This window comes from Mesoplodon densirostris, chromosome 2, assembly GCF_025265405.1.
Source record: "Mesoplodon densirostris isolate mMesDen1 chromosome 2, mMesDen1 primary haplotype, whole genome shotgun sequence".
NCBI lineage: Eukaryota > Metazoa > Chordata > Mammalia > Artiodactyla > Ziphiidae > Mesoplodon > Mesoplodon densirostris.
Window position 1 is genome coordinate 163,520,692 of NC_082662.1, and position 144,179 is coordinate 163,664,870.

At 36.4% G+C, this 144,179-nt stretch overlaps 1 protein-coding gene across 1 annotated transcript; it reads right to left on the minus strand.

Annotated features, from left to right (window-relative positions):
• Positions 1 to 6,665: 6,665 nt before the first annotated feature.
• On the minus strand, positions 6,666 to 99,465 carry MROH9 (maestro heat like repeat family member 9). Its single transcript, XM_060078641.1, has 21 exons — positions 99,408 to 99,465; positions 95,521 to 95,582; positions 78,911 to 78,990; positions 72,411 to 72,546; positions 71,750 to 71,836; positions 69,444 to 69,548; positions 61,141 to 61,276; positions 50,131 to 50,252; positions 46,689 to 46,838; positions 32,198 to 32,352; positions 29,474 to 29,639; positions 28,158 to 28,300; positions 26,773 to 26,910; positions 25,080 to 25,200; positions 22,637 to 22,774; positions 20,352 to 20,528; positions 18,519 to 18,671; positions 18,301 to 18,417; positions 17,633 to 17,735; positions 8,615 to 8,677; positions 6,666 to 6,910 (listed from the first exon to the last, which is right to left on the minus strand). Exons 1-21 carry the CDS (start codon positions 99,463 to 99,465, stop codon positions 6,666 to 6,668), a joined length of 2,655 nt encoding a protein of 884 aa, XP_059934624.1.
• Positions 99,466 to 144,179: the final 44,714 nt, after the last annotated feature.

The following is a 144,179-nucleotide window of genomic DNA, read 5'->3' on the forward strand; positions in this document are numbered from 1 at the left end:
TCGGTGTGTCATTTAGCATGCTGATGTGTTACAATGAGTGTATACTGAGGCTCAATGTCTAGTGGAAGTCAAAATGTCCACCATCCTGGACCTGTTGGTTCTAACCAGTTTATGTCATCTCCTTGGGCTATGTCAGTCTGTGACCAGCTCTTAATTAGGAAAAGTAACAAACCTAAAATTTATTTACTGTGTGTTTTTTTTTTTGATGAGGAGTTTTTATAGCAATTGGTCAAGGGCAGGGTTGCTGATAAGATCAGGGTGTGTGCAGGGCCTGCACTCCTTTAATCTTGTCTCAGGTAATCTCTCTTTTTTTTTTTTTTTTGCGGTACGCGGGCCTCTCACTGTTGTGGCCTCTCCTGTTGCGGAGCACAGGCTCCAGACGTGCAGGCTCAGAGGCCATGGCTCACAGGCCCAGCCGCTCTGCTGCATGTGGGATCTTCCCAGACCAGGGCACGAACCCGTGTCCCCTGCATCGGCAGGCGGACTCTCAACCACTGCGCCACCAGGGAAGCCCCTAAAGTTTATTTAAAAAAAAATCTTAAAAATGGATATATCCTATCTACAATGAATAAAGTTGTTGTGAAGATAAGAGACGTAAAATGTTTTTGATAATCAGGATCTTTGTATGAATAAGATACTGTAACCACAAAGTGTGATGACCTCATATGATAAGCCTCATAAGATTAGAAGCAACAGAGCTTATCAGTGAAGAGTTGGGTGGGTTAGAGTCAGGAAATCTGGGTTTGAACCCTTGAACTTCATGTACTAGTCGTGTGTCCTTGGGCAAATTAATCTGTCTTTGTGCTTTCATTCCTTTGTCTATAAAAAAGAGAACAAAAAAAATTACTTACCTTCAGAGGTTGGGGATGAAATCATATAATACATATAAAGTGCTTGGCTCTTAGGAAGAGTTTACTCAAAGAGTTCAATAAAAGTTCGTTATGCTCAGCTTTAGATATAGAAACATAATTTGGGGAAGGGAGTGGGAAACCTATAGAACCTACAAAGACAAGTAGGTGTCTGTTACTTTGTAATCATGGCAAATTAAAAAAAATTGTGAAGAAATTTTAGAAGTCAATGTTAATGCTTTGAGAGAATAGTATTAAAAATATATTTCTTCATTTAGTAAAAACAAGTGTTTGAAATACCTGTAATATCCTCTGAATGTATGGATTCTGCTTATTTTAAACTTTTCTGAAGTAGTTAGGTAATATTTCATTGTTGGGGTTATTTTATGATTTTCAGTAAACACATCTGTAAAGTGTACAACACTTTATGAGCAAGGAATGACTTAATATACTCCCAAACTCCAAGATGTTATGTAACGATTTATGCAATTAATATTGCATGCATATTAGGCCTTATTGATTTATATCCTAAGTATCTTCATGAAGAACGCTGTGAATTACCAAACTCATTTATTGCAGTGGTTGTCATGTTCATTTTAGCCACTGTTGGCCCAGAAGACTCCTATTACTTGTGGGTTTTCCTCCATTCATCCCTTCTCTTCAATTAAAAAGTCATTTTTTGGGGGGGTTACACTTGGCCACAGTTACACTCCTTAAGGGAATACTTTCCTCTGTAGCTGATAGTTTGTGAACATATTTGGGACATATTTCATATATGCTGGTGGTAAAAAGGGAGAATAAAAGGAATGGAGAAAGGCATTAACTGAAATCAAGCTGTCAAGAAATAGGACTCCAAAATAACAGCAATTAAATTCCCTGACATTGTGGGACAGCTTGGTGTTTCTGGCCTCATGAATATATTTCTAAGTGGTGATCCAGTTGCAATCAATATATTATTATAGAATTGCAGTTCCCATGTCCTCTGACAAAGGACCTCCAAGAAGAATATTTCCTACCATTCTCCTTTCTATAGATTCATAGTTCCACTAGATTTTCTGTCTATGTCATGGTGAAGTGGTGGAGGAAGAGGGCAGGAAGAGGTTTCCTTGAAAAGGAGTCAGCAGAGTCTAGTGAAACTAGAGCATTAAGAGCAAAAGCAAAACAACAACAAAAAAAACAGGATCAAAATGCAACTTTACTCTTGTCAGTCCAGTGGAAGAATTTTGCCATTGTATATTGGGCCAGACCATGGGAAGCCACACTTGACTAAGGAGTGGGGGTATCATGTCACTCAGAGGTCACAGAATTGGAGCTAAGAGCAGTAACTGGATGAGACCATTGTCTTCCTCAGGGAAGGGGTATGTTTTGGTTGAATAGAAGAGTTGTGTTATGTTTTACATCCTCCTCCAGAAAGGATCCTTTAGACTCATTTATTTGTAGACACAATTGAATGCTACCTCATTATGCTACTGCTTCTTGAGATACAGTGTTTGCATTTTAACAGAGTTGTTTTTATGGCAAAGGGTAAAGATTTAAAAGTGTAATTTCAGGCTTTAGGGACCTGGGAGTTCGGAGAGGGGCTGTATTAATTAGATTGAAGACCAAATCACTGCAATAGAGAGATCTATAAATGCAAAGACTAAAATAGGTAGTAATTTATTTCCCTTTAATGTAAAAGTCCAACATGGGTAGGACCTGCTCTGAGAAGCCATCCAGATATCCAGGCTGTTAGGGGCTTTTCCATATGCCAAGGGGCATATTATATTATTATTTTCTACAAGTTTGAAGCTGAGTTCCACATCCACATTCAACCATCAGGAAGGAATAAGGCAGATTTCCTCCTTAAGGAAGTGATTAGGCTAAAGTCTTACACTTTGCTTCTGCTCACCTTCTATTGGTGAGAACTTTGGCCACCCAGAGACCAAAGGGGACTGGTCTTTGGTTGATTAGCCATGTGCCTATGCTGGATAATTAGCTGACACAGCTATGGAGGGCTTTCCTTTGCCTTGAATTATTTCCTGAGACCTGCCTTATATATTCCACCACCACTTGACTCCATATTCAGAAGTTATATTTTTTATTCTTTGAAAAAAATGAAGATATCTCAGTTGCTATGATAGTCATAGACATAATAGCTGAAAACTTCCCTAACCTGGGAAAAGAAATAGACATCCAAGTCCAGGAGGTGCAGAGAGCCCCATACAGGATTAACCCAAAGAGGAATACAACACGACACATTGTAATTAAAATGACAAAAATTAGAGAAGGAGAAAGAGCAGAGAGAACCAGGAGATGACGGAGGAGATTACTGTAGTAGGTTGAAAGTGAGGAAGAAATCCTTGGTCACCAACCTAAAGGACTTTGAAAAACATGTAAATATTACAGAATATCTGACCTTTTACAAAACCCTCAACATTTGTATAAGGTCCACTATACTTGTTGCTATGTCTGTTTCTTTGGGAGGGTGGGGGGTGGAGAAGGGTGAGAGGTTATGAATTGGTTTGGTTTGCTTTGTTTTGTAGAAATCTAGGTAGGTATATTAGTTTCCTATTGCTGCTTTAACAAATTACCACAAATTAATGCCTTAAAACAATACCAATTTAATATCTTATAGTTTTGGGTTCAGATGTCCAAAACTGGCTTTCACTGGGCTGAAACCAAGGTGTTGATAGGACTATGCTCATTCTGGGAGCACTAGGGGAGAATCCATTTCCTTGCTTTTTTCAGCTTCTAGGGTTGCATTCCTTGAATTCCTTGGCTCATGTTCCTCATCTCCCTCTTCAAAGCCAGCATCATTGCATCTTCAAAAATCTTTCCTCTCTAACTTCCACCTTCCTCTTATAAAGACCCTTCTGATTACATGGGGCCAGCCCAGATAATACAGTTTTCTCTCCCTGTCTCAAGATTCTTTATTTAATCATATCTGTAAATTTCCTTTTCCATGTAAGGTAACATACTTGTAGATTCTGGGGATTAGCAATTGGATATCTTTGGGGATACCTGAAAGACATTGTGGATATCATTCAGACTACCACAGTAGGCATCCTGGTGTGGTAGGCTGAATAATAGTTCTAGTTTAGAAGGTGGAAAAGAAAATTTGCCCTGATTTTGAAAAGTTAGGTCTGGGACATCTGTGTGATAGGAAATAATATGGGTTAAGGGGTAAATTAAAATCATCCATTTTAAAATTATTTCTAATATTGAATATTAAGTAACACTCATAAATATCTGAAAATTTTTATTGAAGCATGAGGGCAATATGTCCTGTTAGCATTTTATTCATTTGGCAAGTATTCACTGAGCATATATTAGGTGCCAGGACTGTGAGTGCCAGAGTACTTAACCAGGTATAAGATACAAAGTTTGGTTTCAGGACACTTCAATTTTGTGGGACAGAGAGAGAAGGACATTAGTACTGGCTTGGCCAAAAAGTTCATTTGGTTAGCGAACATGTTGCTCAATAAAGATGTTTGTGAAAATCAAAAATGTGCCTTTTATTTGTACTTAAAACCAAATAAGCTTTTTGGCCAATCCAATAATTTTACTACAGTGTGATAAATGCAATGATAGGTAAAACATAGGAACAACATCCAACTACTTGATCAAAGAAGACTGGAGGGGATGGAGCCAAGATGGCAGAGTAGGAGGATGTGGAATTCACATCTTCTCACAACTAGGGCACCTACCAGGCATTGGTGGGGGACCTCGGACACCTAAGGGGATAGGAGGAATCCCTGCACGACCAGGTAGGACATTGGAGGGAAGGGGGGGTGAAGAAAAGTGGTGGTGGGACAAGACCGGTACCCCTGAGGGGGGGCTGGAGGAAGGGGAGAGGTTCCCATGTTCAGAAGGGTCCACTCATGGTGAGGGGGTCAGCAGGGACAGAGAGGGATCTTCAGGGGATTGGAGGATTGGAGGAAAACGTGGCCAGCAACTCCCCTGCCTGCTTGGGCCCCAGCAAGCCTGCTGGGGTCTCGGGCCTGAGCCCCCCCACTGCCAGGGCCTCTTCTGGCTGTGTGGGTCCCCAGCTCTGAACCCCACCTCAGCCAAGGCCTCCTCTGGCTGTGCACATTCTGGCATCCTGAGTGCTGCCCCTGACAGGGCCTCCTGTGGCCACGTGGGTCCAGGTGGGCTGAGCACTGCCCCCCTCCAAGGCCTTCTCCAGCTGTGCCAGCCCAACATGCAAGCATGCCTGTGGAAGCCTGTGCCCCAGCTGGCCTGTGCAGGCACATGTGCTATGGACCAGCTCCAGGAACAGATGCTGGAGAGAGGATACATGCAGAGGTGGGGCTGAAACAGTGGGTCTAGAGACCTACCTGGAGGTCTTGGAGGCCTACTGGGGAGGTGGGGGTAAGCTGTAGCTCATCATGGAGGCAACAACACTGATAGAGGAGGCACCAGGATTTATTTATTTATTTATTCTTTTAATTTGTTTTTTATCTTTTATTTTTATTCTTAATTTTAAAAAATTAAAAAAATTATTTCCTTTATTTTTTATATTTTATTTTTTTTCTGTTGTGGTTCTGTTTTGTTGTTGTTTCATTTTTATTGTTATTTTTTCTAATACGTTTTTTATTTTCCTGAAACATGTGTGAACTGCAAGTTGACACATTCCAAAGCCACAACATCTGAGTCAACAGAAGAAATGGGGCTTTCATCTACCAGCAAGTACTTCCCTGTGGCTGAAGTGGTTTATGCTAGGGTGGGATGCAGGGGTGGGAGGAAGGTAAGGTGAGATGAGTGAAAGATGAGCCTGGAGCCTTAAGTCAAGCAAGATCACTGCAGTTTGGGCCTCCCTGGTGGCGCAGTGGTTAAGAGTCCGCCTGCCGATGCAGGGGATACGGGTTCGTGCCCCGGTCTGGGAGGATCCCATATGCCGCGGAGCGGCTGGGCCCGTGAGCCATGGCCGCTGGGCCTGGGCCTGCGCATCCGGAGCCTGTGCTCCGCAACGGGAGAGGCCACAACAGTGAGAGGCCCGCATACCGCAAAAAGAAAAAAAAAAAAAAAAAAAAAAAAAGATCACTGCAGTTCAACATTTATATATCAACTTTCTTATAAACCAGGACAAAGTGTTAAACTGGATCCTGACGGCCATGGGAACCATTAATTATGTTGACTCTCCAATTTTCATTTCAAAAAGTTTAAAACCATTGGCACAGCACAATCATCCCCTCAGTTCTCAGCTCTCCCTATTCTTTCCTTAACCACCTGTACCCACAACAAACTCTCCAGCTTCCTCCAACACTATTCTTGCCTCAGTGTCTCTACCTGGAATAGTTTGCCTGCTCTAAATCCTCTTCCCCTGCAAGCTCCATTTCTTCCTTTGTAAATACTGCCCTAGGCGGCATTCATCAGAGCAGGGTGTAAATAACCACACTGTGTGTCACTAGACTGTGGCCTTCCTGAGGATGGGAACCTTGTTTACATCATCCAGATATCCTCACTATCTAGCATAGTGTCTGGCACTTAGAAGATGTTTAGTAGGTATGTATTGATTACATCAAAAGCTCCAAGAGCTTCTCATCAAACACTTTGCTTATATGTTTTTTCAACCTTGTTAGTTGCTTTGATAAAGTAAGTCTTCTAATCACTGTCAGACAGAGAAAGGCAACACATTTCTATATTTGAGTAGAGAATCAAGAAGAGATAGTAAAGGCTTCTAGTGTCCTTCTGAAAAGCATCTACAAACAGACTCAAGTTATCAAGAGGGAGAGGAAAATCATTCCTCTTCGGAGGTGTGCTCCAAGGCACTCGTGAACCTTGCATTCTTTACTGATACATCTTCGTTCTTTACCAATACGTCTTCATAATTATTGTCTATAATGGCTTCCTTTTCATTCTAGGTTTCTTAATCTCCATAGGACTGCCTGTCAGGTCCTTGGGAAGGTCATAATTATAAAGAGGCTTCAATTTTTTGATGTAGATTGAGTTAAACAGTCTTCGGAAGCTTCGTTTAATATTGGAGGAGGTCAAGCTATGAGCTATTTCCGTAAAAATTTTGTTTGTTATTTCTGCAAACTCCCTGATCACAGGATCTTCATCCCAAAGCGCTCGGCCAATAGCTGTAACAGCAGAAAGGCCATTAATTCAAGGCATCACTCTCATAGTCTGAGAAGCTCTAACCCTAAGCAGCCTCACCACCTTTCACAAAAGCCCCCCTCCCCCAATTTTTGTTACTTTGACAAATAGCATCCAGGAAGTTTTTTGTCCTCTATCCTCACCAGACCTCATTAAAAGAAAAAAGGAAATATTCACTAAGTGTTTACTGAATGCCTATTATGTGCTGAGCATTCTGGTAGACAGCATAAACATATATTCATGAAGAGGTTCAGTATTGCTCATAATAATGAAAAAAGTGGAATCAGTCTAAATGTTCAATATGAAAGTGCTTAAAAATTAGAGATATCATAGGGCCTCCCTGGTGGCGCAAGTGGTTGAGAGTCCGCCTGCCGATGCAGGGGATACGGGTTCGTGCCCCGGTCTGGGAGGATCCCATATGCCGCGGAGCGGCTGGGCCCGTGAGCCATGGCCGCTGAGCCTGCGCGTCCGGAGCCTGCGCGTCCGGAGCCTGTGCTCCGCAACGGGGGAGGCCACAACAGTGAGAGGCCCGCATACCGCAAAAAAAAAAAAAAAAAAAAAAAAAAATTAGAGATATCATAAAGTGAAGTAGCACATACATAGTGAAAAAGTTATAAAACAGTTATGATAGTTTTAAAAATAAATATGTAATAGTTTATATTCTTTAAAAATATCTGCAATAAGATATATACCAAAATGCTAGTATCATTATATTCATAGGTTGAGCTTGTGGGAAGTTATTATTTTCTTTCTTAATAAAAAGAAATAGAGAAGGAAAAAAGGACAGATTTAGAAAAGAGAGAAAAAGGAGAAGGAACAGAAGGAGGAGGAAGAGAGAAAGAAGAAAAATATTCTGAGTGACATGGAGGGAGTGCTTAGTATTTAGCCGGCAGTCAATAAATATGAATGGATAAAAAAGGAAGGAAGATAATGATGTGTCAATGTAGATTCATCAACTGTGACAAAGGTACCACTCTGCTGGGGGATGTTGGTAATTGGGGGAGGCTCTGCATGTGTGGGGGCAGGAGGTATACAGGAAACCTCTGTATCTTCCACTCAATATTTCTATTAATCTAAAATTGCTCTAAAATATAAAGTCTATTACCAAAAAAGGGAAGGAAGGCAGCCACCTTATTTTCTGCGTCCCCTGTTTGTAATTCTGATCCTGAAGGGGAAATAGGCAGAGGCTAAGAGAGAGATGCTGAAGATCCAAACATTTTGAAAGAATAAACATTACCCTTCTTTAATTTCTTCTGGTGCAAGTGTACATTGCTCTCCACTAAAATGTAAATCCTCTGAGGGAAGGGACTTTGCTTTGTCTGCTACTCTATATCCTGCAGATAGAATAGTGCTGTCACATAGTAGATGCTGGAAAAATGTTTGTTGAATGGATTAATGAGTGAATGAATTCTTAACTCTCTGTAGTTCCTAAGGACTCTAGGATAATAGGTCTCAACTAATGAAAGGGACAGATGGAGAGATTGTGAAACGGAGAGAGAAAGAATAAAAAATAAAGAAGATGTCCCTTAACCCAGTCCTTCCACTGATTTCCCCTTAACTGCCTAGCTACCTCTACCACCCTCTTCCCATCCCTGGCATCACTATAGAGCTCAGATATAAATTGAATCACAAACAGTGAAGTTATTTAGGCCTATACATAAAGATTTCATTATAACTTCAACACTTACCCTCAAGCATGACTTCAATTTCATCTCTGTGCAGTAAATGGCCACCCAATTTTGCCAAGTACCCTATGCACAAAGTAGAATTAAAGTTACCCCAAAATACCTTATGAAAATACATTATCTGATATTATCTGGCTACCTTCATTGCTTTCTTCAAAGCAAAGCATCTCTAGATTATCCTTGAATCATCTTTTAGTACTTTCAAATAATTATTAATAAAATTCTTTATTGAGATATACATGTGTTTATAAATGTGCAGAAATCATAATTGTACAGCTCAGTAAATGACCACAGAGTGAATACATCTAGCTACCACCTAGGTCATTAAATAGAATATTACTATTATCCTAGGAGCCTCCCTCATGCCCTTTGCAGCCTCCTCCTTCACCTTTCAGAATACATTCTTTTGTTCAACGTTATATTGTGTGATTCATCCATGTTTTTAAATATAGCAATAGTTCATTCATTTCCATTGCTACATGACAGAGGTTGGCAAAGTTCTCTTGAAACACAGCCATGCTTATTGGCTCATTTGCTTATGGATTATCTACGGCTGCTTTCACCCTCCAACAGCAGGGTTGCATCATTGCGACAGAGACCATATGGTACTCAAAGCCTGAAATATTTACTATCTGGTTCTTTACAAAAAGAGTTTGCAGAATGCTTTTATATGATATTCCATCTTATTAATGCAGCACTTTTTAGCCATCCTGCTTATGATGGACGATGTGTTGTTTCCAATTTTGGGCTATTATGAATAATGATGTTATTGTGGGCATTCTTGTACATGAATTTTTGCATAGATTTGTGTGCATTGCTGTTTGGTATATATATGGCTAATGGATATGCTTATGTTCACCTTTAATCATTACTGCAGAACAGTTTCCAAGGTGGTTGTACCAGTTTTCATTCTTACATTTACATTGCTGTACATCCTCTCTAACACTTGAAATTGTTAGTCTTTTACCTTTCAGTCAGTCTCATGGGTTTGGTGGTATTATTTTTGTATATTTATTGGCCACTTGGATATTTCTTTAGTGAAATGTCTGTTCAGGTAAGTCACTTGTTTTTATATTGAGGTGTTTTTAAATTATTTATTCTTAGGCATTTTAAATTCTGGATACTAATCTCTTAGAATATTACACCCATTACAAATAACTTCTCCTACCCCAGGGCTAAACTTTTCCATTTGTATTGGGGTGTTTTTTTTTGTTTTTGTTTTTTGATGAACAGAAGTCCCTAATTTTAATGTAATCCAATTTATGGTTAGTGAGTTTTGGGGTCCTGATAGGGAATCTTTGCTGTCTGAAGGTCATAAAGATATTCTTCCATATTTACTTCTGGAAACTTTATTGTTTTACCTTTTCACATTTTTGGATTGCAAGCCCAACTGGAATTATATGGCATAAAATAGGGGTTGAGATTACTTAACTATGCAATTAATCAAGTACCATTAAGAGAAAAAAAAAGTCCTTTCCCTAATGCTTTGCAGGGTCATTTATATCGTGAATTGTGCAGGGGTCAGTGTCTTGACTCCATTCTATCATTGTGCCACTTCCATACTACCTTAATGTAAAATGGGTCTTGATATCCAGTAGTATAAGTTCTTCAACTTTGTGATTCTTCTTCAGATTATCTTGGCTATTCTCAAATCTTTAAATTTTCATGTAAAAATAATCAGCTTCTCAATTTCACACACACACACACACAAAACCTCTGGTGAAATTTTGTTTGGAGTTGTATTGAATATACTGAACAGTCTGGTGAGAGTTGACATTGTTACAATACTTAATTCTTTAATCCATAAACATGATATATCACTCTATTTAAGTCTTCTTAAAAACTTCTCAACATTTTCTAGTTTTTTTGTGTATCAGTCTTGTACATCTTTCCTTAGTTTTATTTTGAGGTATTTGATGAATTTTTGGTACAGTGCACTAGGCATCAAAAAATTGATTTTCTAGTTGTTTATTGATAGTGTGTAGAAACCCAATTGATCTTTGTATATTGATATTATATATAGAAAACTTGCTGAATTTATTTAATTCCAATAGTTTTTCTGAATTCTTTCCAGTGTTCTAAATACTCAATTATTTATCTTCAAATTTTGGAAGTTCTATTTTCTTTTTTCCAGACTTATACATTTTATTTCTTGTTATTACCTTATTTTAGTTTTGGAAAATTTTTGGTCACTATCTCTTCAACTGTTTATTTTGTCTCACTCTTTCCCCACTATCCTTATGGAATGCGTATGTTAGACCTTATAACCATATCTCATATTATTATGCTCTTTTCATATTTTCCATTTTTAACTCTTTGAGCTTTGATCTTGAGGCTGAATATTTTATTCTGACATTTCTAATTCTCTTGATCTCTTTTCAGTTCTTTCTAGTCTGCTGCTAATTTTACCCATTGAGTTCTGCATTCCATCTCATTATTTAATCTTTTGAACATACTAATCATATTTATTTTAAAGTTCCTATCTGATAAATTTCAGTAATTGCATATAATAGATTCTGTTTCTATTATTTTTTTTCCTTGTAATTAAAAAAATCTAAACGTCTGGTTATTTTTTATTAAATCTTAGCTATTGTATATACAATTTTGTGTAGATACTTTTAGGCTCTGGGCAATTTATCTTCTCCCAGAGAGGATTTATTTTTGCTTTTTTGGCAGGCAGTTAGGCTAGAGGTATATCCCCTTAATCCAACCAGGGAGTTAGATATTCAAAGGTTCAGTAATTTTAAGGGCTGGCCTATTTTTAGTTTACTCTTACTCTTAGGGTAGAGACATCAGGGATCCCAGCTGAAAACTTGGGAGTATTTACCAGGGTTCCTCCTCATTGTCAGTCCACTCCAAGTTTTATTCCTCCAGCTCAGTGAGACAGCTAAAATTTCTGCACAGTTTATCAGCCTCCCAAATACCCTTTTTGCATTTAGAATTGATCTATAAATTTATAAAAGAAAATCTATAATGGAAAATAATCCCCAAATATCAGGCCTACTTCTTTTGGTTTTTCTACTTTCTCTTCACTGCCTTTATAAAAGCTCTTACATGTTTTCAGATAGATTTAAGAAATATTTTTATTGCTGTTCTTATTATCCTCATTTTCCATGTGATAAAATAAAAATTCATAGAGATTAAGTAATTTGGTGAAGGTCACACAGCTAGTGGGTGTTCATTCTGAGATTTCAATGGAAACGTATCTACTCTCACCAATATTTCACACTGCCTCTGCTTCAGTCAAAATAGTGACCACAGAAATCACAATAATACATTATTTTCATAATACAATTTACAGATAGTAAAGCTCAAGATATTCTTATTGACAGGTGGAACATGGACTTAAAAATTTAAGAATAATGTTTAAAAACAAAGCCCTGTGTTGTGGAGGTATTCTTAATTGGCATACTTTTGCTTAAGTTTGTAAATCAATGCAATTCCTTTCAGAATTAGATGGTGGGTACAAATAATGAATGAAAATTTCTTATGCTAGAGAGTACTAATTTCCCCTATTGTCAAATTGCTTCTTTATCTTTAGTTCTCTTACTAAAACTACCAATTTTTAGCTGGACACATGGCCATCTAGCAGATGACTAGACTTTTAACACTTCTTTGCAGCTAGGTATGGCCACATCTATGTTCCGGGCTAATGATCATTTAGCAGAAGTTACAGTTGCTCTTTAAAGAGATGCCTGTGACCTCTTGATATTTTCCCCTTTCCAATTGACTAGTATGTAGAAGTGGTTGCAGGAGATGGAGGAAACATCTTGGATCTGATGTAGGAAACTGTGTGATGAGAATACTAGAGCAACAAAAGAGCTGACACTAGTCTACGGAGACTTGGATTGTTAAATGAGAGAGAAATAAGCTACTATTTTGTTTAAGCCATAATTATATTTGGGTCTTTCTTATTATGTAGGAACTTCACAAATACAACATTACCACCAAAGGAGCAAATTAGGTGGTAAAATTAGGCAAAAACAACTGAAAATTAAATGACTCTACTGAAATGGTGTTTTGGAAAGTTACAGATGAACTTTCAAATAGAATTTGATGTTTTGAAAGTTTTGAAACACGGCAGACTAACCGCAATGCCAACAAGGTGCACGTGGAAGAATACAGTTAGTAGTGGTGGGGAGCGTGGGGACAGGAACTACAAGCTCCATCCACAAGCAGTCAGCTCTGCTCAGTTGCTACCAGGCAGAAACGCAGGTTCAGTGTAGCCTTATCTCCTCCCCCTATCAAATAATTGGAAATACAGATACTTATGCAAAAACTCTTCAATTTTAAATTTGGCAGTTGCAACACACTGTTAGCTGTCAATCTAATATCACTGTCCCCTTCTTGCCCAATAAAAAAAGTGCCAAGCATCTCTTGCAAATGATGGTGGCATTGTGCCAGTTCTAGTCATTGGGAGGTATAAGATGAATCACCGGTTGGGATTTTGAAGAAAGCTTTGTAAAATTAGGTTGACCCAGCAACACATTTTGCCCTTTACGTTTTTCTTTCTCCTTGGTATAACACTGCGAAAATGCTGGAGGTAATCAGAAAACACAAATAAGGATACAAGCCACATGCTAAGGATGATGCTATTATAAAGGCAGTGATGCAGTGAATATCTGCATGTACACATCACTTCTCATATGTGACTATATCAGAGGATAAATTCTCTTGAGAAGAGATTATTAAGTCAAAAGAATATGCATTTCACATTTGGATGGAAATTACCAAACTGTTCTGAGATTGTAGTAATTTACACTCTGACCAGCAATGGAAGTGATTGCCTACTTCCTGCAACCTGGACAAAACTATGTAGTATAATCATTTTTGTTCTTTGTCAGTTTGATGGATGGAAGCACTTTATCAATTCAATTTGCATCACTTTTTGGATGAGGCTGTGAAAATTTTATGTATATGAGCCAAATAATTTTCTTCATGTACTTTGTCCATTTTCCTAGTGGGTTGTTTGGCTTTTCTTACAAATTTGTAAGGATTCTTTAGACAGTAAGAATTCATGCACCCTTTATATGTGATAAGTGCCATAAATATTTTATTACAATTTGGCTTTTGACTTTGTTTATAGTGGTTTTGCCTTGCAAAAATATTTGTTTTTACATAGTTTGTCAATCTTTTATGATTTTTACTTTTACTTAGAATGATCTTACCTCCCCATGATTATAAAGCAAATTCTTCTACACTATTTTATCTAATCTTATTTATTATTATGGTGTTATTTTTAGCATTTGAGCCTTTGACCATCTGGAATTTATTTAGTGTAAAGAGTGGGATAGGAATAAAATAATTTTTAAAATTCCAGATGGCTCACCATGTGTCCCCAAACCATTTAAAGAATATTCCATATTTTCATCACTATTAGTTAAAGCCAGTGATTCACTGTAAAATATTGCATGTTTTGGCAGTTATTTCTAGATGGTATTTTGTTCCATTTGTCCATCTATTCATTCCATGTGATTTTAGTTACTGTAGCTATGTTAATATCTGATAAGGCTAGTCCTCTCTCATTCTTTTTTGGTTAGAACTTCCTGGATATTCTTGCATGGTAACTTTTCTATATTAATTTTAAAATTAGGATGTCAGTTTTGAAAAAAAAAGCCCTATTGATATTTCGGTGGGCATCTTATTCCATGTATAGATTAATTGAGGAAAGAATTGGCACATTTACAATTTTGATTCTTTCCTAAAATATGGTTTATACCTTTCAATGTATTTAAAATTTTTTTGTGTCTTTCAGTAATGTTTGCAAGTTTTCTTCATAGAGATACTGCATACATTTTAAAGTTTCTTTTTAGATCTTCCTTCCTTCCTTCCATCTATTCAATACATGACTTCATACACCTAGAATTGATTTTTGTGTAGGGTGTCAGGTAGGAATTTGTGTGTGTGTGTGTGTGTGTGTATTCCCATTGTCCTAGCACCTTTTATTAGACAGCCCATCATTTCTGATCTGATATATACTGCCAGTTCTGATCTTTATATTAGGTGTTTGTATATGTGTGGATCTGTTTCTAGGCTTTCTATTACAGTTTCACAGGTCTTGTCTTTCCTTGAGTGAGTAACGGGTTGTCTAAAATTTGTTAGTTATATCTTCTTATGTTGGTCTTTTGCTCTTCCACATACATTTAGAATCAACTTGTCAAGATCTATGCAATTATCTGTTGATATTTTTTATTATAACTGCATTGAACTTATTGATCAGTATTTCTCAGTAGGGGCTCTGGGGATTCTAGATGGGATAATTTGTGACTAACACTTTTATAATTATTACTGAATATTAAGCATACTCCTGTAACATTAAATGCATTAATGGACATTAAATGCTATACCAACCTGGAAGCAAGCTGGCAAGGGAGCTTGGGAGATGTAGACCATAGAGGTCAGTTTTTGAGGCATAGAGAAATGTAAAACATAGTGAAGAATGGATTGGGAGCTGGAAGTCCTACAGTTAAGTAGATACTGTATGTCTTTATGTGACAGTTTATCCATTCCTTCTTTAGTTGGCTGAATTCCATCCATCAATGATTTCTTCAAGGAGGATTCATGGTAATGAACTTATGCTGAGTTTTTATGTTTTAGAAATGTTTTCTTATTATTTTTATAGTTGGATAGAATTTTGATGAGTATAAAATTCTTCAGTCATAATTTTTTTCTACTTAGGATTTATAGGCTCTATTCTACTACATTTTAGAGTTGAATACTGAAGTGGAGAAATCTAATGCCACATTTATTTATTTTGTAACGTATAGGTGACTGTTTTTTTTGCTCAACTGCACAACGAATTCTTTAACTCTGAAGTTCCATAACTTTGTTAGGAAATGTCTTAATGTTTCATTCTGTATAAAATATTTCTTGAAAAATTTTTACCATCAGTATATTTAATCAAATTTTTTTTAGTTCTTAAATTCTATCTTTGAATACTTTTTTTTTCTGTCTAATTGTTCATTTTTCTTCAGGGGTATTATCTATGCATATTTGCATTTCTTTCATCTATCTTCTGTATCTATCATTGCTCCCTAATTTTTCAAACTGTTTCTTGTTGGTTTATATTTTATTTTGCTAACATTTTTCAACCCTTTACTCCTTGTTCCTTACTGGGTTATCAACAATATATATTTGCTCTTCCATTGGCTGCAATGTAGTTTTTTGCAATGGTTATATATTTTTTCTTACACTTTCCATCATGCTTTGAAAGCTTCTTTTCCTGTGTTTTCTTTTTTAAATTCTGTATTTTGCCATTTATTTTCTTGAACATATTAATCAGTTTTTAAAACATATATCTCACATCCATGTCAAATAACTTTAGTATCTGGATCTCCTGATGTTCTCCTTCCATTGTCTTTTTTTTTTTTTTTTTTTTTTTTTTGCTGTACGCAGGCCTCTCTCTGTTGTGGCCCCTCCCGTTGCGGAGCACAGGCTCTGGACGCGCAGGCCCAGCGGCCATGGCTCATGAGCCCAGCCGCTCCGCGGCATGTGGGATCTTCCTGGACCGGGGCATGAACCCGTGTCCCCTGCATCGGCAGGCGGACTCTCAACCACTGCGCCACCAGGGAAGCCCCATTGTCTATTTTTAAAAAAAAAATTTATTGGAGTATAGTTGATTTACAATGTTGTGTTAGTTTCAGGTATACAGCAAATCTCCTCCTAGAGTAATGAAAATAAAACAAAAATAAACAAATGGGGTCTAATTAAACTTAAAAGCTTTTGCAGAGCAAAGGAAACCATAAACGGAACAAAAAGACAACCCTCAGAATGCAAGAAAATATTTGCAGAGGAAGCAACCAACAAGGGATTAATCTCCAAAATATACAAACAGCTCATGAAGCTCAATATCAAAAAAAAACAAGCAACCCAATCAAAAAATGGGCAGAAGATCTAAATAGACATTTCACCAAAGAAGACATACAGATGGCCAAAAAGCACAAAGCACATGAAAAGATGCTCAACATCACTAATTATTAGAGAAACGCAAAGCTTACTCTTCATGTATTCCTGTTATCCCATTATATATTCCCTTTGTGCTTATATCTTTAGATCTTTATTTTAAAAAAGTTTTGGATTCATGAATATATTTACCATGATTTTCAACTACTCAGTAGAAACATTTTCTAAAATTTGATTTTCTTCTTTGTGGAAAGTTTGTGGAAATTTCCATTGTAGAATTCAGAATAGCATGAATTCTTTATGGTTTGAAATAAAGTTCTTATAATACAGGGTTCTCGGTGTGTGTGTGTTCCTCTCCTCCACTCTGATCAACACAGATCAGGAACTGTAGTGCTGATCATAATACAACTTGTCTTCTACCCTGACTAATGACAGACTTTTCTGTACAAGTATAATGTGACTAAGTATTTCCTCATTCCTTGGGGCCCCAGCTATTCAAGGATGCCAAATGAGGTCAGGGGAAGATCCCACTACCAAGTTGGGAATTCACTTCCTATCATTCCAAATAAAGGATTATTAGTTTTGATCTTCATGGCCAGAATCTAGGGGGAAAAAAACTGATTGGTCAGGTTTGTCCAAGGTCAAAAATTTTAGTTGTTTTCTTTTAGAATCTTCCTGCACTCCCACAACTTTACATTTTCTTCTTCAAACTTTATTGGATTTGGTAGCTCTTCCTCATCTGTTGTAGTCTGTGGTTATAGATGTTCATGTTTTGTTGAAGATGGCATTTAAAAAGTACATTATTCTTATTCTTTGGGGGGTGATTTTTAAGCAGGAAAACTGTAGTGGTTTGCCACCATCTAAAATTTTGAAATTCATCCTGTTGAATGTACTTTGTATGGTAATTTAATCACACAGCTATACCCACTGTGTATTATAAAGTAGAACTCTATACTCATCATATATTTTAACTTCTGTTCATCATAGGTACCACCATGAAAAGTACTGTCTATCATAAAGAAAGAAAATTTATAATTTTTTCAAGGAAAATTTCTAGCTGCTTACCCCATTCTTTACCTTTTAAGACAAATTAGGAAATTAGAATTGAATTTTACTTACCTATTAAAATAACTGATCCCCTTCTCAGATATGTTCTGGAACTCCTCAGGAATCCTAAGGTATCAGATATCAAATCTGTAATATATTTCTGATGAGAAATAAGCTGAGAATAAAAAAGGAAAAAAAATTCTCTCACTTCTTGAAAAAGCACATTTGCTCTCTCCAGAGAGGCATTCAGGGAAAAGAACTTGGTTGCTTATACCAAATCAGGGCCAGTTTAAAACTTGGGGGTTTCTGTGTATGAATGTTATTCTTTTGCTTGCAGGTATTATTCAGCTTATTACATGATATGCAAACTTTGGGTTTCCAACTTTTGCTTAACATCCTTCCATCCTCATTTGTCTATCGTTGCAGTTTATGCTGGTTTTCAGAGAACCAGCTCATTTGGCCATGGAAAAGAAATTCCAGCTTTTCTTTTGGTGATCTGAAATGTTGTTCCTACCTTTACACTGCTCAAAGTAGGTAGGTTGGAGGAAGAAACGATAGATGAAAAATGTTGAGGAAAAGAGAGTGGAAATTTTTAATTTTCTCTGGTCTCAAGTTCTAGCTATAATTGTTCATTTATCTTTTCTTTATATTCCTTGCTCATTATGCTTTTCATCACTTTGGATATCCTTTAAAGTTCCTTCTCTAACCCTTGTGGTAGTAAACCCTGAGGGGTCACTTACAAGATTGTTACAGATGTTGAGCACTACCTGCTCAAAACTGTAATGTTCATCCTTGAGCAGATATGATGTTGAGCATTTGAATTCTGAGGTGCAGATTTCTAATGTATATTTACATGCCTGTGAAGTAGAAAAAGGTCAGTAAAAATCTATTCATCTGATGTTACATAAAGCACTGCGATTCTCAGCAAAACTAAGAAAAACAAAATCACAGGACTTACTTTAACTACTCTTGCCTCTGTATCTTCCAGAAACAGAATCAGAGGCACCAAGCCTCTGAAAACCACATCATTCAGCATCCCTGTGTACTGACTCATGTCCCTGAGTAACTCACCAAAGTGTCGAATGGCCATACTCCGAATGCCTCCATTACTCTGAAATATGCACACAGAAAAGACCTCATTTGAGGATATTTATATATATGCACACACACTATATAGTATATATACTATGTATACTTATATACACTATATAGTATATATATATTTATACATATATATACTATATATGATGTGTCTATATGTATATATATAATTATTATCATTTATTTTTAGAAAAGATTCACTTTGGGTCTAAGAAGTCTAAGGATCTAAGAAGATTCACTTTGGGTCTAAGCTTGTCTTTTGATTTTAAAATAAGACTTGCTTACCAAAATTCAGATTACATTAAAGAAAATCCCCTGTGAAAAGTGAGTTTCTTAAATTTAGGAAGATAGTATTTAATAACATCCTAAAATTATAACATGTAAAAATCTATATAACTTGGAGATGATTTCTATAATAATACTTAGGGTAATGTGACCATGATATCTTCAAATGCTGGAGGGCTTTGCAGAATTGCCATTGGATACCAATGCAAGTTCTTTGCATAATGGCGTAGTACTAGGTTTCCAAGGGCTTACTTATGCCAAATAGGAAGGTGATTGGATTATAAAGATTCTAGAAGAGAAATATTGTAAGTCAGAGGAAGAGGTTAATTTTTTAAAATATAATATCACCTTCAGTTTTTTAAAAAGGTTTATGATTCCATTTTGAAAATAATTCTTTACATGGACACGCCAACTACTTATTAGCCGTGTGAACTTGGCCAAATATTCATTTCAGTTTTCCTCAGTTTCCTTATACGTAAACTGGATAATAGCAATAGAGTTTGTTAGAGGATTATGTGAAATTGCCCATGTAAATCCCTTAAAATAGTGCCCGGTACATAGTAAATGCTCAATACATTTTAGCCACTATTATTATTACTATTATTATCATTATGTCCTTCTGAAAATCTTTTCTGCCACTGTTTCCTTTTTCTATAATTTAATAATATTGGGCCTTTCTTCAATGAAATCTGCAGAACTAAAAAGTTACAAATTTTGGCAAGATAATTTACTGTGAAATAATTCTCTGGTTCACAAACACTCATCAAAGGAATCTTTAAAAACAAATAGATTTCCCATAGCATACCAAAATGTTCTTATTTATTAAAATGCTGTATTACTGTCATCCAACTTTTCTGGAACACATTTACCATAAAAAATGAGAATTTTCAAAATGCAAAACTTTCTGATAAAATACTTTCTAATTAAAGTTTTCTATGAAAATATCATATTCATTTGGGGCATTACACATGTCAACTCTAATACCCATAATATGCCTGCTATTCACTCTATTTTACACATGATGCACTAAGAGACTGAACCACCTGCTCAAGACTTCACAGCTAGTCAGTGGCAGCACAGGGATTTGAATCTAGGAAGTCCAGATTCAGGGTTAACAAACGCAGCCACTAAACTATAATTCTTCTTTCATCTAAGAACAGAGGCTACATTTTGATTCTTTTTTCCTATGGGCAGACTTTTCCAGGTTCTCATAGTGTAGTTTAAAAACAAACAAACATAGAGCTTACTTGATTAATATTATTATCTCTGGAAAAAAAAAAGGTAGCTCTGCACAAAATGACTGCCTTTTGTTGACTTATTCTGGGATGTAATAGTATTGCCTTACCTGGGGCTTCAGCTTAATGATAAAACCTAATGATCTCACATATCTAACTGTGTAACTCACATGATTCATCAGAGGACAGTAGCTGCAAGCAATCCTGGTACACAGGGAGGAGTAGGTCACCTTGTCCAGTTTGTCTAAAAGCGTTCGAAGGGTCATCAAGGCCCGAATTACAACAGTCTTGTCTTGGGAAAGGAAGGCATCCAAGATGGATATTAATAAGCTGCAGACATTTTCTATCTGCATATAAAAGGAAGAAAACGGTGGGATTTAAGAACTAGAAGGAGACTTGAGGTAGCATTTGGTACGCACACCTCTGAGTTTGGGCAGTATGCAGTGATGTGCTGGATCTAGCTTACAAGAGTCAATTGCCAAATTGTCAAAACTTTTGCAAGCTGATCATTAAAAAAAAGTCACTATTAAAAATTAAATTTTATAAATTTAGAAATAAATAAAAACAATGGTAATAAATACTCAAGACTCATCACTTCCTGTTCTTTTGCTGCATTTTGCTCTTTTATGCCTTTGAGGTTATTTACATGTATTGTACCTGTATGGTAGGGATATTAAATAATGATGCGCTACTGTGCATCTCCTCCCAAATCCATGTCTACTGATATCCCTTTGATAGATTGAAATCATCCATAGTGCGAGTATTTACACCAGAGAAATTGGTCTTATTTTCACAGAGCTGCTTGTTTAAACATTTACCAACACACCATTGGCAGTATAACCTCAAAACTAGGTGACAATGACCTGTTTGGACATGAGAACCACTGAGCTGCTGAGCTAGGTCATAGGCATCAATTGCAGATCAGAGACAAGCAGAGTATCAGGCAATTAAAGCATGAAAAGGACACACAAAAGGAGTGAAAGAAAGGCTGGAAAGAAAGGAAGTAAAATAAATAATATTTGCCAAAATAACAGCCAGAGGACACTTGTGTCTGGCTGGAGTCTTTACCAATACATAGTACATGAAACCTCAATACAGATCCCTCTCCACTGTTTCTCTCCCACTTTCCTAGACAACTTTGTCACTTTGTTAATCGCATTGGTAAGAGGACTAGACAAGGCAATAAATAACTTTCTGTTCTCAATACATATTATTGACTTGTATGATTTATCTAAAGCAAATAAACTATGGCTCATTTTGTTCTAAATGCAAAATGAGCACCCACTGACAGGCTTTAAGGTTTCAGAGACTATGCTTAATGGATATACTAGGATTTATTATTAAATTTATTATTAAATCAGTAATAATTTATGGAATATCTACAGTCTCAGCATTGTGCAAGCTACTGTGAAATTTACAAAAGAATTACAACACATAGGCATATGTGTTGACACACTCTTCCTGGAAGGCAAGAAGTATTCACATGACTTAGTGGGAAATGATATAGGACAGTAGTTCTCAAGTTCAACCTGCATTAGAATTACTGGGAGGACTTTTGAAAACATAGATTGGTGGGCACAACCCCCAGGATTTCTGATTCCATAGGCCTGTGATAGGGCCTGACAGTGTGCATTTATTTATTTATTTATTTATTTGTGGTACGCAGGCCTCCCACTGTTGTGGCCTCTCCCGTTGCAGAGCACAGGCTCCAGACGCACAGGCTCAGCGGCCATGGCTCATGGGCCCAGCCGCTCCGCAGCATGTGGGATCTTCCCGGACCGGGGCGCGAACCCGTGTCCCCTGCATCGGCAGGCGGACTCTCAACCACTGCGCCACCAGGGAAGCCCGACAGTGTGCATTTTTAACAAATTTCCAAGAGACTCTGATGCTGTTGGTTCAAGAGTCATAGGTAGAGAGCCATAAATATGAAATATTATATAAGCAAGTGCTTATAGCTGGTGCGGCCCTGAAAGGGATGAGGCTGCTAGAGACCAGAATATCCAGTGAAATTTGACTTGAGCTGATCACTGGAAAATAAGAAAAATGTGAATGGGTGAAGGAGGAAAGTGGTATAAAGGAAGAAAAAGCTTGAGCGAGTGCTCTGAGACAGGAATTAATGTGTATGCATGTGTGTATGTTGGAGTGGAAAATAACGTATGTGTGGTTTAGAGTGTAACAAGAGTGTTCATGTAGAGCAATGCTGATAAATCCTGAGTGTAATGAGTGATTTTCTGGGAAAAATATAAATAAGGCGATAAAGCCAATAAATTGACTTAACACATCCTTTTCATTCAACCCAGTTTCCTTATTGATAAAACACTCAGCTTTGATATTGTGTTAGTGATGTATAAACTAAAAAATAATCAATGTTTTGTCAGTAAGGATACTGAATTATACCAAATCTCAGATTATGACTTCGATGGTGCTGGCAGACACAAATCACACACACACATACCTCATTGATAACTGGTGCCATGCTGGCAATTTTCTGAAGGCTCAGTTTGCTAATTGCAGGATCAGAGTCATTGACCCAGTTTCTGAGGAGAGCCAAAAATTCTTCTGGGAGTGGGTCCTTGAAGAAATTATTGAGAAGCTAAAAGAAAACAGTTAAGTTCATAGGCAGAGTAATGGCCAGGCATTGTTTTTGCTTCAGTCATAAAAATCAAGACATCTTCAGTAAAACAAACACAAATCACACTAAAACTCTAAATACTTACACATATTTTTACATATATTTCTGTGCCCATAGAGGGAAGGAGAAATAGCAGACGGAATAGGAAATACATGCTTTGTTTTATATATATGATGAAAGAAATTTTCACATGTGGAATAACAGAGTTTATGTTAACTTTTTATACTTTTATGTTGCCTCATCTTTCTCTTACCTGGAAAACCTTGGTACCTAATAGCATTAATATGTTTACTTATTCATTTTCTACCATATAATGCATACAGTAGTCTTAAAATTATGATATCAACACATATAACATCAATAAACCTCCTGAGGAAAAATAAATATTTCTCTACAGATGTTTTTTGTCCTTGCAATTTATCTCACTAAGGATGTACAAAGCACAGTGTTCATATGTTACTTGATCTTTCACAAATCTTTGGGGTGTGTATATGTGTGTGTGTGTGTGTGTGTGTGTGTGAGAGAGAGAGAGAGAGAGAGAGAAACATACAATTCACTGAGACACTAAGATCATAATACTTAAATAGGTAAAGGAAAGATCAGGTTGTTCATAATATGGAACTTTAATTTATAAATAATAATATTTTTAAAATGTTTAAACTCTCTAAAATTTTAAACAATAAGTACAAATCAAATCACCCCACAGGACATCACGTCTGCCTCTCACACTGGAAAGCTTGTTTATGGTGGCGAGAGTGCCGTGGGGGTAAGCATACCCATGAGCTGTGTGGGGAGCTCTGATTGGCACTGCTTTCCAGATAGCAGTTTGGCATTAAAAATCCTTAGCCTTGAGAATGTTTATACCCTTTGGTTATTATTTCAGATTCTTGGAATCTATTATAAGGAAATAATCTAAAATACCAAAAGAAAGAAGATTTAGGCACAAAGATGTAAACTTGATTACTATTTATATCAGTAGAACGTGATTGCTATTTATATCAGTAGAAAACTAGAAATAACAAATATATATAAATAAATGGCATAAGCATTGGTAATACTATCTTAGATATCACTGGCTGATAAGACCAAAATAAGGTAAAATGCATAGATTGTGTGTTCAGAACAACAAAAGGCCAAGGGACTTCACAGTTGAACTGGAAAGTTGGCAATTGCCCAGAAATTCTAAACAGAGAAAGTGGTGGGAGAGCGTGGTCATTGCTGAGTTCCTGGAAGGACAGGCATGCCAGTCTCCAGTAGCAGGAAGCATTATATTCATGATGAGAGAGGCAACTAGGTTTCCATCTAGGTATATTAATGATGCTTACATAAATCTTATGTAGTTTGTAAATTTCTTTTATATTTAGTATTTTATGGGAGGGATTTTGTATCTCATGTTTAGACCCATTTGGTGTTTGTACATACTTAAAGGGTAGTACAGTAAAAATAATGAGTCACATAATAAAATAATGAGAAGTTCAAATGGATTAAGCAAGTTAGAAAAATACTGGTGATTTGCTACTGCAATGTTAAGTTAAACTAATTCATGTATCCTTGTGAAAGCTTTAGAAGTATATAGTATAGTGTATGGGTATGCCTTTTATAGTTTATTAACTATTTTGACATGAAGTTTGAAATGTCAAACTTTTGGAAATATTTGGCATCATACCTTAGATCAGTACTTCCTTATTATATATTACTCTTATGGAAAATTAGATTTGACTCAGATAATTTCAATTTATAGAACTTTTTACATGCCTTTTGTAAGCAAAAGTACTGCCTCAATTTGCTTGACTCTGGTATGGCATTCCAATATTTGATGTAATATTCATATACAAAGAAATATAGTTCTATATCTTCAGGTTACCCAGTTATTTAGCCCATTCCTTTTTTCCCCTAGACAGTCTGAAGTATCGTTTAGACACTAGATGTTGCCTACCACCTTTAGTAAACTTAATTCTCCCTATATACTTTAAGAAGCTTGTAGAGAAATATGAACTAGGACTACAAAAATAATTAGTTTTTGCAAATCCACACCCCCTAGGAAACTACAAAGGCCAACTCCTGAAACAGTCTAAAGGGATAACCCTCTCATAACTCAAATCTACCTTCGCCTTACACCCCTCAGCTTCAGATATCTGTTATTGTCTTAACTTTTGGTAGGAATCAATATTCGGAGAGGGAGACAAAATGTTAGAGAGTTGATTTAAGCTTGGATAAGGAAAGGGAATGAGAACTTGGTTGTTCACAGTCTCGTAATAAAACTCACTTCAGTGAGGAATATTATTGTGATGACCTTGTCTTCTGACCTTCTAGGACCTTTCACTGAGAGCTGGTAGAGATAATGCAAGGTGTCTGGAAACTGTGGAAAGTTGTAGTCACTGAGAGTTCTGTAAAGAAGAATAAAGCACTGAATTAGCAAAGAAGATGAAAACACTTTCTGCGGCAGCAAATGCTAATGGTAGAAAAGAGGGAAACATTATCCTCATATTTTGTATCACCAGATAAAAAGAAAGATATTCTTGAATATTCCTTAATCAAAGGTAAACTGCGGGCTCATTATGAATTCTACGCAGACTCTGTGGAATTATACATGCCAAGATCACTGATAACATCTCTTTCCTTAACCTCACTTCTCTTTCTAATCTCTCCTATCCTGTGCCACAGTACAGAGTGCCCTATATTACCGCAAGTTCCCATCCACGCCTGAGCAAACGGAGAAAACATAAATAGTGCAAAGTAAATATCTTGGCAATCCAAGATGGCCACACAGGTCACCTTTGTGATTTTAGACCAAGTCCGTCCTTTGAATGATATAATGAAGAAGAGAATATGAGGCTATCCTGGATTATTAAAGAGAAGAGGTGGTGAGGCCTGATTCACTGAGCCATTCCCTATAACACACTTGGGCAGTGACCAGGCTCACAGCTGTCCTGCCATGCTGGCCTAGATCAGATTGGCAGGACTGGGGAGGGTGATGTAACAGAGATTCAATTTGAAGATTCCAGGCGATGAAGCATTAAACTAGTGCTTCTTAAATTTGAATGTGCATACAAATCAACTAGGGATCTTGCTAAAATGGAGATCCTTTTTTTTTTTTTCTTTTTGCGGTACGCGGGCCTCTCACTGCTGTGGCCTCTCCTGTTGCGGAGCACAGGCTCCGGACGCACAGGCTCAGCGGCCATGGCTCACGGGCCCAGCCGCTCCGCGGCATGTGAAATCTTCCCAGACCGGGGCACGAACCCGTGTCCCCTGCATCAGCAGGCTGACTCTCAACCACTGCGCCACTAGGGAAGCCCTAAGATGTGTTCTTGAAATCTATGTGCAAATAAAATGTTGGTTTAAAAGCACCAAAAGCCCAGAAACCATATAGACTGTACTTTCTGAGTCAGTCACAACTTCAAATGGTCTATTATGTTGTCAAGGCCATGTATTGTGATTCTTGATCAGAAAATCTGATTCCTATAATCAGAAGCTTGCTATTCACTAATGGGCTAACTAGAAAAACAACAACAACAACAACAACAACTACTACTTTGTGGTACAAGGAAAATAAAAGTCCTCTTCTATTATACTTTCCCAAATTTGTCTCATTGGGTACAGGTTTTTATCAGACCTCTTTAAAGTGGGAGCACATGTCTGATGCCTGCAGAGGAGGAATCAGTTAACAACAGAGGAAGGACAAAGCAGATTCCCCTCTAGTTCTACATATCTGAGAGAGAAACCTGTTCTGTGAGGGAGAATAATTTGGTATCTATATCACTAGGTAAGAGAGCAAGGCAAGGAAAAGTAAAAGCCCCCAAAATAAGTGAAAAAGTAGAAGTCAAATGGCAATTCAGATCATTAGGAGAGATTTGGAAGTTGGAGTGGATATTGACTGTGTTCCCACAGTGGCTTAGTTGAAGAAAGATAAAACAGGTGGGAAAGAGACGGAGAACATTTCCCAATGCCCCTCTTCTTACTTGGCAACAAGGTAGACTCCATGATGATGAAACAGTGGTTGGGAAAACTGGTTCCAGCAATTCTCCCTCTCTAGAGCAATATCCACTTGTTGCAGTCCAGAGCAATTCAGCAGAGTTCTCAGTGCATCTCGAGCATAGCTAAGGTCCCAAAGAAGAGGAGAGTTGTCACCTGCGAGTGGCCTTCACATAACTAGATACAAGTGATTATTTGCCTTTTCATTCTCTGTTGGGCAGGATGCCAGTTTTGGGAAAGGGGGGTGTTTCAAAGGAAAAGACCATTAAATGCTCTTCATCTCCCCTGATAACAGGACATGGGATGTGGGGTTAAACTGAAATTGTAGCATGTAAAATCTAGGATTAATCATAGAGCAGCTTATTAGTTTATTAGTTTATTAAAAGCTTATTAGCAAAAGAAGTTAAGTGATGTGAAGACATGCTAAAGGTGCCTGTTGATTGTCTTCTTTGGATGCTTTAAATAAATAGAATACATTCTTATCTACTTGGGATGATTTGGTGTATGTCTGCTTGAAAGACAGAGAGTGGATTAAATATCTTAATGGGACTGATTGTGTCTTAGAGTCCTGCCTGGCTTAGAAGTCCACACCAGATGAGGGCAAATAGCAGAAAGTTGGGTCCTGATTTCCCTGGAGAGCAGGAAAGCTTACCGTAATCTCTTGGGCAAAAGAGAAGAGCCAAACCTTACCTTATGTGGACAGAATGACTGCATGCTATCATAAGCCCACACATCACATCACCAACCACAAAATAAATTTACAGTTCACAAAGCACATTTGTGCACATTAGTTTTACCTTCCATGTAATTTACCCTGAGAGATCACTATCAGAGTAAATGGCAGAGCTAGTACATGTCCGGTTTTGGACCTGTTGTTCCTCCCTACTCTCTCTCTGCTTGGTGGCTTCCCTTTGTGGCAGGAAGAAACCGTGTTCTGTGGGAGTGGTTTTTTTTTTTTTTTTTTTTTTTGCGGTATGCGGGCCTCTCACTGTTGTGGCCTCTCCCATTGCGGAGCGCAGGCTCAGCGGCCATGGCTCACGGGCCCAGCTGCTCCGCGGCATGTGGGATCTTCCCAGATCGGGGCATGAACCCGTGTCTCCTGCATCGGCAGGCGGACTGTCAACCACTGCGCCACCAGGGAAGCCCATGTGGGAGTGGTTTTTTATACACTGCATACACACTCAGGGAAGCTCCCAGCTTACTTCTAGGTACTTAGGGTAGTTACTTTTCCAAAGGCATCCTACCCTGTAGAGGAGAGAAAACTGTAATAAATGAATATACTGCACAAGGGATTATATAGTTGCACATGATCCCAAGGGAGTAGAAATATTTGACAGCTGGAAGCTCATTTCTTATACCACTAGTATCTCACATAGTCCTGTCTTCTGTCATCAGTCTCAGGTTGCTGGTGTAAAAGAGTTGAAATATGAGGGCCATCAAGAGCTGGGGGAAAAACTGGGCCACCGCTTTCTTGTAAGAATGAATAGTCAGCAGTGTGCACAGGGCCTGGGATGCCTATAAGGGAAGGAAAAAGGAGTCAAGAATGTAACCATCTCCCTTTAAACCCAGTCAGCAGTGGTGAGGTGGGTGGAAAGGCAGGGACTCTGCAACTCCTCCCCCAAATTCCTTGAAGGAAGCCTGAAGCATGCATGTGTATTCATTCTTTCAATAACAGTTACGCAGTCCATTATGAAGCAGGAACTGCACCAAGCATTCTCTGGCCATGGGCTCCCAAATCACTATCAACAGTGCCTGGTTGCCAAACCAGCAGGATGCAAGCTGATTCTCAAGGAAGGCATACCTCCCAAGGCTCCATGCCTATGTGGTCATGAAAAATAGTCTTACCAGTAACCCAGGTCCCCCCAGAGCTTCAACAATCCAGGGCAGTGAAATATTTAAGGAAGGGCATGCCAGGTCACTAACAAATTGTTTGGTCTACTGACCACTACAATACCCACTCTATCAGAGAAACACATCTCATCACCTCACATTTGTGGAGCATTATCCATTTTTTCCCCTATTATATCTCTGTCAGACTTGAATTTACTCCCAGGAGTGGTGATGTGGGTGCTTGGGAGATATATAATGATGGACACAAATGAGATTTGGCCTTCACATGCCTATCAAGAGTCTGTGTGATCTGGCTGGTGGCTGCCTCTCTGATACCATCTCCTACACCTTCACTCTTGCTCAGTTACTCTCCAGATGTTTTGGCCTCCTTGCTTCACTGATATACCAGGTAAGCTCCCGTCACCACGTGGCTTTTGCCCTTCTCTCTGTCTAGAACTCTCATGCCCAGATTATCTGCAAGGATCACTCCGTCACCTCATTGAGGTCTCTGATTTGATGTCACTACAGCAGAAAGACCTGCCCTGACCAATTTACCTAAACCTTCCCTGCCACTTTCTTTTCCCCACCCCACTTTATATCTCTTCTAAGCTTTATATCATCTGACACATAACACATTTTTTTGGTTCATTGTCTGTGTCTCTTACAAGAATGTAAGCTTCATGATCGAGGTGTGGCATGTAGTAGGCACTCAATAAATATGTGTTGAGTGAATGAATGAATGAATGAAGGAGAGCCAGATTGTGTTCAAGGAAGTATGGCTGAGGCTGTGAGCAGATAGGGATTTTCACGACTAAGAAAACACCACCAGGAAAAAGAAACACTCATTGTATTATTTACCGCCATGGACATCATGTTAGTCGTGTCAAGAGAGAAATATATTCTTCCCGCTCTTCTTTCTTCCGTTGCCTCAGGCTTTTCTTTCAGTATCAACAAGATTGTCTTCAGCACAAGTGGAGCCACACTTGACTCAGAGCCAGCCGCCTGCCACATCAGTATCAGAGTGCTGCAAACACAGCCCCCATCCCCGATAATGAAAATCATACGTTTTTCATTTCCTACTCAACACTGTGACACAAATCAGGAAAAGAGTCTTGGTTTTACATCTTTACAGTGCAAAGAAACTGCAGACAAGTCCAAAACTAACTGATATTCCCATTTCCAAATGATCCCATTAAGTTTCTTGTCCTTGAAAACAGAGGAAGAATTTCAATATGGTCTTGTGGAAAATAAAGACGGTAAGTCTGCAAGTTCATTTCCTACTGCAATTTAAATATCTGTCCAGCTCAATATCAGGAACTGGTCAGCTTTCTGTACTCCATACTCTTCCCTCCCACCTTGTGACCTTGTTTGTCCTGGGATAATAGAGGATTTAAAAACTGGTACGGAAATACAAATTAATATATAAATAAATATATCAATTAAAAAAACTAGGTAAAAAGCTAACTAAATTTTAAAAAAACTACATAACTTAAAAATTAGAAAATTAAATTTAAAAACTAGGGCTTCCGTGGTGGCACAGTGGTTGAGAGCCTGCCTGCCGATGCAGGGGACGTGGGTTCGTGCCCCGGTCCGGGAAGATCCCACATGCCGTGGAGAGGCTGGGCCCATGAGCCATGGCTGCTGAGCCCGCGCGTCTGGAGCCTGTGCTCCGCAACGGGAGAGGCCACAACAGTGAGAGGCCCGCGTACCACAAAAAAAAAACCAACAAAAGACTAAGCCATTTTCCCAAATGTCACACATATAGTCAGTGACACAGATGTAACTAGAACCCTGGCTTCTCAATCTCCAATTCCCAAGCTCCTTTCCCTACATACCTGTCACACTTCAAGATTATTCTTACTATTGCTCATCTTAAAAACTGCTATGTGTCAAGCCATGCTGGGTTCTGAACTCTGTCGTTCTTTCTCTTTGCATTTAGGTTCCTAATGTGGGGGTCTGGTCCCTCAGAACATGGACACACCTATCTCTCTAGAACCCCAGTACTCAATTGCTTTTATCTGCAGGGCTTATTCATAGTACCATGCTTAGAACCACATGGACATCAAATTTCTCAAGCCCTGTCTCATTCTCTTACCTCTTTTTTTTTTTTTTTGCGGTACACGGGCCTCTCACTGTTGTGGCCCCTCCCGTTGCAGAGCACAGACTCCGGACAAGCAGGCTCAGCGGCCATGGCTCACGGGCCTAGCCGCTCCATGGCATGTGGGATATTCCCAGACCGGGGCACGAACCCGCGTCCCCTGCATCGGCGAGCGGACTCTCAAGCACTGCACCACCAGGGAAGCCCTCTCTTACCTCTTGATCACACCTTCTTTCTGTTTCTCTGTTTAAGCTTACCTACAAATCCCAGTTTTTCCACCTCAATCCTCACCTACTATTACACAAGATATGCTAGTGACTATTTTAATTTTCACCTAATTCTAATTGTGTTTGCTTTCTGTACCTCCTCAGTACACACTGTTTGTAACGGATTCATTGGCAGCTTTTATCTTATATCCATGTGGGTATATTCACTCTCCTCAACAGAATGCTTGAAGGCTGGTAATACTTTACACACAGTGGGTACTTAGTTCCTGAATGAGAAAACACTGAGTCTTATGAATATTTTTAGTTTCCAAGAATTTTCTGAATAGTAAAATACCTTGTGAGTTTAAGCTTCCTAAAAAATACAATCTTTAAGTTGGAAATAGAAAGTCGGTCATATAATTGGTTTAGTATTTTGTTGATTTCATTGCCCTCTTACAGACATTAACTAATTTAATCCATATAACAGCTTTATAGATGAAAAGAACTTTCCTCATTTCATAGTTGAGGAAATTGAGGATCAAGGAGTTTATGAAACTTACACGATGTCACACAGGATATAAGGGTCAAGGCTGGGATGCAATTGATTTTCATTTGTTTCCAAAGCCTGAATCCTTTCCATAATGTAATATCCTGCCTTTTATATTGTTAATAGTAGAGAAATAATACCTTCCCTTCCAGTGTACAAACTACAGAAATGCAGTGGTGTGATTTAATAAGCTCCTCTAACGTGGCTGTTAGAGTCATAGTGTCACGTAGGCTCACCTTAGCATACTTTCTTCTTAAATATTTCTCATGACCCTGGATCATGAATTTCAAATAAACAGTTAAGGGACAAGGACAGGTAAAATTCCCAATTATACCTGGGAATTTTAAATGTTTTATTATTTTATTGGTGGTTGGAAATATGTCTGTCCTTCATAAATAAGAAAAAAAGACTATGAATTTTATCACATGTGGGGAAAAAACCATTATAACTTTGAGAAGAGGTTTTTCAATGTGGGATATGCAGCAGAACACAATTTAAGTCCTCAGATAAATAATAGCAACAATTATGATTTCTTGATGGTCTACTGTGTGCCACATATTTTACAAAGATATGAATACTATAGATGATCTTATTTAAGACTTACAATCATCCTATGTGGTACAAAAATAGATATTCTCTTTCAGAAAAAAAGAAACCAGATCTGATTTGTTCAGGTCTGTCTGACTATGGAGACTGAACAAACTCTGTGGAAGGGGTGAGAGGGGCCTTACTTGTCTGCTGGGACTGGGTAGTCCATAAGTTGAAAGATGACCTTCTTCGGTGAAGTACGTGTCAACAGGGTAATGACCCTCAACATAACTTGCTTCAAAATGGGAGAAACATTTCCACACAATTGCTTATAAATAACATCCACAATTTTAGACACCTGGAAAAGCAATTTCACAGGTCAACAAGAGTCTCTCGTTGCACAGCCACCTCTAATCGAGGCGTTTCTTAGACAAAAGAATTCAGTCCCTCTCAGAATGACCAAGGCAGCAGTTAACACACAAATAAGCACTAGAGGAAAGCATATTTATGTGCATTACTATACAATGAAAATGTTTATTTGGATGAGAAATAAACATGCATTTATTTTTTTCTTCTGATTTTATTGAGATATAATTGTCATAAAGCAAGGTATAAGTTTAAAGTGTATAGCATAACTATTTGACTTACATATATCGTGAAATTATTACCACAATAAGTTTAGTAAACCTCTATCACCTCATATAGATACAAAATAAAAGAAAAAGAAAATATTTCCTTATGAAGAGAACTCTTAGGATTTACTCTCTCAATAACTTTCATATATAACATAAAGCAGTGTTAACTACATTTATCATGCTGTTCATTATATCCCTAGTACTTATTTATCTTCTAACTGGAAATTACCCCTCCCACCAGCCTCTGGTAACCACAAATCTGATCTCCCTTTCAATGGGTTTGTTTATTTATTTTTGAAGTATAATTAACCTATAACACTATGTTAATTCCTGGTGCAGAACATAGTGATTCTGTATTTCTATACATTACAAAATGTTCACCACGGTAAGTGTAGTTACCATCTGTCACTGTGCAAAGATATTATATTATTCTTGATTATATATGTTTCCCACACTGTACATTTCATCCCTATTACTCACCAGCGTCTATGTCTCCAGGTGAGTCCAAGTTGCCTCCTGCCTCTCTAGGAGGCTCTCCAAGATCAGTAAGTGGGTCTCACCCAGGCTCCTTTCAAATTACTGCTTCTGCCCTGGGTCTTGTGGAGCATGTGAGGTTTACTATGTCCCCTTTAAGAGTGAAGTCTTTGTTTCTTACAGCCCTCTGGCTCTCCTGAAAGCAAGCCCCACAGGCCTTCAAAGCCAGATGTTCTGGGGGCCCATCTTTCTGGTGCAGGACCCCCAGGCTGGGTAGCCCGATGTGGGGTTTAGACCCCTTGCTCCTTGGGCAGAACCTCTGAAATTGTGATTATCCTCCTGTTTGTGGGTTGCCTCCTTGGGGGTGTGGATATTGACTCTACAGTGTCTCTGCCCTTCCTACTCATCTCATTGTGCTTCCTTCTTTACAGCTTTAGTTGTAGATTTTTTTCTGCTAGTTTTCTGGTCTTTCTCGTCAATAGTTGCTCTGTAAATAGTTGTAATTTTGGTGTACCTGTTGGAGTAGGTGAGCTGAGGGTCCTCCTATTCTGCCATCTTGGCTGCCTCCCAATCTATGCATTTATGGATAGTGGGAGAATACCCATTTTTTTTTAAAAAGGTTTATTTTGGTTGGGTAGACTTTATTGCATAAAACATATAAGCTCAATTCAAAAAGCATATGTACAATATAATTCGAGTCCTTTAAAAAGAAAGTCAAAATAATGGAACAGAATAACAACAGAACAATATACTTCCCCAAACATTTTGACAATTAAAGGAGATATGAATCTATATTTTGAAGGAGTGAACTATGTGTTGAGGGAATGGACTAGAATGGTAAACACTGAATCATAATCTTTCAAATTTTCTTTATAGGCTCCAAGTTAGTTTTATTTTTTCCTTGTTTTCTGGCTTTATTCTTTTATTACAAATTATTTTTTTAACATCTTATTGGAGTATAATTGCTTTACAATGGTGTGTTAGTTTCTGCTGTATAACAAAGTGAATCAGTTATACATATACATATGTTCCCATATCTCTTCCCTCTTGCGTCTCCCTCCCTCCCACCCTCTCTATCCCACCCCTCTAGGTGGTCACAAACCACCGAGCTGATCTCCCTGTGCTATGCAGCTGCTTCCCACTAGCGATCTATTTTACGTTTGGTAGTGTATATATATCCATGCCACTCTCTCACTTTGTCCCAGCTTACCCTTCCCCTCCCCATATCCTCAAGTCCATTCTCTAGTAGGTCTGTGTCTTTATTCCCATCTTACTCCTAGGTCCTTCATGACCTGTTTTTTTTTTTCCCTTAGATTCCATATATATGTATTAGCATACGGTATTTGTTTTTATCTTTCTGACTTACTTCACTCTGTATGACATCTGTAGTTCCATCCACCTCACTACAAATATCTCAATTTTGTTTCTTTTCATGGCTGAGTAATATTCCACTGTATATATGTGCCACATCTTCTTTATTCATTCATCTGATGATGGACACTTAGGTTGCTTCCATGTCCTGGCTATTGTAAATAGAGCTGCAATGAACATTTTGGTACATGACTCTTTTTGAATTATGGTTTTCTCAGGGTATATGCCCAGTAGTGGGATTGCTGGGTCGTATGGTAGTTCTATTTTTAGTTTTTTAAGGAACCTCCATACTGTTCTCCATAGTGGCTGTATCAATTTGCATTCCCACCAACAGAGCAAGAGTGTTCCCTTTTCTCCACACCCTCTCCAGCATGTATTCTTCGTAGATTTTTTGATGATGGCCATTCTGACTGCTGTGAGATGATATCTCATTGTAGTTTTGATTTGCATTTCTCTAATGATTAATGATGTTGAGCATTCTTTCATGTGTTTGTTGGCAATCTGTATATCTTCTTTGGAGAAATGTCTTTCTAGGTCTTCTGCCCATTTTTGGATTGGGTTGTTTGTTTTTTGTTATTGAGCTGCATGAGCTGCTTGTAAATCTTGGAGATTAATCCTTTGTCAGTTGCTTCATTTGCAAATATATTCTCCCATTCTGAGGGTTGTCTTTTGGTCTTGTTTATGGTTTCCTTTGCTGTGCAAAAGCTTTGAAGTTTCATTAGGTCCCATTTGTTTATTTTTGTTTTTATTTCCATTTCTCTAGGAGGTGGGTCAAAAAGGATCTTGCTGTGATTTATGTCATAGAGTGTTCTGCCTATGTTTTCCTTTAAGAGTTTGATAGTGTCTGACCTTACATTTAGGTCTTTAATCCAAAAAATTATTATTGAAATATAGTTGATTTACAATGTTGTGTTAGTTTCAGGTATACATCACGGTACTTCAGTAATTCTTTTTCAGATTCTTTTTCCTTATAGGTTATTACAAAATATTGAGTATAGTTCCCTGTTCTATACAGTAGATCCCTGTTGATTATCTATTTTATCTACAGTAGTATAAATATATTTATCCCAACCTCCTACTTATCCTTCCCTCCAACTTCCCCTTTGGTAACCATAAGTTTTGCTTTCTATATCTGAGTCACTTTCAACTTTGTAAATAAGTTCATTTGTGTGTTTTTTTTTAGATTCCACATATAAGCAATATCATATGATGTTTCTCTTACTTGTATGGCTTACTTCACTTAGTATGATAATGTCTTGGTCCATCCATGTTGCTGCAAATGGCATCATTTCATTCTTTTTTACGTCTGAGTAATATTCCATTGTATATATATATACCACACCTCTTTATCCATTCATCTGTTGATGGAAATTTAGGTTGCTTCCATGTCTTAGCTATTGTAAATAGTGCTGCAATGAATATTGGGGTGCATGTTACTTTTTTTTTTTTTTTTGGCGGTACGCAGGCCTCTCACTGTTGTGGCTTCTCCCGTTGTGGAGTACAGGCTCCGGACACTCAGGCTCAGTGGCCATGGCTTATGGGCCCAGCCGCTCCACAGCATGTGGGATCTTCCCGGAATGGGGCACGAACCTGTATCCCCTGCATTGGCAGGTGGACTCTCAACCACTGTGCCACCAGGGAAGCCCTGCATGTTACTTTTTGAATTATAGTTTTATCTAGATATATGCCCAGAAGTGGGATTTCTGGATCATCTGGTAACTCCATTTTTAGTTTTTTACAGAACCTCCATACTGTTGTCCACAGTGGCTGCACCAATTTAAATTCCCACTTAGAGTGTAGGAGGGTTCGTTTTCTCCATACGCTCTCCAGCATTTATTATTTGTAGACTGTTTTTTTGAAATAAATTTATTTATTTTTGGCTGCATTGGGTCTTCATTGTTGCATGTGAGCTCTCTGTACTTGCAGCAAGCCGGGGCTACTCTTTGTTGCGGTGTGTGGGCTTCTCACTGCAGTGGCTTCTCTTCTTGCGGAGCATGGGCTCTAGGCTTGTGGGCTTCAGTAGTTGCTGCACGTGGGCTCAGTAGTTGTGGCTTGCGGGCTCAGTAGTCGTGGCTTGCGGGCTGTAGAGCGCAGGATCAGTAGTTGTGGTGCATGGGCTTAGTTGCTCCATGGCATGTGGGATCTTCTTGGACCAGGGCTTGAACCCATGTCCCCCTCATTGGCCAGAGGATTCTTAAACACTGAACGACCAGGGAAGTCCCTATTTGTAGACTTTTTGATGATGGCCATTCTGAATGGTGTGAGGTGATACTTTATTGTAGTTTTCATTAGCGTTTCTCTAATAATTAGTGATATTAAGCATCTTTTCATCTGCCTGTTGGCCATCTGTATATCTTCTTTGGAGAAATGCCTATTTAGATCTTCTGCCCATTTTTTGATTGGGTTATTTGTTGTTTTTTTTTGATATTGAGCTGCATGAGCTGTTTGTATATTTTGGAAATGAATCTCTTTTTGGTTGCATCATTTCCAAATATTTTCTCCATTCTGTAGGTTGTATTTTGTTCTGCTTATGGTTTCCTTTGATGTACAAAAACTTTTACATTTAATTAGATCTCATTTGTTTATTTTCGTTTTTATTTCCATTATTCTAGGAGACTGATCTGAAAAGATATTGCTGAGATTTATGTCGAAGAGTGTTCTGCCTATGGTTTACTCTAGGAGTTTTATAGTATCTGGTCTTACATTTAGGTCTTTAATCCATTTTGAGTTTGTATTTTTTTTTTTTTTTTTCTTTTTGCGGTATGTGGGCCTCTCACTGTTGTGGCCTCTCCCGTTGCGGAGCACAGGCTCCGGACGCGCAGGCCCAGCGGCCATGGCTCACGGGCCCAGCCGCTCCGCGGCATATGGGATCCTCCCAGACCGGGGCACGAACCCGTATCCCCTGCATCGGCAGGCGGACTCTTAACCACTGCGCCACCAGGGAGGCCCTTGAGTTTGTATTTTTATATGGTGTCAGAGAATGTTCTATTTCACTCTTTTACTTGTAGCTGTCCAGTTTTCTCAGCACCACTTGTTAAAGAGATTGTCTTTTCTCCATTGTATATTCTTGTCTCCTGTGTCATATATTAATTGACCATAGGTGGGTTTATTTCTGGGCTTTCTATCCTGTTACACTGATCTATATGTGTGTTTTTGTGCCAGGACCATACTGTTTTGACTACTGTAGCTTTGTATTATAGAATGAGCTCTGAAGTGTTCCTTCCTCTGCAATTTTTTGGGAACAGTTTCAGCAGTATAGATATTTTCTCTATATGTTTGGTATAATTTACCTGTGAAGCCATCTGCACTGGGCCTTTTGTTGGTTGGGAGTTTTTTTTTGTTTTAATTTTTGAATTTTAATTAATTATTTTTATACAGCAGGTTCTTATTAGTCATCAGTTTTATACACATCACTGTATACATGTCAAACCCAATCGCCCAATTCATCACACCATCACCCCGACCGCCCACCGCTTTCCCCTCTTGGTGTCCATATGTTTGTTTTCTACATATGTGTTGCAATTTCTGCCCTGCAAACCAGTTCATCTGTACCATTTTTCTAGGTTCCACATATATGCGTTAATATACGATATTTGTTTTTCTCTTTCTGACTTACTTCACTCTCTATGACAGTCACTAGATCCATCCATGTCTCAACAAATGACTCAATTTCGTTCCTTTTTATGGCTGAGTAATATTCCATTGTATATATGTACCACATCTTCTTTATCCATTTGTCTGTTGATGGGAATTCAGATTGCTTCCATGACTTGGCTATTGTAAATAGTGAAGCAATGAACATTCGGGTGAATGTGTCTTTTTGAATTATGGTTTTCTCTGGGTATAAGCCCAGTAGTGGGATTGCAGGATCATAGGGTAATTCTATTGTTAGTTTTTTAAGGAACCTCCATACTGTTCTCCATAGTGGCTGTATCAATTTACATTCCCACCAACAGTGCAGGAGGGTTCCCTTTTCTCCCCACTCTCTCCAGCATTTGTTGTTTGCAGGTTTTCTGATGAAGCCCATTCTAACTGGTGTGAGGTGATACCTCATTGTAGTTTTGATTTGCATTTCTCTAATAATTAGTGATGTTGAGCAACTTTCCATGTGCTTCTTGGCCACCTGTATGTCTTCTTTGGAGAAATATCTATCTAGGTCTCCTGGCCATTTTTGGATTGGGTTGTTTGTTTTTTTAATATTGAGCTGCATGAGCTGTTTATATATTTTGGAGATTAATCCTTTGTCCATTGATTCGTTTGCAAATATTTTCTCCCATTCTGAGGGTTGTCTTTTCGTCTTGTTTATGGTTTCCTTTGCTGTGCAAAAGCTTTGAAGTTTCATTAGGTGCCATTTGTTTATTTTTGTTTTTATTTCCATTACTCTAGGAGGTGGATCAAAAAAGATCTTGCTGTGATTTATGTCACAGAGTGTTCTTCCTATGTTTTCCTCTAAGATTTTTATAGTGTCTGGTCTTACATTTAGGTCTCGAATCCATTTTGAGTTTGTTTTTGTGTATGGTGTTAAGGAGTGTTCTAATTTCATTCTTTTACATATAGCTGTCCAGTTTTCCCAGCATCACTTATTGAAGAGACTGTCTTTTCTCCATTGTATATCCTTCCCTACTTTGTCATAGATTAGTTGACCATAGGTGCGTGGGTTTTTCTCTGGGCTTTCTATCTTGTTCCATTGATCTATCTTTCTCTTTTTGTGCCAGTACCGTATTGCCTTGATTACTGTAGCTTTGTAGTATAGTCTGATGTCAGGGAGTCTGATTCCTGCAGCTCCGTTTTTTTTTTCCTCAAGACTGCTTTGGCTATTTGGGGTCTTTTGTGTCTCCATACAAATTTTAAGATTTTTTATTCTAGTTCTGTAAAAAAATGCCATTGGTAATATGATAGGGATTGCACTGAATGTGTAGATTTCTTTGGGTAGTGTAGTCATTTTCACAATATTCATTCTTCCAATCCAAGAACATGGTATATCTCTCCATCTGTTCGTATCATCTTTAATTTCTTTCATCAGTGTCTTATAGTTTTCAGCATAAAGGTCTTTTTTCTCCCTAGGTAGGTTTATTCCTACGTATTTTATTCTTTTTGATGCAGTGGTAAATGGGAGTGTTTCCTTAATTTCTCTTTCAGATTTTTCATCATTAGTGTATAGGAATGCAAGAGATTTCTGTGCATTAAATTTGTATCCTGCAACTTTACCAAATTCATTGATTAGCTCTAGTAGTTTTCTGGTGACATCTTTAGGATTCTCTATGTAGAGTATCATGTCATCTGCAAACAGTGACAGTTTTACTTCTTCTTTTCCAATTTGTATTCCTTTTATTTCTTTTTCTTCTCTGACTGCCATGGCTAGGACTTCCAAAACTATCTTGAAAAATAGTGGTGCGAGTGGACATCCATGTCTTGTTTCTGATCTTAGAGGAAATGCTTTCAGTTTTTCACCATTTAGAATGATGTTTGCTGTGGGTTTGTCATATATGGCGTTTATTATGTTGAGGTAGGTTCCCTCTATGCCCACTTTCTGGAGATTTTTTTAATCATAAATGAGTACTGAAGTTTGTCAAAAGCTTTTTCTGCATCTATTGAATGATCATATGGTTTTTATTCTTCAATTTTTTAATATGGTGTATCACATTGATTGATTTGCATATATTGAAGAATCCTTGCATCCCTGGGTTAAATCCCACTTGATCTTGGTGTATGATCCTTTTAATGTGTTGTTGGATTCTGTTTCCTAGTATTTTGTTGAGGATTTTTGCATCTATATTCATCAGTGAAATTGGTCTGTAATTTTCTTTTTTTGTGGTATCTTTGTCTGTTTTTGGTATCAGGGTGATGGTGACCTCATAGAATGAGTTTGGGAATGTTCCTTCCTCTGCAGTTTTTTGGAAGAGTTTGAGAAGGATGGGTGCTAACTCTTCTCTAAATGTATGATAGAATTCACCTGTGAAGCCATCTGGTCCTTGACTTATGTTTGTTGGAAGATTTTTAATCACGGTTTCAATTTCATGACTTGTGATTCGTCTGTTCATATTTTCTATTTCTTCCTGGTTCAGCCTTTTCAGATTGTACCTTTCTAAGAGTTTTTCCCTTTCTTCTAGGTTGTCCATTTTATCGGCATACAGTTGCTTGTAGTAATGTCTTATGGTCCTTTGTATTTCTGTGGTGTCTGTTGTACCTTCTCCTTGTTCATTTCTAATTTTATAGATTTGGACCCTCTACCTTTTCTTCTTGATGAGTCTGGCTAAAAGTTTATCATTTTAAAAAATGTTTTCAAAGAACTAGCTTTTATTTTCATTAATCTTCTACTGCTTCCTTGGTCTCTATTTCATTTATTTCTGCTCTGAACTTTATGATTTCTTTCCATCTACTAACTTTGGGTTTGCTTTGTTTTTCTTTTTCTAGTTGCTTTAGATGTAAGGTTAGGTTGCTCATTTGAGATTTTTCTTGTTTTCTGAAGTAAGCTTGTATTGCTATAAACGTCCGTGTTAGAACTTCTTTTGCTGCATCCCATAGATTTTGGATCGTTGTTTTCATTTTTATCTGTCTCTAGGTATTTTTTGATTTCCTCTTTGATTTCTTCAGTGATCCATTGGTTGTTTAGTAGCATGTTTTTTAGCCTCCACATGTTTGTGTTTTTTACAGTAGTTTCTTATAGTTGATTTCTAATCTCATAGAATTTTGGGTGGAATAAATGCTTGATATGATTTCAGTTTTCTTAAATTTACTCAGGCTTGCTCTGTGGCCCAGCATGTTATCTATCCTGGAGAATATTCCATGTAAACTTGAAAAGAATGTGTATCCCACTTCTTTCAGATGGAATGCTCTTTAAATGTCAATTAAGTCCATCTGGTCTAATGAGTCATTTAACACTATTAATGTGTTACTGTTAATTTCTCCTTTTATGTCTGATAATGTTTGCCTTGTATATTGAGGTGCTCCTATGTTGGGGGCATAAAAAGTTACAATTGTTATTTCTTCTTCTTGGATTGATCCCTTGATCATTATGTATTGTCCTTCCTTGTCTCTGGTAACAGTCTTTATATTAAAGTCTATTTTGTCTGATATGAGTATTGCTGCTCCCGCTGTCTTTTGATTTCCATTTGTATGGAATATCTTTTTCCATCCCCTCACTTTCAGTCTTTATGTGTCTCTAGATCTGAAGTGGGTATCTTGTAGGCAACGTATATATGAGTCTTATTTTTGTATCCATTCAGCCAATTTGCGTCATTTGGTTGGAGCATTTAACCCATCTACATTTAAGGTAATTATCGATATGTATGTTCTTATTGCCCTTTTGTTAATTGTTTTGGATTTGTTTTCTGTAGGTCTTTTTTCTTTCCCTTTCCTCTTTTGTTCTCTTATGATTTGATGACTGTCCTTAGTGTTGTGTTTAGATTCCTTTTTCTTTTTTGTGTGTATGTACATTATAGATTTTTGGTTTGCAGTTACCATGAAGTTTTGATATAGTAGTCTCTCTCTATATATATATACACACACATGATTGTTTTACATTCCTGATATCTTAATTTCTAATGCATTTTAAATATCTTGCATTTGAACTCTCCTCCTCTCACGATTACTGATTTTGAGATCATATTTGTGTGTGGATAATTTCCTACATTTACTGTAAGTTTGCCTTTACTGGTGAGCTACCACTCTCATAATTTTCTTGTTTCTAGTTGTGGCCTTTTCTTTTCCACTTAGAGCAGTTCCTTTAGCATTTATTGTAAAGCTCGTTTGGTGGTGCTGAGTTCTTTTAGCTTTTGCTTGTCTGTAAAGCTTTTGATTTCTCTATTGAATCTGAACGAGAGCCTGGGTAGGGTATTCTTGGTTGTAGGTTTTTCCCTTTCATCACGTTAAATATATCATGCCACCCCCTTCTGGCCTGCAGAGTTTCTGCTGAAAAATCAGCTGATTCCCTTGTATGTTATTTTTTGCTTTTCCCTTGTTGCTTTTAATGTTTTCTCTGTCTTTAATTTTTGTCCATTTGATTACTATGTGTTTGGGTGTGTTCTTCCTTGAGTTAATCCTTTATGGGATTCTCTGTGCTTCCTGAACTTGGGTGATTGTTTCCTTTCCCATGTAAGGGAAGTTTTCAGCTATTATCTCTTCAAATATTTTCTCAGGCCATTTCTCTCCCTCTTCTATTTCTGGGACCTCTATAATGTGAATGTTGGTGCCTATGACCTTGTCCCAGAGGTCTCTTAGACTTTCTCCATTTACTTTTATTCTATTTTCTTTATTCTGCTCTGCAGCAGTGATTTCCACCACTCTGTCTTCCAGCTCACTGATTCATTCTTCTGCCTCATTTATTCTGCTATTAATTCCTTCTAGTGTATTTTTTCATTTCAGTTATTGTATTCTTATTTTCTAACTCTCTGATGAAAACTTCTTGTACTTTCTTGCTCTGTGCATCCATTCTTTTCCCGAGTTCTTGGATCATCTTTAAGTTCATTACTCTGAACTCTTTCTTGGGTAGATTGCCTATCTCCATTTCACTTAGTTGTTCTTCTGGAGTTTTATCTTTTTCATTTTGTCTGGAATATATTCCTTTGCCATCTCTTTTTAAAAAAAAATTCTATTTGTATTTTATTTATGTAGTAGCTTAGTTATGTTTCTCAACCTTGAAGAAGTGGCCCTCAGTAGGGGATGTCCTTTGTGTTACAGCAATACACTTTCCTCTTATCAGTGAATGGCCAGGGACTAGCTGGTCCCAGGGTAGGTTCTGACCTGTGTTTGCACACTCAGTTCTGCAGCCTGTGGGATCATAATTTTCTTGCTTCTGGTGCCTGCCCCTTGGTGGGTAAGGCTGGTTTAGAGGCTTGTGCAGGCTTCCTGGTGAGAGGGGCCAGTACCTGCCTTCTGGTTGGTGGACCTGTGTCTTGGTCCTCTTGTGGGCAGGGCCATGTAAAGGGATGTGTCTATTCGTGGCTATGGGCTCAGGAAGTCTTTAGACAGCATGTTTGCTGATGGGTGTGGCTGTGTTCCCACCTTGTTGGTTGTTTGGCCTGAGGAATCCCAACACTGGAGCCAACAGGCTGTTGGGTGAGGCCAGGTCTCAGTGCCAAGGACCCAAGCAAGATATCTTCCTCCAGCCAGAGTTCACATAGATGAACACTCCCTGATATGTCCACCACCAGCTTTTATGACCCCAGAGAGAGCCACAGCTGCTCTCTGCCTTCCGAGGAGACCCTCCAAGACCAGCAGGTAAGTTGGCCCAGGCTTCTATGAAATTACTGCTTTTGCCCTGGGTCCCAGTATGCACAAGAACTTGTGTGTGCCAAGACTGGAGTCTCTGTTTCCCCCAGTCCTGTGGAGCTCCTGCAGTCAAGCTCCACTGGCGTTCAAAGCCAAATACTCAGGGGGCTCCACCTCCTGATTCTGGGGAGCCTGCCATGGAGCTCAGAGCTCACTCCTGTGGGAGAACTTCTATGACATGATTATTCTCCAGTTTGTGGGTCACCCACCTGGGTGGTATGGGATTTGGTTATATCACTAGTGTGCCCCTTGTACCATCTCATTGTGGTTTCTTCTTTGTGTCTTTGGATGTAGAATATCTTTTTTTAAATAGATCTTTATTGGAGTATAATTGCTTCACAATACTGTGCTAGTTTCTATTGCACAACAAAGTGAATCAGCCACATGCATATCCATGTCCCCATATCTCCTCCCTCTTGAACCTCCCTCCCTTTCTCCCTATCCCACCCCTCTAGGTGGTCACAAAGTACCGAGCTGATTTCCCTGTGCTATGCGGCTGCTTCCCACCAGCCAACTGTTTTACATTTGGTAGTGTATATATGTCGATGCTACTCTCACTTTGCCCCAGCTTCGCCCTCCCACCCCATGTCATCAAGTCCATTTTCTATGTCTACTTCTTTATTCCTGCCTTGCAATATCTTTTTTGGTAGGCTCCCGTCTTTTTTGTCAGTTGTTGTTCAGCAGTTGTGATTTTGGTGTACTTGTGAGAGGAGGTGAACTCGGGTCTTTCTACTCCATCATCTTGTCTCCAATCTCTCTTCATTTTTGAAAAAGGAGAGTTTTAGCTAGACCTGGAATTTTTCTCAAACCAATGGTTGTATATTCAACATCAAATTTAATCTACCCAGATCACCTCACTTCTTATTTTGAAAGTACTTCTCAGAGACCATAAGCTGAAAAGTTGTTTGATGTAAATTTACATTCCATTTCAATTGCCTCGTATACAATTGAATTATCTGTGCCCAACCCTCTACTCTAAACAAACAAAATGGAGTGTTTATTGTAAAACATTTATCCCACCACGTATGCTCCAAGGTAAACATGAAATGGGAGACACAAACCAGTGATCTTCTCCAGAGTTCTCTTAACTATTGGGTTTAGAGTTTTTTCTTCTCATCCTCCTCCTACTACTTTAAATGCAGCATGCCCCTAAAATAAGCCAGCTATGTTACTGTATGCTCAATTGTAGAAATGATTTCCTTCAATCCTGAAGGAAAGACATGCTGTGTTAGATTTATTTAGAAATAGTAAGCCCACAAACTATACTTGCAATTTAGGAGATTTTCAGGATAATTTTAATGCAATTTTTCATTATAACTGACTTTAGAATCCAATCCTGTTTAAACCAAGAATCCAGTGTATTCAGTAGTTCAATTGTTTGTGGGAGCTGGGGTGGGGAAATAAGTTGCCGAACCCCATTTTTGTTCAGTTTATTTCTCCATGTTTAATGATTTCATTGTAGCACAGGCTAGTTTTACACATCTAGTTTTCTAATTGGCTTCTTGTCTTCTCCAGGACCTGATATGGTTTTACCTAGCCTCCTTTTCTCACTGCATGAGAGGAGAACTTTTATTTTGTTAAAGAAATGACTGTTGCCCTCCAGCTTTCCCCTCGGTCTGCATGCCTTTTGGAATGCTCCTGTCTGTAGAAGCATGAGAGTTTGTAAGAAGCATTATTTCCCCTTTCCTGCTCTCTGAGTTTGAGTGCAAGCACTCAGTTTATCTACAATCACATAACACTGCTATGTCAGGAGAGGGAACTGGGAGTTCAGCCCTTATGTCTCAGGGCTGGTTTCATTGGCATGTGACCTATGCTTTTGCACAAGGTCCCACATTCAGAAGGTCCTTCACTTTGTTTAAACCTCTGCTGTCATCATATTGAAAATTTTAATAAGTTTTTCCTTGAGTTTGTGTTTTGTAAGTGAAGTCCCATGGGACAGTGGAGCCTCTGTGTGTGTGTGTGTGGCAGTATGAGAGTCAGCTACGGTTCCTGAAGCCTCATTCAGCGGCAGCATTCACAATTCCCTAAGAACACAGAATTCCAGTGGACCCATGATGTGCAGGGGTTCAGTGGGAAATCAAAGCAGGTATAAGATAAACATTTATTGATGCCTCAACCACTTAGGCTGAAAATGATGACATAGAAGGAAAGAGAAAGATGTGTCAATCCATAAATTCTTTTCCTTTCAATCTTTCCTCACTCACAAACAAAATGAAGATAGAGAGTGTTAATAGAATGTGTGAATGACAAGGAGTGAAATAAAGACAATTAAGGTAGTTTTGTGTAGTGTTTACCACTCTAAGAATAAAATAAATATGCATGCATGAAATATGAATTGTAGTATTTTGTTAAGTTGTGTGCTCTTATATTTGCAGCTATGATTGGCATTGCACAATAGAAAGATGGATGGCAAAATGCATGCTAATATTATAAACTTTTAGGTTTTTTTTTAACTTAGAAAATAACAACACCATGACAAATTGAGAGAGAGAGAGGGAAAATCTTCATATGTTTTACATCTAATGGTAGTTTTTTTCTATGTTTTGAATAAGAAGCCCCACATTGCAGTTTGCACTGGGCCCCACAAATTATGTGGCCAGCCCTACAGCTAGCTGAGGGTTCTTAAAACTTTCCTTAATGGTTACACAGGGGATTTCAATTACAGTTTTACTATTTTATTGTTGTTAATGCATTTCTTTAAACTTTGAAGCAAGTATAGCAAAATGTTACAATTTGGTGTGATTGGTGAGTGAATGTTCATTACATTATTTTGAAACTCTTCTGTATGCTTGAAATACTTCACACAAAAGCCTCATTCTATTGAAGTGACGTAATAAACAATGGCAAGAAATATATATGAAAAGAAGGAGGCGTATAACAAAGGCAGTAAGAGCCCATTAGAGAATACATTCTGCACTCCCCTGCTCATTGTCAAGTATCTTACCATGGTGACCTTCTGGGCATAATATTCCAGAGTCAGTTTCACTATGGTTGCTGCCTCCGATGCAGTTGTTTTGTCAGGTGCAGAGAGTCTCATCAGGAGACTCCACACAAAGTCAGTTAGCAAGCGTGGCAATAAGGTTTGTCCTACACTCTGAAACCAAAAAGGAGAGTCATGATCTCAGGCCTTACTTATATCAAGAGAAGCAAGACAGCTGAACCCAGATATCCTGAGGGAAGCTTCAGGGCCAGGCAGGGCCGTATGATTTTTGTGGGCCCTAGGCACCTTTGCTACTGTGGGCCTTTTCCTCCATTAAAAAATATTAAAAATTATATTTTACAATTGTGTTGCTATTAAGATGACTGTAATTCAAGTTGAATTATATATATTTTTTCATCTGATTTTTAAAGCAATTAAAACATTTTCATCTGAATAAGTCAGCTCTGGGGGCAAGCCAGGGAGAAGTGGAAAATCATGGCATTGCAATTCAGAGGAACTATAAAATATTGATTCTATCCCATTTCAGCTATTCAAATACTAGAAATTATTGTGAACTTCAGCTTTGAAAATGAATTTGCTCAGATCAGAAGCAAGCATGATTTGTAGAAGATGAAGGAAAGGGTGGGGTAAGAAAGGCAGGGTCATTCAAGGGTGTGGACTTTTTCTCAGAGAAGTATCAAGAAGTGGGAAGAGAAAAAAAGGCCCATATGTCCACGACTGAGGTACAACAACTACAATTCAAACAATCTCTTTTTAAAGTTAGAGGAATATCCATGGGCCATAAAATGTGAAAAAAATCACAATATTATGGATCTCTCAATTAAGAAAGATGAATGAACCACATTTCCTCCTTTTGTATATGTGTATGTATATATATATATTCAAAATTTCCTTTATGTGCGTGTGTGTGCCATACTCTAAAATACAGAAAGTACTCAATATTGCCAATAAAAGCTTTTCTCCATCCCCATTAAAGTAATTGAACATAGCTCTTTCTGGTCAATAGGGAAGGACTGAGGTCTCAGTGAAAGTTTATGACCACCAGGCTCCCTCCTACTGGACAGAGGGGTGAGGGATAGTATTTTTGGAAAGCTATGAAAGATGGATAAAGGAGGGTCACTAAGGCTTGGTGAGGTGAACTGAATATTATAAACAGTTTGCTCTACTTTGAGAAAACCAGATTTAATTATATAAGATATTGAATTTAAAAAAATCATTGGAAGAGGGAATATTCTCTTTTGCATATTTGTTTATTCAACAAAATATTTTAGTTTGGTGTCTATTAAAAAGTTGTAGAAGGAGCAATTCCTAGTGAAACTTAGAGATAGTGTTAGAAGTTTCTGGTATGTCAAGGTTGAACAAAGAAGAATAAACCTGACTCCATATTGGATCTATTCCTTTAGCTCTAGCCTTTGTGCTCCATTGCCTGTGCTTAGTCATGCTAGCTTTGCACCTTTGTCTCAAACAGTAAGAGAATGTGACCTATAGCCCGGAATATACATACTAATCCTTTCTCAATATTCTGCCTCCCAGGCTTGACCTTTAAATGTATAACACATTTCCATTCATATAGAGATAAAAAGGTGCAGAATAGAAAATAATAGTTGTCTTGTTGGAGGTTTACAGGAACATTGTGACCAGACCTACCTGGACAGCTGCAAGAACAAAGGATTTCTTTGTTCTTGCACCAATTAGTTTGTAACAACCAGTCACACCTCCCCTCCCCTTTTAATGTAAAAGAAGCCTGAATTCTAACTCGGGTAAGATGATTCTTTGGAACACTAGTCCACCATCTTCTTGGTCTGCTGGATTTTCGAATAAAGTCACTATTCCTTGCCCCAACACCTTGTCTTTTGATTTATTGGTCTATTGTGCAGCAAACAGTATGAGTATGGAGTCAGTAACAAAGGTATAGATATGACAGTAGAGTACATCAAATTATAGGGCTCCCTTTATAAAATGTGATCTAGCTCTCTTGGCTAAAACCTTGATGCTTATCCTCCTATTTGCATCCTTTGGACTTTGTCTTTGGATATGGTCCTCTTGGTTTCCTTACTAAAACCTTAGATTCTCTCACCCATTTGTCCCAATCTACCTCTGAAAGTACCTACCTCAGGATTTTCCAGCTACCGCTCTTGCACACAGTGCTAGTACTAGAACTGCTTTGATCTCACAATTGAGAACTGAATAACAGGTCATGAACACAGGACCCAGGGAACCTTCCCCCAAACCCAAGGATTTCTAAATCTGATGGACATTAAACTCAGATAAGAGAGGATGCTAAACTGGAAGTGGAGATAGTAAGACCCATGAACCACTTGGAAGAGACCCTGAGGAAGCTGCCAGTCTTAGGCTAACTAGCCTAGTTATGGGGCTCAGGATTTCAATTCTAGGGCTCTGGAGTGAAGCATGGAAGGATGTGAAAGGATTTTCTAGTAAACCTCTACAGACGCCTGGTTTCTTCACTTAAATAGACAACTTTGTAGTCAACCAGGTTTGTGACTTTTGAGGGGAGGTGGATTATGAATAATGCTTGATTTTGGAAAGATGCATCATCATGAAGATGCATATTTAGGACATATATGTGGTATTTTTGATTGTATTATTTGAGGTATATTGTTTTCATATCTCCTCAGCCTCCCACAATTCCATCTACCTCAGCTGTGGGAGGGCAAGGCACTGCTTTATGCATGTACCTTTAGGAGGAACCATAAGACCCTCCCAACTCAAGAGATAAGCTAGCCTGAAGAACCTCCCCAGAAGGCTTTGCTGAACTGTTGACTCAACGCGTGTAGCTAGACACATTAGAGAGCACAACTGTTAGACAATCTGTTAGACAGCACAACTTAGGTGCCAGTGACCTCTCAAGCATATGAATAAGCCCATATACTTTGAAGAAGGTGAGGGAATGTATACAGTTATAGAGCCTCATTATTTTCCCCAAAGGTTGGGTCAATGTAAAAATTATTTACTTTGTACTGAGGTTTATCACTTGAACTTTTAAAAATATTTAAATTTAAGAGGTTTTTAAAATGTAAATTGCATTATATTGATATTTGCTCAATAAATTATAATAACATTGAAAAGGCTGTTAATTGTTGAATTTATTAATTTTGCTAGAAAATCAGAAGTTTCCCATCTTTAGTAACTTATTAGCCAAACAGTAAGAAGCATAATAACTAGGAAACACCTATCTCATTTGCATTCTGTAAGGATTAGGTAAAATAATATAAATGGCTAGATTCTGAAATAATAGGCATAATTCTTATTAATAGTGATGAAAATCAGGAAGCCAAATACTCTATCATTTACTCTTTGCTTTACTGAATTTAAATAAAACAGAAAAACATCTATTAAACATATAAATTTTGTTGAAATAAGTTACCACTAAAAGTAATAATACACATGAAACAAAAGCCATAGGATAAAGTGGGGGCTAACTTACCTGAACAATTTTACTTTTGTCTCTTTGCAAGATCTTGGGTAGAAATTCTATATCAGAGGGAGAAGGCAGGAAGCAGTGACTTCTAGACTTATACTTTGTACTTTTATTTTTTGCAATATCCGCTGTATTAAGGAAAAGAGTTTAAGGTTTTTATTTGATCACTGGTTCCTCTATAACATTGCTATTTCCAATTTCCTCTTCCTGCCCAATTCTGGAGTCTAAAGTTTCTGAATGTTTAACTCTCTGCTAACAGTTTAGTCACATAAAATATTATGACTACATTGATCCAGAGTTTACAAAGTGTTTAAGAGAGGCCTCTGTGAAATATGAATAAAGGACATAGATAATTTTAATAAGTTGACCAAATATCAAGTACATTTAGGCCATCAAGTGCATTGTTCAGTGCAATGGAAGAGCTACTGCTAAGTTGGGGTGTATATTGGTAAAAGAGCAGACTTAGAGGCATCTTGCAAGGAGCTGGGGGAGTGGTACAGCAAGAAAGAGAAAAGCCCTCAACATAAGCTTCAGTTGCAGATGTCTTTTGTTCTAGAGAAGGTAGGTTTTAAATGTCTTTGCTTGTTTGCTAACAGCTCTATAGAGATATAACCAATATGCAACATATTTAAAGTGTCTAATTTGGTAAGTTATTATATATGTATGTGCCCATAAACATCACTGCAATAAAAAAAAGATTTATTCCCTCCAAAAGTTTCCTCATGTCCTTTTGTAATTGATCAAACCTGCTCCCAGATCCCACTCCCTGATTCAAAGGCAGGCACTGATCTACATTCTGTCAAGTTTGTATTTTCAAGTTTTATATAAGTGGAACCATTTAGTATTTACTTTTTTGTTGTTTGGAATCTTTCATTTAGCAAAATTATTTGCAATCCATCCATGTTTTTTCTTGTATCAATAGTCTTAGTGATGGATACTATTCCATTGTACATAGATACCATCATCTGCTTATTCATTCACCTTTTGGTAGACATTTGGGTTGTTTCCAGTTTTTGGCTATTACAAATAAAGGTGCTATCAACATTCATGTACAAGTCTTTGAATGGATATTTGCTTTCATTTCTCTTAGGTAAACACTAAGCTGTGAAATGACTGGATCATATGGTAGATGTGTGTCTGACTTTTTAGGATACTGCCAAATTATCTTCCAAAGCTGTTGTATCACTTCACATTCCCTCTAGCAATGTATGAGAGTTCCAGTTGCTTCACACCTTTAATAACGCATTGTATGGTCAGTCTTTTCAATTTTAGACATTTTAACTGGAGTGCAGTGGTGTCTCACTGCAGTTTTAATTTACCTTTCTTTTATGACTGTATATTGATCATCCTTTGATGTGCATCCTTGCAATCTGTGCTTCTTTAGTGAAATGACTACTCAAATCTACTATTATATTTTTATTTTTATTTATTTATTTATTTATTTTTTATTAGTTTCCGCTTTATAACAAAGTGAATCAGTCATACATATACATCTGTTCCCCCATCCCTTCCCTCTTGCATCTCCCTCCCTCCCACCCTCCCCATTCCACCCCTCCAGGCCGTCACAAAGCACTGAGCTGATCTCCCTGTGCTCTGCGGCTGCTTCCCACTATCTATCTACCTTACGTTTGGTACTGTATATATGTCCATGCCTCTCTTTCGCTTTGTCACAGCTTACCCTTCCCCCTCCCCGTATCCTCAAGTCCATTCTCTAGTAGGTCTGTGTCTTTATTCCTGTTTTACCCCCAGGTTCTTCATGACATTTTTTTTCTTAAATTCCATATATATATGTTAGCATACGGTATTTGTCTTTCTCTTTCTGAGTTACTTCACTCTGTATGACAGACTCTAGGTCTATCCACCTCATTACAAATAGCTCAGTTTCATTTCTTTTTATGGCTGAGTAATATTCCATTGTATATATGCGCCACATCTTCTTTATCCATTCATCCGATGATGGACACTTAGGTTGTTTCCAGATCCAGGCTATTGTGAATAGAGCTGCAATGAACATTTTGGTACATGTCTCTTTTTGAATTATGGTTTTCTCAGGGTATATGCCTAGTAGTGGGATTGCTGGGTCATATAGTAGTTCTATTTTTAGTTTTTTAAGGAACCTCCATACCGTTCTCCATAGTGGCTGTACCAATTTACATTCCCACCAGCAGTGCAAGAGTGTTCCCTTTTCTCCACACCCTCTCCAGCATTTATTGTTTCTAGATTTCTTGATGATGGCCATTCTGACTGGTGTGAGATGATATCTCATTGTAGTTTTGATTTGCATTTCTCTAATGATTAATGATGTTGAGCATTCTTTGATGTGTTTGTTGGCAGTCTGTATATCTTCTTTGGAGAAATGCCTATTTAAGTCTTCTGCCCATTTTTGGATTGGCTTTTTTGTTTTTTTGCTATTGAGCTGCATGAGCTGTTTATAAATTTTGGAGATTAATCCTTTGTCAGTTGCTTCATTTGCAAATATTTTCTCCCATTCTGAGGGTTGTCTTTTGGTCTTTTTTATGGTTTCCTTTGCTGTGCAAAAGCCTTGAAGTTTCATTAGGTCCCATTTGTTTATCTTTGTTTTTATTTCCATTTCTCTAGGAGGTGGGTCCAAAAGAATCTTGCTGTGATTTATGTCATAGAGTGTTCTGCCTGTGTTTTCCTCTAAGAGTTTGATAGTTTCTGGCCTTACATTTAGGTCTTTAATCCATTTTGAGCTTATTTTTGTGTATGGTGTTAGGGAATGATCTAATCTCATACTTTTACATGTCCCTGTCCAGTTTTCCCAGCACCACTTATTGAAGAGGCTGTCCTTTCTCCACTGTACATTCCTGCCTCCTTTATCAAAGATAAGTTGACCATATGTGCGTGGGTTTATCTCTGGGCTTTCTATCCTGTTCCATTGATCTATCTTTCTAAGCAGCGCTCTTAATCCCCTCTCCTCACGCACCAGGAAACAAAGAGGGAAGAAAAAGTCTCTTGCCTCTTCCGCAGGTCCAAACTTTTTCCTGGACTACCTCCCGGCTAGCTGTGGCACATTAGCCCCTTCAGGCTGTGTTCACGCCGCCAACCCCAGTCCTCTCCCTGCGCTCCGACTGAAGCCCGAGCCTCAGCTCCCAGCACCGCCCTCCCCGGCGGGCGAGCAGACAAGCCTCTCGGGCTGGTGTGTGCCAGTTGGCAGCGATCCTCTGTGCGGGAATCTCTCTGCTTTGCCCTACCCAGGTACGTGGGGAGTTTCTTGCCTTTTGGGAGGTCTGAGGTCTTCTGCCAGCGTACAGTAGGTGTTCTGTAGGAGTTGTTCCATGTGTAGCTTTATTTCTGGTGTATCTCTGTGGAGGAAGGTGATCTCCACGTCTTACTCTTCCGCCATCTTCCCCGGAAGTCTCCTACTATTATATTTTTAATTTGGTTGCTTGCTTTTTTTTTTTTTTTTTTTTTTACTGAGTTTTGAGAGTTCCTTTAAAATTCTGAATACAATTCTTCTATCAGATATGTAATTTGCAAATATTTTCTCACTGTGGCTTATCTCTTAAGTGTCTTTCAAAGAGCAGAGGTACTTAATTTATCATTTTTTTTCATTTATGTGTCATGCTTTTGTTGTTATATTTAAGAAATCTTTGCCTAATCCAAGGTACAAAGATTTTTTCTAGTTTCATAGTTTTAGGTTTTATGTGTAGTCGTATGATCCAATTTGAATTAGCTTTTATGCATTTATGAGATATATATCAAAGTTCTTTTTTTGCATATAAATCACCAATTTTTCCAACAATGTTTATTGAAGTTTATCCCTTCTCCACTGAATTGCCTTTGAACCTTTGTCAAAAATCAATTGACCATACATGTGTGGAGCTATTTCTGGACTCTTTATTCTATCCAAAGCAATGTTGAACAGAACTAATGACAGTGCACATCCTTGTCTTTTTCCTGGTCTTTTGGAGAAATCATTCAGTATTTCACCATTAAGTATGATGTTAGGTGTAGATTTTTCATAGATGTACTTTAGCAGGTAGAGGAAGTTTCCTTTCTACTCCTAATTTTCTGAGAGTTTTTATTAGGAATGGATGTTGAATTTTGTCAAGTACTTTTTCTGTATCTACTAAAATAATCATATGGTTATTTTTTTCATCTGTTGATGTGGTATGTTACATTGGTTGATTTTCAAAAGGTTAAATTGACATTGAACTTCTTCATAAATTCCACATAGCCATGGTATATTATTCTTTTTATTTAGTGTACTGTTTGATTTGCTAAGCTTGATTAAATTTTTTCATCAGTGTTCTTGAGGGACATTGGTCTGTAGTTTTTTGTTTTTATTTTTCTTGTAATGTCTTTGTGTGATTTTGGTGTTGGAATAATGCCAGCCTCATAGAATGAGTTGGCAAGTATTCCCTTATCCTCACATTTCTGGAAGAATTTGTATAGAATTAGTATAATTTCTTTCTTAAATGTTTGATAGATCGTTTCAGTCTGGAGTTTTCTCTGTGGATCTGGACTTTTCTTTGCGGAATATTTAAACTACAAACTCAACTTCTTTGCTAGATACAGAATATTCAGATTATCAATTTCTTCTTGAGTGAGCTTTGGTAATTTGTGTCTTTCAATAAATTTGTCTGTTTAAGTTGTCAAATCTATTGGCCTAAAGTTGTTCATAATGTCACTTTTTATTCTGTTAATACCCATAGAATCTTCAGTGATATTATTTCTCTCATTCCTTATATTGGTAATTTGTGTTTCTTCTCTTATTTCTCCCCTGATATTCTCAGAGAATTTGCTTTTGGCTTCATTGCTTTCCCTTGAGGTTTTTCTGCTTTCTAGTTTTATTGGTTTTTGTTCTGGTCTTTATTATTTCCTCTCATCTTCTTATTTCTGGTTTTATTTGCTCTTCTTTCTCTATTTTCTTAAGGCAGAAGCTAAGGTCATTGATTTAAGAACTTTTCTCTATTCTAATGTAGGCATATGGTGCTAAGAATTTCCCTTCTGGGATCTTGTTTAGCTGTATTCCATAAATTTTGAAATTTTATATTTCCATTTTCATTTAGTTCAAAATGCTTTAAATTTCCCTTATTTGTTTTTTTTGACACATTTATTATTTAGAAACAGGTTATCTAGCTTCCAAATATATTGAATTTTCAGATATCTTTCTTTCTTTTAAAATTTAAAAATTTATCTTGAGTTTCCATTTATTAAAAGGTTGATAAAAGTTTAACTTGAATAAATCCTTTCCCCACTTCTAATTATTTATTTATTTTTAACTTGTTTAAAATCTAAAAAATTTTAATTTTACATTGGCGTATAGTTGATTTACAATCTTTTGTTAGTTTCAGGTGTACAGGAAAGTGATTCAATTATACATATACAAGTATCTATTCTTTTTCAAGTTCTTTTCCCATTTAGTTTATTCCAGAATATTGAGCAGAGTTCCCTGTGCTATGCAGTAGGTCCTTGTTGACTATTTTAAATATAGCGATGTGTATATGTCAATCCCGAACTCCCAATCTATCCTTCCTCCCCACCCTTCCCCACTGGTAACCATAAGTTTATTCTCTAAGTCTGTGAATCTGTTTCTGTTTTGTAAATAAGTTCATTTATGTATCATTTTTCTCTTAGATTCTGCATACAAGTGATATCATATGATATTTGTCTTTCTCTGTCTTAGTTCACTTAGTATGACAATCTCTATGTCCATCCATGTTGCTGCAAATGACATTATTTCATTCTTTTTAATGGACGATATTCCATTGTATATATGTACCACATCTTCTTTATCCATTCATCTGTTGATGGACACTTAGGTTGCTTCCATATCTTGGCTATTATAAACAGCACTGCAATGAACATTGGGGTGCATGTATCCTTTCAAATCATGGTTTTCTCCAGATACGTGCCCAGGAGTGGGATTGCTGGATCATATGGTAGCTCTATTTTTAGTTTTTTAAGGAACCTCCATATTGTTCTCCACAGTGGCTGTACCAATCTACATTCCCAGCAACAGTGTAGGAGGGTTCCCTATTCTTCACACTCTCTCCAGCATTTATTGTTTGTAGATTTTTTGATGATGGCCATTCTGACTGGTGTTAGGTGATATCTCATTGTAGTTTTGATTTCCATTTCTCTAATAATTAGTGATGTTGAACATCTTTTCATATGCCTGTTGGCCATCTGTATGGTCTTTCACCTATTTTTTGATTGGGTTGTTTGTTTTCTTTGATATTGAGCTGCATGAGCTGTTTATAAATTTTGAGATTAATCCCTTGTTATTCACATTGTTTGCAAATATTTTCTTCCATTCTGTGGGTTGCCTTTTTGTTTTGTTTATGGTTTCCTTTGCTGTACAAAAGATTTTAAGTTTAATTAGGTCCCATTTGTTTATTTTTGTTTTTATTTCTGTTACTCTAGGAGACAGATTATAAAAGATATTGCTGTGATTTATGTCAAAGGGTGTTCTGCTTATGTTTTCCTCTAAGAGTTTTATAGTATCTGGTCTTACATTTAGGTCTTTAATCCATTTTGAGTTTATTTTTCTGTATGGTGTTAATTCTGTTTTTGATTTCTAATTTAACTCTGTTTTTGTCATATTTTGTATTACTTAACTACCTGTTGATTTCTTGAAGCTTGTCTTATGGTCTATAATATGGTTTATTTTGGTAAAATTTCTGTTTTTTTCTTGAACAGAATGTTTATTTTTCCTTTTTTTTTTTTTTTTTTTTTTGCGGTATGCGGGCCTCTCACTGTTGTGGCCTCTCCCGTTGCGGAGCACAGGCTCTGGACGTGCAGGCCCAGCGGCCATGGCTCACGGGCCCAGCCGCTCCGCGGCATATGGGATCCTCCCAGACCGGGGCACGAACCCGTATCCCCTGCATCGGCAGGCGGACTCTCAACCACTGCGCCACCAGGGAGGCCCTATTTTTCCATTTTTGGTAGAGTGTTCTATAAATGTCAGTTAGGTCTAGCTGGTTCAAGTCTGTATCCTTATTGATTTTCTGTGTAATAGTTTATTGAAAAAGTGGTATTGAATTCTCTGATTGTAATTGTAGATCTATTTCTCATAGTAGTCCTATCAGCTTTTGTTTAATGTATTTTGATTATTTTAATATGTTTCATTTTCAAGTACATAAGTGTTTTGGATTATGTCTTCTTAATTAGTTGACCCCTTTATCATTATGAAATGACCCTCGTTTTCCCTGGAAACATTCTTTGCTCTGAAATGTGTGTATTTTTTTATATTGATATAGTCATTTCAGTTTTCTTTTGACTAGTGTTAGCATGTTATATTATTTTCCAACTTTTAACTTGTATTCTATTTGTGTCTTTACATTTAGGGTAGATTTCTCATAGGCAGCATATAGTTGAGTCTTGCCCTTTATCCAGTGTGGTAATCTCTGCCTTTTCATTGGAGATATTTAGAGCATTTATATATATTATGAGTGGATTTAAGTCTTCATTTTACTTTTTGCTTTCCATATTTCCATCTGTTTTTCTTTCTATTTTTCTTCTTTTTTTTATTAAGTATTTTTTATGATTCTATTTTTTTTTTTTGTGGTACGTGGGCCTCTCACTGTTGTGGCCTCTCCCGTTGTGGAGCACAGGCTCCGGACGCGCAGGCTCAGCGGCCATGGCTTATGAGCCCAGCTGCTCTGCGCATGTGGGATCTTCCCGGACCGGGGCACGAACCCGTGTCCCCTGCATCAGCAGGCGGACTCTCAACCACTGTGCCACCAGGGAAGCCCATGATTCTATTTTATCTCCATTTTGGCTTATTATATAAAACTCTTCATTATATTAGCTAAGTAGTTCCTTTAGGATTTATATTATACATCTTTAACTTATCATAGTTTACTTTGAAGTGATATTTTATGAATTTATGTATGAGCCTGATATTTCACGCTCTTTCAAGCCTCTGTGATATTGTTGTCACATATTTAGCTCTTACATTGTTTTTGTTTGTTTGTTTGTTTGCTTTAAATAGTTGATTCTCATTTAAAGAGATTTAAAAAGTAGGGAAGAAAATTTTAATATTTTCCTTCATAGTTGCAATCCAATGCTCCTTATTCCTTTATGAAGACCTAGATTTTCATCTGACATCATTTTTTTCTTGAATAATTTCCTAAAATATTTTTCATACTGCAGATATGCTAGTGATAAATTCTACCAGCTCTTGTATACCTAAAAAGACTTTATTTCACTTTTGCTTTTAAAAGAGCACCACTTTTGCTGGTTAAAGAATTCTAGGTTGACAGCTTTTTCTTTCAGCACATTATGAGGTTGCTTCATTGCCTGTAGCTTGCATTGTCTCATGAGAAATTTGCTATAATCCTTACCTTACCTTTACTCTGAATGAAATGTTCCCCCCTCCCAGCCCCAGCTCCTTTTACGATTACACTGTTACACATGAAAAGATTCTCAGCATCACTAATTATTAGAGAAATGCAAGTCAAAACAACAATAAGATATCACCTCACACCTGTCAGAATGGCTATCATGAAAATGTCCACAAATAACGAATGTTGGAGAGAGTATGGAGAAAAGGAAACCTTAGTATAGTGCTGGTGCGAATGTAAATTGGTGCATCCACTATGGAAAACACTATGGAGGTTCCTCAAAAAGCTAAAAATAGAACTACCATATGATCTAGCAATTCCACTCCTGGGTATATATCCAGTAAAATAAAATGAAGAAAAAATGAAAACACTAATTTGAAAAAGTACATGCATTCCTATGTTTATAGCAACACTGTTTACAATAGCCAAGAAATGGAAGCAACCCAAGTGCCCATAAACAGTTGAATGTATAAAGAAGATGTGATATATCTTCCATCTATCTATCTATCTATCATCTATCTATATAGATATATAAAACTCATCCATAAAAAAGAATGAAATTCTGCCATTTTCAGCAACATGGATGGACCTAGAGAATATTATGCTTAATGAAATAAGTCAGACAGACAGAGAAAGACAAATACCATATGATATCACTTATATGTGGAATCTAAAAAATAAAAAAGTGCAAATGAATTTATATGCAAAATGGAAACAGACTCACAGATATAGAAAACAAACTAGTGGTTACCAAAGTGGAGAAGGAAGAGGGGATGGGCAAATTAGGCATATGGGATTAAGAGTTACAAACTACTATGTATAAAAGAGATAAGCAAAAAGGAAATATTAATAGCACAAGGAATTATAGCCATTATCTTGTAATAACTTTTAATGGAGTAAAATCTGTATAAATACTGAATCATTATGCTGTACACCTATTGTAAATGTATATTGTGTATATTGTAAATCAACTATACCTCAATAAAAAAGATTATACCGTTAATCCCTGCCAGAGTGTTTTTTAGCTCAGATATTGTAGTTTTCATCTCCTGAGGTTCAATTTGGGTCTTTTAGAGACTTTTCTTTGTCTCTCATTAACATGTTCATCTTTTTCCTCTAACTCCTTAAATAAATGGAATATGTTATAATAATTATTTTAATGTCTGTACTAATTCTATCATCTGTGTTATTTCTCGGTCAGTTTTTATTCACTTTACTTTTTATTGTGGGTTGTATTTTGTTTCTTTGCATGCCTAGTAATTTTTTATTGCATGTCAGACATTGTTCATTTTAACTTGTCCAAACTGTTCATTTTAACTTGTTAAGTGATGGAATTTTTGTATTCCTAGAAGTAAGCTTGAGCTTTTTCTGATAAACAATTAAAGTATTTGGAGATCAGTTGATGATTTTAGGTCTTGTTTTTAACTTTTGTTAAGTGACACTAAAATAATTCAGGGAGGGGCTTCCCTGGTGGCGCAGTGGTTGAGAGTCAGCCTGCTGATGCAGGGGACACGGGTTTGTGCCCCGGTCCAGGAAGATCCCACATGCCGCAGAGCGGCTGGGCCCGTGAGCCATGGCCACTGAGCTTGCGCATCCGGAGCCTGTGCTCCGCAACAGGAGAGGCCACAGCAGTGAGAAACCCGCATACCGCATAAAAAAAAAATTCAGGGATAATTTTTTCCTCTTGATGAGACAAAATCTCTTTGTACTCTGCTTCATTACTTACGAATTATGAAGTTTTAAATTCTAGCTTATAGGCATAGGCACCATTTCCAGTCTTTCGGGATTCAGTGGATCCTTAACCATTTTGGGTGTTACCCCCACCCTCTCCCCCTCAAGCCTCAGGTAGTTTCCTCACATGTGTGAGGAAACTCCTCTGATCCTTACATAGCCAAATAGTTAAAGGGCTCTCTGCACGTCTCTGGAGCTCTCTCTTTGTGCACTCCTTTCTGGCGCTTTGCCCTGTGAACTCTAAATATCTTGATCTATCGGGATTCCCAATTCTGTCTCTTCAACTTGGTGAGACTCTTGGGTTACTCCTTTCTGAGCTGCAGCCTAGAAACTTACTCTAGGTTGTAAGCTCAGTCAATTGTAGACTCTGCCTTATTTGTTCATTTGTTCCCATCTCATTAGGAATCATTGTTCTTTGTTATCTGATGTCCAATGACTTGAGAACAATTAGTATATATAATCTTTAAATAGTTGTTTATTATGGGACAGTTTATCTATTCTCTGTTAAAGTATTTGGAAATAGTTTGATACCATAAGGTCTTGTTCTTATGCTTTGTTAGGCAGACCAGAGCAGCATTTATGTAGGTCTTGGGCTAATTTTTCCCCACCATTGAAGCAAGAATCTGAGTATTCTGTTTGATACTCCATTACAGAGAAAAAGTATGCCTCTTTTTAAAAAGTCCCATTGGTAATTTTTCTTCCTCTCTTCCCTGCCTCCACCCAGCATTCCTGTTCCCACCAGTAACACCCAACACTAATCTAAGTATAGTATGTTATAGACATTGAAGAACCAACTATAACATTATAAAAATAATTATAAAAAAGATTTAAAAATATATTTTAAAAAGTGAAGCTATAGATCTTGAGGCAGGATTTTGAAATCTACAGACATAGAGCCCCCTTGGGACCCACAAGTATAATATTAGGAACAGATTATTAGTAACCCTTAGAAAAAATGAATCTTTCTTACCATTCTGATACTTCGCAATGCAGAGGAGGTGATACATTCCCAAGGATGCTTGTTGTGTGATCGAGGGATCAGCATGGCAACACAAAAGAGACAGTTCTGCTGCCAGGGCACCCAAACATGGAACATCAACACTAGTCTAGTGAAAAAACAAAGTAGAAAAAGGTACTTGCTATGCATGGTCAACATTAAATGTTTATGTCTGATATATATATCAGACTACGGTTAGAATTGAGCTTCAGAGTTCACAAAATCTGTATTAAAATCCTCACTGTGTTACTGAGCCTCAATTTTCTCATCTATGAAATGCATATAACAAATGTTACCTTGTAACAGTTATTGTAGGAACTAAGGGGGTAACATTTATGACAAAAAAGAAAGTTCCTAGCAAAGTGCTTGGCAATAATAGAGACTCAACTAATGTTAGTTTCTAGTCTATATTTTAGGTAGCTATTTGTAGGTATCAAATTCTTAGGATACTGGGGTGGGGGAGTCAATATCCAAAAACTTTCATGCTTCCTTCTCCATGTATGAAACACTTTAGATGACTCTGTAAGTCACTGAAGAAAACTTTTCTTCCGAGAATTGCTCTGATTCTTCCCAGCGAAATTAATTTTTTAAAAAACTCAAAACATTTGCTTCTGGTATCAAACCTACTGCCAGAACATTTATATATTCCCCCCCTACACACACACAACTTCCTTGACACATAGGCTTCTCAAATATTTAGGTTTTTACCTTGACTGATTTGTTTAGCCATATCAAATGCAAATAGAGAGAGGAGTAGACACATAAAAGAAGAAAGGAGAGATGGAAGAGACATTTTGCTTTTGTGAAGGTATGAGAATTATTACCAATTTTCTTTAAACAAAAAGGACTCTTCCCACATGTAGGTTTGCTAAACTAGTAGGCCTGCAGAATCTTCTTATCTCTAAGACAAATGATTAGTTTTCCTAAATAGATGCTTTGGTGGTAAAAGTTAGAGTTCAAGTCAGCCTTCCAGGGAGATCCCAAAACCTGTTTCTCCTTCTTTGTATTACTCTTATATACTCTTATCCTTGCCTTTCTTGTTGCTTGACCCACTCATGTCTCTCTGTCTGTCTGCCTGTCTCAGTCTTACACACACACACACACACACACACACACACACACACACACACACACACACACACACACACACACACACACACACACACACACACACACACGGAATCATTCCTGAAGAAGAATGTGAGGTGACCTAGGTCATGGGCCAAGGATATGACTGAATTAGGATGTTGGGAGTGATGGTCTTAGTAGACGAAGGGAAGATAATCTGCTTCTGTGGATGTCTTCCTTGGATTCTTTCTGCCTATATTTCTTTGTAAGGGTACCTGCAGCTCCCCCTATTTTAGGAGTCCTATGACTTAGAAGAATCTAGAAGCAGACAGTAGGGGTTGCTATTTATTCTAGGCCCTAGGAAGAAGTATTTTATTTTCCCCTGGCTATTCTCTTCTTTTGGTTTGCATTCCAAATTTCTTTTTCTATCAAATGGCAAGATTTTAAGAACCACCTTTGCATTATGGGTTTAAGAAAAAAGGGGAAAGTGTTCTGTTTCTCTGTTGGGCATGATGGAGGAGTATGAGTATGTGTCCTGTATTTTGCCACAAGCTTCTCTGCCATAAACATCTTTGCCATGAGCATTTTTGCTGCAAACCCTTTTAATACATGACTAATTGTCTGTAAGGCAATTTTGCTGTGAAAGATAAAATAACTAGTAGACTGTTTGGTTTGACACTTTGGTTTCAACTGGTTGAAATGAGTTAGACTTTCTTTCAGTTAGCCATTTTATTGTTGGCTTTATTGAGCTGAGAGATGACAATGATTTGCCCCAAGAGTTGGTTTCTTATTTTGAAGCACACTACATTGGAGGAGAAAGAGGCTAAGGGTCTCAGAGATGCAGAGTTGAACCCACATTGCCCATAGAACTTTGGAACATCTATAAACAGACATGTGGCAAGATGCCAGGAACAAAAGACAGTGCAGAGGTTTTTATAACTCAATACAAAGCTCAGTTAGAAATGCATCCTGGTATTTGGAATGAAGGATGAAATGAAGGAAGAAATTTTAGCAAAAAAGAAAACTATCATGCTGAATGAGGAGATGAATCAAAAAGCAAAAAACATATTATGAATGAAAGACTTCAAAGACGAGTGCTTAAGTACAACCCACAAAATAAAATCAGTTATTTGGCAGGATTGCCACGAATTTACACACAATTTAAAAATATTTAAATTGTATGTAAATATTTAAATTGTATTTCTCAAGAAAGCCTTTTTAATTTTGTTACTAATTTTTCATGTTTCATTATGACCTTTATAATGTCCCCCTTTTATTTTTCATTATTTTATCTTTTATGAAAAAATTGCCTTACGGCCAATTAGTTATGCTACAAAGATGTCTATGGCAAAGACCTTTATAGCAAAAGTACGTAGAACCAGGAGAGTACTTCTGACAGCTTAGCTCACTGGACCTGGGGACCATTTACAGAGGATTGGCTTTAAAGTTTTATTGTGTTATAGTTTTTGCCTTGAGCGTTCTCTCTGATTATCCCTTCTCATGAACTTGTGGATGTGTAATTCTTAGCAGGTGTCTTTGTAAAGGAAGCTGCTAATGATGCCAGATGGGGTCTGTCTAGATGTGTGTCTCTAGCAGAGTAGGTGTGGCCATGTCTAGATTGCATAGCATGTTTGAGGAGGAGGGGAGACCTGACCTAGGACAGGCCAAGAGAGGAATAAAGCTGTGTGAACCATGGGGCACACTGATTATGCCCTGCACAGTCCCTTCAGAAGTGTGCCAACCAAGTCACACCCCCTCAAACACAAGACTTTGGGAACATTAATACAGTATAGTCCTGCTTTTTTAGAAAATCTATCTAAAGTGCTGAAAGAAGGAAAGAGTTAAGACCTGGAGAAAAGTAGCTTCTCTGTATTTGTTCCTAAGTCTAAGTTTTCTGGCCCTGCTTAGTTTTCTGGCCCTTTCTTACCGGATTCCTTCTTCTGTGTACATCTGGCCTCTCCAGTTCCTTATCTTAATAATTATGACAGTTTTAGGTGCTAAATTCCAGAAGCAACCACTTCTAAGTTTTTTAGCTGCTTCTTTTGGAAGTCAACTGTACATCTGTAAACAATGGACTTCTGCTTCAGTTCTAATGTCACTTTGGGACATTGCCTATCTATTCCTGCTGTGATGAATCAGTGCATAGGCTATACTCATTTTTAGTTATATTTCCTTTTGGCATATAAATATGTCCTCTCTACTCCTTTTGAGACTAAATTCTCATCTGTACTCAGAATTATCTATTTTTGATAATCATTTTTGTTCTCTTTATTTACCTGGGGCTATCTCTTGTATTTGGAGGGTTTTTTCAAATGTCTGGCAAATTCTTGGTTGTCTAGTCATATGTAAGAAGGTGATGCCACTGGTGGGAGTTTGTATGTGAGCAAGTCTTGTCAACTGGTGGGCTTGGCTTTAGAGTAGTTGGGTGGGTAGGCTCGGGTCATGCTGAAGTGTATCTAAACAACAGAACTAAGATGATTGTCTCAGGGAATTTACAATTGTTTTGAGAAAAATGTCCTCAAATTTTACCTACCAATGGACTCATGTCCCTGTGGAATATAGAGTGTGTGTGTAAACGGGGATGGGAGGCACTATAGATCCTTCTGTATAAACTTTCTATGAGTCTTTTCAGTGCATGTGTATGTCTTCAGCTTTCCTTTGCCTCCCACTCTTCATCATCACTTGGGCTTCCATAGCTCCAGACTCTTCAGGGTTCCATAGGGATACTCCCTCCCTTTTCAGCTGTCCTCCATTCTAATGTTCACATGCCCCTGCCTTTCAGCTTCCCCTGCCAGACTTTATCAGTTACCATCTTCTATCTATTCTGTCATGCAGAAATTTGCTGACATCACTAGCCCACTGAGAACCCATTACTAATTCTCTTTGTTGCAATGGCAACATTTAACAAATTTTATTACTATCATTTTGTGGAGGGGGAGGAGATAGACATGTGGACAATCTGTTAGCTTTGACTGGAAATCTTCCACCTGTCTTTCAAATGCTGATGTGCCAAAGGAACAAACCTAGGAAAAATCTGTTAATGAGATAATATGACATGTTTAGCTCACATTTCTTCACCCATTTGGAAATTAACAGTTTAATTGAAAGGACAAATATTCTTTGAGTGTAGCAGTTTCTTCACCCTGATGGGCACACAGGTCATATAAGAGGAATACCACTGTAAATTCTGGTAGAATACAAATGAAACTATTGTTCAATAGGACAAGGGCCTCTGAGAGTCTGGAAGACATAGGCTAGGGTAATTTATGAAGAAAATAGTTTTTATCCAATGAAAGGCCAGAACCTGAGAACAGAATAGGTAGCTACATTTAGATAGAGAATGGCAGAACTAATCTTCATTTATTATTTACAGTGTGTCAGATATAGAGATACACAGACCTTGCCTGTGGGTAGTTTAGCTTTTAATTTATAAATAATATTTTTGATTGTTTTATGTATTTGTTCCCCCATCTCCATTAATTTCACTGACTTAATTATCTTCAGAAGATAATTATCTTATCTTTATAAGATAATTATCTTAATTATCTTATTTTAAAGAGAAAATTAACTTAGTTAAGATTTATGCTTCCATGACTGTGATAAGCTGGTTGAGGCTAGCTTAGTTCCCACCTTCTGGAAAATGCTGGTGTGCTTCCACCTGGTGGCACTCAGCAAGCATTGCAGAACAGAGGAATACGTTAACCACTTGGCTTCTCAAAGGTCTGTTATAGCTCAGGGACCCTCAACAATTTATGAGAGCCTTCTGCTGTACATATGAATTTACACATTTATTGTTTCACAGTTGAAATGTGGGCTATGTGCTGGGGAGAATGAACTTTACAACTTTAATTGAAAGAGAGTAGAGGTGTTATCAGAAGATGAAACCCCCAAATGTCATACCTGCTACCTGAGTAGAACTCACTAGAATATATATATATATATATATATATATATATATATATATATATATATACACACACATATAGTATATATCTAGTATATAAATACACACTAGATATATAAATAGAAAGTATATATGTGTATTGAAGTACAAAGAGAAGCATGTGAATAATCTCCATCAAATACGTGATGAATATATAAAGCATATTAGGAACTATACAGAAAACAGACTGGAGTGTTGAGCTACACTTAATCTCAAGCCTCACTTGCAAAATTTTGTGTCCATTTGAATGGACATTCCAAACCATCTCAGAAATAGAGGGAGACTGACTTCCCAGGCCAAAGAATCAGAATATTTAAAACAAGCCACTCAGTCTCTCTTTTGGACACTGAGATGGGGAATTAGCATGATGCAAAGAACATCATGGACTGTATTTTCCCATGTAAGTAAATTGTATTATGTTCCAAAGCTTATTTTATTTATTTAGTTTTTGGCTTTTTCTCACTTTCTTTTTTAAAATTTTTATTGGAGTATAGTTGTTTTACAATATTGTGTTAGTTTATACTGTACAGCAAAGTGAATCAGCTATATGTATACAATTATCCCCTCTTTTTTGGATTTCCTTCTCATTTAGGTCACTACAGAGCATTGAATAGAGTTCCCTGTGCTATGTAGTAGGTTCTCATTAGTTATGTGTTTTATACATAGTATACATAGTATATATATGTCAATCCCAGTCTCCCAATTCATCCCACCCCCCTTTCTCCTTTGGAATCCATACATTTGTTCTCTACGTCCGTGTCTCTATTTCTGCTTTGTAAATAAGATTTTTTTTTCAGATTCCACATATATGTGTTAATATATGATATTTGTTTTTCTCTTTCTGACTTACTTCACTCTGTATGACAGTCTCTAGGTCCATCCATGTCTCTGCAAATGACACAAATTCAATCCTTTTTATGGCTGAGTAACATTCCATTATATATATGTACCACATCTTCTTTATCCATTCCTCCATTGATGGACATTTAGGTTGCTTCCATGTCCTGGCTATTGTAAATAGTGCTGCAATGAACATTGGGGTGCATGTGTCTTTTTGAATTATGGTTTTCTCTGGGTAAATGCCCAGTAGTGGGATTGCTGGATCATACGGTAGTTCTATTTTTAGTTTTTTAAGGAATCTCCATATTGTTCTCCATCGTGGCTGTATCAATTTACATTCCCACCAGCAATACATGAGGTTTCTCTTTTCTCCACACCCTCTCCAGCATTTATTGTTTCTAGATTTTTTTGATCATAGCCATTGTAACCTGTGTGAGGTGACACCTCATTGTAGTTTTGATCTGCATTTTTCTAGTGATTAGTGATGTTGAGCATTTTTTCATGTGTTTGTTGGCCATCTGTATGTCTTCTTTGGAGAAATGTCTATTTATGTCTTCTGCCCATTTTTTGATTGAGTTGTTTGTTTGTTTTTTTTTGATATTGAGCTGCATGAGCTGTTTGTATATTTTGGAGATTAATCCTTGGTCAGTTGCTTCGTTGGCAAATATTTTCTCCCATTCTGTGGGTTGTCTTCTAATCTTGTTTATTGTTTCCTTTGCTGTGCAAAAGCTTTTAGGTTTAATTAGGTCCCATTTGTTTATTTTGGTTTTTATTCTCATTACTCTAGGAGGTGGGTCAAAAAGGATCTTGCTGTGATTTATATCATAGAGTGTTCTGCCTATGTTTTCCTCTAAGAGTTTTATAGTGTCTGGCCTTACATTTAGGTCTTTAATCAATTTTGAGTTTATTTTTGTGTGTGGTGTTAAGGAGTGTTCTAATTTCATTCTTTTACATGTGGCTGTCCAGTTTTCCCAGAACCACTTATTGAAGAGGATATCTTTGCTCCATTGTATATTCTGGCCTCCTTTGTCATAGATTAGGTGACCATAAGTGCATGGGTTTATCTCCCAAAGTTTATTTTAAATAAAATAATAAAAATTCCGCTATGTTATAAGGCTGCTCTAGGCTTTTCGTCTCAATATGTCTAGAGACTGTACAAGTATTAGAAATGGATACATGAAGAAAGTGTCACAAATGCATGTTTCTGACCCCCTTCCTACTGAACTCCTGAACTGATTTAAGCAATCAGATATACAATTAGTAGAGTATGTTTAAAAATCACAGTGAAGGGTGAGTTATGGAACAGAGACTGAAAACACAGTATCCATAAGAGAGAAAAATGTTCAGAGATAGTCTGAGGCTTCTTAGAAGGCAGGCAATAGTGTTATTCAAAATATAGAAAACCTCAGTAAATATTGGCAATTATGAGATACCTATTTGTTCTCCATCTGAAAGGCAACAGTTAAAAAGTCTGATAATATCCAGGTGTTTGTGAAGGTTGAGGAAATGGGCACTCTAATATTCACAGGAATGCAGAATGAAGGACAATTGTGCACTACTAAGTTTTAACCTATTCATACTTTTTGGCCTATTATTTTTCATAGCATTTCTAAGTACATACTCACATACATGCAAAAGGATGACCATTTTTGTATTGTTTGAAGTAGAAAAACCCACAATATACCTCAATGTTCATCAACTGAAGAATAGTTAAGTAGATCATAATACATCAACACTCTAAGATATAATCTGTAGTTAAAATAATGAAGCAAATCTATGAAAGTATCTGTTGGGCATACTGTTCAGTGAAAAAATCAAATTGCAGAACCATATGTAAATATGATGTAACTTTAGTAAAGAAAAACTAAGTAACAAAGCTATGTATATCCGTGTGCATGTATATTTGTATGTGTATGTAGCTGTTTGGCAGGACACACATCACACAGACGTGGCTAGGGGTGAGACTGGGGTGGAGAGGATAGTAAAGAAGGACTTCTGCTATGTCTTTAGCATGTTTTACAATGAAAGTACTCAAGAATTACTTGTTATACATTTAAAATAAATGGTGGTTTAAAAATATTCTAGGAAAAAGAGAAATAAGAAGGAAAGTAAGGATGGAAGAATTTATAAGTTTACAAATAACATTGATTGTGGTCCAAAGAGGAGAATCCAGAGAGTCAGCAAAAGCCTGGTTTTGACACACTCATACTGTTTGTGGAAAGCATGAGGCATCTTAATCAATTGAGAAACTCTGCTCTAACTAACATAAAGTCATGTAGGATATTCATTCCTTTCCCAGGATCCCAACCTACTAGTATGATAATACAAAGCAGGCATCTAACACTCTCTAGACCCAAGACTTGGAAAGGAGCACTGCGGAAATGCAGTCTTCAGAAGCAAGTGGCACGATTACTCTGTGACTTACATATTTCTTGGCTTCCCTGGATGCAAAGCTTAGCACTCTGCTGATGATCACCATGGCTCTCTCCTGCATGTACAAATTATCTTCTCTCATCCACACAGCCATTTCCTGTTGAAAACACAAGAACTATCCTAGAACCATGGTGTTTCCATTTCCATAGGTCCCTTTCTTCTGATCACCACCTACACCAAGTCACAAGTTTCCCCATGTCCTCCCAATGGTTTCACACCTATCCTATATTTATTTTAAAAATATGACAATAAGCTGGTACATTACTGTCTAGTATACTTCATCTGCCATATAGCTACACCTGGGTTTTATTTTATTTAATTCCATCCGACAAGTATTTACTAATATCCACTATAACAGTCACTTTGCCAGGCATCATGAAAAGTTTAACAGGAGGCTGTGAGGCTGATTATCATCAGCTGCTTCTCCTTCTCTTTTTCTTTCAAAATACATATTCTCTCTTTTTTTTAAAGTCATAGGATCTGATTTGCAGTTTTAAAAAAGAATCAAATGTTATTTGATCCTGAAATGTCATTTTATCCCAGAATTGCCTCTGTAAATTTACCATCCAGATATTTTCTGACTCATGGTTTAGAGTATATTCCTGGAGCCAGCTCGATGAGAAAGTTCTTGCCAATTTTGATTCATTGCTAAATATGGTCTGTCTTGCTGTAGCTTCTACCTATTTGTTCTAAATCCTCAGATGCAGGGACATATTTACAACCTTGAGGAAGGAAGAAGACTGCATATGCCTTACATGTTAACCACCATTAGTAGACTTCTTAAGACAGATTGTTGGAGTCCTTAGTATTTATGCCAGTGGTTGGCCAAATCTCATCCCCTTCTCTTGCTCCCATTGTGTAAAACTGTTCTGAAGTTTGTTTCCTAGGACAGAAGAGTCTCTAAATCTCAGGGGGCTCAGCCTATTCCTTTTCCAGGAGTGAGGGTCAGCTCTTTTTGAGGATCAGGGGAGTTTCTAGATGTGGTAGGTATAAAAACAAGGTGGTTAAGTAACAGGCTCCCAAGTTAGAGTAGGTCCTCTACTCATTAGATGCACACATAATATTTCTCCTCTCTCTGCTTCCATTTCCTTATCTGCAAGTGAGAGAAATAATTTTAACTTTCTCCTAGGGTTATTTTAAGGATTAAATTAAAAAACCCATATATTAAGTATTCAGCTTAGTGCCTGACATAGAGTAAATCCTCAATAAGCAGCCTAGGGTGGTAGAAAGAGCACACATGGGAAGAGGGTTGTAATAATGGGGTAATAACCAATTTACAGGATTGTGAGGTTAAAATGTTTTAAATGCATGGAAAATATTTGGCTAAAATTAGGCACAAGTTACCTCAGTATATTTTATTATCCCCTGCATTTCTCCTAATCTTCATATATACCAGTTCTGCTTCTTCCCTTGAATGTATTTTATGATTTGCAAATCCCATGATTCTCATGGTACAGTAAGTAAATCTAGTTTCTCAGTATTTTCAGACAGCTTCCTCCTGATGCCATCATGTTAAAAATGCAAAATTAAAGGTCATAAAATGTCCAGATCAGTCTCTTCTCTGCCTGGCACATTAAAAACACAGTGAAATCTTGGATGTGAAAAGTAGAGTTATGGATGGTTATTAGAACTTCCTTTGATACTATGGTGTCCATGAAGATAGGATGCTCATGGGATTCCCTAGCCCAGGGTTGTTATGGAAGAACATGCATATAGATATTATCAAAATATGGCTCATTGTTAGGTGGACCTGAAGGTGGTTTAGGCCAATCATTGTATGCTCTGCTACCCCGTATTGTGTTTACTCTTACATTGCTACATAACCCTTGGCTTCTTAAGTGTCTGTTGCCATTCTCCCAAAATTGGATTCTTAAAATTGTGTCTCTGTAATTCAAATAAAAGGAAGTGATTTTATTTGGGAGACAATGACACATTCTGAAAGGTAAAGAAAATTTTTCAGTTGCCAAATACTTGAAGGAGATGTAAGTATGGCAAATAATAAGTAAAATATAGTATACCCTTTAGATTTTTTTTTTTTTTTTTTTTTTTTTTTTTTGCTGTACGCGGGCCTCTCACTGCTGTGGCCTCTCCCGTTGCGGAGCACAGGCTCCGGACACACAGGCCCCGCGGCCATGGCTCGCGGGCCCAGCCGCTCCGCGGCACGTGGGATCCTCCGGGATCGGGGCACGAACCCGCGTCCCCTGCATCGGCAGGCGGACTCCCAACCACTGCGCCACCAGGGAGGCCCTACCCTTTAGATTTATGACAAGAAAATGAGACTACTTATTTTCCCTTTACCTTTAAGATTTGCAGTTTGTAGAGGTCCTTAGCCACTAAGATCAGAAGAGTGTCCTCAAATATGTTTAAAATAGCTTGGTATAAATTCTGAAAAACAAGAAATATGCACAACCAGCCAGCCAGCCTTAGATAAAATTTTACCAACACCTATAGTTTTGCATCCTGGGGTCCTGAGTTCTCCCCATAAACTGAAGGTAAGAAAGGAGAGAGGTAGCTCTGGAGATGAGACCTCATTCAATACAATATGCCATGAATTGCTTTAATACCTTGCGGGGCAAGTGAACTGTGTAGCTATGCTGAGAAATAAAAACCACAGATGTTGCTGATCTTACTACAGGATTCTTCCTACCTCCGCTTTTCTTAGTTCCTATTTCCTTCTTTGCAGCACTTGCCAGTAAACTTGCTGTTTTTGTCAAACAAATTAACCAAAATCTCTTCACCCATTTGTTCCTATAGATCCTATACAATCTTTTAAATCCCATGGGTTATAGAATTCATAAGGAGTCCAGGGACAGAGATTAGTGCTAGAATATGCTGTTTATCTATTAGATCTAAAAATAATGAAGGGGAAAACAAAGATTACAACATTTGGACAGACTTTCTGTGGGATTGCTGTAGTGCATGATGATATCTCATTATGACTAAAGGAAGCAAGTCTTACCTCCAGGTCCTCTTGGTCATCCTCATTCTTCCCAATTTCTTTCACTTTGTCAAGACTTGGTATAGCAAATGCCATTTTAAAGGACAACTCTACTATCTTCAGTTGAGTTTCATATTGCAATAAGGGATCCACGAAGCTGACAAGAAAAAGGTATAATTATTAAATTGAGGAAAGAACAGATACAACCTAACTTTAGTGGTTTTTTTCTTAGTTTAAGAGACAGTGTACTACAAAATGAGGCCCAACTTTCAGCTTTATATAACATGGGTTTTAAATATTAGTGTAAAAATAACAATGGTGCTTTAAATATAAAGGAATCATATTTTTTGGTAAAAATCATTTGTAATCTGTTATTTAGAGTTCATAATATATTTCTGCATAGACATAATAATGTAAAGGGTGGTTACCTACCCAGCCAAGCCCATAAAGCCATGCTGAGATTTAGGTAGTTGAAATATATTATTGCCACATTTTCTCTAGTCCATGATACTATGTTTCTTACATTTAATGTTTCTGATATTGGGATACATCTTCCAATTTATGGCAAAAGAAACCTTCCCAACAGCAGCTAAAAAGATAAGTTGTGACATAGCTATTGTTCCTTCAATAAGTGTGACCTGGATAACAGTGCCTCCTGATTTTTTTGTGTTAAAAATAATTTTTTTTAAAAAGGATGGTAATATAGTTGGTAAGGTAGGAAATCTTGTGCTGAACTCAGAATCTTTTTCCTCTACTGGAGAAGAAGACCTAAATATCTGATATCTATTGTTTGAAATGGCATTTCTTGGATTATATAAGATAATTTTCAAATCTTGGGAAGATTGATTTGACTTATTCATGGGCTCCAATGGATTTTCAGACTCTGAACAGCTACCTATCAAAAGCTTCCAGTAGTATTTTCAGTTGTAGGTTTCTAGAGATATATGATTTTGTTTAGAAAAATGCAAAATTAATATTTTGATAAAATAGAAAATAGTGTCTTTTAATGTACTTTGAAATCATATTGCCAGCCCTAAAAATGCTAAAATGGTCCATGTCATGAACTAGGATTAGGAAAGTAGTGTGATACTCTGATGCCATTCATAACTGCTGATGGACTAAAGAATCTTCACATTTTAAGTGTGAAGAAGGTTGAGAGTCAGATATTGGTGATACTAAAGAAAGTCCAATGTAAATATATAGGTCAACATCGGCAATTATCAGCAAGTATACATTATTTTTTGGGCTACATGTAATTGGTTTTCAAAAGAACAAGTATTAAATTACTAATGTGTTTTACAAAAAAATGACATCTTAGAAATAAGAATGGCAGTGTAAAGCCTTTCTTATATTCCAAGATATATAACCAGGTGGTATAGAAAGAAACTTGAGAAGAAAGAATAAGCATCCCTCACAAATTACTGTATGCTTTTGTTAAATTTTTTAGTGAAATGTTTTTTTTCAGATATTAGAGAAGTGAGAAGTAGAGGTAAGCCAAATGTGCTAAAATATTTCTTGAAAATGTTTTATTTCTTCCTATTATGAAGCAATAAGTATTATGTAAGATCAGTAAGCAAAATTTTTACAAGTATAATTTCAAGAATCACAATTGAATAAAGGAAAGTAGATGCCTCCTAATAAAAGCATGGGAAAATTATATTAAACATGATCAGAAATAAATCAGGAGGGCTATATTAATATGATACAAGTCTAATACAAATGAAAGAGTATTAAGAGAGATATACGCAATTATTATAAAATAATAAAAGACATAGTTATTAATACAAAAGCTCTCAAACCACATAGAAACAAAATTGAAAAATTATTAAACAGAATTATTAAAATATATAATAATTTTATGAAAAATTATTAAATTATTAAAGGTATAAGGAGAAATAGACACACAGATATAGGAGATGATTAAGCATTCAATTATTAGTATATGGTAGATAAAAATAAAAATTCTGCAAAAGGAGAGACCTTTAATATAATTAATAAGGAGGTATAAATTGTATTAATTGAGATAACAAGGATTATCTTTTCAGATAATCATGGAATGCTGACAAATATTTACCATATACTTAGCCATAGAAAGTTTCAAAATATAAAAGGATATATATTTTGTTCTCTAATCACAATGAGAAGTCTATTTTAAAAATTAGAAAATTCAAAGTACTTAAATACTGTCAAGATTTTTTTCTTATTTAAAATGAGGGAAAAACAATAAACTAAACATATAATTTAAGATTTTAAAAGGACTAAAAATACAACCAAAGACATGAAGGACATAAACAAAATAAATACATTATAAAAAAAAGGAAAAGGAGAAATAATAGTATAATGGCAAGTTAAAAAAAAGATTTAAAAGATAAGAAAGCATAGGAGACTACTACAAGCAACTATACGCCAATAAAATGGACAACCTAGAAGAAATGGACAAATTCTTAGAAAGGTACAACCTTCCAAGACTGAACCAGGAAGAAATAGAAAATATGAATAGACCAAGCACAAGTCCAGGACCAGATGGATTCACAGGCAAATTCTATCAAATATTTAGAGAAGAGTTAACACCTATCCTTCTGAAACTCTTCCAAAAAATTACAGAGGAAAGAACACTCCCAAGCTCATTCTATGACACCATCATCACGCTGACACCAAAACCAGATAAAGATATCACAAAAAAGAAAATGACAAGCCAATATCACTGATGAACATAGATAGATGCAAAAATCCTCAACAAAATACTAGCATACTGAATCCAACAACACATTAAAAGGATCACACACCATGATCAAGTAAGTGGGATTTATCCCAGGGATGCAAGGATTCTTCAATATTTGCAAATCAATCAGTGTGAGACACGACATCAATAAATTGAAGAATAAAAATGATATAATATCTCAATAGGTGCAGAAAAAGTTTTTGACAAAATTCAACACCCACTTATGATAAAAACTCTCCAGAAAGTGAGCATAGAGGGAACCTACCTCAACATAATAAAGGCCATATATGACAAACACACAGCAAACATCATTCTCAATAGTGAAACACTGAAAGCATTTCTTCTAAGATCAGGAACAAGACAAGGATGTCACTGTCACCACTATTATTCAACATAGTTTTGGAAGTCCTAGCCATGGCAATCAGAGAAGAAAAAGAAATAAAAGGAATCCAAATTGGAAAAGAAGAAGTAAAACTGTCACTGTTTGCAGATGACATTGATACTATACATAGAAAACCCTAAAGATGTTACCAGAAAACTACTAGAGCTCATCAAGGAATCTGGGAAAGTTGCAGGAGACAAAATTAATGCACAGAAATCTCTTGCATTCCTATGCACTAATAATGAAAGATCAGAAAGAGAAATCAAGGAAATAATCCCATTTACTATCACATCAAAAAGAATAAAATACCTAGGAATAAACCTACCTAAGGAGGTAAAAGACCTGTACTCAGAAAACTATAAGATACTAATGAAAGAAATCAAAGATGACACAAACAGATGGAGAGATATAACATGTTCTCAGATTGGGAGAAACAATATTGTGAAAATTACTACACTACCCAAAGCAATCTACAGATTCAGTGCAATCCTTATCAAATTACCAATGGCATTTTTTCACAGAATTAGAACAAAACATTTTACAATTTGTATGGAAACATAAAGACCACAAAAGCCAAAGCAATCCTGAGAAAGAAGAACGGAGCTGGAGGAATCAGGCTCCATGACTTCAGACTATACTACAAAGCTACAGTCATCAAAGCAGTATGATAACTGGCACAAAACAGAAATATAGATCAATGGAACAGGATAGAAAGTCCAGAGATAAAACCAAGCACCCATGGTCACCTAATCTATGACAAAGGGGGCAAGAATATACAATGGAGAAAAGACAGTTTCTTCAATAAGTTGTCCTGGGAAAACTGGACAGCTCCATGTAAAAGAATGAAATTAGAATACTCCCTAACACCACACACAAAAATAAACTCAAAATGGATTAAAGACCTAAATGTAAGGCTGGATACTATAAAACTCTTAGGGGAAAACATAGAAAACTCTTTGACATAAATCATAGCAAGATCTTTTTCAATGTACCTCCTAGAGTAATGAAAATAAAAACAAAAATAAACAAATGGGACCTAATTAAACATAGCTTTTCCACAGCAAAGGAAACCATAAACAAAATGAAAAGACAACCCTCATAAAGGGAGAAAATATTGGCAAATGAAGCAACTGACATGGGATTAATCTCCAAAATATACAAACATCTAATGCAGCTCAATATCAGAAAAACAAACAACCCAATCAAAAAAATAGGCAGAAGATCTAAATAGACATCTCTCCAAAGAAGACACACAGATGTCTAAAAAGCACATGAAAAGCTGCTCAACATCACTAATTATTAGAGAAATGCAAATCAAAACTCCAATAAAGTATCACCTCACACCAATCAGAATGGCCATCATCAAAAAACCTAGAAACAGTATATGCTGGAGAGGTTGTGGGGAAAAGGGAACCCTCCTACACTGTTGGTAGGAATGTAAATTGATACAGCAACTATGGAGAACAGTGTGGACGTTCCTTAAAAAACTAAAAATAGAGCTACCATGTGATCCAGCAATCCCACCCCTGGGCATATATCTGGAGAAAAACATGGTTCAAAAGGATATATGCACCCCAATGTTCATTGCAGCACTATTTACAATAGCCAGGACATGGAAGCAACCTGAATGTCCATTGACAGATGAATGGATAAAGAAGGTGTGATATGTATATACAATGGAATATTACTCAGCCATAAAAAAGAATGAAATAATGCCATTTGCAGTGACATCAATGGACCTAGAGATTGTCATACTGAGTGAAGTAAGTCAGACAAAGAGAGACAAATATCATGTGATATTGTTTATATGTGGAATCTAAAAAAAGTGTACAAATGAACTTATGTACAAAACAGAAATAGAGTTACAGATGTAGAGAACAAACTTATGGTTACCGAGGGGTAGGGGGGAAGGGATACATTGGGAGATTGGGATTGACAGTTACACACTACTATATATAAAATAGATAACTAATAAGGACCTACTGTATAGCACAGGGAACTCTACTCAATAATCTTTAATGGCCTATATGGGAAAAGAATCTAAAAAAGAGTAGATATATGTATAACTGATTCACTTTACTGTACACCTGAAACTAACACAACATTGTAAATCAGCTATACTCCAATAACAGCAACAAAAAAAGGACAAGCAAAAGAGTAAGCAGAAACTAAATAATAATTAATAAAGACTAAATTAGTCAAAAAAAGAAGTAAGCTATTATATGAGTTTAACAGTAACAAATAAAATTTATTTATATTATTAAATTATACAGGTATATATGAAGGTATAACACATGTAAATCTTTATGTACCAAATTATACTTGGTCAAAATATGAAAAGCAAAATCTATAACAAATTTTAAAGAATAAAGGAAAAACTATTATGTGGGAGATTTTTAAGACATTTAAGTAGACCAAAAAATTAAATTAAAATATGGAGAAGGGGATTCTAATCCAGGGTCTGCCTTTCCATGAACCCTGTAAAATAATATAATACAGTATGCCAAATTTTATTTATATGGATCTATGTATACATGTATGAGTCTCTTCTGGGCGACTAGCCTTTGACAAAACACTTATTAATAAGTGCAGTTCTTCTGGAAAACAAGTGGACACAATCAAAAGCTCTAAGAAGGTTCATCTCATCTGCATTACTTTGGGTTCAGGGGAAGCAGATGCCAAAACAGGATTAGAAGTACAAGAGATTTCCAAGAGAAGGAGGGGAGGAGGAATAGGGTAGGAAGAGTCTTGGACCGCAGCAAGTTCCAAGGAGGGTTCAGCTTGGCTGATGGCGATCCCTCAAGCTGAAGTCACCCATTTGAGTTATTTGTCCTACCATTCTGGGTCATTGGTGAGATCAGCCTACAGGAGGTGACACCTCACTTGCTGGTAAATCTATACAGGCAGCAGCTGAAGCTGTTGACCAGTGAGGATTCCCCCACAGCAGGGTATTTTCATGGCTGCCTGTCACCTAAATCAGGAACCTCACTTTCAGAATGGTATCTCAAGGAAGTAATTCAGAGCAGATACAATCTTTTACGTACCAGAATGATTATCATAATGTTGGTAAAATATAATATAATTTAGAAAATGTCAAAATTTGGGAATATTCCATTGCCATTAAAATGAAAATATGATTTTACAGAGAAATTAAAAATTAAGACAAAGCAAAAATGAAAAGTAGTATAGAAAATTGAATGTGCAACCTGCTTATGATTCTGCAGTAGTTAGATGATCTGCCTATTCATGCAATACAGAGAGATTTAAAAGAACGTGAGAAAGAAAGAACTAATAGTTGCTGAATTAGGGTGGTGGAATTTGGAGTAACTTTTTATTTCTCATATTTTTGATATGTATTTATTACATTTTTAAAAAGGTATTCAATCAGTGATATGAGAGCATTAAAGCTTATTATACCTGGAGTTCATGGCCAGGATCATGGCTTGATTACTTAACAGGCCTGCGTATGCATCCCATAGGCTGTCAGCTGTTTGTGCCTGTAAGTACCAGGAGAGAGAAAAGAATCAGTGATGACAGACCTGTGGGGCTCATGACATCATGTGTAATTCTGTCTTTTACAGAAACCAAAGGGACCAAATTGGACTTGAAATATAAGCCCAAGGGTTTATAGAAGTGTTCAGACCAGACAAACTGTAATTTAAACCTATGCGTGATACTAAATGCTGGCATTTTACAGCCAACCACTGCGCTTATATAATTATCATTTCCAGACAAAAATTTATTAGGAATGCTCTTTACCAGGTGCCCTCCTATACACCACTCTAACCATTAAGTGCAATCTGCTCAGTGTGGAGTCTTATCTATAAACATACCAGCAAGGTGATTTAAATCAGGTCTTACTGAAAAATGTCCAAACTCACAGTACTATAGAATGGGAACCATGTACAGGTCAATGTATAGCTGTCTAATATAACTATTTAAATTTATAAATGATAATACATGGGATTCCATTAAGAATCTCCACTTCTTTATTCAAGAAGTTGGAGAACTGGAGAAGACCTAATAGAATAGCACCTCTTTTCTTCTGCGCATCCCACTCTTGTTCATGCAAACCTCTGTTGCAATGTCACTTTCTTGTATCAGGCCTATTAATGCTGTTTATAGAAATTCTCAGCCTCTATTTCTGAAATAGCTCCAAGTTCTCTTTTAGGTACTGCTGTATAATAATGGTATTTCAAAGGGAATTTATTCCTCTAGTGCATGGCAAATGACTGCCCCTGAATACTTCACACATTAAATAAAAAGCACTTCTCTGTTTGCTAAGTGCTGCTTTGCTGACTCCAGCATTGAGTGCCCTGTGGGTTCTATGTTCTGCCTCTGTGGAGTGTAAGAGCAATCTTGATGGATAGAGCTATATGCCTGTCTATTAAGATCGTGTTGTGGACTGCATGTTTGAATTTTGAGAAATGTCGATGTTGAAACTCTAACCTCCAATGTGATGATATTAGGAAGTGGGGCCTTTGGGAGGTGATTATGTTTAGATGAGGTCATGAGGGATAACCCCTATGATGGGATTAGAGCCTTTATAAGAAGAGACATAAGAGAGATTGCTTTCAATTTCTCTCTCCACCATGTGAGGATGCAAGGAAAGGATGGCTGTCTGAAACCCAGGAAGAAGAATCTCACCAGATACTGAATCTACTATTCTTTGATCTTGGACTTCCCAGCATCCAGAACTGAGAAATAAATTTCTGTTGTTTAAGACACCCATTCTCTGGTACCATGGTAAACCAGCCCAAACAGATGAGAGAGTCAGAGAAACTTCCTGATTGGGGATCTGAATTAAAAAATGGCATCTCCCCACTAGGGATAAGCATCCTGCCATGACCTTCCTGGGAGTCACCACACTGATCATTGTCTAACACCTCTTCTCTGGGCTGTGCTCAGACTGAGTGGTTCAGAGGACTTATTCTCCTTTCTCTAAAATATTTATATTCATATCTAGCATTGATTCCTAACGATACCAAACATGATTTTACTTAACCTTGAGAGAATAATTCTTTGCTATGTTATTTATTAACATACTGCACATTATTATTACTTAGAGAGCATGGAATCTTCTATATGGCAGACAACTCTCACTGTAACATGGAAGAATAATGGTGATTGGTCTATTTCGGAAAGACATTTTTGTCCTTGTCACCACTTTCATTTAATTTGGCCAGAAATCTACTAGTTGTGTTTCTCTAGGCAGTGACTAACTGAACATTTTGTTTGATATAAGCAATGATCCTTTGGCAGTATTGTTTCAATGGGAACTTTTCTTATAGAATATGTTCTAACTGGGCTTGAGTCCTTAGAAATTAATTTGTAACACTTTAAATTTAAAGCACTGATTCTCAACATTGGCAGTACATTAAGGGGTTAAAAAATATTGATTTTGATTCCTGGGCCACACCTCCAGAGATTTGGATTTAATAGGTCTGTATTCAAGACCAAGCATCAACATTAAAAAAAAAAAAGCCTTCCAGAAAATTTTGATGTACAGCCAGAATTGAGAAGCCGTTTTTATGCCTGTAGCTTGCTTGTACAGTAATAATCGTCATTAGGTTAATCTTTAATAACATGGAACTCTGCTTCCCCTCTGTTAGCTAGGATTTCTCCTTTTCATGGAGCCAAATTTGTTACAACTCCATCACCAGTTTATTGTTCTGCCCATATTACTTTAGCATCACATCTTTTGTTGATTCACTGATTTACAGCAATATCCCTCCCTTGTTATAAGCATGCTTTCACCTGTGCCGTATATACTGCTAATGTTTATCTAATTCCAAAAGCCAGTGCACACATTGATAAGTAGTAAGGATTGTCTAACATGTACAGACTGATTCTCCAGTGGTGTCGGTATAGGGAGTTATAGGATTTAGCCAGGAATTTCACCTGCTTTTCCCAATTAGGCTTTTTGTTACTGTTTCAAATATATAACATGCTCACCAGTGTTCCCAGAAATTCTTCAGTGCCTCCTCTGGGGAGATATGATTATCATTCTGGCTTTAACTTCTATTATATGGATAAGTTCTCTTTTATATCATTTTCAATGACTCCTTAATCACTCTGGCTCTTTATTGGAAACCCGCAGTAACTGATAAGACATCACAATCCTGGGACTTCCCTGGTGGCGCAATGGTTAAGTATCTGCCTACAAATGCAGGGGACACGGCTTTGAGCCCTGGTCCAGGAATATCCCACATGCCTCAGAGCAACTAAGCCGTGCGTCACAACTACTGAGCCTGCGCTCTAGAGCCCGCGAGCCACAGCTACTGAGCCCGCATGCCACAACTACTGAAGCCCGCGCGCCTAGAGCCTGTGTTCTGCAACGGGAAGCCACTGCAATGAGAAGCCCGCGCACCGCAGCGAAGAGTAGCCCCCACTCGCCACAACTAGAGAAAGCCCGTGCACAGCCATGAAGACCCAATGCAGCCAAAAATAAATAAATAAATAAATTTAAAAAAAATGCTTACAATCCTGGAAATCTGTACTTTGTAATATATTTCATAACACTGGATTCTAGGGCCAGTCTGGTGGGCCTTAGGCTTCCATATTTATTATTTTGGCTTTGTTCTCTAAACTATCCATCTGCTTTTTATATATATCTTATATCATTGACATTTTTTGTTCAATATCACTTGTCATTCTTGGCCAGAAGAATTGGAGTTGTGCCAACTTGACTAGTTTCTTAAATCTCAGATGTTTCAAATCACATACGGATAATGTGTGTTTTGTTATGCCACCTTAGCCAGGGAGAAAATGGTATTATCATAATAATCATTATTCTGAGGGAATTTGAATTCCCTCTGGTAATTCCCAAACTATCCTGGGAATGTTCAAAGGGAGTCATGGACTTGGTCTTCTAGAATACTATGTGAGTCTGAACTTTTCCCTTAATCTTAGCTCACTAGAATGTCTCCTTTCTCTGATAATAGCAAAATGTCAAAAGTTCAGAGAGATGGGACATCTGAATTGAGAGCATGAATATCCAATGCCCTTACCTCTTAGGCTTTCTGTCTTGTGCTGGTGCCTTACTGAAGGTAGTGATTGCTGTTGCTGATGCTCTTGTGTCCCTACCAACACTGCCAAGGCCAGATAGTGAGATAGGTGAAGGCTACACCCAGAATAACTTCACTGCCTGCTCCCAAATCCAGTTAAATTATTTTCTACTAGTGCAAAAAGCACCAGAACCAGTGTAACTACACTGTGCACTCTCAGTATTGTAGTTCTTAACAGTTTTTACTTGTTCTTATATTCATTCCTTGCTTGACTTAAACTCTGGGGAAGATCGGTGGGACAAATTCCTGAAAGAAAGTTACTGTGCTGTTATATTATATAGAATTGCCCTACTCCTTTTTTTTTTCCTAATTAATCATTCTCTTTAAACTAGTTTTGTGCCTCCACTGTCTTTCCTTAGAAAGTTCTTTTCCAGGGAGATGTGGGGCCCTCATCTCTGCATGCTACTGGAAGGCCTACTTCACCAAATCTCCAGACATTTTAGGGTCTTAGCATCAACATATCTTGGCTCATGAGGGTACCCCAAATACATACTTCCATCATCAAAAATCCTTTGCCATCCTTACAAATCTCCCCTCTCAACCACGAATCTTGTTATGGAAAGATGAAGAACTAAATATAATATCTCTGCAAGATTGAATCCCCAGGATGCAGACATTTTCAGTTGATCATCATATAGTTGTTTAGTGTCTACTATGTACTAGGTGCTGTGTTAAGCAGTGGGGTTAGAACAGGGGCAAGACAGATAATTTCTGCCAGTAATCTCATGGGAAAGCAAATTTGAAACACAGGAAATTGGTAAGTATTCAACAAAAGAGGATTTATAGGGATGATTAAGGGAAGCTAAAGTAGCAGAGGGTATCAAGGAAAATTTGTTTTCTGAAGAAGTTTTAAGCTCAAACTTAGAGATTATGGGGGTCAGGAGAGCAGAGGAAGTTTTTCAAACAGAGAAACACTATGGGTTAAGGACTTGACTTGAGAAAGGGTTTGTTGCATTACAGACACAGTTCTCAACCCTCACTGAGCCTTAAAATCATTTGGATCCCTTCTAAAAATACAAATGCCTAGACTTCACCCCACACAAGTGAATCAAAATATCTGAAGGTGTGGCCCTAGCAACAGTATTTTTTTTTATAATCTCCACACATAATCCTAATATGAAGCCAGGATTGAGAACCACTGTATCAGAGGACACGAAAGGAAACCACATGGATGGTGCAAAGAGAGTAAGGAGAGTGGAAAATCATGGGGCCAGAAAGGTTGAATCACTGGTCCTTTTGTGAGCTCTTTTGTGAGTAATAAAGATTACTACTCATCTCAAAGGACTATGGGAGGCATTTAATAGAAGGAGGGACAAGATTACAGGGCTGCTTTGTAGAGATTTGATTGAATATGATAAAGTTGTCAAGAGAATGTTACCGAGGCGAGAGGTTGTAACAGACTAGGATTAGAATACTGGCAGTGGAAAAAGAGAGATAAGTAGTGACTAATATCAATATCAAATGCTGCTTAAAGGTCACACAAGAAAAAGAAAATTATTCTTTGGATTTGAGACATGAAAGCCACTAGAGACCTAGATGGGAGTAGCTCAGTAGAGGGTTTCTGTAGATGCCCAGACTGGCAGGTCATCATGCTGACTAATCAGCTCAGGTCTCACATTTGGATGTGAGGTCCTCAGTTATCTGCAGACACAAATGAACAAAGAGAAAGACTCTACTAGCCCAAGCTTACGTTTCCTTTTTACATGACCAAAGTCAACAAGTGAGACTCTCAAAAAAAGTGAGATTGTATAATTGAGGCAAAACCATTTGTTTCCATTTCAGAACCATGTGTGCTGGGTACAGTACTTGTCATTTTACTGATTCTGGTGTGACATATTAATACTCATTGAAACTTGATATTCTATGCCTAGAGACCTATACCTTTCTCTTTATCATTTTTCTCTGCTGGATTTCTGCCCCTTGTGCTTTCTTTGATTTCTCTACCCCAAACAGAGAAGCGAGTGCTTCTGTTGAGCTGCATTATTATTGATGGCCACTAGGGTATACTCTCTTGAGATAACTCAAAATTTATAGCATCACAGTAAAAGCAGAGAACCTCTACAAACACAGAGACCCGAATATCTCTCACTTCCTTAATGGGGAAGATTTCCACTTTTTTTCATTGGGAACAGCAAAGAGAGGAACTTTTTTAAAGCTTAGGTATACATGGACATCATAACCAGGTAGTATGTCCAATATCACTGCTTAGTAATATCAACCTAGTGGTGTGTTGTTGTTTTTTTAAATTTTATTTTTAAATAGAAGTATAGTTGATTTACAGTGTTGTGCCAATCTCTGCTGTACAAAAAAGTGACTCAGTTATACACATATAGACATTCTTTTTTTTTAATATTCTTTTCCATTTATGGTTTATCACAGGGTATTGAATACAGTTCCCTGTGCTATATAGTAGGACCTTGTTGTTTATCCATCCTATATACAATAGTTTACATCTGCTAATCCCAGGCTCCCAGTACTTTCCTTCTCTACCCTCCCTCCCCTTTGGCAACCTTCTGGAATCTAGGGTGTTGTTTTAAGTCCAATTCTCAATGTGACTTCATTCAAAAACTTGTTGGTGACTGCCTACTTTGGAGCCTTATATTCATAAATATCCATTTCAATATCTGATAGAATTCTGCTGATAAAACTTACTGGTTTCTTTCCCTCTCATCTTTTTAATATAATGTATAAACCCTCAGAACTAGTAATACATGGTATTATTAGTATGTAAATATAATTTTAAAAACCCTGAGCAGAATAGGTGATGAAAACCATCATGTTCACATCAACTTCAGTGGTCCAAGAGGTTGAGGATTCCTAGTTACTCTCTTACTTTTCCAAGCCTACTTAAAACTCCTTTTTCTAATATATCCCTAGTTTAGACCTGGATTAGACCTCTGAGTTAGGTCATAATGGATTATTGTAATAACAAACATTCTTCACAACTCTTCTATGATATCCATTGAAGCACAAAATTTTTATTCCAAATAATAAGGTTTAGCCAGCTGGTGATGCAGACATTGTTTCCTCATCCCCACATTTTAGAAAGGCCTATAGAACAGGCACTTATTTTGGAACAATTTCAAGTCAGCTTTACCCAGTCCATCTAGGACTTTAATTTGCCATCTGTTACGCCTTTTATTATCCACTTTGACAATATTTATGTTATCTATGGACACTAATAATTCTGGATAGGTCATATTAACAAACTGCTTCTCTATTCAGTATCGAAAGGTTCCCCTTTAAATGAATAGATCTCTAATGGGCAGAAAAAGTCTTTATTTTTATCTTCATTAGTCAATGTTATCTGGTTGTTGGAAGTGATAACACTGACTTAGCAAGTCTAACCCATGGAGAACCACAAACATTTCAGTAGGTAGTCTAGTGATCCTTGAAGGCAAAATAGAGAGTATTAGCTCAGTGATTATGTTAATATGCACACATTAAAACAACTTCCACATTTCTTTTTACTATTACTATTGGGTAGACATTTAACAATAGCAGTTAGAATGAACCACAAAAGTACATTTTAATTATATGAATACCTAAGGCATTAATCTCTCCTCAAACCATCCTCCTGGAGCATTATTTAAACTGTCTTGTCAGTGAGCATTCTGATGTGCCAGATCACTAATACACACACCTCAATCCATCCACAAGGAGAAACTCTTTGGTTCTGTCCTGAGTTGATTCTTCAGTATGTTTTCATGTGTCTCAGATCAAAGCCATGAGATCTTTGGATTTCTTAAAATGTCACAATACAATGTCTAACTAATAGTAGTCTCAGAAGGAAAGAATGAAGAAAACATAAGGAAGAACATTTTCCAATAAATAATGCAAGATCTTCTCAAAGATAAATGGCTGGAATCTTTAGACTGAAACATGAGTAAGTGCTTAACGTATTTGAATAAAAAATACACCTAAAACTATTTTTATGAAATTTCAGTCTAGCCAAGATGAAGAAAAATCTTAAAGGCTTCCAGAAAGAGAAAACAGGTGACAAAAGCTAGAGAATCAGATCATGATCAGATTTTTCATTGGTTATACTGGATACCAGAAAAAATGTAAGTTATGGCTCAGATTTTATTGTTTGGAGAAAATGATTTGCAACCTAGGGAAATGGCTGGAATCATAATTGATGATAGCTGTTCTTATGGTGGTGTTTTAAAAAACTCATCTATATTGCATCATTTTAAAAAATGGAAACAGAGCACTTTTGTAAAACTAAAAAAGCATTTAAAATTGATCATATATCCACTTCACAATAACTGAGGCAGAAGAACGGATAAGTCACCTGGAAGACAGAATGGTGGAATTCACTGTTGTGGAACAGAATAAAGAAAAAAGAATGAAAAGAAATGAAGACAGGGGCTTCCCTGGTGGTGCAGTGGTTGGGAGTCCGCCTGCCTGTAGGGGACACGGGTTTGTGCCCTGGTCCAGGAGGAACCCACGTGCCACAGAGCAGCTGGGCCTGTGAGCCATGGCCTCTGAGCCTGTGCGTCCGGAGCCTGTGCTCCGCAACGGGAGAGGCCACGACAGTGAGAGGTCCACCTACTGCAAAAAAAAAAAAAAAAAAAAGAAATGAAGACAGCCCAAGAGACCTCTGGGACAACATTAAGTGTAACAACATTCACATTATAGGGTTCCCAGAAGCAGAAGAGAGAGAGAAAGGACCTGAGAAAATATTTGAGAGATTATAGTCAAAAAATTCCCTAACATGGGAAAGGAAATACCCACCCAAGTCCAGGAAGTGCAGCGAGTCCCATACAGGATAAATCCAAGGAGAAACATGCCAAGACACATAGTAATCAAATTGGTAAAAAATTAAAGACAAAGAAAAATCATTGAAAGCAGCAAGGGATAAATGACAAATAACATACAAGGGAACTCCCATAAGGTTAACAGCTGATTTCTCAGCAGAAATTCTACAGGCCAGAAGGGAGTGGCATGACATACTTAAAGTGATGAAAGGGAAGAAACTACAACCAAGATTACCCTACCCAGCAAGGATCTCATTCAGATTCGATGGAGAAATCAGAAGCTTTACAGTCAAGCAAAAGCAAAGAGAATTCAGCACCACCAAACCAGCTCTAAAACAAATGCTAAAGGAACTTCTCTAAGTGGGAAAGAGAAGGGAAGAAAAGGACCTACAAAAACAAACCCAAAACAATTAGGAAAATGGTCAAAGGAACATATGTATCGATAATTACCTAAACCGTGAATGGATTAAAAGCTCCAACCAAAAGACACAGGCTTGCTGAATGGATACAAAAACAAGACGCATATATATGCTGTCCTCAAGAGACCAACTTCAGACCTAGGGACACATACGGACTGAAAGTGAGGGGATGGAAAAAGATATTCCATGCAAATGGAAACCAAAAGAAAGCTGGAGTAGCAATACTCATATCAGACAAAATAGACTTTAAAATAAAGAATGTTACAAAAGACAAGGAAGGACACTACATAATGATGAAGGGATCAGTCCTAGAAGAAGATATAACTATTATAAATATATATGCACCCAACATAGGAGCACCTCAATACATAAGGCAACTGCTAACAGCTGTAAAAGAGGAAATTGACAGTAATGTGGTAATAGTGGGGGACTTTAACACCTCACTTACACCAATGGATAGATCATCCAAAATGAAAATAAATAAGGAAACAGAAGCTTTAAATGACACAATAGACCAGATAGATTTAATTGCTATTTATAGGACATTCCATCCAAAAAGAGCAGATTACACTTTCATCTCAAGTGTGCACGGAATATTCTCCAGGATAGATCACATCTTGGGTCACAAATCAAGCCTCAGTAAATTTAAGAAAATTGAAATCATATCAAGCATCTTTTCTGGCCACAACGCTATGAGATTAGAAATGAATTACAGGGGAAAAAATGTAAAAAATACAAACACGTGGAGTCTAAACACTACATTACTAAATAACCAAGAGATCACTGAAGAAATCAAGAGGAAATTAAAAAATATCTAGAGACAAATGACAATGAAAAAATGACAATCCAAAACCTATGGAATGCAGCAAAAGCATTCTAAGAGGGAAGTTTATAGCTATACAAGCCTACCTCAAGAAACAAGAAAAATCTCAAATAAATAATCTAACCTGACACCTAAAGGAACTAGCGAAAGAAGAACAAAGAAAACCCAAAGTTAGCAGAAGGAAAGAAATCATAAAGATCAGAGCAGAAATAAATGAAATAGAAACAAAGAAAACATTAGCAAAGATCAAAAAAACTAAAAGCTGGTTCTTTGAGAAGATAAACAAAATTGATAAACCATTAGCCAGACTCATCAAGAAAAAGAGGGAGAGGACTCAAATCAATAAAATTAGAAATGAAAAAGAAGTTACAACAGATGCCGCAGAAATACAAAGTATTCTATGAGACTACTACAAGCAACTCTATGCCAATAAAATGGACAACCTGGAAGAAATGGACAAATTCTTAGAGAGGTATAAGCTTCCAAGACTGAACCAGGAAGAAATAGAAAATATGAACAGATCAGTCACAAATAATGAAATTAAAACTGTGATTAAAAATCTTCCAAGAGGGACTTCCCTGGTGGTGCAGTGGTTGGGAATCTGCCTGCCAGTGCAGGGGACGCCATTTCGAATCATGGTCCTGGAAGATCCCACATGCCACAGAGCAGCCGTGTGCCACAACTGCTGAGCCTGTGCTCTAGAGCCCGCGAGCCACAGCTACTGAATCCTGTGCACCTGGAGCCTGTGCTCTGCAGCAAGGGAAGTCACCACAATGAGAGGCCTGTTCACCACAAAGAAGTGTAGACCCTGCTTGCCACAACTAGAGGAAGCCCACGCGCAGTGTTGAAGGCCCATCGCAACCAAAAATAAATAAATAAATAAATAAATAAATAAATAAATAAACTTCCAACAAACAAAAGTCCAGGACCAGATGGTTTCACAGGTGAATTCTATCAAACATTTAGAGAAGAGCTAACACCCATTCTTCTCAAACTCTTCCAAAAAATTGCAAAGGAAGGAACACTCCCAAACTCATTCTATGAGGCCACCATCACCCTGATACCAAAACCAGACAAAGATACTACAAAAAAAAAAAAGAAAATCACAGACCAGTATCACTGATGAATATAGTTGCAAAAATCCTCCACAAAATACTAGCAAACAGAATCCAACAACACATTTAAAAGGATCATACACCACGATCAAGTGGGATTTATCCCAGGGATGCAAGGATTCTTCAGTATATGCAAATCAATCAATGTGATACACCATATTAACAAATTGAAGAATAAAAACCATATGATCATCTCAATAGATGCAGAAAAAGCTTTTGACAAAATTCAACACAAATTTAGGATAAAAACTCTCCAGAAAGTGGGCATAGAGGGGACCTACCTCAACATAATAAAGGCCATATATGGCAAACCCACAGCAAACATCATTCTCAATGGTGAAAAACTGAAAGCATTTCCTCTAAGATCAGGAACAAGACAAGGATGTCCACTTTCACTGCTATTATTCAACATAGTTTTGGAAGTCCTACCCTCGGCAATCAGAGAAGAAAAAGAAATAAAAGGAATCCAAATTGGAAAAGAAGAAGTAAAACTGTCACTGTTTGCAGATGACATGATACTATACATAGAGAATCCTAAAGATGCCATGAGAAAACTACTAGAGCTAATCAATGAATTTGGTAAAGTTGCAGGATACAAAATTAATGCACAGAAATCTCTTGCATCCCTATACACTGATGCTGAAAAATCTGCAAGAGAAATTAAGGAAACACTCCCATTTACCATTACAACAAAAGGAATAAAATACCTAGGAATAAACCTACCTAGGGAGACAAAAGACCTGTATGCAGAAAACTATAAGACACTGATGAAAGAAATTAAAGATGATACGAACAGATGGAGAGATGTACCATGTTCTTGGATTGGAAGAATCAATATTATGAAAATGACTATACTACCCAAAGTAATCTACAGATTCAATGAAATCCCTATCAAATTATCAATGGCACTTTTTACAGAACTAGAACAAAAAACTCTTAAAATTTGTATGGAGACACAAAAGACCCCGAATAGCCAAAGCCATCTTGAGGGAAAAAAACGGAGCTAGAGGAATCAGACTCCCTGCCTTCAGACTATACTACAAAGATACAGTAATCAAGACAATATGGTACTGGCACAAAAGCAGAAACATAGATCAATGGAAGAAGATAGAAAGCCCAGAGATAAACCCACGTACCCATGGTCATTTAGTCTATGACAACGGCGACAAGAATATACAATGGAGAAAAGACAGCCTCTTCAATAAGTGGTCCTGGGAAAGCTGGACAGCTACATGTAAAAGAATGAAATTAGAACACTCCCTAACACCATACACAAAAATAAACTCAAACTGGATTAGAGACCTAAATGTAAGACTGGACACTATAAAACTCTTAGAGGAAAACATAGGAAGAACACTCTTTGACATAAAGCACAGCAAGATCTTTTTTGATCCACCTCCTAGAGTAATGGAAATAAAAACAAAAATAAACAAATAGGACCTAATGAAACCTAAAAGCTTTTGCACAGTAAAGGAAACCATAAACAAAACGAAAAGACAACACTCAGAATGGGAGGAAATATTTGCAAACGAATCAACAGACAAAGGATTAATCACCAAAATATATAACCAGCTCATGGAGCTCAATATTAAAAGAACAAACAACCCACTCCAAAAGTGGGCAGAAGACCTAAATAGATATATCTCCAAAGACATACAGATGGCCAAGAAGCACATGAAAAGCTGCTCAACATCACTAATTATTAGAGAAATGCAAATCAAAACTACAATGAGGTATCACCTCACACCAGTTAGAATGGGCTTCATCAGAAAATCTGCAAACAGCAAATACTGGAGAGGATGTGGAGAAAAGGGAACCCTCTTGCACTGTTGGTGGGAATGTAAACGGCTACAGCCACTATGGAGAACAATATGGAGGTTCCTTAAAAAACTAAAAATAGAATTACCATATGATCCAGCAATCCCACTACTGGTCATATACCCAGAGAAAACCACAATTCAAAAATACACATGCACCTCAATGTTCACTGAAGCACTATTTACAATAGCCAGGTCATGGAATCAACCTAAATGCCCAACGACAGATGAATGGATAAAGAAGATGTGGTACATATATACAATGGAATATTACTCAGCCATAAAAAGGAACGAAATTGGGTCTTTTGTTGAGATGTGGATGGATGTAGAGACTGTCATAGAGAGTGAAGTAAGTCAGAAAGAGAAAAACAAATATCGTATATTAACGCATATATGTGGAACCTAGAAAAATGGCACAGATGATCCGGTTTGCAGGGCAGAGATTGAGACACAGATGTAGAGAACAAACGTATGGATACCAAGGGGAAAAGCTGTGGGGGGGAGGGGTGTGATGAATTGGGCAATTGAGATTGACATGTATACACTGATGTGTATAAAATTGATGACTAATAAGAGCCTGCTATATAAAAAAAGAAAAAAATAATAATGCACACACATGTACAGTACAGCACAAAAGAGCAGACAAAGATTCCATGTGTTTCTTCTATCTATCCAGAGGGAGAATACGCAGATATGGGAGTGCTAATAACATTTTTTTGGCTGAGAAGACTAGGAAGTTGTTCTGTTTTTTCCTATAAGTCTTCCACTGTACTCTATTCCCTTTCTTCTCACTGATCCCCTACCCTCAATTCCCTCCTAGATTGTTGTCTCCTTTATTGACTTCTAAGTCTGCTTTCCATGAATTTTCTATCTCTTTTGTTTATTAAAACAGCTTCACCATTATTAGTAATACTGAATCCTGTTTATTTAAAATCTTCAACCTCATAATTTATTCACAGGTCTTCCTTGATCCCAAGGGCAGGCAAGATTCTTGGTTTTAGGGTTGACACATTACAGCTTGATGCTTAGACTAGTGACTCTGGAACCAGATTCCATGAATTTGCACCCTGGCTCTGCCACATGTAAATTATGTGCCAACGGGCAGGTCACCTCTTGCCTCAGTTTCCTCATTTGTCAAGCAGGGATAGTAGTAGCACTTACTCTGTAGGACTGTTGTGAGGATTAAATGAGTTTTTCATGTAAAGCACTCAGAGCATGACTTACACGTTATAAATTCTACATAAGTGTTAGCTATTTTTACCATTATTGGAGTGGGTAATGGGGTTTCCTTCTCTCACAGCTCCCCTTGTCTTCCCTGTCTTTATTTCTCTGAGGTTGTGGCTGTGACCTGGGAAAAATATTTTTCTTTTCTCATCTGCCCATGACACTACTTGTTGTCCTCTTCTGAGTGGTGATTACTTCTGACCCATTTTGGTGGGAAGGATTTCCACAGTGAGGAAGGAGGAAGGATAATAGGCTGTTGTGGCAGAGAAATCAGGAGATGAGGGTGGATGGGGAAATAGTGGGATGGGTCAAAACTTCCATCCTTTTGAATTAGTGTTGAAGGTCATTGCAGGGGCACAGAAGGGTGAGCACGAATATGACTCTGCCTGGAAGAAAAAGCTAAAAACGGTTTTCAATCAAACTGCCCTTTTCCCCCTTCCACCTACTCACCTATGTTAAAATATATTTTAAACATTAATTATGACAGGCTTGTAATGGAGACAGTGAACAAATTTGTTTGTTTTCCCCCCCAAGAGATTTCAGTTACATTACTTCTTCATAGAATATCACTTACCATGCGGTGCCATTTGACGCTGGACTGCAGAATCTGGAGATTACTTGCTAGTCAGGGAGAAGAGGGAGAGTAGTTAAAAGGGAATGAACTCTTACCACCTGTTGGAACATATCCCCAAATCTAAAGTTTTATATGACCTTAATGGCAAAGCCCAACGAAGATAGTACGTGCGCGCGCCTGCGCACACACACACACACACACACAAACTTCAAATTCATTACAAATATTACTAAACAATACTTAACTAAAAGATTAATAAACAGAATACACAGCCACATTAAAAGAATAATAAACACTAACCAAGAGGTATTTATTCCAAACTTACAAGGATGGTTAGATAAAGGAGGACCCATAATATAATTCTCAACATTAATTGTTAAAAAAGTTACATGATAATTTATATTGAGGCAAAAAATTCTGATAAAATTTTAAATCTATTCTTGATAGCAATTCTTAATAAAACAGATATTAGTCATTTTCTTAATGTGACATATAAACACAAAAGCCAGAGTCAGATGTAATAAGGAAATAATTAGAAGCATTCTCATTAAAGTAAAGAACCAGACAACGATGACCATTATACCACTATCATTTGCCATTTCTGGACATTCCAGCTAGTATTATTAGAAAATAGAAATAAATAAGTGTATTAAAATTGGAAAGAAAAAGACTATATTATTTTTAAATTATTTACTTCATGGGAAAGAATATGAGTGCCTTTTTTTTTTTTTTTTTTTTGCGGTATGCGGGCCTCTCACTGTTGTGGCCTCCCCCGTTGCGGAGCACAGGCTCCGGACGCGCAGGCTCCGGACGCGCAGGCTCAGCGGCCATGGCTCACGGGCCCAGCCGCTCCACGGCATATGGGATCCTCCCAGACCGGGGCACAAACCCGTATCCCCTGCATCGGCAGGCGGACTCTCAACCACTTGCGCCACCAGGGAGGCCCATGAGTGCCTTTTAAATTTGTCTATGATATCGGAATGATTTAATTAGAATTGGAATTATCAATGACTGAAATGTTTGGTCAAATTCCCTTAGAAAACCTTTAGAACCTGATATGTCTTTGTTTGATGGTGTAGCCCTTTGATAATTATTTTTATTTCTTTCATTTTAATTGTTCTGTTTCAATTTTCTAGGTCTTCTGTAATTCTTTTTTTAAAAATAATGCCTTTATTTTGGGATAATTTTAGATTTACAGAAAAGTTGCAAAGATAGTTTAGAGTTCTCATATACCCCTCACCTTGTTTCCGTAGTGTTATCATCTTACATAACCATGGACCATTTGTCAAAACTGAAAAAGTTTTATTGATACAATTTTAACAACTAAACTGTAGACTCTATTTTTCCACTAATGTCCTTTTCCTGTTCCAGGATCCAAACCAGGACCCCACATTGCATTTAGTCATAATTTATCCTTTGTTTCCTCTGTTCTGTAATTATTTTATAATCTTTCCTTGTTTATGAATTTGACTATTTTGAAAAGGGTACCTGGTTAGATATTTTGGCATGCCCCTCAGGTTGCATTTATCTGATGTTTTTCTCAAGATTTGATTGGAAATACAGGTTTTGGGAAAAATATCACAGAAGTGAAGTGTCCTTCTCATCATGAGAAAGTATCAGATTTTGAATTATTCACTAGTTCTACTATTTTTCTCTTATCAGATTCAGGGATGCAGCTTCATCTTTGTGTACGCCTTCTTTCCTTCTGCCTTCCTTGGATTTATTTTGAGGCTCTTTTTTCTAAATTCTTGTTGTGGATACTTGATTCAGTTATTTCTATCCTTTCTGGTTTATAATTCTAAGTATTCAAAGCTATGGAGTTTTCTCTGTGCACTCTTTCAGCTATATGCTATAGGTTCTAATAAGTAGTGCTATCAACATTCTGTAATTTGTGTATTACTTTTCTCGTTAACCTAAGAATTAATAGAATACCTTATATGACACATGGTAAGGATTTTTGTTTGTTTCATAAGTTTACTATTGACTGCTAATTTTTTTTTTGCATTGTGATTAGAGACTCTTTCTGCTATTTCTACATTTTGGAATTTATACAGAAATTTCTAGCCTAGCATATGGTTATCTTTTGTGAGTACACCTTTCTGTGGGCATTAGAAAAAAAGATATATTCTTTGTATTCAGGGCTAGAGATTGATATATGGGTTTCTCTCGCTCTCCCATGCACATACATACACAGTTACCTTTGTCTGAAGTATATCCTAAATTCATACTTGCTTTAATACTCCTTGACGACAAGCTGACAAAGGTGAATTAAAGTCTTCTACTACTAATGCTGCAAAAGAGTATTTTGTATTAGTACATAAACCAGTAACTTTCCTATAGCTTTTTTTTTGCTTTATGAATTTTGATGCTACTATATTATATAGTAAGTAGATCATATTAATTTTCAATCGCTGTGTAACAAGTTACCACAAATGTAATGGCTTAAAAAAACCCATTTATTATTATTTGACAGTTTCTGTGGGTCAAGAAGGTCAGGCTCTCCTTAGGGTCTCACATGGCTGAAACCAGGGTGTCAGTATGAACTGCCATCTCACTTGAGGCTCAGGATCTTCTTCCAAGGTCATTTAAGTTGTTGGCAGAATTCAATTCCTTGAGACTGAAAGACTGAGGATCCTGCTCTTTTGCTGTCTGAGTCTGAGGGCATCTGTCAGCTTGTAGAAACTGTCTGAGTTCCTTGCTCTGTGGCCCCTTCACAAGGCCTTCTTACACTACCAATATGACTTCTGTCTCCAACATCTAGACCCAGACTCAAAGGGATCATGTGATTACATCAGGCCCATTCATAATATTCCTTTTGATTAACTCGCAGCCAACTCTCTAGTAACCTAATTACATCTATAAAATCTCTTTTGCCGTATTGTGTAACATAATCATATCCCATCATATCAGAGCTCCAGCCTTTATCATTCCTTAATTTTTCAGCTTCAAGAGGAGGGATTTATACAAGGCATGTATACCAAGAGACAGGAATATTGGAGGCCATCTTAAAATTCTTCTTACCACATGAATTTTTATAATTATTTTTTCTTTATTATGATTTATAGACTTTCTCATTATGTGATGCTTTTAAAAAATCACATTTAATGCTTTAAGTCTTAATTCAAGCCTAAAATTCAAAGTTGTCTGAATTAAGATCCTGACTCCAAATTTGTTGTTATTGTTGTTGTTTACATTTTCTTGGTATACTTTTTCCCATCTTTTTATTCACAACTTTTTTTTTAGCATCTTTATTGGAGTCTAATTGCTTTACAATGGAGTATTTTGTTTTATAAATGTCTCTAGTAGGTAGCATATTGCTGGGGTTTATTTGTAATTTAACCAGACTCCTTTCTCATTATAGATGAGTTCAATCCATTTTGATTTATTTATGGAACATATTTTGGTCTTAATTTTGTTCTATATTTTATGCTTTTTCTGTAGCTGTGGCTACTTTTAAGTCCTTTATTACGTGGTATTTTTTCCTTGACTTTCTTTGTGTGTGTGTGTGAAGTGGTGTGTTTTGTGTGTTTCTTTTATACGAAAGGTTTATATTCCTGTTGTGATTATGATTAAGATGACTCTAACTTTTTGTAATATATTTATTCCTCAAAACTGTAGACCAAACTTTAGACCAAATCCGATTCCCAGCTGTGAGCAAAGATGAAATTTGTTCATCTCTGTTTCCTCCCCTTCCTTATCCCCTATAGATTTTAGTTGATTAAATTACTTAGTGAAACCTTTATGCCTTTTTGTTTATATTACTTGATGACTTATTAATCCCCAAGTTTTAATAATAAAGAATCAATGTCCTTACATTACCTTCCTCCTTATTTCCTAATTTTCCTGGGTTATTAGTTATATAATTTTCATACTTACAAAGTTTATAATATTTATATTCAGTTCTGTAACAATAATCCCCACTTTCTTTTAAATAGATTCAGTGCACACTGCACTGGCTTCTCTAGTCATCTCTTGTTGAGCTGAAGTTCTTTTTCTATTAGTCTCTTCAAGGGAAACACATTCCTTGGGTTCTTTCATGTTACAAAATATTTCTCACACTCACTCTGAGTTACAGTTAGCCTGAGTATAACATTCTTGGGCCACAATGTTTTCCTCAAGGATTTTATGTGTTCTGTTCCACCGTCATCCAGTATTGCTGTGGAAAATGCTATGGTGAGCTGGATTTTTTCTTCTGCTAGAAAGGTTAGTTGAATATTTTTCCTTTTCCTGGATTTCCAAAGCATTCTTTATCTTTGGAAATCAGTAACTTTACTAGAATACTGCTCCTTTGATTGTATAGAGTTAATGTTTCTAGGTACATAGTCTGCTTTTCGACCTATATCTTCATGAAAATTTATATTTAGATATTTTCTTCTTTTATTTTGGTTCTCTTCTTTGATGACAACAATTATGCTAATATTGGTCTCTTTTTTTTTTTTTTTTTTTTTGCGGTACGCGGGCCTCTCACTGTTGTGGCCTCTCCAGTTGTGGAGCACAGGCTCCAGACATGCAGGCTCAGCAGCCATGGATCATGGGCCTAGCTGCTCCGCGGCATGTGGGATCTACCTGGACCGGGGCACGAACCTGTGTCCCCTGCATCGGCAGGCAGACTCTCAACGACTGCACCACCAGGGAAGCTCTGGTCTCTTTCTTAATGTCTTTCTAGCTTATCTCAGTCTTGTCCTTCATGCTCCTTACCATATTTTCAGCAATGCTTATTTTCTTTGCACCGTTTCCAAAATGACCTTTGTTTTTATGAGAAGATTATTTCCCTCCACTTCTGTCCTAAACGGCACTGTTTCTCCCTAAATTCTTATATCTCTATTTCAAAATTATGTTTTACAGGTAAAATTGATTCATTAAATTATAAAGTCTTTTTTATCTGCTCTGTGATATTTTCCTGGAATTATTTAACTGTCATTATTTTTATATTACATTTCTGCTTTTTTCTTGTAAAACCTTTTATTTTTTTTACATCTTCTATTGATTCCATTTTGATGATTACTCAGTATTGAATGAGATGAGCTACTCTCAGATCAAATGGTTGCTGGACTTTCAGATAGAGAAATTCTCCTCTTGACCCAGAACTGTGTGTGTAAATTTGCTTTCAGATTTATTCTACCCTTGCTATTTGACCCTGGCAGCTTCAGAATTTACCTCCTCCATCATGAATTACCTGCAACAGTAGATTCTTGGTTAAAAACCAGAACGAAAGAAAGGTGTTCAGTTTGCATATTCCATTTCTGTTTTTCTGTCTAAGCTGCTCACCTTGCTTTTCCTCGTGCCTCCATCCCCACCAAAAAGCATCATACATCTTCCCAGGGAGTACCTCTGGATCCAAATATCTGAACAAAAGCTTCATTCCAGAGATGTCGTATTTACTCACAATTTAGCTATTTCACCACTGGAATGTTTTCATTGTTATTTTCAAAGATTCCATATTTACTAAATGTTTATTTAACTTTAGCAAAAGTTTCCCCTTTAAAATTCTCACAGGATTGAATACATATGTGAAGAAATTTTAGAACAGATCTAGAATTTTCCCAAGTTTTGCTATTCTGTGTTTTTATGTGTGCATGGTTTATTTTAATAAAAAATTGATGTGTAAACTATGTAGTCTCACGAGCTTTTCACCGCCTGATGAATTTTTCTATTTCCTGACTTCTTGAAATCCAGCTTCACTGAGAAAAAGAAAATGTTTTCTGGAAGGGGGTTCAATTTTTGAGCTTGAGTGCTTGAGGTGAGACCAAAATTTGATGGTGTAGACGGCCATAGGTTAAGATAAGTGCTCCAGATGCCTTCCAGGCAGGAGAGATGTGGTCAGATGGTGGAAAAGAAGATAGACATGGAGTTAGGAGATTAATGAACAAAGATGAACTCTTCCAATTGGCAAATTTGGAAAGAGCTTTAGAGGAGGGCCCATAGTGAAGTAAATTCTAATATACCCATAGTTCTTTCTTTTAACAGAACAAAACTAAGAAAAGTAGTCAAAGTTAGAAAGAAGACAGACTTTTGACTGACTGAAGGATTAATAGAACAAAAATCACTTACTCGTGTGTGACTTCTCTGTAATTGATAGGAGGCAGGGTAGTGAAGATAAACTCAAGTGTCTTACCTCTTAGCCAAAGGTAAAGTAGTCTAACAACGAAAGGAGTCCTTTGAGATGTTGTCATTCGTCATGACAACCATATATTTCAAAGATTCCATTCTGGAGTGGATGTACTTGCCTAGAAAGTAGTGATATGCTCAAGTGGCTGGTAATGCTCACTGTCACTCCTGGGGAGGGAAGCTTCTGGTTCCTATGTTACCATCACTGAAAGGTAGCTCTGCAAACCAACAAGCTTGCTAGAAGTTGGGTGAAGGATATGAATAGAAAATTCACAGAAGAGGAAAACTGAATGGTCAATAAATATTACAAGATGCTTAATCGTCTTCAAAGTCATGGAGATGCAAACCAATAAAATACCATTTCACAACAAATAAGTAAAAGAATAACGACAAATAAGTAAACATTTTTAAATTGATTATCTAGATATTGGCAAAGGTAAAAGAAACTGGAACTTTCTCACACCACTGGAGGAAGTACAAATGATATAGCTACTTTGTAGAGCAATTTGTCACATTTTAGTAAAATTGAAAAATTGCAACCCAGAATTTCCACCTGTAGGTCCATAGATATAGAAACATTTATAGACTTTGTGTACTGGGAGGCACGGGGAAGTGTGTTCATTGCAGCATTTTTTTTGGTAACAAATTTAAGATATAACTTGTATTCCATATAATTCACCTTTTTAAAGTGTACAACTCTGTAGTTTTAAATATAATTACAGACTTGTACAACCGTCAACACTATCTATGCACCTATATTGATAAGAGATATTGGTCTGTAGTTTTCTTGAGATGTCTTTGTCTGGTTTTGGTATCGGGGGTAATGCTGGCCTCATAGAATAAGTTGGATAATGTTCAATCCTCTCCTGTTTTTTAGAAGAGTTTATAAAGATTGTTGTCAATTTTTCGTTAAATACTTGGTAGAATTTACCACTAAAGTCATTTGGTTCTGACATTTTCTTTGTAGGAAGGTTTTTGACTACTAATTCAATCTCTTATTATAGTTCTATTCAATTTTTTTCTACTTCTTGAGCAAGTTTTGATAGTTTGTGTCTCTCTAGAAATCTCTCCACTTCATATGTTATGTAGTTTGTTGGCATACAATTATTCAGAGCATTCCCTTATAATCTTTTCAATTTCTGTAAGGTTTTTCTTAATTTTTGAAGCATTGTTTTGCCAGATATAGAAATCTTGGTTGACAATTTTTTTTTTCCTCCCAGCCCTTTGCATATGTCACCCTGCTACATTCTGCCATCCATGTTTCTGATGACAAACCAGCTGTTAATCTTATGACAATATCTTACACATGATGAGCTGCTTTTCACTTGTTGCTTTTAAGATTTTCTCTTTGTTTTGGGCTTTAGCCATGCTACTGGACATTCTTGGAGCTTTGTGTGTGCAGGTTAATGGGATTTTGGGGTTAAATTTGGGAAGTTTTTGGCCATTATTTCTGCTCCTTTCTCTCCTCTCCATCTATTACTCATATTAGGCATATTTTGGTATACTTGATGATGTACCACAAATCACTGGGTCTTTGTTTATTTTTCCTCTTTCTTTTAAAGTTCTGCTCTTTAGACTGGATAACATCGATTGACCTATTGGCAAGTTCGGTGATTTTGCCATCTGCTATTCAAATCTGCTGTTGAGCCCCTCTAAGTAGATTTTTCATTTCAGTTATACTTTTCACTCCAGAATTTCTATTTGGCTGTGTTGTATAATTTCTATTTCCTTTTTGATATTCTCTATTTGGTAAGAGACATTGTTTTTATACTTTCTTTAAAAACATGGTTTACTTTAGTTCTTTCACTGCATTTATAAGTTTGTTAAAAAGTCTTTGTCTAGTAGGTACAACATCTGGTTTCCTTAGTGACAGTTTCTATTGTTTTTATTCCTGTATATGGGCCATAATTTCCTTTTTCTTTGCATGTGTCATAATTTTTATTAAAATCTGGATATTTAACAAAATTTAATATAGCAGGTCTAGAAATCATATTGCTCTCCCCTCAGAGTTTGTTATTATGCTCATTATTGTGATTGATGGTGGTTTTATTTTGTGAATGTAGTGACTTTCCTGGACTAATACTGTAAAGTCTGTATTTTTTCTTTTTTGTCATATATGGCCACTGAATTCTCTGTTCAGTTAGCTAATGAGTGGATAGAGGTTTTTTTTTTTAAAGTGTTTTGAACCAGTAAGTCTCCCAACCTTTGCCAAGGAGCTCCATGTGTTTGTACGTGTGTGTGTGTGTATTGTTGTTATTGAATGCTTTCCATACTTCCAGCAGTTTACAGCACTGCCTTAGTCTTTGCTTCCTGATTGCAGAGCCTTAATGTTGCCCAGAGGGAAGAGATTAGAACCTTCTCATGTCTTTCCTTGGTGTGTGCAGAGCTCTGAACATGATTTACAGAAATTATTTTTAAATTATATTTACAGAAATTATTAGGAATTATTTAACTGTCATTATTTTTATATTACATTTCTGCTTTTTTCTTGTAAAATCTTTCTTTTTTTTTTTTTTTACATCTTCTATTGATTCCATTTTGATGATTACTCAGTATTGAATGAGATGAGCTACTCTCAGATCAAATGGTTGCTGGACTTTCAGATAGAGAAATTCTCCTCTTGACCCAGAACTGTGTGTGTAAATTTGCTTTCAGATTTATTCTACCCTTGCTATTTGACCCTGGCAGCTTCAGAATTTACCTCCTCCATCATGAATTACCTGCAACAGTAGATTCTTGGTTAAAAACCAGAACGAAAGAAAGGTGTTCAGTTTGCATATTCCATTTCTGTTTTTCTGTCTAAGCTGCTCACCTTGCTTTTCCTCGTGCCTCCATCCCCACCAAAAAGCATCATACATCTTCCCAGGGAGTACCTCTGGATCCAAATATCTGAACAAAAGCTTCATTCCAGAGATGTCGTATTTACTCACAATTTAGCTATTTCACCACTGGAATGTTTTCATTGTTATTTTCAAAGATTCCATATTTACTAAATGTTTATTTAACTTTAGCAAAAGTTTCCCCTTTAAAATTCTCACAGGATTGAATACATATGTGAAGAAATTTTAGAACAGATCTAGAATTTTCCCAAGTTTTGCTATTCTGTGTTTTTATGTGTGCATGGTTTATTTTAATAAAAAATTGATGTGTAAACTATGTAGTCTCACGAGCTTTTCACCGCCTGATGAATTTTTCTATTTCCTGACTTCTTGAAATCCAGCTTCACTGAGAAAAAGAAAATGTTTTCTGGAAGGGGGTTCAATTTTTGAGCTTGAGTGCTTGAGGTGAGACCAAAATTTGATGGTGTAGACGGCCATAGGTTAAGATAAGTGCTCCAGATGCCTTCCAGGCAGGAGAGATGTGGTCAGATGGTGGAAAAGAAGATAGACATGGAGTTAGGAGATTAATGAACAAAGATGAACTCTTCCAATTGGCAAATTTGGAAAGAGCTTTAGAGGAGGGCCCATAGTGAAGTAAATTCTAATATACCCATAGTTCTTTCTTTTAACAGAACAAAACTAAGAAAAGTAGTCAAAGTTAGAAAGAAGACAGACTTTTGACTGACTGAAGGATTAATAGAACAAAAATCACTTACTCGTGTGTGACTTCTCTGTAATTGATAGGAGGCAGGGTAGTGAAGATAAACTCAAGTGTCTTACCTCTTAGCCAAAGGTAAAGTAGTCTAACAACGAAAGGAGTCCTTTGAGATGTTGTCATTCGTCATGACAACCATATATTTCAAAGATTCCATTCTGGAGTGGATGTACTTGCCTAGAAAGTAGTGATATGCTCAAGTGGCTGGTAATGCTCACTGTCACTCCTGGGGAGGGAAGCTTCTGGTTCCTATGTTACCATCACTGAAAGGTAGCTCTGCAAACCAACAAGCTTGCTAGAAGTTGGGTGAAGGATATGAATAGAAAATTCACAGAAGAGGAAAACTGAATGGTCAATAAATATTACAAGATGCTTAATCGTCTTCAAAGTCATGGAGATGCAAACCAATAAAATACCATTTCACAACAAATAAGTAAAAGAATAACGACAAATAAGTAAACATTTTTAAATTGATTATCTAGATATTGGCAAAGGTAAAAGAAACTGGAACTTTCTCACACCACTGGAGGAAGTACAAATGATATAGCTACTTTGTAGAGCAATTTGTCACATTTTAGTAAAATTGAAAAATTGCAACCCAGAATTTCCACCTGTAGGTCCATAGATATAGAAACATTTATAGACTTTGTGTACTGGGAGGCACGGGGAAGTGTGTTCATTGCAGCATTTTTTTTGGTAACAAATTTAAGATATAACTTGTATTCCATATAATTCACCTTTTTAAAGTGTACAACTCTGTAGTTTTAAATATAATTACAGACTTGTACAACCGTCAACACTATCTATGCACCTATATTGATAAGAGATATTGGTCTGTAGTTTTCTTGAGATGTCTTTGTCTGGTTTTGGTATCGGGGGTAATGCTGGCCTCATAGAATAAGTTGGATAATGTTCAATCCTCTCCTGTTTTTTAGAAGAGTTTATAAAGATTGTTGTCAATTTTTCGTTAAATACTTGGTAGAATTTACCACTAAAGTCATTTGGTTCTGACATTTTCTTTGTAGGAAGGTTTTTGACTACTAATTCAATCTCTTATTATAGTTCTATTCAATTTTTTTCTACTTCTTGAGCAAGTTTTGATAGTTTGTGTCTCTCTAGAAATCTCTCCACTTCATATGTTATGTAGTTTGTTGGCATACAATTATTCAGAGCATTCCCTTATAATCTTTTCAATTTCTGTAAGGTTTTTCTTAATTTTTGAAGCATTGTTTTGCCAGATATAGAAATCTTGGTTGACAATTTTTTTTTTCCTCCCAGCCCTTTGCATATGTCACCCTGCTACATTCTGCCATCCATGTTTCTGATGACAAACCAGCTGTTAATCTTATGACAATATCTTACACATGATGAGCTGCTTTTCACTTGTTGCTTTTAAGATTTTCTCTTTGTTTTGGGCTTTAGCCATGCTACTGGACATTCTTGGAGCTTTGTGTGTGCAGGTTAATGGGATTTTGGGGTTAAATTTGGGAAGTTTTTGGCCATTATTTCTGCTCCTTTCTCTCCTCTCCATCTATTACTCATATTAGGCATATTTTGGTATACTTGATGATGTACCACAAATCACTGGGTCTTTGTTTATTTTTCCTCTTTCTTTTAAAGTTCTGCTCTTTAGACTGGATAACATCGATTGACCTATTGGCAAGTTCGGTGATTTTGCCATCTGCTATTCAAATCTGCTGTTGAGCCCCTCTAAGTAGATTTTTCATTTCAGTTATACTTTTCACTCCAGAATTTCTATTTGGCTGTGTTGTATAATTTCTATTTCCTTTTTGATATTCTCTATTTGGTAAGAGACATTGTTTTTATACTTTCTTTAAAAACATGGTTTACTTTAGTTCTTTCACTGCATTTATAAGTTTGTTAAAAAGTCTTTGTCTAGTAGGTACAACATCTGGTTTCCTTAGTGACAGTTTCTATTGTTTTTATTCCTGTATATGGGCCATAATTTCCTTTTTCTTTGCATGTGTCATAATTTTTATTAAAATCTGGATATTTAACAAAATTTAATATAGCAGGTCTAGAAATCATATTGCTCTCCCCTCAGAGTTTGTTATTATGCTCATTATTGTGATTGATGGTGGTTTTATTTTGTGAATGTAGTGACTTTCCTGGACTAATACTGTAAAGTCTGTATTTTTTCTTTTTTGTCATATATGGCCACTGAATTCTCTGTTCAGTTAGCTAATGAGTGGATAGAGGTTTTTTTTTTTAAAGTATTTTGAACCAGTAAGTCTCCCAACCTTTGCCAAGGAGCTCCATGTGTTTGTACGTGTGTGTGTGTGTATTGTTGTTATTGAATGCTTTCCATACTTCCAGCAGTTTACAGCACTGCCTTAGTCTTTGCTTCCTGATTGCAGAGCCTTAATGTTGCCCAGAGGGAAGAGATTAGAACCTTCTCATGTCTTTCCTTGGTGTGTGCAGAGCTCTGAACATGATTTACAGAAATTATTTTTAAATTATATTTACAGAAATTATTAGGAATTATTTAACTGTCATTATTTTTATATTACATTTCTGCTTTTTTCTTGTAAAATCTTTCTTTTTTTTTTTTTTTACATCTTCTATTGATTCCATTTTGATGATTACTCAGTATTGAATGAGATGAGCTACTCTCAGATCAAATGGTTGCTGGACTTTCAGATAGAGAAATTCTCCTCTTGACCCAGAACTGTGTGTGTAAATTTGCTTTCAGATTTATTCTACCCTTGCTATTTGACCCTGGCAGCTTCAGAATTTACCTCCTCCATCATGAATTACCTGCAACAGTAGATTCTTGGTTAAAAACCAGAACGAAAGAAAGGTGTTCAGTTTGCATATTCCATTTCTGTTTTTCTGTCTAAGCTGCTCACCTTGCTTTTCCTCGTGCCTCCATCCCCACCAAAAAGCATCATACATCTTCCCAGGGAGTACCTCTGGATCCAAATATCTGAACAAAAGCTTCATTCCAGAGATGTCGTATTTACTCACAATTTAGCTATTTCACCACTGGAGTGTTTTCATTGTTATTTTCAAAGATTCCATATTTACTAAATGTTTATTTAACTTTAGCAAAAGTTTCCCCTTTAAAATTCTCACAGGATTGAATACATATGTGAAGAAATTTTAGAACAGATCTAGAATTTTCCCAAGTTTTGCTATTCTGTGTTTTTATGTGTGCATGGTTTATTTTAATAAAAAATTGATGTGTAAACTATGTAGTCTCACGAGCTTTTCACCGCCTGATGAATTTTTCTATTTCCTGACTTCTTGAAATCCAGCTTCACTGAGAAAAAGAAAATGTTTTCTGGAGGGGGGTTCAATTTTTGAGCTTGAGTGCTTGAGGTGAGACCAAAATTTGATGGTGTAGACGGCCATAGGTTAAGATAAGTGCTCCAGATGCCTTCCAGGCAGGAGAGATGTGGTCAGATGGTGGAAAAGAAGATAGACATGGAGTTAGGAGATTAATGAACAAAGATGAACTCTTCCAATTGGCAAATTTGGAAAGAGCTTTAGAGGAGGGCCCATAGTGAAGTAAATTCTAATATACCCATAGTTCTTTCTTTTAACAGAACAAAACTAAGAAAAGTAGTCAAAGTTAGAAAGAAGACAGACTTTTGACTGACTGAAGGATTAATAGAATAAAAATCACTTACTCGTGTGTGACTTCTCTGTAATTGATAGGAGGCAGGGTAGTGAAGATAAACTCAAGTGTCTTACCTCTTAGCCAAAGGTAAAGTAGTCTAACAACGAAAGGAGTCCTTTGAGATGTTGTCATTCGTCATGACAACCATATATTTCAAAGATTCCATTCTGGAGTGGATGTACTTGCCTAGAAAGTAGTGATATGCTCAAGTGGCTGGTAATGCTCACTGTCACTCCTGGGGAGGGAAGCTTCTGGTTCCTATGTTACCATCACTGAAAGGTAGCTCTGCAAACCAACAAGCTTGCTAGAAGTTGGGTGAAGGATATGAATAGAAAATTCACAGAAGAGGAAAACTGAATGGTCAATAAATATTACAAGATGCTTAATCGTCTTCAAAGTCATGGAGATGCAAACCAATAAAATACCATTTCACAACAAATAAGTAAAAGAATAACGACAAATAAGTAAACATTTTTAAATTGATTATCTAGATATTGGCAAAGGTAAAAGAAACTGGAACTTTCTCACACCACTGGAGGAAGTACAAATGATATAGCTACTTTGTAGAGCAATTTGTCACATTTTAGTAAAATTGAAAAATTGCAACCCAGAATTTCCACCTGTAGGTCCATAGATATAGAAACATTTATAGACTTTGTGTACTGGGAGGCACGGGGAAGTGTGTTCATTGCAGCATTTTTTTTGGTAACAAATTTAAGATATAACTTGTATTCCATATAATTCACCTTTTTAAAGTGTACAACTCTGTAGTTTTAAATATAATTACAGACTTGTACAACCGTCAACACTATCTATGCACCTATATTGATAAGAGATATTGGTCTGTAGTTTTCTTGAGATGTCTTTGTCTGGTTTTGGTATCGGGGGTAATGCTGGCCTCATAGAATAAGTTGGATAATGTTCAATCCTCTCCTGTTTTTTAGAAGAGTTTATAAAGATTGTTGTCAATTTTTCGTTAAATACTTGGTAGAATTTACCACTAAAGTCATTTGGTTCTGACATTTTCTTTGTAGGAAGGTTTTTGACTACTAATTCAATCTCTTATTATAGTTCTATTCAATTTTTTTCTACTTCTTGAGCAAGTTTTGATAGTTTGTGTCTCTCTAGAAATCTCTCCACTTCATATGTTATGTAGTTTGTTGGCATACAATTATTCAGAGCATTCCCTTATAATCTTTTCAATTTCTGTAAGGTTTTTCTTAATTTTTGAAGCATTGTTTTGCCAGATATAGAAATCTTGGTTGACAATTTTTTTTTTTCCTCCCAGCCCTTTGCATATGTCACCCTGCTACATTCTGCCATCCATGTTTCTGATGACAAACCAGCTGTTAATCTTATGACAATATCTTACACATGATGAGCTGCTTTTCACTTGTTGCTTTTAAGATTTTCTCTTTGTTTTGGGCTTTAGCCATGCTACTGGACATTCTTGGAGCTTTGTGTGTGCAGGTTAATGGGATTTTGGGGTTAAATTTGGGAAGTTTTTGGCCATTATTTCTGCTCCTTTCTCTCCTCTCCATCTATTACTCATATTAGGCATATTTTGGTATACTTGATGATGTACCACAAATCACTGGGTCTTTGTTTATTTTTCCTCTTTCTTTTAAAGTTCTGCTCTTTAGACTGGATAACATCGATTGACCTATTGGCAAGTTCGGTGATTTTGCCATCTGCTATTCAAATCTGCTGTTGAGCCCCTCTAAGTAGATTTTTCATTTCAGTTATACTTTTCACTCCAGAATTTCTATTTGGCTGTGTTGTATAATTTCTATTTCCTTTTTGATATTCTCTATTTGGTAAGAGACATTGTTTTTATACTTTCTTTAAAAACATGGTTTACTTTAGTTCTTTCACTGCATTTATAAGTTTGTTAAAAAGTCTTTGTCTAGTAGGTACAACATCTGGTTTCCTTAGTGACAGTTTCTATTGTTTTTATTCCTGTATATGGGCCATAATTTCCTTTTGCTTTGCATGTGTCATAATTTTTATTAAAATCTGGATATTTAAAAAAATTTAATATAGCAGGTCTAGAAATCATATTGCTCTCCCCTCAGAGTTTGTTATTATGCTCATTATTGTGATTGATGGTGGTTTTATTTTGTGAATGTAGTGACTTTCCTGGACTAATACTGTAAAGTCTGTATTTTTTCTTTTTTGTCATATATGGCCACTGAATTCTCTGTTCAGTTAGCTAATGAGTGGATAGAGGTTTTTTTTTTAAAGTGTTTTGAACCAGTAAGTCTCCCAACCTTTGCCAAGGAGCTCCATGTGTTTGTACGTGTGTGTGTGTGTATTGTTGTTGTTATTGAATGCTTTCCATACTTCCAGCAGTTTACAGCACTGCCTTAGTCTTTGCTTCCTGATTGCAGAGCCTTAATGTTGCCCAGAGGGAAGAGATTAGAACCTTCTCATGTCTTTCCTTGGTGTGTGCAGAGCTCTGAACATGATTTACAGAAATTATTTTTAAATTATATTTACAGAAATTATTAGGAATTATTTAACTGTCATTATTTTTATATTACATTTCTGCTTTTTTCTTGTAAAATCTTTCTTTTTTTTTTTTACATCTTCTATTGATTCCATTTTGATGATTACTCAGTATTGAATGAGATGAGCTACTCTCAGATCAAATGGTTGCTGGACTTTCAGATAGAGAAATTCTCCTCTTGACCCAGAACTGTGTGTGTAAATTTGCTTTCAGATTTATTCTACCCTTGCTATTTGACCCTGGCAGCTTCAGAATTTACCTCCTCCATCATGAATTACCTGCAACAGTAGATTCTTGGTTAAAAACCAGAACGAAAGAAAGGTGTTCAGTTTGCATATTCCATTTCTGTTTTTCTGTCTAAGCTGCTCACCTTGCTTTTCCTCGTGCCTCCATCCCCACCAAAAAGCATCATACATCTTCCCAGGGAGTACCTCTGGATCCAAATATCTGAACAAAAGCTTCATTCCAGAGATGTCGTATTTACTCACAATTTAGCTATTTCACCACTGGAGTGTTTTCATTGTTATTTTCAAAGATTCCATATTTACTAAATGTTTATTTAACTTTAGCAAAAGTTTCCCCTTTAAAATTCTCACAGGATTGAATACATATGTGAAGAAATTTTAGAACAGATCTAGAATTTTCCCAAGTTTTGCTATTCTGTGTTTTTATGTGTGCATGGTTTATTTTAATAAAAAATTGATGTGTAAACTATGTAGTCTCACGAGCTTTTCACCGCCTGATGAATTTTTCTATTTCCTGACTTCTTGAAATCCAGCTTCACTGAGAAAAAGAAAATGTTTTCTGGAGGGGGGTTCAATTTTTGAGCTTGAGTGCTTGAGGTGAGACCAAAATTTGATGGTGTAGACGGCCATAGGTTAAGATAAGTGCTCCAGATGCCTTCCAGGCAGGAGAGATGTGGTCAGATGGTGGAAAAGAAGATAGACATGGAGTTAGGAGATTAATGAACAAAGATGAACTCTTCCAATTGGCAAATTTGGAAAGAGCTTTAGAGGAGGGCCCATAGTGAAGTAAATTCTAATATACCCATAGTTCTTTCTTTTAACAGAACAAAACTAAGAAAAGTAGTCAAAGTTAGAAAGAAGACAGACTTTTGACTGACTGAAGGATTAATAGAATAAAAATCACTTACTCGTGTGTGACTTCTCTGTAATTGATAGGAGGCAGGGTAGTGAAGATAAACTCAAGTGTCTTACCTCTTAGCCAAAGGTAAAGTAGTCTAACAACGAAAGGAGTCCTTTGAGATGTTGTCATTCGTCATGACAACCATATATTTCAAAGATTCCATTCTGGAGTGGATGTACTTGCCTAGAAAGTAGTGATATGCTCAAGTGGCTGGTAATGCTCACTGTCACTCCTGGGGAGGGAAGCTTCTGGTTCCTATGTTACCATCACTGAAAGGTAGCTCTGCAAACCAACAAGCTTGCTAGAAGTTGGGTGAAGGATATGAATAGAAAATTCACAGAAGAGGAAAACTGAATGGTCAATAAATATTACAAGATGCTTAATCGTCTTCAAAGTCATGGAGATGCAAACCAATAAAATACCATTTCACAACAAATAAGTAAAAGAATAACGACAAATAAGTAAACATTTTTAAATTGATTATCTAGATATTGGCAAAGGTAAAAGAAACTGGAACTTTCTCACACCACTGGAGGAAGTACAAATGATATAGCTACTTTGTAGAGCAATTTGTCACATTTTAGTAAAATTGAAAAATTGCAACCCAGAATTTCCACCTGTAGGTCCATAGATATAGAAACATTTATAGACTTTGTGTACTGGGAGGCACGGGGAAGTGTGTTCATTGCAGCATTTTTTTTGGTAACAAATTTAAGATATAACTTGTATTCCATATAATTCACCTTTTTAAAGTGTACAACTCTGTAGTTTTAAATATAATTACAGACTTGTACAACCGTCAACACTATCTATGCACCTATATTGATAAGAGATATTGGTCTGTAGTTTTCTTGAGATGTCTTTGTCTGGTTTTGGTATCGGGGGTAATGCTGGCCTCATAGAATAAGTTGGATAATGTTCAATCCTCTCCTGTTTTTTAGAAGAGTTTATAAAGATTGTTGTCAATTTTTCGTTAAATACTTGGTAGAATTTACCACTAAAGTCATTTGGTTCTGACATTTTCTTTGTAGGAAGGTTTTTGACTACTAATTCAATCTCTTATTATAGTTCTATTCAATTTTTTTCTACTTCTTGAGCAAGTTTTGATAGTTTGTGTCTCTCTAGAAATCTCTCCACTTCATATGTTATGTAGTTTGTTGGCATACAATTATTCAGAGCATTCCCTTATAATCTTTTCAATTTCTGTAAGGTTTTTCTTAATTTTTGAAGCATTGTTTTGCCAGATATAGAAATCTTGGTTGACAATTTTTTTTTTTCCTCCCAGCCCTTTGCATATGTCACCCTGCTACATTCTGCCATCCATGTTTCTGATGACAAACCAGCTGTTAATCTTATGACAATATCTTACACATGATGAGCTGCTTTTCACTTGTTGCTTTTAAGATTTTCTCTTTGTTTTGGGCTTTAGCCATGCTACTGGACATTCTTGGAGCTTTGTGTGTGCAGGTTAATGGGATTTTGGGGTTAAATTTGGGAAGTTTTTGGCCATTATTTCTGCTCCTTTCTCTCCTCTCCATCTATTACTCATATTAGGCATATTTTGGTATACTTGATGATGTACCACAAATCACTGGGTCTTTGTTTATTTTTCCTCTTTCTTTTAAAGTTCTGCTCTTTAGACTGGATAACATCGATTGACCTATTGGCAAGTTCGGTGATTTTGCCATCTGCTATTCAAATCTGCTGTTGAGCCCCTCTAAGTAGATTTTTCATTTCAGTTATACTTTTCACTCCAGAATTTCTATTTGGCTGTGTTGTATAATTTCTATTTCCTTTTTGATATTCTCTATTTGGTAAGAGACATTGTTTTTATACTTTCTTTAAAAACATGGTTTACTTTAGTTCTTTCACTGCATTTATAAGTTTGTTAAAAAGTCTTTGTCTAGTAGGTACAACATCTGGTTTCCTTAGTGACAGTTTCTATTGTTTTTATTCCTGTATATGGGCCATAATTTCCTTTTTCTTTGCATGTGTCATAATTTTTATTAAAATCTGGATATTTAAAAAAATTTAATATAGCAGGTCTAGAAATCATATTGCTCTCCCCTCAGAGTTTGTTATTATGCTCATTATTGTGATTGATGGTGGTTTTATTTTGTGAATGTAGTGACTTTCCTGGACTAATACTGTAAAGTCTGTATTTTTTCTTTTTTGTCATATATGGCCACTGAATTCTCTGTTCAGTTAGCTAATGAGTGGATAGAGGTTTTTTTTTTAAAGTGTTTTGAACCAGTAAGTCTCCCAACCTTTGCCAAGGAGCTCCATGTGTTTGTACGTGTGTGTGTGTGTATTGTTGTTGTTATTGAATGCTTTCCATACTTCCAGCAGTTTACAGCACTGCCTTAGTCTTTGCTTCCTGATTGCAGAGCCTTAATGTTGCCCAGAGGGAAGAGATTAGAACCTTCTCATGTCTTTCCTTGGTGTGTGCAGAGCTCTGAACATGATTTACAGAAATTATTTTTAAATTATATTTACAGAAATTATTAGGAATTATTTAACTGTCATTATTTTTATATTACATTTCTGCTTTTTTCTTGTAAAATCTTTCTTTTTTTTTTTTACATCTTCTATTGATTCCATTTTGATGATTACTCAGTATTGAATGAGATGAGCTACTCTCAGATCAAATGGTTGCTGGACTTTCAGATAGAGAAATTCTCCTCTTGACCCAGAACTGTGTGTGTAAATTTGCTTTCAGATTTATTCTACCCTTGCTATTTGACCCTGGCAGCTTCAGAATTTACCTCCTCCATCATGAATTACCTGCAACAGTAGATTCTTGGTTAAAAACCAGAACGAAAGAAAGGTGTTCAGTTTGCATATTCCATTTCTGTTTTTCTGTCTAAGCTGCTCACCTTGCTTTTCCTCGTGCCTCCATCCCCACCAAAAAGCATCATACATCTTCCCAGGGAGTACCTCTGGATCCAAATATCTGAACAAAAGCTTCATTCCAGAGATGTCGTATTTACTCACAATTTAGCTATTTCACCACTGGAGTGTTTTCATTGTTATTTTCAAAGATTCCATATTTACTAAATGTTTATTTAACTTTAGCAAAAGTTTCCCCTTTAAAATTCTCACAGGATTGAATACATATGTGAAGAAATTTTAGAACAGATCTAGAATTTTCCCAAGTTTTGCTATTCTGTGTTTTTATGTGTGCATGGTTTATTTTAATAAAAAATTGATGTGTAAACTATGTAGTCTCACGAGCTTTTCACCGCCTGATGAATTTTTCTATTTCCTGACTTCTTGAAATCCAGCTTCACTGAGAAAAAGAAAATGTTTTCTGGAAGGGGGTTCAATTTTTGAGCTTGAGTGCTTGAGGTGAGACCAAAATTTGATGGTGTAGACGGCCATAGGTTAAGATAAGTGCTCCAGATGCCTTCCAGGCAGGAGAGATGTGGTCAGATGGTGGAAAAGAAGATAGACATGGAGTTAGGAGATTAATGAACAAAGATGAACTCTTCCAATTGGCAAATTTGGAAAGAGCTTTAGAGGAGGGCCCATAGTGAAGTAAATTCTAATATACCCATAGTTCTTTCTTTTAACAGAACAAAACTAAGAAAAGTAGTCAAAGTTAGAAAGAAGACAGACTTTTGACTGACTGAAGGATTAATAGAATAAAAATCACTTACTCGTGTGTGACTTCTCTGTAATTGATAGGAGGCAGGGTAGTGAAGATAAACTCAAGTGTCTTACCTCTTAGCCAAAGGTAAAGTAGTCTAACAACGAAAGGAGTCCTTTGAGATGTTGTCATTCGTCATGACAACCATATATTTCAAAGATTCCATTCTGGAGTGGATGTACTTGCCTAGAAAGTAGTGATATGCTCAAGTGGCTGGTAATGCTCACTGTCACTCCTGGGGAGGGAAGCTTCTGGTTCCTATGTTACCATCACTGAAAGGTAGCTCTGCAAACCAACAAGCTTGCTAGAAGTTGGGTGAAGGATATGAATAGAAAATTCACAGAAGAGGAAAACTGAATGGTCAATAAATATTACAAGATGCTTAATCGTCTTCAAAGTCATGGAGATGCAAACCAATAAAATACCATTTCACAACAAATAAGTAAAAGAATAACGACAAATAAGTAAACATTTTTAAATTGATTATCTAGATATTGGCAAAGGTAAAAGAAACTGGAACTTTCTCACACCACTGCAGGAAGTACAAATGATATAGCTACTTTGTAGAGCAATTTGTCACATTTTAGTAAAATTGAAAAATTGCAACCCAGAATTTCCACCTGTAGGTCCATAGATATAGAAACATTTATAGACTTTGTGTACTGGGAGGCACGGGGAAGTGTGTTCATTGCAGCATTTTTTTTGGTAACAAATTTAAGATATAACTTGTATTCCATATAATTCACCTTTTTAAAGTGTACAACTCTGTAGTTTTAAATATAATTACAGACTTGTACAACCGTCAACACTATCTATGCACCTATATTGATAAGAGATATTGGTCTGTAGTTTTCTTGAGATGTCTTTGTCTGGTTTTGGTATCGGGGGTAATGCTGGCCTCATAGAATAAGTTGGATAATGTTCAATCCTCTCCTGTTTTTTAGAAGAGTTTATAAAGATTGTTGTCAATTTTTCGTTAAATACTTGGTAGAATTTACCACTAAAGTCATTTGGTTCTGACATTTTCTTTGTAGGAAGGTTTTTGACTACTAATTCAATCTCTTATTATAGTTCTATTCAATTTTTTTCTACTTCTTGAGCAAGTTTTGATAGTTTGTGTCTCTCTAGAAATCTCTCCACTTCATATGTTATGTAGTTTGTTGGCATACAATTATTCAGAGCATTCCCTTATAATCTTTTCAATTTCTGTAAGGTTTTTCTTAATTTTTGAAGCATTGTTTTGCCAGATATAGAAATCTTGGTTGACAATTTTTTTTTTTCCTCCCAGCCCTTTGCATATGTCACCCTGCTACATTCTGCCATCCATGTTTCTGATGACAAACCAGCTGTTAATCTTATGACAATATCTTACACATGATGAGCTGCTTTTCACTTGTTGCTTTTAAGATTTTCTCTTTGTTTTGGGCTTTAGCCATGCTACTGGACATTCTTGGAGCTTTGTGTGTGCAGGTTAATGGGATTTTGGGGTTAAATTTGGGAAGTTTTTGGCCATTATTTCTGCTCCTTTCTCTCCTCTCCATCTATTACTCATATTAGGCATATTTTGGTATACTTGATGATGTACCACAAATCACTGGGTCTTTGTTTATTTTTCCTCTTTCTTTTAAAGTTCTGCTCTTTAGACTGGATAACATCGATTGACCTATTGGCAAGTTCGGTGATTTTGCCATCTGCTATTCAAATCTGCTGTTGAGCCCCTCTAAGTCGATTTTTCATTTCAGTTATACTTTTCACTCCAGAATTTCTATTTGGCTGTGTTGTATAATTTCTATTTCCTTTTTGATATTCTCTATTTGGTAAGAGACATTGTTTTTATACTTTCTTTAAAAACATGGTTTACTTTAGTTCTTTCACTGCATTTATAAGTTTGTTAAAAAGTCTTTGTCTAGTAGGTACAACATCTGGTTTCCTTAGTGACAGTTTCTATTGTTTTTATTCCTGTATATGGGCCATAATTTCCTTTTGCTTTGCATGTGTCATAATTTTTATTAAAATCTGGATATTTAAAAAAATTTAATATAGCAGGTCTAGAAATCATATTGCTCTCCCCTCAGAGTTTGTTATTATGCTCATTATTGTGATTGATGGTGGTTTTATTTTGTGAATGTAGTGACTTTCCTGGACTAATACTGTAAAGTCTGTATTTTTTCTTTTTTGTCATATATGGCCACTGAATTCTCTGTTCAGTTAGCTAATGAGTGGATAGAGGTTTTTTTTTTAAAGTGTTTTGAACCAGTAAGTCTCCCAACCTTTGCCAAGGAGCTCCATGTGTTTGTACGTGTGTGTGTGTGTATTGTTGTTGTTATTGAATGCTTTCCATACTTCCAGCAGTTTACAGCACTGCCTTAGTCTTTGCTTCCTGATTGCAGAGCCTTAATGTTGCCCAGAGGGAAGAGATTAGAACCTTCTCATGTCTTTCCTTGGTGTGTGCAGAGCTCTGAACATGATTTACAGAAATTATTTTTAAATTATATTTACAGAAATTATTAGGAATTATTTAACTGTCATTATTTTTATATTACATTTCTGCTTTTTTCTTGTAAAATCTTTCTTTTTTTTTTTTTACATCTTCTATTGATTCCATTTTGATGATTACTCAGTATTGAATGAGATGAGCTACTCTCAGATCAAATGGTTGCTGGACTTTCAGATAGAGAAATTCTCCTCTTGACCCAGAACTGTGTGTGTAAATTTGCTTTCAGATTTATTCTACCCTTGCTATTTGACCCTGGCAGCTTCAGAATTTACCTCCTCCATCATGAATTACCTGCAACAGTAGATTCTTGGTTAAAAACCAGAACGAAAGAAAGGTGTTCAGTTTGCATATTCCATTTCTGTTTTTCTGTCTAAGCTGCTCACCTTGCTTTTCCTCGTGCCTCCATCCCCACCAAAAAGCATCATACATCTTCCCAGGGAGTACCTCTGGATCCAAATATCTGAACAAAAGCTTCATTCCAGAGATGTCGTATTTACTCACAATTTAGCTATTTCACCACTGGAGTGTTTTCATTGTTATTTTCAAAGATTCCATATTTACTAAATGTTTATTTAACTTTAGCAAAAGTTTCCCCTTTAAAATTCTCACAGGATTGAATACATATGTGAAGAAATTTTAGAACAGATCTAGAATTTTCCCAAGTTTTGCTATTCTGTGTTTTTATGTGTGCATGGTTTATTTTAATAAAAAATTGATGTGTAAACTATGTAGTCTCACGAGCTTTTCACCGCCTGATGAATTTTTCTATTTCCTGACTTCTTGAAATCCAGCTTCACTGAGAAAAAGAAAATGTTTTCTGGAAGGGGGTTCAATTTTTGAGCTTGAGTGCTTGAGGTGAGACCAAAATTTGATGGTGTAGACGGCCATAGGTTAAGATAAGTGCTCCAGATGCCTTCCAGGCAGGAGAGATGTGGTCAGATGGTGGAAAAGAAGATAGACATGGAGTTAGGAGATTAATGAACAAAGATGAACTCTTCCAATTGGCAAATTTGGAAAGAGCTTTAGAGGAGGGCCCATAGTGAAGTAAATTCTAATATACCCATAGTTCTTTCTTTTAACAGAACAAAACTAAGAAAAGTAGTCAAAGTTAGAAAGAAGACAGACTTTTGACTGACTGAAGGATTAATAGAATAAAAATCACTTACTCGTGTGTGACTTCTCTGTAATTGATAGGAGGCAGGGTAGTGAAGATAAACTCAAGTGTCTTACCTCTTAGCCAAAGGTAAAGTAGTCTAACAACGAAAGGAGTCCTTTGAGATGTTGTCATTCGTCATGACAACCATATATTTCAAAGATTCCATTCTGGAGTGGATGTACTTGCCTAGAAAGTAGTGATATGCTCAAGTGGCTGGTAATGCTCACTGTCACTCCTGGGGAGGGAAGCTTCTGGTTCCTATGTTACCATCACTGAAAGGTAGCTCTGCAAACCAACAAGCTTGCTAGAAGTTGGGTGAAGGATATGAATAGAAAATTCACAGAAGAGGAAAACTGAATGGTCAATAAATATTACAAGATGCTTAATCGTCTTCAAAGTCATGGAGATGCAAACCAATAAAATACCATTTCACAACAAATAAGTAAAAGAATAACGACAAATAAGTAAACATTTTTAAATTGATTATCTAGATATTGGCAAAGGTAAAAGAAACTGGAACTTTCTCACACCACTGGAGGAAGTACAAATGATATAGCTACTTTGTAGAGCAATTTGTCACATTTTAGTAAAATTGAAAAATTGCAACCCAGAATTTCCACCTGTAGGTCCATAGATATAGAAACATTTATAGACTTTGTGTACTGGGAGGCACGGGGAAGTGTGTTCATTGCAGCATTTTTTTTGGTAACAAATTTAAGATATAACTTGTATTCCATATAATTCACCTTTTTAAAGTGTACAACTCTGTAGTTTTAAATATAATTACAGACTTGTACAACCGTCAACACTATCTATGCACCTATATTGATAAGAGATATTGGTCTGTAGTTTTCTTGAGATGTCTTTGTCTGGTTTTGGTATCGGGGGTAATGCTGGCCTCATAGAATAAGTTGGATAATGTTCAATCCTCTCCTGTTTTTTAGAAGAGTTTATAAAGATTGTTGTCAATTTTTCGTTAAATACTTGGTAGAATTTACCACTAAAGTCATTTGGTTCTGACATTTTCTTTGTAGGAAGGTTTTTGACTACTAATTCAATCTCTTATTATAGTTCTATTCAATTTTTTTCTACTTCTTGAGCAAGTTTTGATAGTTTGTGTCTCTCTAGAAATCTCTCCACTTCATATGTTATGTAGTTTGTTGGCATACAATTATTCAGAGCATTCCCTTATAATCTTTTCAATTTCTGTAAGGTTTTTCTTAATTTTTGAAGCATTGTTTTGCCAGATATAGAAATCTTGGTTGACAATTTTTTTTTTCCTCCCAGCCCTTTGCATATGTCACCCTGCTACATTCTGCCATCCATGTTTCTGATGACAAACCAGCTGTTAATCTTATGACAATATCTTACACATGATGAGCTGCTTTTCACTTGTTGCTTTTAAGATTTTCTCTTTGTTTTGGGCTTTAGCCATGCTACTGGACATTCTTGGAGCTTTGTGTGTGCAGGTTAATGGGATTTTGGGGTTAAATTTGGGAAGTTTTTGGCCATTATTTCTGCTCCTTTCTCTCCTCTCCATCTATTACTCATATTAGGCATATTTTGGTATACTTGATGATGTACCACAAATCACTGGGTCTTTGTTTATTTTTCCTCTTTCTTTTAAAGTTCTGCTCTTTAGACTGGATAACATCGATTGACCTATTGGCAAGTTCGGTGATTTTGCCATCTGCTATTCAAATCTGCTGTTGAGCCCCTCTAAGTCGATTTTTCATTTCAGTTATACTTTTCACTCCAGAATTTCTATTTGGCTGTGTTGTATAATTTCTATTTCCTTTTTGATATTCTCTATTTGGTAAGAGACATTGTTTTTATACTTTCTTTAAAAACATGGTTTACTTTAGTTCTTTCACTGCATTTATAAGTTTGTTAAAAAGTCTTTGTCTAGTAGGTACAACATCTGGTTTCCTTAGTGACAGTTTCTATTGTTTTTATTCCTGTATATGGGCCATAATTTCCTTTTTCTTTGCATGTGTCATAATTTTTATTAAAATCTGGATATTTAAAAAAATTTAATATAGCAGGTCTAGAAATCATATTGCTCTCCCCTCAGAGTTTGTTATTATGCTCATTATTGTGATTGATGGTGGTTTTATTTTGTGAATGTAGTGACTTTCCTGGACTAATACTGTAAAGTCTGTATTTTTTCTTTTTTGTCATATATGGCCACTGAATTCTCTGTTCAGTTAGCTAATGAGTGGATAGAGGTTTTTTTTTTAAAGTGTTTTGAACCAGTAAGTCTCCCAACCTTTGCCAAGGAGCTCCATGTGTTTGTACGTGTGTGTGTGTGTATTGTTGTTGTTATTGAATGCTTTCCATACTTCCAGCAGTTTACAGCACTGCCTTAGTCTTTGCTTCCTGATTGCAGAGCCTTAATGTTGCCCAGAGGGAAGAGATTAGAACCTTCTCATGTCTTTCCTTGGTGTGTGCAGAGCTCTGAACATGATTTACAGAAATTATTTTTAAATTATATTTACAGAAATTATTAGGAATTATTTAACTGTCATTATTTTTATATTACATTTCTGCTTTTTTCTTGTAAAATCTTTCTTTTTTTTTTTTACATCTTCTATTGATTCCATTTTGATGATTACTCAGTATTGAATGAGATGAGCTACTCTCAGATCAAATGGTTGCTGGACTTTCAGATAGAGAAATTCTCCTCTTGACCCAGAACTGTGTGTGTAAATTTGCTTTCAGATTTATTCTACCCTTGCTATTTGACCCTGGCAGCTTCAGAATTTACCTCCTCCATCATGAATTACCTGCAACAGTAGATTCTTGGTTAAAAACCAGAACGAAAGAAAGGTGTTCAGTTTGCATATTCCATTTCTGTTTTTCTGTCTAAGCTGCTCACCTTGCTTTTCCTCGTGCCTCCATCCCCACCAAAAAGCATCATACATCTTCCCAGGGAGTACCTCTGGATCCAAATATCTGAACAAAAGCTTCATTCCAGAGATGTCGTATTTACTCACAATTTAGCTATTTCACCACTGGAGTGTTTTCATTGTTATTTTCAAAGATTCCATATTTACTAAATGTTTATTTAACTTTAGCAAAAGTTTCCCCTTTAAAATTCTCACAGGATTGAATACATATGTGAAGAAATTTTAGAACAGATCTAGAATTTTCCCAAGTTTTGCTATTCTGTGTTTTTATGTGTGCATGGTTTATTTTAATAAAAAATTGATGTGTAAACTATGTAGTCTCACGAGCTTTTCACCGCCTGATGAATTTTTCTATTTCCTGACTTCTTGAAATCCAGCTTCACTGAGAAAAAGAAAATGTTTTCTGGAAGGGGGTTCAATTTTTGAGCTTGAGTGCTTGAGGTGAGACCAAAATTTGATGGTGTAGATGGCCATAGGTTAAGATAAGTGCTCCAGATGCCTTCCAGGCAGGAGAGATGTGGTCAGATGGTGGAAAAGAAGATAGACATGGAGTTAGGAGATTAATGAACAAAGATGAACTCTTCCAATTGGCAAATTTGGAAAGAGCTTTAGAGGAGGGCCCATAGTGAAGTAAATTCTAATATACCCATAGTTCTTTCTTTTAACAGAACAAAACTAAGAAAAGTAGTCAAAGTTAGAAAGAAGACAGACTTTTGACTGACTGAAGGATTAATAGAACAAAAATCACTTACTCGTGTGTGACTTCTCTGTAATTGATAGGAGGCAGGGTAGTGAAGATAAACTCAAGTGTCTTACCTCTTAGCCAAAGGTAAAGTAGTCTAACAACGAAAGGAGTCCTTTGAGATGTTGTCATTCGTCATGACAACCATATATTTCAAAGATTCCATTCTGGAGTGGATGTACTTGCCTAGAAAGTAGTGATATGCTCAAGTGGCTGGTAATGCTCACTGTCACTCCTGGGGAGGGAAGCTTCTGGTTCCTATGTTACCATCACTGAAAGGTAGCTCTGCAAACCAACAAGCTTGCTAGAAGTTGGGTGAAGGATATGAATAGAAAATTCACAGAAGAGGAAAACTGAATGGTCAATAAATATTACAAGATGCTTAATCGTCTTCAAAGTCATGGAGATGCAAACCAATAAAATACCATTTCACAACAAATAAGTAAAAGAATAACGACAAATAAGTAAACATTTTTAAATTGATTATCTAGATATTGGCAAAGGTAAAAGAAACTGGAACTTTCTCACACCACTGGAGGAAGTACAAATGATATAGCTACTTTGTAGAGCAATTTGTCACATTTTAGTAAAATTGAAAAATTGCAACCCAGAATTTCCACCTGTAGGTCCATAGATATAGAAACATTTATAGACTTTGTGTACTGGGAGGCACGGGGAAGTGTGTTCATTGCAGCATTTTTTTGGTAACAAATTTAAGATATAACTTGTATTCCATATAATTCACCTTTTTAAAGTGTACAACTCTGTAGTTTTAAATATAATTACAGACTTGTACAACCGTCAACACTATCTATGCACCTATATTGATAAGAGATATTGGTCTGTAGTTTTCTTGAGATGTCTTTGTCTGGTTTTGGTATCGGGGGTAATGCTGGCCTCATAGAATAAGTTGGATAATGTTCAATCCTCTCCTGTTTTTTAGAAGAGTTTATAAAGATTGTTGTCAATTTTTCGTTAAATACTTGGTAGAATTTACCACTAAAGTCATTTGGTTCTGACATTTTCTTTGTAGGAAGGTTTTTGACTACTAATTCAATCTCTTATTATAGTTCTATTCAATTTTTTTCTACTTCTTGAGCAAGTTTTGATAGTTTGTGTCTCTCTAGAAATCTCTCCACTTCATATGTTATGTAATTTGTTGGCATACAATTATTCAGAGCATTCCCTTATAATCTTTTCAATTTCTGTAAGGTTTTTCTTAATTTTTGAAGCATTGTTTTGCCAGATATAGAAATCTTGGTTGACAATTTTTTTTTCCTCCCAGCCCTTTGCATATGTCACCCTGCTACATTCTGCCATCCATGTTTCTGATGACAAACCAGCTGTTAATCTTATGACAATATCTTACACATGATGAGCTGCTTTTCACTTGTTGCTTTTAAGATTTTCTCTTTGTTTTGGGCTTTAGCCATGCTACTGGACATTCTTGGAGCTTTGTGTGTGCAGGTTAATGGGATTTTGGGGTTAAATTTGGGAAGTTTTTGGCCATTATTTCTGCTCCTTTCTCTCCTCTCCATCTATTACTCATATTAGGCATATTTTGGTATACTTGATGATGAACCACAAATCACTGGGTCTTTGTTTATTTTTCCTCTTTCTTTTAAAGTTCTGCTCTTTAGACTGGATAACATCGATTGACCTATTGGCAAGTTCGGTGATTTTGCCATCTGCTATTCAAATCTGCTGTTGAGCCCCTCTAAGTCGATTTTTCATTTCAGTTATACTTTTCACTCCAGAATTTCTATTTGGCTGTGTTGTATAATTTCTATTTCCTTTTTGATATTCTCTATTTGGTAAGAGACATTGTTTTTATACTTTCTTTAAAAACATGGTTTACTTTAGTTCTTTCACTGCATTTATAAGTTTGTTAAAAAGTCTTTGTCTAGTAGGTACAACATCTGGTTTCCTTAGTGACAGTTTCTATTGTTTTTATTCCTGTATATGGGCCATAATTTCCTTTTGCTTTGCATGTGTCATAATTTTTATTAAAATCTGGATATTTAAAAAATTTAATATAGCAGGTCTAGAAATCATATTGCTCTCCCCTCAGAGTTTGTTATTATGCTCATTATTGTGATTGATGGTGGTTTTATTTTGTGAATGTAGTGACTTTCCTGGACTAATACTGTAAAGTCTGTATTTTTTCTTTTTTGTCATATATGGCCACTGAATTCTCTGTTCAGTTAGCTAATGAGTGGATAGAGGTTTTTTTTTTTAAAGTGTTTTGAACCAGTAAGTCTCCCAACCTTTGCCAAGGAGCTCCATGTGTTTGTACGTGTGTGTGTGTGTATTGTTGTTGTTACTGAATGCTTTCCATACTTCCAGCAGTTTACAGCACTGCCTTAGTCTTTGCTTCCTGATTGCAGAGCCTTAATGTTGCCCAGAGGGAAGAGATTAGAACCTTCTCATGTCTTTCCTTGGTGTGTGCAGAGCTCTGAACATGATTTACAGAAATTATTTTTAAATTATATTTACAGAAATTATTAGGAATTATTTAACTGTCATTATTTTTATATTACATTTCTGCTTTTTTCTTGTAAAATCTTTCTTTTTTTTTTTTTTTACATCTTCTATTGATTCCATTTTGATGATTACTCAGTATTGAATGAGATGAGCTACTCTCAGATCAAATGGTTGCTGGACTTTCAGATAGAGAAATTCTCCTCTTGACCCAGAACTGTGTGTGTAAATTTGCTTTCAGATTTATTCTACCCTTGCTATTTGACCCTGGCAGCTTCAGAATTTACCTCCTCCATCATGAATTACCTGCAACAGTAGATTCTTGGTTAAAAACCAGAACGAAAGAAAGGTGTTCAGTTTGCATATTCCATTTCTGTTTTTCTGTCTAAGCTGCTCACCTTGCTTTTCCTCGTGCCTCCATCCCCACCAAAAAGCATCATACATCTTCCCAGGGAGTACCTCTGGATCCAAATATCTGAACAAAAGCTTCATTCCAGAGATGTCGTATTTACTCACAATTTAGCTATTTCACCACTGGAGTGTTTTCATTGTTATTTTCAAAGATTCCATATTTACTAAATGTTTATTTAACTTTAGCAAAAGTTTCCCCTTTAAAATTCTCACAGGATTGAATACATATGTGAAGAAATTTTAGAACAGATCTAGAATTTTCCCAAGTTTTGCTATTCTGTGTTTTTATGTGTGCATGGTTTATTTTAATAAAAAATTGATGTGTAAACTATGTAGTCTCACGAGCTTTTCACCGCCTGATGAATTTTTCTATTTCCTGACTTCTTGAAATCCAGCTTCACTGAGAAAAAGAAAATGTTTTCTGGAGGGGGGTTCAATTTTTGAGCTTGAGTGCTTGAGGTGAGACCAAAATTTGATGGTGTAGACGGCCATAGGTTAAGATAAGTGCTCCAGATGCCTTCCAGGCAGGAGAGATGTGGTCAGATGGTGGAAAAGAAGATAGACATGGAGTTAGGAGATTAATGAACAAAGATGAACTCTTCCAATTGGCAAATTTGGAAAGAGCTTTAGAGGAGGGCCCATAGTGAAGTAAATTCTAATATACCCATAGTTCTTTCTTTTAACAGAACAAAACTAAGAAAAGTAGTCAAAGTTAGAAAGAAGACAGACTTTTGACTGACTGAAGGATTAATAGAACAAAAATCACTTACTCGTGTGTGACTTCTCTGTAATTGATAGGAGGCAGGGTAGTGAAGATAAACTCAAGTGTCTTACCTCTTAGCCAAAGGTAAAGTAGTCTAACAACGAAAGGAGTCCTTTGAGATGTTGTCATTCGTCATGACAACCATATATTTCAAAGATTCCATTCTGGAGTGGATGTACTTGCCTAGAAAGTAGTGATATGCTCAAGTGGCTGGTAATGCTCACTGTCACTCCTGGGGAGGGAAGCTTCTGGTTCCTATGTTACCATCACTGAAAGGTAGCTCTGCAAACCAACAAGCTTGCTAGAAGTTGGGTGAAGGATATGAATAGAAAATTCACAGAAGAGGAAAACTGAATGGTCAATAAATATTACAAGATGCTTAATCGTCTTCAAAGTCATGGAGATGCAAACCAATAAAATACCATTTCACAACAAATAAGTAAAAGAATAACGACAAATAAGTAAACATTTTTAAATTGATTATCTAGATATTGGCAAAGGTAAAAGAAACTGGAACTTTCTCACACCACTGGAGGAAGTACAAATGATATAGCTACTTTGTAGAGCAATTTGTCACATTTTAGTAAAATTGAAAAATTGCAACCCAGAATTTCCACCTGTAGGTCCATAGATATAGAAACATTTATAGACTTTGTGTACTGGGAGGCACGGGGAAGTGTGTTCATTGCAGCATTTTTTTTGGTAACAAATTTAAGATATAACTTGTATTCCATATAATTCACCTTTTTAAAGTGTACAACTCTGTAGTTTTAAATATAATTACAGACTTGTACAACCGTCAACACTATCTATGCACCTATATTGATAAGAGATATTGGTCTGTAGTTTTCTTGAGATGTCTTTGTCTGGTTTTGGTATCGGGGGTAATGCTGGCCTCATAGAATAAGTTGGATAATGTTCAATCCTCTCCTGTTTTTTAGAAGAGTTTATAAAGATTGTTGTCAATTTTTCGTTAAATACTTGGTAGAATTTACCACTAAAGTCATTTGGTTCTGACATTTTCTTTGTAGGAAGGTTTTTGACTACTAATTCAATCTCTTATTATAGTTCTATTCAATTTTTTTCTACTTCTTGAGCAAGTTTTGATAGTTTGTGTCTCTCTAGAAATCTCTCCACTTCATATGTTATGTAATTTGTTGGCATACAATTATTCAGAGCATTCCCTTATAATCTTTTCAATTTCTGTAAGGTTTTTCTTAATTTTTGAAGCATTGTTTTGCCAGATATAGAAATCTTGGTTGACAATTTTTTTTTTCCTCCCAGCCCTTTGCATATGTCACCCTGCTACATTCTGCCATCCATGTTTCTGATGACAAACCAGCTGTTAATCTTATGACAATATCTTACACATGATGAGCTGCTTTTCACTTGTTGCTTTTAAGATTTTCTCTTTGTTTTGGGCTTTAGCCATGCTACTGGACATTCTTGGAGCTTTGTGTGTGCAGGTTAATGGGATTTTGGGGTTAAATTTGGGAAGTTTTTGGCCATTATTTCTGCTCCTTTCTCTCCTCTCCATCTATTACTCATATTAGGCATATTTTGGTATACTTGATGATGAACCACAAATCACTGGGTCTTTGTTTATTTTTCCTCTTTCTTTTAAAGTTCTGCTCTTTAGACTGGATAACATCGATTGACCTATTGGCAAGTTCGGTGATTTTGCCATCTGCTATTCAAATCTGCTGTTGAGCCCCTCTAAGTCGATTTTTCATTTCAGTTATACTTTTCACTCCAGAATTTCTATTTGGCTGTGTTGTATAATTTCTATTTCCTTTTTGATATTCTCTATTTGGTAAGAGACATTGTTTTTATACTTTCTTTAAAAACATGGTTTACTTTAGTTCTTTCACTGCATTTATAAGTTTGTTAAAAAGTCTTTGTCTAGTAGGTACAACATCTGGTTTCCTTAGTGACAGTTTCTATTGTTTTTATTCCTGTATATGGGCCATAATTTCCTTTTGCTTTGCATGTGTCATAATTTTTATTAAAATCTGGATATTTAAAAAAATTTAATATAGCAGGTCTAGAAATCATATTGCTCTCCCCTCAGAGTTTGTTATTATGCTCATTATTGTGATTGATGGTGGTTTTATTTTGTGAATGTAGTGACTTTCCTGGACTAATACTGTAAAGTCTGTATTTTTTCTTTTTTGTCATATATGGCCACTGAATTCTCTGTTCAGTTAGCTAATGAGTGGATAGAGGTTTTTTTTTTTAAAGTGTTTTGAACCAGTAAGTCTCCCAACCTTTGCCAAGGAGCTCCATGTGTTTGTACGTGTGTGTGTGTGTATTGTTGTTGTTACTGAATGCTTTCCATACTTCCAGCAGTTTACAGCACTGCCTTAGTCTTTGCTTCCTGATTGCAGAGCCTTAATGTTGCCCAGAGGGAAGAGATTAGAACCTTCTCATGTCTTTCCTTGGTGTGTGCAGAGCTCTGAACATGATTTACAGAAATTATTTTTAAATTATATTTACAGAAATTATTAGGAATTATTTAACTGTCATTATTTTTATATTACATTTCTGCTTTTTTCTTGTAAAATCTTTCTTTTTTTTTTTTTTTACATCTTCTATTGATTCCATTTTGATGATTACTCAGTATTGAATGAGATGAGCTACTCTCAGATCAAATGGTTGCTGGACTTTCAGATAGAGAAATTCTCCTCTTGACCCAGAACTGTGTGTGTAAATTTGCTTTCAGATTTATTCTACCCTTGCTATTTGACCCTGGCAGCTTCAGAATTTACCTCCTCCATCATGAATTACCTGCAACAGTAGATTCTTGGTTAAAAACCAGAACGAAAGAAAGGTGTTCAGTTTGCATATTCCATTTCTGTTTTTCTGTCTAAGCTGCTCACCTTGCTTTTCCTCGTGCCTCCATCCCCACCAAAAAGCATCATACATCTTCCCAGGGAGTACCTCTGGATCCAAATATCTGAACAAAAGCTTCATTCCAGAGATGTCGTATTTACTCACAATTTAGCTATTTCACCACTGGAGTGTTTTCATTGTTGTTTTCAAAGATTCCATATTTACTAAATGTTTATTTAACTTTAGCAAAAGTTTCCCCTTTAAAATTCTCACAGGATTGAATACATATGTGAAGAAATTTTAGAACAGATCTAGAATTTTCCCAAGTTTTGCTATTCTGTGTTTTTATGTGTGCATGGTTTATTTTAATAAAAAATTGATGTGTAAACTATGTAGTCTCACGAGCTTTTCACCGCCTGATGAATTTTTCTATTTCCTGACTTCTTGAAATCCAGCTTCACTGAGAAAAAGAAAATGTTTTCTGGAAGGGGGTTCAATTTTTGAGCTTGAGTGCTTGAGGTGAGACCAAAATTTGATGGTGTAGACGGCCATAGGTTAAGATAAGTGCTCCAGATGCCTTCCAGGCAGGAGAGATGTGGTCAGATGGTGGAAAAGAAGATAGACATGGAGTTAGGAGATTAATGAACAAAGATGAACTCTTCCAATTGGCAAATTTGGAAAGAGCTTTAGAGGAGGGCCCATAGTGAAGTAAATTCTAATATACCCATAGTTCTTTCTTTTAACAGAACAAAACTAAGAAAAGTAGTCAAAGTTAGAAAGAAGACAGACTTTTGACTGACTGAAGGATTAATAGAACAAAAATCACTTACTCGTGTGTGACTTCTCTGTAATTGATAGGAGGCAGGGTAGTGAAGATAAACTCAAGTGTCTTACCTCTTAGCCAAAGGTAAAGTAGTCTAACAACGAAAGGAGTCCTTTGAGATGTTGTCATTCGTCATGACAACCATATATTTCAAAGATTCCATTCTGGAGTGGATGTACTTGCCTAGAAAGTAGTGATATGCTCAAGTGGCTGGTAATGCTCACTGTCACTCCTGGGGAGGGAAGCTTCTGGTTCCTATGTTACCATCACTGAAAGGTAGCTCTGCAAACCAACAAGCTTGCTAGAAGTTGGGTGAAGGATATGAATAGAAAATTCACAGAAGAGGAAAACTGAATGGTCAATAAATATTACAAGATGCTTAATCGTCTTCAAAGTCATGGAGATGCAAACCAATAAAATACCATTTCACAACAAATAAGTAAAAGAATAACGACAAATAAGTAAACATTTTTAAATTGATTATCTAGATATTGGCAAAGGTAAAAGAAACTGGAACTTTCTCACACCACTGGAGGAAGTACAAATGATATAGCTACTTTGTAGAGCAATTTGTCACATTTTAGTAAAATTGAAAAATTGCAACCCAGAATTTCCACCTGTAGGTCCATAGATATAGAAACATTTATAGACTTTGTGTACTGGGAGGCACGGGGAAGTGTGTTCATTGCAGCATTTTTTTTGGTAACAAATTTAAGATATAACTTGTATTCCATATAATTCACCTTTTTAAAGTGTACAACTCTGTAGTTTTAAATATAATTACAGACTTGTACAACCGTCAACACTATCTATGCACCTATATTGATAAGAGATATTGGTCTGTAGTTTTCTTGAGATGTCTTTGTCTGGTTTTGGTATCGGGGGTAATGCTGGCCTCATAGAATAAGTTGGATAATGTTCAATCCTCTCCTGTTTTTTAGAAGAGTTTATAAAGATTGTTGTCAATTTTTCGTTAAATACTTGGTAGAATTTACCACTAAAGTCATTTGGTTCTGACATTTTCTTTGTAGGAAGGTTTTTGACTACTAATTCAATCTCTTATTATAGTTCTATTCAATTTTTTTCTACTTCTTGAGCAAGTTTTGATAGTTTGTGTCTCTCTAGAAATCTCTCCACTTCATATGTTATGTAATTTGTTGGCATACAATTATTCAGAGCATTCCCTTATAATCTTTTCAATTTCTGTAAGGTTTTTCTTAATTTTTGAAGCATTGTTTTGCCAGATATAGAAATCTTGGTTGACAATTTTTTTTTCCTCCCAGCCCTTTGCATATGTCACCCTGCTACATTCTGCCATCCATGTTTCTGATGACAAACCAGCTGTTAATCTTATGACAATATCTTACACATGATGAGCTGCTTTTCACTTGTTGCTTTTAAGATTTTCTCTTTGTTTTGGGCTTTAGCCATGCTACTGGACATTCTTGGAGCTTTGTGTGTGCAGGTTAATGGGATTTTGGGGTTAAATTTGGGAAGTTTTTGGCCATTATTTCTGCTCCTTTCTCTCCTCTCCATCTATTACTCATATTAGGCATATTTTGGTATACTTGATGATGAACCACAAATCACTGGGTCTTTGTTTATTTTTCCTCTTTCTTTTAAAGTTCTGCTCTTTAGACTGGATAACATCGATTGACCTATTGGCAAGTTCGGTGATTTTGCCATCTGCTATTCAAATCTGCTGTTGAGCCCCTCTAAGTCGATTTTTCATTTCAGTTATACTTTTCACTCCAGAATTTCTATTTGGCTGTGTTGTATAATTTCTATTTCCTTTTTGATATTCTCTATTTGGTAAGAGACATTGTTTTTATACTTTCTTTAAAAACATGGTTTACTTTAGTTCTTTCACTGCATTTATAAGTTTGTTAAAAAGTCTTTGTCTAGTAGGTACAACATCTGGTTTCCTTAGTGACAGTTTCTATTGTTTTTATTCCTGTATATGGGCCATAATTTCCTTTTGCTTTGCATGTGTCATAATTTTTATTAAAATCTGGATATTTAAAAAATTTAATATAGCAGGTCTAGAAATCATATTGCTCTCCCCTCAGAGTTTGTTATTATGCTCATTATTGTGATTGATGGTGGTTTTATTTTGTGAATGTAGTGACTTTCCTGGACTAATACTGTAAAGTCTGTATTTTTTCTTTTTTGTCATATATGGCCACTGAATTCTCTGTTCAGTTAGCTAATGAGTGGATAGAGGTTTTTTTTTTTAAAGTGTTTTGAACCAGTAAGTCTCCCAACCTTTGCCAAGGAGCTCCATGTGTTTGTACGTGTGTGTGTGTGTATTGTTGTTGTTACTGAATGCTTTCCATACTTCCAGCAGTTTACAGCACTGCCTTAGTCTTTGCTTCCTGATTGCAGAGCCTTAATGTTGCCCAGAGGGAAGAGATTAGAACCTTCTCATGTCTTTCCTTGGTGTGTGCAGAGCTCTGAACATGATTTACAGAAATTATTTTTAAATTATATTTACAGAAATTATTAGGAATTATTTAACTGTCATTATTTTTATATTACATTTCTGCTTTTTTCTTGTAAAATCTTTCTTTTTTTTTTTTTTACATCTTCTATTGATTCCATTTTGATGATTACTCAGTATTGAATGAGATGAGCTACTCTCAGATCAAATGGTTGCTGGACTTTCAGATAGAGAAATTCTCCTCTTGACCCAGAACTGTGTGTGTAAATTTGCTTTCAGATTTATTCTACCCTTGCTATTTGACCCTGGCAGCTTCAGAATTTACCTCCTCCATCATGAATTACCTGCAACAGTAGATTCTTGGTTAAAAACCAGAACGAAAGAAAGGTGTTCAGTTTGCATATTCCATTTCTGTTTTTCTGTCTAAGCTGCTCACCTTGCTTTTCCTCGTGCCTCCATCCCCACCAAAAAGCATCATACATCTTCCCAGGGAGTACCTCTGGATCCAAATATCTGAACAAAAGCTTCATTCCAGAGATGTCGTATTTACTCACAATTTAGCTATTTCACCACTGGAGTGTTTTCATTGTTATTTTCAAAGATTCCATATTTACTAAATGTTTATTTAACTTTAGCAAAAGTTTCCCCTTTAAAATTCTCACAGGATTGAATACATATGTGAAGAAATTTTAGAACAGATCTAGAATTTTCCCAAGTTTTGCTATTCTGTGTTTTTATGTGTGCATGGTTTATTTTAATAAAAAATTGATGTGTAAACTATGTAGTCTCACGAGCTTTTCACCGCCTGATGAATTTTTCTATTTCCTGACTTCTTGAAATCCAGCTTCACTGAGAAAAAGAAAATGTTTTCTGGAGGGGGGTTCAATTTTTGAGCTTGAGTGCTTGAGGTGAGACCAAAATTTGATGGTGTAGACGGCCATAGGTTAAGATAAGTGCTCCAGATGCCTTCCAGGCAGGAGAGATGTGGTCAGATGGTGGAAAAGAAGATAGACATGGAGTTAGGAGATTAATGAACAAAGATGAACTCTTCCAATTGGCAAATTTGGAAAGAGCTTTAGAGGAGGGCCCATAGTGAAGTAAATTCTAATATACCCATAGTTCTTTCTTTTAACAGAACAAAACTAAGAAAAGTAGTCAAAGTTAGAAAGAAGACAGACTTTTGACTGACTGAAGGATTAATAGAACAAAAATCACTTACTCGTGTGTGACTTCTCTGTAATTGATAGGAGGCAGGGTAGTGAAGATAAACTCAAGTGTCTTACCTCTTAGCCAAAGGTAAAGTAGTCTAACAACGAAAGGAGTCCTTTGAGATGTTGTCATTCGTCATGACAACCATATATTTCAAAGATTCCATTCTGGAGTGGATGTACTTGCCTAGAAAGTAGTGATATGCTCAAGTGGCTGGTAATGCTCACTGTCACTCCTGGGGAGGGAAGCTTCTGGTTCCTATGTTACCATCACTGAAAGGTAGCTCTGCAAACCAACAAGCTTGCTAGAAGTTGGGTGAAGGATATGAATAGAAAATTCACAGAAGAGGAAAACTGAATGGTCAATAAATATTACAAGATGCTTAATCGTCTTCAAAGTCATGGAGATGCAAACCAATAAAATACCATTTCACAACAAATAAGTAAAAGAATAACGACAAATAAGTAAACATTTTTAAATTGATTATCTAGATATTGGCAAAGGTAAAAGAAACTGGAACTTTCTCACACCACTGGAGGAAGTACAAATGATATAGCTACTTTGTAGAGCAATTTGTCACATTTTAGTAAAATTGAAAAATTGCAACCCAGAATTTCCACCTGTAGGTCCATAGATATAGAAACATTTATAGACTTTGTGTACTGGGAGGCACGGGGAAGTGTGTTCATTGCAGCATTTTTTTTGGTAACAAATTTAAGATATAACTTGTATTCCATATAATTCACCTTTTTAAAGTGTACAACTCTGTAGTTTTAAATATAATTACAGACTTGTACAACCGTCAACACTATCTATGCACCTATATTGATAAGAGATATTGGTCTGTAGTTTTCTTGAGATGTCTTTGTCTGGTTTTGGTATCGGGGGTAATGCTGGCCTCATAGAATAAGTTGGATAATGTTCAATCCTCTCCTGTTTTTTAGAAGAGTTTATAAAGATTGTTGTCAATTTTTCGTTAAATACTTGGTAGAATTTACCACTAAAGTCATTTGGTTCTGACATTTTCTTTGTAGGAAGGTTTTTGACTACTAATTCAATCTCTTATTATAGTTCTATTCAATTTTTTTCTACTTCTTGAGCAAGTTTTGATAGTTTGTGTCTCTCTAGAAATCTCTCCACTTCATATGTTATGTAATTTGTTGGCATACAATTATTCAGAGCATTCCCTTATAATCTTTTCAATTTCTGTAAGGTTTTTCTTAATTTTTGAAGCATTGTTTTGCCAGATATAGAAATCTTGGTTGACAATTTTTTTTTTCCTCCCAGCCCTTTGCATATGTCACCCTGCTACATTCTGCCATCCATGTTTCTGATGACAAACCAGCTGTTAATCTTATGACAATATCTTACACATGATGAGCTGCTTTTCACTTGTTGCTTTTAAGATTTTCTCTTTGTTTTGGGCTTTAGCCATGCTACTGGACATTCTTGGAGCTTTGTGTGTGCAGGTTAATGGGATTTTGGGGTTAAATTTGGGAAGTTTTTGGCCATTATTTCTGCTCCTTTCTCTCCTCTCCATCTATTACTCATATTAGGCATATTTTGGTATACTTGATGATGAACCACAAATCACTGGGTCTTTGTTTATTTTTCCTCTTTCTTTTAAAGTTCTGCTCTTTAGACTGGATAACATCGATTGACCTATTGGCAAGTTCGGTGATTTTGCCATCTGCTATTCAAATCTGCTGTTGAGCCCCTCTAAGTAGATTTTTCATTTCAGTTATACTTTTCACTCCAGAATTTCTATTTGGCTGTGTTGTATAATTTCTATTTCCTTTTTGATATTCTCTATTTGGTAAGAGACATTGTTTTTATACTTTCTTTAAAAACATGGTTTACTTTAGTTCTTTCACTGCATTTATAAGTTTGTTAAAAAGTCTTTGTCTAGTAGGTACAACATCTGGTTTCCTTAGTGACAGTTTCTATTGTTTTTATTCCTGTATATGGGCCATAATTTCCTTTTTCTTTGCATGTGTCATAATTTTTATTAAAATCTGGATATTTAAAAAAATTTAATATAGCAGGTCTAGAAATCATATTGCTCTCCCCTCAGAGTTTGTTATTATGCTCATTATTGTGATTGATGGTGGTTTTATTTTGTGAATGTAGTGACTTTCCTGGACTAATACTGTAAAGTCTGTATTTTTTCTTTTTTGTCATATATGGCCACTGAATTCTCTGTTCAGTTAGCTAATGAGTGGATAGAGGTTTTTTTTTTTAAAGTGTTTTGAACCAGTAAGTCTCCCAACCTTTGCCAAGGAGCTCCATGTGTTTGTACGTGTGTGTGTGTGTATTGTTGTTGTTACTGAATGCTTTCCATACTTCCAGCAGTTTACAGCACTGCCTTAGTCTTTGCTTCCTGATTGCAGAGCCTTAATGTTGCCCAGAGGGAAGAGATTAGAACCTTCTCATGTCTTTCCTTGGTGTGTGCAGAGCTCTGAACATGATTTACAGAAATTATTTTTAAATTATATTTACAGAAATTATTAGGAATTATTTAACTGTCATTATTTTTATATTACATTTCTGCTTTTTTCTTGTAAAATCTTTCTTTTTTTTTTTTTTTACATCTTCTATTGATTCCATTTTGATGATTACTCAGTATTGAATGAGATGAGCTACTCTCAGATCAAATGGTTGCTGGACTTTCAGATAGAGAAATTCTCCTCTTGACCCAGAACTGTGTGTGTAAATTTGCTTTCAGATTTATTCTACCCTTGCTATTTGACCCTGGCAGCTTCAGAATTTACCTCCTCCATCATGAATTACCTGCAACAGTAGATTCTTGGTTAAAAACCAGAACGAAAGAAAGGTGTTCAGTTTGCATATTCCATTTCTGTTTTTCTGTCTAAGCTGCTCACCTTGCTTTTCCTCGTGCCTCCATCCCCACCAAAAAGCATCATACATCTTCCCAGGGAGTACCTCTGGATCCAAATATCTGAACAAAAGCTTCATTCCAGAGATGTCGTATTTACTCACAATTTAGCTATTTCACCACTGGAGTGTTTTCATTGTTGTTTTCAAAGATTCCATATTTACTAAATGTTTATTTAACTTTAGCAAAAGTTTCCCCTTTAAAATTCTCACAGGATTGAATACATATGTGAAGAAATTTTAGAACAGATCTAGAATTTTCCCAAGTTTTGCTATTCTGTGTTTTTATGTGTGCATGGTTTATTTTAATAAAAAATTGATGTGTAAACTATGTAGTCTCACGAGCTTTTCACCGCCTGATGAATTTTTCTATTTCCTGACTTCTTGAAATCCAGCTTCACTGAGAAAAAGAAAATGTTTTCTGGAAGGGGGTTCAATTTTTGAGCTTGAGTGCTTGAGGTGAGACCAAAATTTGATGGTGTAGATGGCCATAGGTTAAGATAAGTGCTCCAGATGCCTTCCAGGCAGGAGAGATGTGGTCAGATGGTGGAAAAGAAGATAGACATGGAGTTAGGAGATTAATGAACAAAGATGAACTCTTCCAATTGGCAAATTTGGAAAGAGCTTTAGAGGAGGGCCCATAGTGAAGTAAATTCTAATATACCCATAGTTCTTTCTTTTAACAGAACAAAACTAAGAAAAGTAGTCAAAGTTAGAAAGAAGACAGACTTTTGACTGACTGAAGGATTAATAGAACAAAAATCACTTACTCGTGTGTGACTTCTCTGTAATTGATAGGAGGCAGGGTAGTGAAGATAAACTCAAGTGTCTTACCTCTTAGCCAAAGGTAAAGTAGTCTAACAACGAAAGGAGTCCTTTGAGATGTTGTCATTCGTCATGACAACCATATATTTCAAAGATTCCATTCTGGAGTGGATGTACTTGCCTAGAAAGTAGTGATATGCTCAAGTGGCTGGTAATGCTCACTGTCACTCCTGGGGAGGGAAGCTTCTGGTTCCTATGTTACCATCACTGAAAGGTAGCTCTGCAAACCAACAAGCTTGCTAGAAGTTGGGTGAAGGATATGAATAGAAAATTCACAGAAGAGGAAAACTGAATGGTCAATAAATATTACAAGATGCTTAATCGTCTTCAAAGTCATGGAGATGCAAACCAATAAAATACCATTTCACAACAAATAAGTAAAAGAATAACGACAAATAAGTAAACATTTTTAAATTGATTATCTAGATATTGGCAAAGGTAAAAGAAACTGGAACTTTCTCACACCACTGGAGGAAGTACAAATGATATAGCTACTTTGTAGAGCAATTTGTCACATTTTAGTAAAATTGAAAAATTGCAACCCAGAATTTCCACCTGTAGGTCCATAGATATAGAAACATTTATAGACTTTGTGTACTGGGAGGCACGGGGAAGTGTGTTCATTGCAGCATTTTTTTTGGTAACAAATTTAAGATATAACTTGTATTCCATATAATTCACCTTTTTAAAGTGTACAACTCTGTAGTTTTAAATATAATTACAGACTTGTACAACCGTCAACACTATCTATGCACCTATATTGATAAGAGATATTGGTCTGTAGTTTTCTTGAGATGTCTTTGTCTGGTTTTGGTATCGGGGGTAATGCTGGCCTCATAGAATAAGTTGGATAATGTTCAATCCTCTCCTGTTTTTTAGAAGAGTTTATAAAGATTGTTGTCAATTTTTCATTAAATACTTGGTAGAATTTACCACTAAAGTCATTTGGTTCTGACATTTTCTTTGTAGGAAGGTTTTTGACTACTAATTCAATCTCTTATTATAGTTCTATTCAATTTTTTTCTACTTCTTGAGCAAGTTTTGATAGTTTGTGTCTCTCTAGAAATCTCTCCACTTCATATGTTATGTAATTTGTTGGCATACAATTATTCAGAGCATTCCCTTATAATCTTTTCAATTTCTGTAAGGTTTTTCTTAATTTTTGAAGCATTGTTTTGCCAGATATAGAAATCTTGGTTGACAATTTTTTTTTCCTCCCAGCCCTTTGCATATGTCACCCTGCTACATTCTGCCATCCATGTTTCTGATGACAAACCAGCTGTTAATCTTATGACAATATCTTACACATGATGAGCTGCTTTTCACTTGTTGCTTTTAAGATTTTCTCTTTGTTTTGGGCTTTAGCCATGCTACTGGACATTCTTGGAGCTTTGTGTGTGCAGGTTAATGGGATTTTGGGGTTAAATTTGGGAAGTTTTTGGCCATTATTTCTGCTCCTTTCTCTCCTCTCCATCTATTACTCATATTAGGCATATTTTGGTATACTTGATGATGTACCACAAATCACTGGGTCTTTGTTTATTTTTCCTCTTTCTTTTAAAGTTCTGCTCTTTAGACTGGATAACATCGATTGACCTATTGGCAAGTTCAGTGATTTTGCCATCTGCTATTCAAATCTGCTGTTGAGCCCCTCTAAGTAGATTTTTCATTTCAGTTATACTTTTCACTCCAGAATTTCTATTTGGCTGTGTTGTATAATTTCTATTTCCTTTTTGATATTCTCTATTTGGTAAGAGACATTGTTTTTATACTTTCTTTAAAAACATGGTTTACTTTAGTTCTTTCACTGCATTTATAAGTTTGTTAAAAAGTCTTTGTCTAGTAGGTACAACATCTGGTTTCCTTAGTGACAGTTTCTATTGTTTTTATTCCTGTATATGGGCCATAATTTCCTTTTTCTTTGCATGTGTCATAATTTTTATTAAAATCTGGATATTTAACAAAATTTAATATAGCAGGTCTAGAAATCATATTGCTCTCCCCTCAGAGTTTGTTATTATGCTCATTATTGTGATTGATGGTGGTTTTATTTTGTGAATGTAGTGACTTTCCTGGACTAATACTGTAAAGTCTGTATTTTTTCTTTTTTGTCATATATGGCCACTGAATTCTCTGTTCAGTTAGCTAATGAGTGGATAGAGGTTTTTTTTTTAAAGTGTTTTGAACCAGTAAGTCTCCCAACCTTTGCCAAGGAGCTTCATGTGTTTGTACGTGTGTGTGTGTGTATTGTTGTTGTTATTGAATGCTTTCCATACTTCCAGCAGTTTACAGCACTGCCTTAGTCTTTGCTTCCTGATTGCAGAGCCTTAATGTTGCCCAGAGGGAAGAGATTAGAACCTTCTCATGTCTTTCCTTGGTGTGTGCAGAGCTCTGAACATGATTTACAGAAATTATTTTTAAATTATATTTACAGAAATTATTAGGAATTATTTAACTGTCATTATTTTTATATTACATTTCTGCTTTTTTCTTGTAAAATCTTTCTTTTTTTTTTTTTACATCTTCTATTGATTCCATTTTGATGATTACTCAGTATTGAATGAGATGAGCTACTCTCAGATCAAATGGTTGCTGGACTTTCAGATAGAGAAATTCTCCTCTTGACCCAGAACTGTGTGTGTAAATTTGCTTTCAGATTTATTCTACCCTTGCTATTTGACCCTGGCAGCTTCAGAATTTACCTCCTCCATCATGAATTACCTGCAACAGTAGATTCTTGGTTAAAAACCAGAACGAAAGAAAGGTGTTCAGTTTGCATATTCCATTTCTGTTTTTCTGTCTAAGCTGCTCACCTTGCTTTTCCTCGTGCCTCCATCCCCACCAAAAAGCATCATACATCTTCCCAGGGAGTACCTCTGGATCCAAATATCTGAACAAAAGCTTCATTCCAGAGATGTCGTATTTACTCACAATTTAGCTATTTCACCACTGGAGTGTTTTCATTGTTATTTTCAAAGATTCCATATTTACTAAATGTTTATTTAACTTTAGCAAAAGTTTCCCCTTTAAAATTCTCACAGGATTGAATACATATGTGAAGAAATTTTAGAACAGATCTAGAATTTTCCCAAGTTTTGCTATTCTGTGTTTTTATGTGTGCATGGTTTATTTTAATAAAAAATTGATGTGTAAACTATGTAGTCTCACGAGCTTTTCACCGCCTGATGAATTTTTCTATTTCCTGACTTCTTGAAATCCAGCTTCACTGAGAAAAAGAAAATGTTTTCTGGAAGGGGGTTCAATTTTTGAGCTTGAGTGCTTGAGGTGAGACCAAAATTTGATGGTGTAGATGGCCATAGGTTAAGATAAGTGCTCCAGATGCCTTCCAGGCAGGAGAGATGTGGTCAGATGGTGGAAAAGAAGATAGACATGGAGTTAGGAGATTAATGAACAAAGAAGAACTCTTCCAATTGGCAAATTTGGAAAGAGCTTTAGAGGAGGGCCCATAGTGAAGTAAATTCTAATATACCCATAGTTCTTTCTTTTAACAGAACAAAACTAAGAAAAGTAGTCAAAGTTAGAAAGAAGACAGACTTTTGACTGACTGAAGGATTAATAGAACAAAAATCACTTACTCGTGTGTGACTTCTCTGTAATTGATAGGAGGCAGGGTAGTGAAGATAAACTCAAGTGTCTTACCTCTTAGCCAAAGGTAAAGTAGTCTAACAACGAAAGGAGTCCTTTGAGATGTTGTCATTCGTCATGACAACCATATATTTCAAAGATTCCATTCTGGAGTGGATGTACTTGCCTAGAAAGTAGTGATATGCTCAAGTGGCTGGTAATGCTCACTGTCACTCCTGGGGAGGGAAGCTTCTGGTTCCTATGTTACCATCACTGAAAGGTAGCTCTGCAAACCAACAAGCTTGCTAGAAGTTGGGTGAAGGATATGAATAGAAAATTCACAGAAGAGGAAAACTGAATGGTCAATAAATATTACAAGATGCTTAATCGTCTTCAAAGTCATGGAGATGCAAACCAATAAAATACCATTTCACAACAAATAAGTAAAAGAATAACGACAAATAAGTAAACATTTTTAAATTGATTATCTAGATATTGGCAAAGGTAAAAGAAACTGGAACTTTCTCACACCACTGGAGGAAGTACAAATGATATAGCTACTTTGTAGAGCAATTTGTCACATTTTAGTAAAATTGAAAAATTGCAACCCAGAATTTCCACCTGTAGGTCCATAGATATAGAAACATTTATAGACTTTGTGTACTGGGAGGCACGGGGAAGTGTGTTCATTGCAGCATTTTTTTTGGTAACAAATTTAAGATATAACTTGTATTCCATATAATTCACCTTTTTAAAGTGTACAACTCTGTAGTTTTAAATATAATTACAGACTTGTACAACCGTCAACACTATCTATGCACCTATATTGATAAGAGATATTGGTCTGTAGTTTTCTTGAGATGTCTTTGTCTGGTTTTGGTATCGGGGGTAATGCTGGCCTCATAGAATAAGTTGGATAATGTTCAATCCTCTCCTGTTTTTTAGAAGAGTTTATAAAGATTGTTGTCAATTTTTCGTTAAATACTTGGTAGAATTTACCACTAAAGTCATTTGGTTCTGACATTTTCTTTGTAGGAAGGTTTTTTGACTACTAATTCAATCTCTTATTATAGTTCTATTCAATTTTTTTCTACTTCTTGAGCAAGTTTTGATAGTTTGTGTCTCTCTAGAAATCTCTCCACTTCATATGTTATGTAATTTGTTGGCATACAATTATTCAGAGCATTCCCTTATAATCTTTTCAATTTCTGTAAGGTTTTTCTTAATTTTTGAAGCATTGTTTTGCCAGATATAGAAATCTTGGTTGACAATTTTTTTTTCCTCCCAGCCCTTTGCATATGTCACCCTGCTACATTCTGCCATCCATGTTTCTGATGACAAACCAGCTGTTAATCTTATGACAATATCTTACACATGATGAGCTGCTTTTCACTTGTTGCTTTTAAGATTTTCTCTTTGTTTTGGGCTTTAGCCATGCTACTGGACATTCTTGGAGCTTTGTGTGTGCAGGTTAATGGGATTTTGGGGTTAAATTTGGGAAGTTTTTGGCCATTATTTCTGCTCCTTTCTCTCCTCTCCATCTATTACTCATATTAGGCATATTTTGGTATACTTGATGATGAACCACAAATCACTGGGTCTTTGTTTATTTTTCCTCTTTCTTTTAAAGTTCTGCTCTTTAGACTGGATAACATCGATTGACCTATTGGCAAGTTCGGTGATTTTGCCATCTGCTATTCAAATCTGCTGTTGAGCCCCTCTAAGTAGATTTTTCATTTCAGTTATACTTTTCACTCCAGAATTTCTATTTGGCTGTGTTGTATAATTTCTATTTCCTTTTTGATATTCTCTATTTGGTAAGAGACATTGTTTTTATACTTTCTTTAAAAACATGGTTTACTTTAGTTCTTTCACTGCATTTATAAGTTTGTTAAAAAGTCTTTGTCTAGTAGGTACAACATCTGGTTTCCTTAGTGACAGTTTCTATTGTTTTTATTCCTGTATATGGGCCATAATTTCCTTTTGCTTTGCATGTGTCATAATTTTTATTAAAATCTGGATATTTAAAAAAATTTAATATAGCAGGTCTAGAAATCATATTGCTCTCCCCTCAGAGTTTGTTATTATGCTCATTATTGTGATTGATGGTGGTTTTATTTTGTGAATGTAGTGACTTTCCTGGACTAATACTGTAAAGTCTGTATTTTTTCTTTTTTGTCATATATGGCCACTGAATTCTCTGTTCAGTTAGCTAATGAGTGGATAGAGGTTTTTTTTTTAAAGTGTTTTGAACCAGTAAGTCTCCCAACCTTTGCCAAGGAGCTCCATGTGTTTGTACGTGTGTGTGTGTGTATTGTTGTTGTTATTGAATGCTTTCCATACTTCCAGCAGTTTACAGCACTGCCTTAGTCTTTGCTTCCTGATTGCAGAGCCTTAATGTTGCCCAGAGGGAAGAGATTAGAACCTTCTCATGTCTTTCCTTGGTGTGTGCAGAGCTCTGAACATGATTTACAGAAATTATTTTTAAATTATATTTACAGAAATTATTAGGAATTATTTAACTGTCATTATTTTTATATTACATTTCTGCTTTTTTCTTGTAAAATCTTTCTTTTTTTTTTTTTACATCTTCTATTGATTCCATTTTGATGATTACTCAGTATTGAATGAGATGAGCTACTCTCAGATCAAATGGTTGCTGGACTTTCAGATAGAGAAATTCTCCTCTTGACCCAGAACTGTGTGTGTAAATTTGCTTTCAGATTTATTCTACCCTTGCTATTTGACCCTGGCAGCTTCAGAATTTACCTCCTCCATCATGAATTACCTGCAACAGTAGATTCTTGTTTAAAAACCAGAACGAAAGAAAGGTGTTCAGTTTGCATATTCCATTTCTGTTTTTCTGTCTAAGCTGCTCACCTTGCTTTTCCTCGTGCCTCCATCCCCACCAAAAAGCATCATACATCTTCCCAGGGAGTACCTCTGGATCCAAATATCTGAACAAAAGCTTCATTCCAGAGATGTCGTATTTACTCACAATTTAGCTATTTCACCACTGGAGTGTTTTCATTGTTATTTTCAAAGATTCCATATTTACTAAATGTTTATTTAACTTTAGCAAAAGTTTCCCCTTTAAAATTCTCACAGGATTGAATACATATGTGAAGAAATTTTAGAACAGATCTAGAATTTTCCCAAGTTTTGCTATTCTGTGTTTTTATGTGTGCATGGTTTATTTTAATAAAAAATTGATGTGTAAACTATGTAGTCTCACGAGCTTTTCACCGCCTGATGAATTTTTCTATTTCCTGACTTCTTGAAATCCAGCTTCACTGAGAAAAAGAAAATGTTTTCTGGAAGGGGGTTCAATTTTTGAGCTTGAGTGCTTGAGGTGAGACCAAAATTTGATGGTGTAGATGGCCATAGGTTAAGATAAGTGCTCCAGATGCCTTCCAGGCAGGAGAGATGTGGTCAGATGGTGGAAAAGAAGATAGACATGGAGTTAGGAGATTAATGAACAAAGATGAACTCTTCCAATTGGCAAATTTGGAAAGAGCTTTAGAGGAGGGCCCATAGTGAAGTAAATTCTAATATACCCATAGTTCTTTCTTTTAACAGAACAAAACTAAGAAAAGTAGTCAAAGTTAGAAAGAAGACAGACTTTTGACTGACTGAAGGATTAATAGAACAAAAATCACTTACTCGTGTGTGACTTCTCTGTAATTGATAGGAGGCAGGGTAGTGAAGATAAACTCAAGTGTCTTACCTCTTAGCCAAAGGTAAAGTAGTCTAACAACGAAAGGAGTCCTTTGAGATGTTGTCATTCGTCATGACAACCATATATTTCAAAGATTCCATTCTGGAGTGGATGTACTTGCCTAGAAAGTAGTGATATGCTCAAGTGGCTGGTAATGCTCACTGTCACTCCTGGGGAGGGAAGCTTCTGGTTCCTATGTTACCATCACTGAAAGGTAGCTCTGCAAACCAACAAGCTTGCTAGAAGTTGGGTGAAGGATATGAATAGAAAATTCACAGAAGAGGAAAACTGAATGGTCAATAAATATTACAAGATGCTTAATCGTCTTCAAAGTCATGGAGATGCAAACCAATAAAATACCATTTCACAACAAATAAGTAAAAGAATAACGACAAATAAGTAAACATTTTTAAATTGATTATCTAGATATTGGCAAAGGTAAAAGAAACTGGAACTTTCTCACACCACTGGAGGAAGTACAAATGATATAGCTACTTTGTAGAGCAATTTGTCACATTTTAGTAAAATTGAAAAATTGCAACCCAGAATTTCCACCTGTAGGTCCATAGATATAGAAACATTTATAGACTTTGTGTACTGGGAGGCACGGGGAAGTGTGTTCATTGCAGCATTTTTTTTTGGTAACAAATTTAAGATATAACTTGTATTCCATATAATTCACCTTTTTAAAGTGTACAACTCTGTAGTTTTAAATATAATTACAGACTTGTACAACCGTCAACACTATCTATGCACCTATATTGATAAGAGATATTGGTCTGTAGTTTTCTTGAGATGTCTTTGTCTGGTTTTGGTATCGGGGGTAATGCTGGCCTCATAGAATAAGTTGGATAATGTTCAATCCTCTCCTGTTTTTTAGAAGAGTTTATAAAGATTGTTGTCAATTTTTCGTTAAATACTTGGTAGAATTTACCACTAAAGTCATTTGGTT

Bases quoted from the DNA above. Each gene is read 5' to 3' on its own strand.
- MROH9 (XM_060078641.1), bottom strand. From the start codon at position 99,465: ATGACAACATCTCAAAGGACTCCTTTCGTTGTTAGACTACTTTACCTT. The intron at 46,839-50,130 runs GTAAGTTAGCCC...TTTTGGTTTCAG, and splicing joins ACAAAAGTAAAATTGTTCAG to AGTGTAGGACAAACCTTATT. The intron at 17,736-18,300 runs GTAAGTGACCCC...TTTTATTCTCAG, and splicing joins TCAACATCTGTAACAATCTT to CTTATTTCTCATCAGAAATA.